Source organism: Cyrtonyx montezumae, unplaced genomic scaffold, assembly GCF_038088225.1.
Source record: "Cyrtonyx montezumae isolate F1298 unplaced genomic scaffold, pur_monq_1.0 scaffold_1, whole genome shotgun sequence".
NCBI classification, from domain to species: domain Eukaryota; kingdom Metazoa; phylum Chordata; class Aves; order Galliformes; family Odontophoridae; genus Cyrtonyx; species Cyrtonyx montezumae.
Genome location: NW_027071825.1, coordinates 25,512,681 through 25,622,917, shown reverse-complemented (window position 1 = coordinate 25,622,917; position 110,237 = coordinate 25,512,681). Strand labels below are relative to the sequence as shown.

At 45.5% G+C, this 110,237-nt stretch overlaps 4 protein-coding genes, 2 long non-coding RNA genes and 7 other non-coding genes across 21 annotated transcripts; 2 read left to right on the top strand and 11 right to left on the bottom strand.

The window, feature by feature from the left end:
• Window positions 1-1,255: 1,255 nt before the first annotated feature.
• On the bottom strand, window positions 1,256-10,408 carry NPL (N-acetylneuraminate pyruvate lyase). The gene is made up of 11 exons (XM_065746852.1): window positions 10,195-10,408; window positions 8,886-8,959; window positions 7,735-7,822; window positions 7,092-7,149; window positions 6,928-7,003; window positions 5,662-5,754; window positions 5,076-5,224; window positions 4,655-4,701; window positions 3,823-3,907; window positions 2,610-2,649; window positions 1,256-1,627 (listed from the first exon to the last, which is right to left on the bottom strand). Exons 1-11 carry the CDS (start codon window positions 10,257-10,259, stop codon window positions 1,452-1,454), a joined length of 951 nt encoding a protein of 316 aa, XP_065602924.1. The 5' UTR covers window positions 10,260-10,408; the 3' UTR covers window positions 1,256-1,451.
• Window positions 10,409-19,972: 9,564 nt separating this feature from the next.
• On the top strand, window positions 19,973-22,886 carry HEBP2 (heme binding protein 2). The gene is made up of 5 exons (XM_065746841.1): window positions 19,973-20,053; window positions 21,292-21,376; window positions 21,723-21,858; window positions 22,070-22,235; window positions 22,507-22,886. Exons 2-5 carry the CDS (start codon window positions 21,302-21,304, stop codon window positions 22,679-22,681), a joined length of 552 nt encoding a protein of 183 aa, XP_065602913.1. The 5' UTR covers window positions 19,973-20,053; window positions 21,292-21,301; the 3' UTR covers window positions 22,682-22,886.
• Window positions 22,887-23,631: 745 nt separating this feature from the next.
• Window positions 23,632-26,792, bottom strand: LOC136054045 (uncharacterized). The gene is made up of 3 exons (XR_010622708.1): window positions 25,968-26,792; window positions 25,263-25,315; window positions 23,632-24,037 (listed from the first exon to the last, which is right to left on the bottom strand). It is a non-coding gene; the product is annotated as an uncharacterized LOC136054045 (long non-coding RNA).
• On the bottom strand, window positions 23,892-23,966 carry LOC136055337 (small nucleolar RNA SNORD47). The gene has a single exon (XR_010622842.1). It is a non-coding gene; the product is annotated as a small nucleolar RNA SNORD47 (small nucleolar RNA).
• LOC136055296 (small nucleolar RNA SNORD79) lies at window positions 24,810-24,888 on the bottom strand. The gene has a single exon (XR_010622826.1). It is a non-coding gene; the product is annotated as a small nucleolar RNA SNORD79 (small nucleolar RNA).
• LOC136055377 (small nucleolar RNA SNORD78) lies at window positions 25,731-25,794 on the bottom strand. Its single transcript, XR_010622850.1, has one exon. It is a non-coding gene; the product is annotated as a small nucleolar RNA SNORD78 (small nucleolar RNA).
• Window positions 26,793-26,969: 177 nt separating the features above from the next.
• On the bottom strand, window positions 26,970-28,123 carry LOC136054039 (uncharacterized). The gene is made up of 3 exons (XR_010622707.1): window positions 27,800-28,123; window positions 27,383-27,415; window positions 26,970-27,158 (listed from the first exon to the last, which is right to left on the bottom strand). It is a non-coding gene; the product is annotated as an uncharacterized LOC136054039 (long non-coding RNA).
• On the bottom strand, window positions 27,241-27,324 carry LOC136055359 (small nucleolar RNA snR60/Z15/Z230/Z193/J17). Its single transcript, XR_010622846.1, has one exon. It is a non-coding gene; the product is annotated as a small nucleolar RNA snR60/Z15/Z230/Z193/J17 (small nucleolar RNA).
• On the bottom strand, window positions 27,485-27,567 carry LOC136055351 (small nucleolar RNA snR60/Z15/Z230/Z193/J17). The gene has a single exon (XR_010622844.1). It is a non-coding gene; the product is annotated as a small nucleolar RNA snR60/Z15/Z230/Z193/J17 (small nucleolar RNA).
• Window positions 28,124-28,213: 90 nt separating the features above from the next.
• Window positions 28,214-28,280, bottom strand: LOC136055382 (small nucleolar RNA SNORD75). The gene has a single exon (XR_010622851.1). It is a non-coding gene; the product is annotated as a small nucleolar RNA SNORD75 (small nucleolar RNA).
• A 690-nt stretch (window positions 28,281-28,970) lies between these two features.
• On the bottom strand, window positions 28,971-29,048 carry LOC136055344 (small nucleolar RNA SNORD74). The gene has a single exon (XR_010622843.1). It is a non-coding gene; the product is annotated as a small nucleolar RNA SNORD74 (small nucleolar RNA).
• Window positions 29,049-33,246: 4,198 nt separating this feature from the next.
• ZBTB37 (zinc finger and BTB domain containing 37) lies at window positions 33,247-38,930 on the top strand. Its single transcript, XM_065745065.1, has 3 exons — window positions 33,247-34,193; window positions 35,548-35,647; window positions 37,707-38,930. Exons 1-3 carry the CDS (start codon window positions 33,271-33,273, stop codon window positions 38,193-38,195), a joined length of 1,512 nt encoding a protein of 503 aa, XP_065601137.1. The 5' UTR covers window positions 33,247-33,270; the 3' UTR covers window positions 38,196-38,930.
• Window positions 38,931-47,093: 8,163 nt separating this feature from the next.
• RC3H1 (ring finger and CCCH-type domains 1) lies at window positions 47,094-107,479 on the bottom strand. Of its 9 annotated transcripts, XM_065745301.1 has the most exons (25): window positions 93,843-93,944; window positions 89,008-89,373; window positions 82,643-82,763; window positions 81,423-81,662; window positions 80,436-80,611; window positions 79,480-79,680; window positions 78,160-78,292; window positions 75,983-76,101; window positions 74,463-74,575; window positions 71,394-71,675; window positions 70,891-71,108; window positions 69,217-69,590; window positions 68,683-68,814; window positions 67,908-68,078; window positions 66,243-66,453; window positions 65,730-65,820; window positions 65,447-65,582; window positions 63,292-63,462; window positions 62,581-62,696; window positions 50,204-50,582; window positions 49,141-49,356; window positions 48,729-48,866; window positions 48,246-48,639; window positions 47,860-47,924; window positions 47,094-47,633 (listed from the first exon to the last, which is right to left on the bottom strand). In XM_065745301.1, the coding sequence occupies exons 2-25, from the start codon at window positions 89,236-89,238 to the stop codon at window positions 47,460-47,462; spliced, it is 4,602 nt and encodes a 1,533-aa protein (XP_065601373.1). In that variant the 5' UTR covers window positions 89,239-89,373; window positions 93,843-93,944; the 3' UTR covers window positions 47,094-47,459. The 9 variants fall into 9 exon arrangements, with proteins under 9 accessions (XP_065601373.1, XP_065601363.1, XP_065601312.1 ...); XM_065745240.1 differs by lacking the exons at window positions 47,094-47,633; window positions 47,860-47,924; window positions 48,246-48,639; ... (2 more) ...; window positions 50,204-50,582; window positions 93,843-93,944 and adding exons at window positions 60,970-61,726; window positions 107,336-107,479; XM_065745233.1 differs by lacking the exons at window positions 47,094-47,633; window positions 47,860-47,924; window positions 48,246-48,639; ... (1 more) ...; window positions 49,141-49,356; window positions 50,204-50,582 and adding an exon at window positions 60,970-61,726.
• Window positions 107,480-110,237: the final 2,758 nt, after the last annotated feature.

Sequence of the window (110,237 nt, the reverse complement as noted above, 5' to 3'; positions counted from 1 at the left end):
TCCCTCAGTCTCAAACCCTCAGACAAGGACAGGAGCGAGCTTGTGCGTCCTCTGCTGCTGCTCCACGTCATTACAGTCAGCAGCACCGAGCTCCATCAACAGCACTGCAGCTCCTAAGCAGCAGCTCTGCTGTTGAACCCAACGCAGCCTGGCTGCAGGACCCCCACTAGCACACCCAGGAGCCCTGGGCCAGGATCAGCCCAGCAGCATGCACACCAGATGCTAACCCAGCAGAACGTAATGCATCGCAGCACGAGTGCAGCAGATGACCGTAGCTCTTTACAACCCATTTTCACAGCATCAGCTTTTTTGACAGGCTGCTTTGCTCTTATAACTTCTCACTCACCCTCTGGGCACACAGCTGCCTGCAGTGGAGTATCCCAGGTCCCCAGACAAAGCCCCAACAGGAGCACTCTCCCACCCAACACAGTGAGGTTAGGCCTACAGAAGAGCATCGGCAGCCTACCCACAGCGTGCAGAATGGGGTTGGGCAGTGGTCAGCACACCTCAGGAGAGCACCCACCCCACAGCAGGGCTGTATTGGATGTGCCAGGCATTTGGGCTGCAAGGAAGTGGCTGCAGAGATTGCTGCTCATTGGAGAGTCAACAGATGTCAGAAAAAGAGTTGGGTTAGGTTTTTTTTGTTTTTAATTCTACTGGAAGTAAAGATGTGCAAAGACAACGAGAGGAGGTAAATGATGATTTCATACAACTGACATCCCAACAACTTGGGGAGGAACAGCAAAACACCAGCCTGAGCACACAGGGGGTATTACAGCAGTGAGATATTAGATGGTGGATGCTGAAGATGCTCAGGGAGAGGTCAAAACACAGAACCATAGAATGGCTTGGGTTGGAAGAGACCCCAAGAATCACCAGGTTCCAACCCTCTGCCAGAGGCCGGGCCACCAACCTCCAGACCTGCTACTAGCTCAGGCTGCCCAGGGCCACATCCAACCTGGCCCTGAACACCTCCAGGGATGGAGCATCCACAGTCTCTCTGGGCAGCCTGTTCCAGCACCTCACCACTCTCTCCATGAGAAATTTCCCCAACATCCAAACTAAAACTTCCCTCCCTGAGCTTAAAACCACTCCCCCTTGTCCTATTATCACTGCTTTCCCTTGTAAAAAGTTGATTCCCCTCCTACATGGAGCAGGGCAGGCAGACCTTCCTTTCTAGACAAAAGAAGGTCAGGATCCCTCAGCCAGAACAAACCAGGTTTTCGGGGTTATTTTTGCCTGTTTTTTGTTGTTGTTTTTTAAATGACAGCAACCAGTGCTGGGCAGTGCAGAGCTCTAGGGCAGAGTGAAGTTAAAGAGCAGGCAGCTGGCTACAGGTGTGCCAGCCCTTTCAGGCTGGTTAGTTTCATTTTCCTGAAGGAGAACACAGCCAAACCAGCCCATTGCATGAGGGGCATGCCAAGTGGCAGTGGACACCAGAAGAGGAGCCCTCACTTCCACACCAACGTGGGAGTAAAGTCACTATCAGGCCACAGAATGCTCTCCAGCTTGGCTTTGGTCTTGGTGATGAATTCTTCAGAGGCACTAACAAGTGGAAGCCGTGGAGGTCCCATGGGGATGCCAGAAACAAAAGTCATTACAGCTTTCGTCTGCGCAACACCAAAACCTGGGCACACAAAAGCAAAACTGTGTCATTTCACACATAGCAGTCTCTATGCAGACGTCAAAAAGCAGCAGCATACAGTTCCTGGGTAATATGGCATCTACCAGGCCTTGAGCACTTCTCAGAAATGAGAACAGTGTAACGAAGAGATGATTGTGCTTGCAGGCAGGAAAGACATTACAGCAAAGATTACACCTACTTATTACATTTCTCTATTTAACATCTTATACTACTAGTGCTTCCCTCCTGCTGACACCAGATCGAAGTATCAACTCCGACCAGCTTCAGCCACCATGGGAAACTTCAGGATGCCTACCTGCCTGTACCTCAAGTCTCCTTATGTACCTCCAGGTGTCTGCTTCTTAACCTGTAAGACTAAATGATGACGTTGCCTTGTACTTCTAATCTGAAAGCTTAGCTAGAACCATTGGAGTGCTTATGAAAGATGTATAGCAAAAGCACAGTGGGTTGTTCCATTTGAAGTATTTCATTGAGTCTCTCTACAGTACTCTGGCTCAGTTGGTTTTAAATGCTTTTTAAATTAAAACTTGGTTTTGTTTCTAAAAGTCACCTCATTTGAAAGTGCTTCAGTCTTGTACATCCTCAAGCAGTTCTCTTAAATGCCAGAGCAGCAGGAAAGACAAGTATGAGAGCTCCTAAATGGCACTGCTATTCCACAGAGAAACGACTCTTAAAAAGTGATGTTAGAAATGAGCTTTAGGAGACTGAAAAACAACACAAAGAGCCACCAGTCAGGATAAGAGCAAAAGTAAACCACAGCTTTCAAGCTGTGAAATTTCACAGAAGGAAGTGAGAGTGAGATCTCTCAGGGATGTTTGGTCAGCTATCAACTCAGGAAGCTGCATAAGTAGCAGTTTCTCATTGTGAAAATTTTCAGGAAGGAAATTCTTAGGGTACAGCCTTTCTGTAGTTCTGAGTCTGCACATTAAGCTGTAACAACAGACACAAGCAGTATACAACTTACCTAGTTTGATGACAAAGCTGAGAAACTCCCCCATGAGAAACTAGAAAAGACAAACAGCAGTTTATCCATTCATTTGAATGGAAAGCAGAAGCATCGAGAGCCAGAAATATATTTACATTTTATACATTTGTTACACAGCTTCAAGAAAAGTCCTTGGTCACTGCAATATGATGGAAAGCACAGCAATGACAGCAGAGCAGCAAGGCCCTAGGCTGCAGTGAGTGAGGTTTGCTCAAATGCAACAGCTCTGGGCACAGAAATAAGGGACGGAAGCTGCTTACCTTCAGAAGGCCTCAGGTATGCAGGGATCCCCTGCAAGAAACCCTCACTTCCACTGCCAACCTTTAAATGAGGAACCTTAATTGCACCTGAGGTCCCCTGATTGGCCCTGCCTTCCTGCCAGGTGCTCAGTCACTGTTTCAAGCTGTGACTTAGCATTTCCCCTGCAGCCACCGAGCTAGCCTATGTGAAATAATGACTATTGAAATAATGACTAATAAAGACTATAATAACTATTCCATTGGAATAGGTGAGGGAGAGTGAGATATTAGGAAACCCTTAGTCTCGTTCTATTACCAAAGCTCAAACTGTCCCTCACTGCAAGCAGTCTGAAAATACTGTATGTCTTGTATCAGGTTTACAAAGCTGAACAACCATTGCCTACTGAAGAGATTTCCCAGAGCAGATCACCCTTTAGATGTTTGGGTTTTTTTATGGTCATCCTGCAGCCACATATTTCTTAAATCAAAATTAAAAAAAAGAAAGAAAAAGAAAAAGGATGTGTCAAATGTCCCAGTGAGACATAAAGATGTAGAGTTTGCATACTGGTTGCTCAGAACTCCTCCAAAACCTTCATGCGGGCTAAGTCCACGAGGGGTCAGGGCAGAGCTCACTTGGGAGGCTTTTCTCTATTATATCATGTAAGTTATTATCAGAATATTCCTAGCCAAGGATCTTAGCCACCGTGGGGCCTGCTCAGTGCAAAAGGCCAGGCCATTGTTTGCTCTGCACAAACAAAACCAGCATGCTGAGGGAGAAGTGTACGCTCAGTATATGCTGAGATACGAACAGAAAGCGGAGGGCTGGAGCTGAAAGAAGTTTGCTTTAACTATGATATCTCAGGGCATGGGTGACAAAAGCACACGGAGAACACCCCAGTGCTGCTAAAGGAGAAAGAAGGTTGCTCCCTGTAGGGACAGCAAAAATACTGTACCTGATACTTCCGTGCTAGTGCAAGGTCTGGCTTTGCAAAAGCTTTCAACATCAGGTTGGTTTTCCTACCTAAGTAGTTGTAGGTACTGCAAAAAAAATAATAATTAAAAAATTACATTAAATAAAAAAACCCCCACAAAGTCAGAAAATGTGAAATAAGAGCTTAGAACCACTGAAACAAAGCAGCTGCTGGCTTTCTCTGTTGGCACTATCAGAACTTACTTCCCCGCAGCCTATGCACGGTTAACAGAAACATTAGAAGTATGCAAGGGCTATGAATCAGTTTAGAGATCGGACTTCTCTCCCAGGTTCTTTCCGAAGTGAACTGTTTTTCAAATGTACAAGTAAAAATAAATAACTATGCTGTGAATATTAACATTCTAGGTAGTTATTCATTTCATGGATCATCCACACAAAACCACTGAGATCACACAGGATTTCATTCAAGCAGTCTGGCAACCTAGCACAAGAGGAAGAAGTGAAAACAGAAACTGAACTCTGTAAACACTGTCAAAGAGCCCACAGACTTTTAATGTGAACTGAAGTAATGACTTCAGCCTTTCTGGGTTTTGGCTCCTTACCAACATAATGAAGATAGGGGTGAAGCCTTTGTGTTAGCTTATGGACTGCAGCAATAATCACTTAAACTAATATGCCCTGGGGTCCCATAGGTTATAGGACTATCCCATTGCTGCCTTGTCTGTCTGCTTTGTACTGTGCAGCTTTACTCTGCAGAATCCTCCATCTCTGTGACTGAGGACAGTTACAGAAACACCCTACTGACAGTGGAAGATGTAACAGTAAGATGGGAAAAGAGTTCAAGTGATACTGACCTTCCAACTGCTCCGTCTGCCCCTATTGCCAGTGCACTCAACAGTTGCTAGTTTAGGGTGGGAGGAGAAAGAGAATGTTAAATAAATTATCATAGATGCACTTCCAAGAAGAGAGAAACCCATTTGGACATCCAGGAAGGGAAGAGGACCTTGGTTCATGGGGACATGATTTACTCAGGGATGTGATTAGTGAGCAATATGGGTGGTAGGTGGATGGCTGGACTAGATGATCTTAGAGGCCTTCTCCAACCCTAATGAGTCCATGATTCTATGATTTTTACTTCAATTAACAAAATAAAAGGGGAAAAAAAAGAGAGGAAGACAGCAGAACTATCTGGCACTGTACGTCTAGGATTATTTTTTCCCTCAAGGCTGAAGGAAGAGAATACCTTAGAATAAATGATTAAAAGGAGACTCTTACCTCATCTACCCCATAAAGAAACACAAACTGTTCTCTCTCATTCTTGTTTATACACTGTGCAAGGTCCAAGAGGTCTGTGTCGCTGAACTTCACACCCTGGAAGGTGGGGATGTGCTCTCTTATTCCATCCAGCAGCTCTTCAACTCGAACTGTGCATAACAGCAACCACACATGAAGAAACACACTCCTGTTCTGGGAGATTTCCTTGTCTCTTCTGTAAGTGGTGGACTTTTATTTTACAGATCACATACTTTTGGCCCAAGCCTGGTAAACTACATAGCTTTTAAAACAACTAGCAATACAACTTAAGTGGTATAAAAGTTACATTAGAAAAAAACATATTTTCATCCACTTTGAAGAATTCCTTTCACCTGATCCAGAAGAAAAACCATAGATTGGTGAAAGTTTAGGAACGAACTGGCAACGAAGTATTAAAGAGTAAATACCAATTCATACATACAGAAACATCACATCACCTGATGCCTAGTACAACTAACTTAAAATCAGTTTTCTATTCATATTCCCTTGTTTTGAGAAGCAGATTTTGAATGTAGTTTACTTTAAAAGCTGACTAAGCAGCACTTACTCTTTACACCTGTCAGAGTTGGAATGTGATAGTAATAAAATGGAACTGCAGGGGCTTCGGATGCAACCTTCTGTAGGAAACCAAGGAGTTCATCTGGAGGAAAAGGAGCAAATGAAGGAAAGCTCAAATCCACAGCCAAGGACTGTGGAACAACCATCTATGGTTTGCATAACATACACAGCCAATAACATATACACCAGCACACCACAAAAATAAAATTTAACTGTACCTATTGGAAGACCATATTTATTCTAAACCAAACTGATTTCAGTTGACATTCTTCCTGAGAATCTTTTAATTGCACCTTCATCATTCTGAAGCAGTCTTCCCGTTGACATTAGAAGGAAGAGGAATGTCAAAAAGCTACGTGTTGAAACCTTGATGTCCTCCTACTACAATCACAGCCAAGGCCTTCTTCTGCTGTTTGTGCCCCTGTGTTTACCAGTTCAGTTGCCACTGGTTGCATCCTTGGCCATTGACTCCAGCCATTCTGGCAATCCACTCCTGTTCCTGGTGCTTCCACACATACAGTTCCATTCATAAATCATTCAGAACAAATGTTTCTGTTTCAAAGCTCCACATTGTATGTGTGTTTGGTTTTTTTATCTTACGTTTTTTATATTAAAAGCTTTGTTTGTTTGTTTTTGAGAACAAAAGGGCAGAGAACCTTGCTAGGAGTGCCAAGAAACAAACCCCATTACCTCAGTAACAAGAGATGTGGCTGTATCTACAGCTCAGTGAGTTGGTCAGTGTCCACTGAGGGTGACCAAGGATCTGAATTCCTTCTAGCGTCGCCCAGATCAAGTGTGACCTCAATACTGCCTATTCAGAAGACAGACTGGCTAACTACTCTCTCAAAAGACATCCCTCCCACTTCTTACTGTGACACTTATGGCACTTGCCACTTTTAAAAACACTATCCTGCATTTTGCTTTTGCGTGGCACCAAACACATCAAATATTACCACCAGAATATTTTACACAGAAAGAAGACAGCACACGAGAGAGCTATGATGAAGGATTAATGCACAGCTCAAATGCTGACCCTTTTAGAACATCTTTCAAGATGCAGGAGTAAGGAGAGACATCTTGCAAGCAGCTGAAAGCACCTCTATCTCTCAGAGGAAAGCCATGCTTTCTCTACAAGGAGCAGCATTATCATCACTGATTCTCACAGACTGGAGCTTGATTTTGCCATGAAACACTACTAATGGTTTGAGGACAGCATCAAAGGGCCTTAGGAGGTCTGGCAATCACATCCACTCACCTTTGTTTGTGGGTTTGAAGAAGGAAGGAGCTATTACTGCAATACCACTAGCGCCTATGGCTGCTGCATGTCTTGCCTACAAAAGAGGGAATCAAAAATACCTGAAGATATACTTTTATATTTTATTATACACGTAGTGGAAAGAAATCTTATCATATACACACCAGCTCTTGGGACTCCAGGAGACTTAATGCTCCCACATGAATTATCACGTGATCCAGCCTGCACAACAACAAATTCAGAAGGTTTGAGGTTTCAGTGATGACAAAACGTACCCATCTGCCAAAAAGAACCAGTTCAGACTGGGAACAGTCACAGGCACAGACTGAGAACTTGCTGGGCTAAATTAAAAGACAGCAGCATCTTTGTCTGTCTGCTCTGCCAAGGGAATCTCCTGGATTCCAGTCCATCAGCCCAAGTGTGTCTCAGCTTTAGATCCGCACAGGTGTAACCTTACACGGATTATAAGCCTTCACATAGTTTATTTCCACTCACCATCTATCCAACCCCAAAACACCTCCTTCCCTCCACATCTTCTGACATGGCATCAGAAGGCAAAGGTGAGTGAGGCAATGCTAAGGTGGGTACAAGAAAGAGAGAAGGGTCCTACAAGCAGATACATGGATGGAAATACAGGTTGGATTCCTTCTTCTGCCACTGACTTTGCACCTTTAGGGCAACACCTGAACACTTTACACCTCAGTTTCCTCCGTACCACGTCATTTAATGAATATATTGAAAGGTTTAGAAATGCCCACAGGGCTTTAAGTAGGCAAATCTCTCTTTACTTCCCCCTCAGTTACTCACTTGTCTTTTCCTTGGCACATCCACTCTTCTGCCAGCTGCTTCCTCTCCCGGATGCTAAGGGACAGGCCTTCTCCCGTGGTGCCATTCACTGTTTCAACATAGCACAACACAACATAGCTGCTGAGGTCTGGCCCACAGACGCTGGTGTTACTGATGACAAGTACTGACAGTTCTGATGATATTAAGCGGAATTATATTTCCCTCAATTCCTTTCAAGAGAACATCAGTCTGCACGAGCATCTGCAAGGGGTTTACAGTGCTACCACTGCTGAATGCTTGAGTCCTCATGCTTCAGTATCAACAGTTGTGAGAGGAAGGAGACAAAACCAGCTGCTAAAACTGTCCCATGTCCTCCCCAGCAGGCACTACCTCTTTTGCCCAGCAATGAGTCAAGTGCATGAAGAGACACTCAGCAAAGGACTGCACTACAAGGAAAAAAGTCTGAACTGAACTTTGGTCACCATGTATCTCTGAGGCTAAAGCACCTCTCAGAAACTAGGAAATGTCAGTACGTTCAGTCACAAAAAACCAACATATTAAACGGAGACTGCTGAAGTCACGGCCACGCTCCAGTTTCCATTCTGCACCTCTTTTGCCTAAAATTTTGAACAGAAATCTCAGCACTGACTTCAGCTTAGTTGACTGTGTAAGGCAATGAAGAGAAATGGTTCAGCAGATGCTCTGTCACCTATCCAGCCATCTGTCAGAGAGGGGCACAAGAGAGAGCAGTGGCTGCTGCTGCATCACGCAGGGCATCACAGGTCTCTTAGAGAAGAAGCTCACTTGTCTTTGATGAGACCTTTGAAACTTTGATGAGCAGATGTTCTTTAAGTCAGAAGATTATATCCTACTCAGGAAAAGGGAGTAATCGTTCAGTTGAGTCTTCTCTTTCAAATACACCATTGTCCATTCACCTCTGGGAAGTCACTGTATGAAGGCAATGCTTATTTTACCCTGCACAGAAATGGGCTATAGGCAAAACCAGACCTTTAAGTACTGCTTACACCCTCTCCTGTGGTGATTATAAACATGAGTTATGATCCCACATCCACAATCCCTCCCATTTCAGCTCCTGTCAGGCAAGACATCACAGACTGCTGTCCAGACAAAAGCTGCATTACACACTTTCTGTGGGGAATAATAAAACTTACCAAAGACATTCTTCACATTCTGCTCTCTTACCAGGTAATCCACATACTGCTGAATCACTGAAAGGTTGATTTGCCTGAAACAAAAGGAACCAAACAGCAGTGCTCTTGAAAGCACAAAGGTATTTGTGCAGGTGCTGGCAAATAGTTTAACTGCACTAGCAAGGAGAGGACACAGGCTGTGAAACAGTGCCTGCTGCATGTGACTTTGACCTCTCTCTCTCATTAGAGGACGGGGAAAACAACAGACTTCCCTGACAAACAGCGGAAACTGGTTTATAGGTTTGTCTTCTCTCCAGAAAAAAAGAAAAATTGTTTATCAGTGCATAGTATTCCTTTCTTATTTCCAGTTGTCAAGCACGCAGATGGACCCCAGAGTCTGACGTTCAACTCTGGGACCTTTACTGGGTACAAAGGTTGCCCCAAATCTCACAGGAGGTGTCTTACAAGGGCCAAGCATCCCAGGCAGAGGGCCCAGATCACATTCCAAATACCACAGTAAATTCAAGTAGTAATAAAAAACAAAATCAAAAATAAGTTTCCCTTAAAGCAAGAAAGCAAGCAGCAACTGCAATGGAAATAAATTCCCTTCCTGATGTAGTACCATGCTTTACAGTATGTCTCAAAAGTAAAGGCTCACTCAGACCATCTTCCTCAAAAACACGTAGAGATCGTGACACATCCCCCACTAGAGAAGCTCAGGGTCCTTTGCTGACTCCAAACAACTCTGTCTTGCAGCAACAAACCGCAGGAAGGAGGACATCTGTTCCTCATCATTTCTTTGAGGAAGGCGGAAATTCAATTTCTGATTTGACATTATTTTTGGAACTGTGCAGGCCTTGCAATATTTCCTTCTGGCTTACACTGGTTCTGCTGACACATGCACACATGCAAGAGCATGCATTAGTTAGTTAGGGGCAAGAAGTAAAAGGACATCAGATTTAGATAATGATTTCTTAGCTTTTAAGGCTTCTTTTCAACGAGGGCTGTCATATGTTTGAAAATACTGCAATACTAATAGGAATCACTGTGATTCAAGTCTGCATCTAGGAAAACAGCTAAAAAGAAACAGATTAAGGACTGATCTGACCTCCGGGCCCTGACCGACAGCACTCGCCGGGGAACAGGAGGAGCCGGGAGCCAGGGGATGCTGGCCAGCAGCCTCTCACCCAGCAGCTTCCCCACCCCGCAGAGATCTGATCCGAATCACAACCCAAAGCGACCCGCTCCAAGGGAGAAAGAAGGGAAACAGTGTCTGGAGGGAAGAGCTGAGCGTGCAAGGCACCGTGCAGCGGTGCCAGGCAATGCTTACCCGTCAGGAGTCATTGGGGTGACTGTGGCAGCGACGAGACCCTCCAGTTTCTTTCTGGGTGTCATCGGGCTGGCCTGAGAAAAAGAAAAAAAAAAAAGAAAAAAAAAAAAAAGATTAAAAATCCCCGGCTTTAAGCTTCGTCTCCATTCGCTCCAGCTAAGAACAGCACCAGACAAGTTTCAGAAGCAAATTTGGGTACTCTTTCGGGCTGAGAAAAACACCGACCCCAGGGGGACGAGTGGGTCAGAGGGCCGAGCATGACAAGCCCCCCCTCCGCCCCATAGCCCTCCTCACCTCCCCTCCCCTCCCTGCCCGGCGCCCGAAGCTCCCTGCTGGCTCCGGAGCGGCTATGGGGCGGCTCCGCATCGCTCCGCCCCACGGCGGGGACATGGGGCCGGGGGGGTTCTGGGCTGGAGAATGGGAGTTAGGAGGAGCAGCTGAGGGAGCCAGGGCTGCTCAATCTGGAGGAGAGGAGGCTGAGGGGAAACCTCATCTCTCCCTGCAGATAGCTCTTTTTTTCGGGTGAGAAGGGATAGGGCAGGTGGAAACAGTCTCGAATAGTGCCAGGCGGGGTGTAGACTAGATAGTGGGATGAATTTCTTCGTGGAAAGGCTGGGGTCCCCACCTCTGGAGGTAGAGACACGGACGTGGGACGTGATTTAGTGTCTGGTGGTCTTGGCAGCAGTGCTAGGTGACGCTTGGACTTGACGATCTTAAGGGTCTTTTCCAAACTAAACAATCCTTAGTTGTGGCACTGAAAAACAAGCAGAAGACAATGGCAAATGGGTGTTAAAACCTCTGCCCACACGCAGCCCATGTGGCTTTTGTTTGCATCCCCCGCATGTGGTTTCGGGAGTCTGGGTCCTATGGAGAAAGGCAGCTGTGCACATCACCACCCTCTCAATCCTTCCCAGCAAAATCATCTGGGTTTTCTACAGGGGATGTCTTAGAACTAGTTACCTGGCCGTGTTGCTCAGACTTGCAGTTCTGCTTAGAACTTCCAGTTGTACTGCTTATCTGTGCTACGATCAGATGAACATCCTGGAATATCTGCCATTTTGCCTAATTAAGGTCCTTGCTCAGAGCAATAGTTACTTCCAAATGTATTGCTTATCTGTGGTAATCATAGTCATAGAATGGCTTGGGTTGGACGGGACCCCTAGGATCATCAAGTTCCAACCCCCTGCCACAGGTAGGGCCACCAACCTCCGGATCTGGTGTTAGCCCGGGCTGCCCAGGGCCACATCCAACCTGGTCCTGAGCACCTGCAGGGATGGAGCATCCACAGCCTCTCAGAGCAGCCTGTTCCAGCACCACACCACTCTCTCTGTGGTGTCACGCACCACTCTTTCTCTGTCTTTCCTCTGACATCCAATCTAAACCTCCCCTCCCCGAGCTCAAAACCATTCCTCCTTGTCCTATCACTCTCCATCCTTGCAAAAAGTCGATTCCCCTCCTCTTTATAAACCCCTCTTAAATACTGGAAGGCCACAATGAGATCTCCTCACAGCCTTCTCTTCTCCAGGCTGAACCATCCCAGCTCCCTCAGCCTGACAGATAAAAGCATCCTTTCTGACCACAAGAGCAACATCCTTGAAACAGGAGCATGAGCCCAACGCAGTAACCAGTCGGTAGAATGCAGGTGGACTGTCCTCAGGAAACCTGTGCCCAAACATGGCCAGAGTGAGTAGGGGGACACCTCCCCTATAACCATTGAAGACCCTGAAGAACTCAGCCCAGGCACAGAAAACTCGATTATGTTTGTGTAACCTGCAGAACAATCCCCTGTTGTTGTGTGCTCCGCATTTTTCACGTAGTCACATAACGATCTCAGAGGTGGCTGGGCCTCTGGTATTCCTCCTCCACTCCAAAATATGCTCCCTGTGGGCTGTTCACATGCAGCGGTCACTTTTCCTGCTGTTTGGCTTCATTAGGGGTTGTCACAAAGCACATCTATTTTTCATTTCTCTGAGACTCTTTTTCCAGATATCCTCAGAGCAGATCAGAGCAGTTTATAGGGGCTTTAGAGGAGTTAGATACACTTAGAGAGGTGTGGAGCTGTTGGCATCGTTGAATTTTAAAGGCCCAAAATGCAACTGAGGCTTATTTCTAGAAAAGAAGTTCCAGAACTGCAGAAAAGAGTTTTAGAGCAGCTGCATGGAAACTGAGAGGGTTTTGAGAGCTATTTTGTCCCAGTTTAGCACTGCTTAAAGCAGTGTAAGGGAATTTAGATTAGATCAGTGCAGTTTAGAGGGTTTTCAGAGAGGCAGAGTGGTTTTAGAGGAGTTTATAGCTTCTCACCACTGTTTATAGCTGATTTTTGAGCTGTTTAAAGTCCAGACTGGTTTAGTAGCACTTCAGACTGCTTTAGAAACAGTTAAATCATTTTACAAGATTGCCTGGAGCCCTTGAAGGGGTGTAATACAGCTCTCGAGGTGTTCCATAGCTGTCCAAAGGGGTTTAGAGCACCTCAAAGCATCTCCAAGCAGTTACAGAGGTCCTTGGAAGAACTGCAGACACCCAGACGAATTTCAGAGGTTTTCAGATGGATATAGAGGGGGTCTAGGTAAGATCAGAGAAGTCTGAAAGCTGCTTAAAGGAGGTTTAGAAGGATGTTAGGGCAGTTTAGAAGACCCTAGCACTCTTTATGTGGATATTACAGCTTCTCAGAACTGCTTAGAGTGCTTTTGAGGAGCTTTGGAGGAACTTGAGTCATTTTTGAGATCTTTAGAAATGTTTACAGGAAGTTCAAGGCACTTTAAAGGCAATAAATCTTCTGAGATGTTTAGAGCTATTCTGGGGCAGTTTAAAGCTGATTAGAAGAGTGGTTGAGAGACCATTTAAAAATGTATAAATTACAACTGTTTTGAGGCAGTTGCCTTACTCTGGCATCACTAAGCTGTCCTTACAGCTCTTCAGAGCTGATTAAAAGATATTAAAGCAATTTAGAAGAGATATATGGCTTAGAAGTGTCTATAGGGGTTAGAATAGTCTTAGTGTGGTTAAGAGCTGTTTTGAGAAATGTCACAGTGGTCCCAGTCCATTACCTCCCCAGTTCAGAAATGGTTGGGGGTTGGGACTGTCTTCCTGCATCCTTCTAAGCCATGCTCACTATTTCTGACTCCTGTCACTGTCTGGCTCTCTCCCCGAGTCCTTAGTTTGATGTTTCACATCAATTGCTGCTTACCTCAGAAAGAACATAATTAAGGAAACGATGGTAAAGAAAGATAGTAAGGCTTTCAGATATCTGCACTGACAAAGCTCTGTGTAATTACTAGAAGCAAGGAAGAAGAGCTGCGCCTCAACTCAAACTGATGTGCAAGTTATTCAAAAGTGGACAAGTTATTCAAAAAGGACAGCATAGGTTCAGTTCCACAGTAGTACATAATACAGTGGATAATTACTAACCCTCCTCCTCCAGGCATCAGCAAATTATCACCTGCACAAAAGATAATTCACACGGAACAATGCAAGTGTCTAATTAAGCTGAAACTCACGCCTTACTTATGTCCATCCAGTAAAATCCTGCCACCCCAACACACCAGCTGAGCAATCAGCAGTGCCAGAGATGTGCATGTGAGTACAGCATCCTAAGCATGATGCTCCCCCTGAGGGAAAGAAGAAATGAGCTTACCGTGGCCATTTAAAATACTTCCTCTCCTTTATACTCACTCTAAGCGTGTGTTTATTGCCAAGAATACACATTTAGAAAGCATCAAATGGCACTGGAAATTTATATTCAGAATACAAACAAGGGAACTTGTATTCAGGACAGAATCCAGCATTTGCTTTGTAAATTTTGGGTAAGGAAGAAAGGTTTAGGCTGTCTGCAGCTGCAGCACTGCGTGGTGACCGGAAAAGCATCTCCCCGGTTACCACGGAAAGAAGTGGCAAAGTATCAGTGGTGCCAAAACTCAGAGGACAGTAAGGACACCAATGAAAACGACAAAAAACAAAACAAAACAAAAAACAGTTGCTATTTTTCCAAAACAATTAGAGGAATAAAAATATGGTTTTATAGATTTTTTTCTTCCAATGGGAAAATAAATGAACATCAATGTCAAAACTTATCTAAATCACCCCATACGTCAAACGAGTCATAAACATTTAAGAATCAGACTTCTTGTGCAGCTGGGTTACCATGTGCCTACATGGTGAACTCACACAGCTACTGAGAACTTGCTGCATTATTCAGATGGCTGATTTGCTAAGGTATGTCAGCCAAAGGTACTCCAGTTTGCCTCCTAAGGATGTTAGATTGCTGTGCTTTTTGTTGCTGTTGCCACATTAACATTTCCAACATTTTCTACATTGCCTACAATTGAACACCTCTGCCCTCTTCCCCCAGCACACCCCAAAGATCTGGATTTTCCCATTTCTCAGCTTATCACATAGGCAGTTCTGTTAGGGCATAATTAAAATACAGTTTTGCTTCTGTTTGTCTCTGAAGTAAATAAATGCATCCAGATATACTTTTCTTTCAAAGACAATACACTGACCCAAACCTATTTTCAGAACTAACTGCAAGTACCAAAGCCAAAATGATGGCAGAAACTCACTGGTGAAAGTGATGAAATTCTCTTAAATACCTTCTTGGCTACCTACCAAGTATGATAGCTGAGGAGCTGACGTGATGTTATCCTATATGGAACATCTACTTCATTTTCTCTGCTCTGAATCTAAAGGTGCTGAGCTCTCAGATTTAAAGCTTGTGTTTCAAACTGTTAAAGCTGGATATCAGTACCGGTTGGAAAACTGCCCTTCAACCCTTCTAGAACTGAGCATAACCTGGAGGATTTTCCTAATTTAGGATTTTTCCTGATTTTTCTGACACAGATATTCACTTGTGTGTGCCACATAAAAGATGTTTGACGTGCCAAGATGTTAAACCTCTAGATGTCAAGGCATTTAAATATTTAATGGCCCCAGAGACAGTTCACTAAGATATACCAAAGAATATTCAGATGCAAGGCTCTGGAATTACAGAGAACTGTCACTATACAATGGATCCATTAATGTACTGAAGGGATTCTTGGCAACCAAGAGGGTTTGAGGGAATTTTTAATTAAAGTAAACTTCACCTCTGAACACAAACAACAGTGCCATCTGCTGCAGAAAGCAGCACTGGATGGATCATCTTTGGAAAGGAGAGAGACTGGGTTCTTCAAGAAGCCCTATCTGGAAGTGTTACTGCATAACCTAAGCAGGAAAAATGCCCACCAATACCCCACGCTCACTACCAAAATCCCCACCCTTAGAATGTGGGAAAAGTTCTGATACAATCCGTACTCTTGCAAGGAACAAGCCCTCAGTCAGAGAATACTTTCCTACTGCCACATATCACTAACACCAGTGTGTTGCATTTTTCACACTTGGGATTGCCCCATTATCACACCACCTTGAGTAGAGTCAAGAGCACCTAGGCCCCGAGCAGAAGAGCTGCCAGGTGCTGTCACTCCATCCATGAAGCACACAGAATGGAGAAAGCTGAGAATGAGAGGGAAAGGAGGAAAAGAAAGAAGTAGGAGGTCAAAGCAGGCAAAGAAAAATGGCAGACGTGACCTTAAAGACTAGGAAGATGGAGCAAAAGAGAGAAATTGTGGAACCACTCTCATTCTGCCTTTAAGGACAGGGCAATAGACATTTGCTTGCAAGACTGCTGGAAGATGTCGGTAGAGAAATTCGGCTTTCTGAGGGTGATGCTGAATGCCTGCCTCCTCCTGGAGAGCCTAGCAGGTACGAGGCCTCGTGTTGCTGCTGTGGTTGTTAATAACTTCATTCACCTCTTTTCTGGAGAACATTATTCATGGTATGGATGACTGATAACTTCAAACACTGCACTTTCAGACATGGTTGACTTTCCTCTGGATAAGAAGCCATCAGTATGTAGCTGTTCTCCTTAGAGCTGCTTTTGCTCTAAGTGATGTTCTTAGACCACTGGTATCTGGCTATTTCATCTTCAGAGTTGTGTTTGCAAAGGAGAATATTCTCTGTTACATTAGGCTATAGCTGTTATCATGACAGTCTTACACAATCATTAAATACAATTCTATAAAAAGTCAAAAATACCACTACAACATCTCGAAGATAAATGATTCCCTTTGATTCATGTTCATTTTTCTCTGTGGAAACTATCAAAAGCAGAAAGAGGAAAAATTGGTAGGGCCGACTGAATTCACTCCATATTCTTCCAGCACTCAAGGGGGACTGAAGATTTTCTGTGCATTTCAGTAACTCCTAATGCTGGCTGAAGGAGGTTCCTGATGTAATTGCTTGTGGTTCAGATGATAGCTAGATCCCTGAACATTTAAAAATAGCTCCTCTTTTGGAAAGCAGCCAAGTGAATAAAGCAGTGTATTAAGCTGAGACAGCTTCCAATTTCTCTTTGGGCTCTATTGACAGATGAGAAGGAGCTTTAGGGAGATTCTTTATGGAAGCTGAGAGGATTAATTTAGGATTAATCCTTCAAACTATGAATGATTCAGAAATGTTGACCTTCAGCAAGAAAACTCTAAGTCAGGAATGCTCTGGAGTGGTGCTGGATGTAGGATGCTTTTTATTTGGACAAGATCAGTCAGTTCCATGCAAGCCCTGATGATGTGAACTTCTAGCAAGGAGTCACTCAGTTGGAAAGACTTTAGATAGTGCTCCCATTGGACAGCTGCTGTCTCATTCTCGAAGGCTATCTTGATGTAGTGAAGAAACAATACTGATCATCAAGTTAGAACGAGAATTGCTTTAGCAATTGAGTCATCTATTTGAGGTAGAAGGGAGATGTGATAGTTTCATGTATCCCTTGTAACAAGCAGACAGCACATGGACAAAATCCATGCAGGCATTTCCAGAAAGCCAGTGATGACTGGCTGAAGGCTAACCAAATTGGGACCAATTGGTGTACTGACATAAAATGTTACAGCACAAGGTCCAAACATCACCTCATTAGAGAGAGCTTCCATTTACAAGGGATAATGGGATAATACAGAGTCTTCTCAGAATGGTACTTCAGTACATTCAGCTGCTCCTTCAGAAGGTGCTTTTGTTACTCCCATCCCCTTACTGGAAACAAGAAGAAAACAGAACTCACTAGAAGGTTTTCTCTTTCTTTAGAGCAAGGAGACAAGAGGTTTCTTTAGGCAGATGAGTTATTTAGGCAAGGATCATCTAATCACATAGAAAGACTCAGACCATTATTTTTAGTAACTGTGAACAACACATGCCTAACTTCTCTTCTTTTGAAGTAGGAGCTTCTGCAGCAACTGAGAAATGTTTGTGGAAACAAATGCACTTCTACCTGAAGATTCCCAGTTCTTTTAAATCAGAATCATCATCCGGTGGGAGGGCAGCTCATGCTGGGAGAGGCTTAGTCAGGAAAGCAAGACTGCTTGGAGCATGTGAGCAGCATGTTTCCTCTCTGTTCCTTACACCCCTTTTTCATATCACTACACAGACTTCTCAGCTAGAAGAACATGACTCAAAGTTATCATTAACTATATGGTAACAAAGCATTTCTCATGAGCTTGTCTAATGCTGACACAATTACAGTGACAGAGGAAAAGATGCATCAATTTGTGCAAGCAATGCGTGCTCAACCCTAGGAATAAAACTGACTTAAAAACACCTGCATACATCTGGCAGCAGGGATTGTCATTATGACAAGAAAGAACCTAAGCATTTTTGCTTTATGGCATGCTGTTTAACAGCTTGTCTAGGCTTGTTAATGACAAGTGCAGCGAAGTCTACATAGAGGAAAAACGGACAGCAGTGGTACCACGGACCTGTCCTTGCATTTATCCAGTAGAAGCTGGTAGCTTGAAATATCATACTTACAAGTACATGACACTGTTACACACAGAAGTACCTCCTGAAAATACGAAGTTGCAGCAGAAACAGCAAACTTTCATGGTGCCAGCGAGCTTTTACTCACATTTCTACTTCCTGAGCTTACAGTACAGAAAAATATTGCTTTCTTTGCTATTTGGTAGCTTTGGTTAGAGAATGCCAGCCAAGTCCCATCCATGTATATGTATGAGATATTGAATACTGCCTGTTAAATTAATATATTTTAGACTTTTGTGCTAGCAACAAGTCTTTTACCTATGTTAGAAGTATACTGTACAAGGAGACATCGATGTCCATGTAAGCTTCTATTATGATATGGCTTGTTTTTCCCAGTGTAGTAGATAAGACAGACAGATCAATGGCACAGGGATGCAGCTGAACATCCCTGCCTGTATGTTCTGCAAACTACTGTGACCACAAGGTGCAAAACAGCTCTTCTATGCTATTTTTGTGTAACAGACGATGGCTACAGATCAGCATACTCCGATTTTACCATGGAGATAAAACTGTGCCAGCTCTCATCCTGCACTATCACTTAGTAGGAGTGCATGTACGGTTAGGTACTGAATGCATGTCCTCATGGCTGCCCTGCTGCCCTTCACAACTGCTGGCATGTCCTCACAATGCACGTATGAAAAACAAGAGGGGGTTGAAAAACAACCTCTTGGGGGAACACTGATGATTGTTCTCAAACCGCAGGCTACTCCACCGGGAACAGTTAGCTCCTTGTTGGGGACAGAAACATCAGCTGGGCACATACATACTGACTGAGGGTTTGTTTTCTGCTTCAGAAACAAAACGAGAATTCAGTGCCCTTGTGTTTATCTACGTTTTAGTTGCCCTCCTTTTCGAGGCAATACTCCTCCGTACATATGAGCAGGGTTAAATGTTGAGATGGATTGAAGTGGCGTGGTGGGGTGCAGTCCTTTCCATGGCCTTCTCTACTCTAGAGAAAGTTAACCACTAGCACACCCTTGACAGGGACTTTAGGGTCACAGGTTTAGGGTTATGTAATGCCTAACCTTACACAAGCAAGTGCAGCCCCAGTGCAAACCCCAGGAATTAACAGCTTCTGCTTCTCCAAAATACCTTGGTGGTGATTTTCCTATGTGATCCAAGCAGAAAACAGGTGAAAGGTTACTCCATAGGAAGTGTCAGACCTGCAGAGAACCGTTTTCAGGCCGTAGCATGTGCTAAGAGGCTCAACTAGTAAACTCTTCAATACACTACCCCATTTCCATGGCATTACATATAGGCTCGGAATCTGCACGAAGTGTGGGAAACATGGGAGGTGTTCTCAAAATCGAAATGGTGAAGTTGAATTTGCCCTATTCTGCTGCCACCTAAATACGTCTAGAGCTGCAGCTGGTTAAACAGAGTCCAGCTTCACTCTGTGTCCTATAAACACAATAGGATTTCACAATCGCTTTGTATAACCCCTTTGTGCACATATCCAAGAGCTAAGAGGGCTGACCAGCCTCCAATGCTGTTCAAAACAGCCAGCCATCAGAGAACACTGTGCCTTTCATAACACGTCAGCAGAAATCTCGTGAGGATGGTCTCAGCTGTTTACAGCCTGATGTGCACCCATCATTTCACTCCAGGGTTAAAAAGGAAAAGCTCTCATTCTCTGACATCACCTTGTGACCTGAGTTGGAGGGGTGTGACACTATTTTTTGTACAGTTCTTTCTCCTGGGAGTGTGAAACCTACTGCTGACCCAGCCCTAGGTAGGCACAGCACCACGGAAGCAGTCAACTTACACAAAGGGTGCGAAACTGCTTATGGGGCCAGATCACACATCGCACCCAACGCTGCCTGGTGGGCAGGAGGTGGAGCTTTCAGCGTTTGCGTGGGAGCTCTCCAATGAGACCCAGAGGTCTGGTTTTCCTCACGGCATCCCCCTGCAGCAGGGCTGAGGCATGGGTGGAGCCTGATCCAACTAAAATAAACAGCGACGACGTGTAGCATCTCGTGGGTGTGTGCAGCCTCCAAAGCTAGGACAGCCTGTTCACCTAAATGTAAGTACATCCACTTTCTCCACTTTTTCAGGGCAATTAACAGCGTCATGGAGTGGCATTTCTGGCTCTGTTGCATCAGTGTAACCTGTGGTGATGCCTGCTGTGCTTTCTGTCCCTTCGGCCCCTGTGTTAACAGCAATAGGAAAAGCCTTCGTGGGTTAGAAACATATTAGTAGAAAGTCCAGAGCTAAGCTTTACTGTACATCTAATGAGTTCAACTCCATATACTTGGAAGACTTGTTTCGCCCTGTTTTCCTCCCTCTTCCCCCGAAAGAACTGTTGTATGTATGTAATTGAAAATTCTTTCCTGCACGTGGTCATGATATTGGTCATGAAGTTACAAAAGTTCTGTGAGCAGCAGCTCTGAGAGTGGCAATGACATTATCAAACTAGCTGGCACAGAAATTGCAATGGAGGAACATTTACTGCTCTGCTGGGGTACCCAGGGAGCACACGGAAAGAACTGCTGCCTATCAAAGCGTGGCAAAGAGAAATAAAATGCTAACCAAGTTTATCAGCTTGGTTTTGGAGATGGTGATGGATAAAACAAATCCATGTATTAGGTTTCAGTATAGACAGCTCACATTTGCTTCTAATAAAGCAATTGCATTCCTGCTTCCTTGTTATTTTGATGATTTGTAAATACTACTGACAAAAAACGTACAGGACTGGAACAGTCCCTTCTGGTCCAACTGCTGACCTTGCAGTTATGCTGCATATTAAGGGGACAGTGCCTGTAACTTCTAGCATCACTATCGTGTTACATCATTCTGATACTCACTACTGCACTACAACAACTACAGCAGCAGCTGAAAGCACTTTTCAGCACGTGCATTCATGTATGCTTTAAAGATTGTAAATGATATCACCACCAGCAGCCTGGAATGTTTTTATAAGGGTGCTTTTCACCCTTATATTAAAAAAAAAAAACATTTCAACATCAACCTAAAGCTGGTTTCATGGCCCTGGTTCTCTGTTCCTGGATCCTTCACGGCTAAAAAGATTTCAGGCCTTCATATACTAAGTGTATGCATTGGAAGCAAGGCCTTTTGGAATTCAGGCTCAATTGCCTTTTTGAAGTGCATTTCCAGTCACTTCTCAACACAGCAGGTGTTACTGACAGGTTGGAGATGAGAAGGAAAACCTCTCAAAGCTCAGCAGAAAAGCCTTACTGTTTTCTCACACTCCATTTGTACTGCATTGACTGGAAAGGCCAATGAACTGTGTCTGCCTTTCAGATCCAGCGAGATGATCAAATCCTTCAAGCAAACGTTTCTGTCCCTGGATCTGCAGTCCCCTAGGTGGAGCTCAATAGAGACCATGGTAATTGCTAAAGGTCAAGGGAGGAGATACTCTACAGCCAGGGTACTGCAGAGCTAAGGTGGATTTGGGATTCTCTGATGAGCATTAAGGAAGCATTACTATGAATGCTGTTCATGCCTAACTGTAAAGTGCTTACTTGTAGATCCAAAACAACTTGTTCTGAGAGAACAGCATAGTTCTGCAGTGAAGTCAGCTTGATGCTAAGGGTTTGCCTGTGCCTGCAGCTATGAGGCTGCCTGAGGCTGCCAATCACAACACTCCAGTGCTGATTTGGGAAGAACAGCTATCCATTAATGTCATCTTTAGTATTCATCTCATGATTACTGTAGCTTTTGCTGCCTCTCAGGCAAAGGATTCTGAACTGCGCCAGTATGAGACAGCCAAGTGGGTCAGCACTGTCATTAAGGGAGAGACCCAGAAGGAAGCGATGCGCCAAGGCTTCTGGAAGCTCTTCCACTACATCCAAGGGAAGAATGAGAAAGGTAGGAAGCACTGGTTTGAACTGCAAGAAACACTAACTGGGGAGGAAGCAGAGTAGTTCAAGGTAGCGCATGACTTGAGACACAAACAGGTCTAACACCCACCCTCATATCTTCATCTCTAAGTCCCATAGGGCCCTGTGTAACAGGATGAACAGCTTGGGAAATTTAAGCTTTGCACGCAGCTTACTAAACATCTTTCATCTTCCTGTAGAAATCAAGATTGATATGACCGTGCCAGTGACGTGCCTGGTAAAGTCTGGCTGTGCAGACTTCAAGATCTCCTTCTTTGTGCCATTTGAACATCAGGACTCCCCACCACAGCCCACCGACTCAGATGTGTTTGTTGAGGAGAGGAAGGCAGCAGCCATCTTTGTCAGGTAAGCAACACGGGTGCAGCTGATGAATTAAGAGCCCATACTATTCTTAATTGCACCATCTCTTTAAGCTGTCCAATGAACATACCCTGCTACTTGGAGCCTGGAGTTCAGATGTAGCACACTGACAGCTAGCTGTCCAATAACAAGCTGCATGAGAATTGCTCAAATACTGATGCTTCCCAACGCCTGCACTTCTGTAAAAAAAAAAAGTCAGATTTTGGCCTGAACTACTAACAAAATGGAAAACAGCTTTTCTTTCTACTTCCACCAGGTCCTTCAGTGGATTTGCCTCACCAGATAAATATGCTGAAGAAGCCGAAGTCTTGGCTAAACTCCTAAGAAACAGAGGCCAACCATTTCATGAAGACTTCTTTTACACAGCAGGCTACGACAGTCCCTTCAAGCTCTTCAACAGGCACAATGAAGTGTGGTATTTCAGGAAGTAATCAGGAGGCAGAGAATACTAGGAAGCCTACTAATCAGTCTGAATGGAAACACCTTATTAATGGCTTTTGCTTTACTGCAAAAGATATTTGCATGTGAAGACAGGAACACATCTAATTCATTTTATCTAGGATGAATCTACACTGGCTAAAAACTCAAGTAGCTCACAGCAGCTAGAGCGGGAGGGAGATGAAACTCAATATTGTTCCTCCTTATGAAAAACTCTGGGGACACATCTGAAAATATTCCTGTAGGAGAGTAGATGCCTAGTTTTACTTGTTAAAAGTGCTGCACCAACAGCTCAAGTGTTATGGAGAGCAACTTCTTCATAGATCTTTTCCTTTGACTTCACAAAAAGATGGGGGAAAACCACCAGTTTCTCAGAAATAGCAATAAGGACTTCTGGTAACAGATTTGCCTTAAGAGGCCCTAGTGCCATGTAAGCATCTCTACTTTTAAAATAGGATTATCAAAGTCTCCCATCTCTTCTAGTACTCTCCTTCCTCGTGGAGGCTGGATGCTGTCACTCTCCATACTAATGCCATCAATGAGCTCAGACTGAATCCAATGGCAAAGAGTTAACAGAAACCAAGCCATAAGGTGATTCAGTGAGAAATCTACTGCTCTCCTAAACTTCACCCAAGCCTACCTAGGTACTGCTCAGGTCTGCCTTGACACTTGTATTAGTTACATCCCACAGCAGACAACACTTGCAGGGCTAGCATTTCATTAAACTAGTCTGCTCCCTGCCCGAGAATTTGCAGCTTTTATCAAATACTCCAGAGCTATTCCATAGAAAGCAATCAAATCAGAAAGCAGTTCACAACAGCAGGTGGAGTTTACAAGATTTTATTTGCTTCTTACAGCGACTGAAGCCAATGTTACCGAAGTTTTTTTAATGCTGTTTCTGCAAGTGCAACCCATTATCCTGGGGTCTTCCACCTATTAAGGAATAAGAACTTTTACAAGGCAAGAAACCAGTACAAGAAGCTTCCTGGAACAACTCAGACCTTAGGTTTTCATCTCCATTCAGTGAGAGAGTTCAAGCTAAGGTTTTAATCATCACTTGTTCCAGCAACTAAGTTTTATTAATAGTCACACTCACCTTTCTGGTTCCTCAAACAGTTCCAAAGTTGCACCTTCACCTAAAGCAGGAAAACACATTTAGCATGCACTGGCACAACCGCCAAGAGCTCCTCTCAGCAGTTATGTAACCTCAGAAAGAATGGAACGGAAGTGGTAATATCACAGACATTCATCTGGCAGAATCAAGTTTCATCAGTGGCTACCAATGCTCCCAGAAGAGAGAATTCATCTGTGCAATCTTACCCAGAGGGGTGGCAGACAGCAGTCCTCTCCTGAGAAAGAGAGAAATCATTTCAGAGTTAAGATATCACTATATGTGGGTTTATAAGTAGCAACTCCTATTTAAACTAATTTTAACCTGCAAGAAGGCTGCACTTCAGCTGTCAGCTGCCAACTACAATTTCTAACACAATGTTAAAGAAGCTTATAAATCCTAAATAAACTGGAAATACAGTCTGCCTAACATCAGAGGAATCAGAAAAAGCGTAGCTGGCTATACTTGTCCCCACAGAAGTCATTTTGTTGGAATGAGTTGGTATCTAAAATACCCCATGAAACTTACCACTGGAACAAAGTGCTACAGCAAACTACTTACACTTGACCCTAAATTTGTGTACCTCTAACATTAGCAAGATTACTACTCTTAATAGTTTTCACCAGCTGCAGGGTATCTTTCCTCCATTTCAAGTGTGCAGCAGTGGTAGTGTCAGTTCAGTGTTATGACAGGAGTTGTATGCTTGCTGTTGTGCATCCTGCTCTATTAAACTGTCAACATTGCATTGGCTTAAGTAGTTCCCACTGACCCAACTTTTACTATTACTGTGTGAAGACACTAAGCAATAAAAAAAATGTTTTGAGCCACTGTGGCCCAGCCTCTTCCTCATACAAACAGAAGACATGAAGTTTACCCAGAGACTACAGTTTAAGTTTAAACTTAACTCCAAGTTGGTGTTATTTCTCACACACTTTCCCTTCAACTCTGTAACAACGCATTTTTGTATGAACACTTCTCTTGGCAGTGTTTCAAGTTAGTCTGAATGCATGTACTGTTTCAGATCAAGAGTGCTCCTCAGTTTCTTTCAGAGAGATTCCCATTGCTTTGAACTAATCATCATGAACAGTACATGCTCAGAGAAGCTTAACGTTGTTACTGCTGTTTCTCCTTAGGGGAAGGGCTCAATATTTCAGACTCTGCCTCAACCATATCCTCATTCACATCATCTAAAAACACACCTTGCCATTGAGACAAGTAATTTAACTGGATTATTCAGTGATAATCCCTGCAAAAACCCACTGCATAATTTAACCAGCCAACAGTTAAACAGTAACTAATCATACTGTTTTCCATCAGGAGCAGTCATCAAGGCAGGCCCTGCACTGCTGGGTTTGGGCATTCTATCTAACCAATGAGATCTCTCTAGCAGTACACAGCAGTTATATATTTCATTTGGTTTACACATTTCAGTAAAAATCTTATGGCAATTGAGAAGAGCTTACCAAGCACATAAGTATCTGTCACAAACTCTCGGGCAGTTCTTCCATTCTCAAATCTAAAATAAACACAAGAAAGTAGGTTTTCAGTACAAAACTAGTGTTGTATTACAACCACAGGACTTCCAAAAACCCCATTTTCCTTCTGTTGAAATTGTCACTGTCTTTGGTGGTGCCACACACGGACTGAAGCTGCTGGTGCTTACAAACACAATCAGTAGGTTAACATCTGCCATTCATGTGATGGCAGACAGAAGCACTCATGTTCCACCAACTCCACCCCAGAGGCAAAGCTACCTCCAAAGCATTCTCCTCCAATTCAAAAGCAGATAGCACTTTCTCTACAGTCACTCGAGATCAACTTCCATAAAAGCCTCCAAGAACTGTTGTTCCCCTTTATATCCATTGCCACACAGAATTCAAGTTACTGAAAATCTATTACCACCACCCTTACAGCTGCTGTCAGATACAGGGTTTTTCAGTGAAGAGCAGTCTACATTAGCAGTTTCAGGTCAGACATTTGACAACATCATTACAACCCTGTAAGACATGCCAAGCCTGCCTGCAGAAGTATCAGTCTTCACGGAGTATTCAAGTAATTGGAGCCTTAAATGTGAGATTCAATTCCCAGTACCTTGGTAAGTGAAGCCTGCTGGCTGCCATCAACTGCACACAGTAATGACCAGTAATACAAAGTCATTAACTACTCACTTTTGCCTTTAACACAACCAACTGCACCACTTCCCAACTCCAAAACTGCACTAGAAAAAAAAAAGCAGTCAGAAATTCACAAAGAACAAACACAGAAGAATGAAATTTAATCAGATGCCTGCAGTCAGATAGAGCTAATTGCAGACCTCCATGATTGAAGTCAGGGTATTCACGTCTCATCACACAGGCAGCTTACACACCCAGTCACTGGACAGCTACCTGCTCTAGGCTATGCTCTGGGAACAGGATGGACTCAGATGTGCCACTAACGATTTCACAAGCACATGTGCAGTTCAGCAAAGCCAGTTCATGCAGGATGGGGTCTTATCCAGCAGTTCTCCTCTTACACATCCTCATGGTTTGGCTGAAATGCAAGTAGCAGCTAACACTGCCCTCTTCCCCCTCTGTCAGCTTAGTATTTCATTTCACAGGCACACTCTAGGCTTTTTATGGTACTACTCAAAGTTTAAAACAAGTACTTACATCTTGATGAGAAACGCCTCCAAAGCCTGCAAAGGAAAAGTTGCTATTAGATGTGATCCATCAAAAATCTTTCGCTCAAGAACAACCACCTCAGTCAAATACTGTATCAGTGTTTAGTCAAGTTTTATCCTCACTGGGATCAGAGACCTGATTCAACATCATCTACAGCAGACTGCAACACACTCATCTTCTACAAGGGAGCCCAAATCTATCTCCCAGATCTCCTCAGCATTTTTGGGATGCTGCTCCTCAACTGCTGGAATTGCAAAAAGCAGCAAAAACTTCTCAATGTAGCGACCTCAACAACACGCAAAGCCAGACTAAATCAGAAAAAAGCATCTCATGCTAAATTCGTACTGCTGCATTTCCTGGTCAAGGCATTTAGTCTCAGCAGGAACATCACAGAAATCCTCAACACTTCCCCAAGTTACTTACTAGGAAGCATACAGGACCATAAGGCATACTAAGTACTTGTATCTTTGCTTCAAATCCTCCAGAAACAAGATAGTTTTGCAAATACTTCCATCCCCAAATGCAAGCTCAAATGCAGCACTGTAATTAACCTAGTCCACAAGCACAGCACAGTCAAACATAGCAGCCTTCTAAAACATGTTCCGTTACCTCCAGTTACAAAGGCAGCATCTTCACCAGCATCAGTAAATTAACTTCACTGGACACAAGCATTCTTCCATCTCTACGCAGGGCAGACTGCAAAGGAACAGCACAGTGAATACAGTGTTCCACCCAAGCTTCCCACATGAGCTGTCTGCCAGTCACCCCAAGGCACAGGAGGCTGCATCAGATAGGAGCGAAAGACAAACAGAGTGATCATCACAAGTCATCTGCTGAACTATGTTGTCATCACACACAGCCTTTTCACAGGTCAGGGGCAGAAAACTAGTCTGTGCAGCTGCAGTTAAGGCAATATTTACCTTGCACACTCATCCAGTGGCTTTTTTCAGCACCTGCAACAAAAGAACAACATCAGATTCCCTCAGCTTTCATCAAGTCTAGATCCCCCCGAATCTAGGAGCTAGATACATCAGATAGGAGCGAAAGACAGAACATTGTTCATCATGAGGTAATCTGCTGAACTATGTTATCATCACTGTATCTGCTCTGCTGTAATAGTATCAAGCAGCCATCTAGCAACGACTTCAGAAAGCTCAAATTCTCAAAATAAAGCAAAATAAACATGAAAAAAATCTTTGTAGAGTCTTTGTAATACTAACAAGTACCCATTTCTGTGTAATTAATCCATCCCATTTTATGCATTCCACACTTTGCACTGCAGACATTCAGCAGCTACACAGAAGAAACCCAGACATAGATTTCACAAAGTTTCTTACCAGGGGATGATCCTTCTGTAAGCATATTATTCAAATCCTGGAAGAGAAAAAGCTTATAAAAGTAAATTCAAGGTCAAAATATTTTATCAAGGTGAATTCTAAGTTGCTGTGCCTCAGATAGAAATTATGGTGGTATGAGCTCTCATCATTTTCTTGGTCAAGAGTAGCAAACTATACAGTCATCATTGTGGCACCAGAGGATTAACTCAACTCAGAGAATGCAGTCTGCCTACTGAGATCATTAAAATAAAGAATGAGATCTGAACAGTAAGCCCCTAAATGTTTAATTTTTCAGTAAGTTTTACCTTGTGAAGCAGCATCAAGTCTTCAGCAGCATCTTCTCCTAAAAGAGATGGGACATCAGATGTCTGCAGAGCTAGGGAGCACTGAGCAGTGACAGCAGGCATGAAAAAAAGCCTCAGTACGAAGTTTTCAGAAATCACTTCTGTCCACTACTCCAATACTGAAGACATCACAGGCTCTCCAAATTAATCACAAATTCAGGACCTTCCTACAAATATGCATCAAGCACTTTTCTCTAATCTGCTGGTGTGAGTGGTGAAGTAATGATCAGTAATGAACTCATACATATCTAGTGTACTCTTGGTCTGGTTAGGAACTGAATTAGTTTTCCAGAACCAGGAGCCTCAAATCCACTTCTCAGCAAAGGAACACGTGGCTTTTCCCAGTAGCAGAATGAAAACTGCCTGAAAAGACAACAGAATCACTTTACACCGATCCTGCAGTTTCCTGAGACATTAAGCAACTGGTCAGGATGACTCTTAAGTGCACCTACAAAGTACATTTTATTTTTCAATTGAAACTCTGCATTCCAAAAACAGCACTCACCTCTTTCAAAGCCACAGAACAGAGAGGAGCACAACTGAGCCATCTTACACTGCAAACAAAAGAGCACGTGTTAGCTTTTCCACTTAGACTGAGAATATAGTCACGTTCCCGTTGAAAAAGAAACAGAAGACAAAGCAACGCCCTGAGCTTGCCCTTACTCAAAAGGGCACCAACTCGGAGACGAACCCACACAAATAGCTGCTAGCCCTAGGACTTTTTTAGCAGGAACGAGACAGAATCACTGAACTGCTCCAACTGCAGTCCGGCAGATATTAAACACACTGCGCTCCAGCCACGCGGAACGCCTCCCCATCCCAATCCATGTGCAGCTCAGATATGTTGGCACTCATCAGCCTCTCAGATGTCCCTACCAACATAATTTTCATCACGCGCGGGCACATGGAAAGCTAAGGAAGCTCTGATACTCCCCCAGCAACACAGGAGGTCCGAGGCGTCGCGGAGCCCTGCCGGCAAACCCATTACAAGCACCTCCTCACTCCCAGCTTCCCACAGCGAGGCTTTCTCCTCACCCAACTAACACCACTCGCGCACTGCAGGATGCCGCCACACCACCGCACTCTGCACAGCCCCCCACGCCAAGTTATCTGCTGGAAGCCCTGAAGGAGAGCAGCAACACGCACAGCGCTGGTGCTGCCGCCTCGCCCGGGCGCTTCGCTCCGCCCGGAGCTGCTATTCCCGCAGGGCCCGCTCCCACCCGGCCCCGCAGTCCCTCAGAGCGGGCGCGCCGGGTCCGGCCCCGCGGCCGCAATCCGCCTCCATCCTCCTCCTCCAGCGCCCATCGCGAACCAACAACGACCCGCGGTGCCTCCACACCGCCCTCCGACCGCTCCGGAGCGGGGCTGGGCGGAATGCCCCCGCTCGCCGCCCTTTGTGGCCACGCACAACCGCGAGACCGTACCTCGCTCAGCGCAGGAAGCGGAAAGGCAGGCCGCGAGCCCGCGCACCCTTTATATAACCCCAGTGGCTCACGTGACCGCCCCCTCCTTCTGCTCTGGGCGAGGCAGAGAGGGCGGGAATTTTCTTCCGGGGTGTGTGTGTGTGGGGGGGGTTCGCTTCCGGGCCGGCGCTCGGGGCCGCGCCCACCCCCGGGAGGTCGGTGGCGGCGGGGCGGGGCGGGGCGGGGCGGGGGGAGCGGGGCCGCCCGTGACAGCGCGGCCGCGCCGTGCCCCCGGCAGCCCCGGCGGGGCCTCCGCTGCACCGCCCGCTTCTCCCCCGCCGCGTCGGTAAGGAGCCGGGGGAGGCGGGAGGGGGGGACAGCGGCAGCGCCCGAGGGATGGGCACGGGGCCGCGTCAGGGGGAGGTGGGGAGAGGAGGGGTAGCGTGGAGGGCTACGAATGAACCGTCATTGCCTCATTCCTGGAGAAGAGGCCTTGAGTTGGCGATTTTGTGAGGAGGAGGAGGGGGGGAAGCGAGCTTTGTGCAGCTCGCCCGTGGCTGAGGGATGGGCGACGTGAGGCAGCGTCCCGGGAAGCAGGGGTCACTGTCCCTGCAGAGCTGTGGGGATGTGGCACTGAGGGACAGCGCTGGGGGTGGACTTGGTGATCCCAGAGCTCTTTCCTCAGCCCTCACGGCGGGTTTGTGAAGGATTTTATTGCTGTCCCGTCTGGATTTGAATCCGTCGGGTCTGCCGGTGACAGCACACCTCCTCGGGCCCGAGGCGCAGCTCTTCTCAGCTCTACTCCATTACCGCCCACGTTTCCTGACGCGGGAGATGTTGGTCTCCCGAGTTTGACCGTTTCCTGGCAGCGGGCCCATCCAGCGCCCAGGTCCGACTGCTTCTGCACAACAGATACCCCCCGTGTGACCCCCCTGATGCTGCTGGGGGGGTCCTGCTGCACCCCGCTGTGGCAGTCACCCCGTGGGGGTGCAAGAGGTGCTCTGAGATAAGCCCAAATCATAGCTGCTGACGCTTTGAATTGTATTAAAAATAGACAAGCGTCTTCAGCACGCTCCCTGCAAAGAGCAGCACTCAGCAGGAGATCCCACTTATCCTCCAGGTGAGGAGCGTGCTGTGCAGTGCCAGGAAACGCAGAGGCTGCTGGTGCTGCCGGCCCTGTAAGCTCGTTATCCCCCACCTCCGTGCTCAGCATCCGTCCTCTGACATGAGCCGAGCAGGGAGATTACGCCTCCCCACCATCTAAATTCAGGCTGTCCCCAAAACGTGTCACAAATCGCTGCTCCCTCGGTACGGAGCTGCCGTTGGAGGCAGAGATGTGTCCGTGCCCTCGGAGCAAGCGCACAAGTCTGCAGCTCCCCAGGGAGCAGCTGACTCCTGACCCCGGCCGCACACAGCCCCCGTCAGCGGTCAGCAGCTGACTTTTCCTTTTGTTTTTTCTTTCTGAGAACTCTCAGGGTCCCCTGTGTGTGCCAGGCCTGCCCGCAGCCCTGCAGGCCTGACCGGGCCCAGGTGTCCCAGCCCTGTGCTCCCTGTGCAATGTGTGCCGTCCACGCTCCTGCCAGAGTCTGTTTGCCTTGTTAAGAGAGTGCTTTGGGTTTCATTGCTTTAGAAACCGGTGGCTGGGAAGATTATGTGATTACAGGCCCCTGGTCCTGTAAACATTTGCACATACTTGACGTGATTTCAGCTGTGTGTTTCTAATGGTGTAAGTGAAACGGCTGACATGAGTAAGGCCCTGTGCATTTCAATGCCTGCAGGGCTGGGGCCGGAGATACCGGCCACGTATGAGAGGAAATGACTTGACTTGGATTATCTGCACTTCCATTTTCCTATTTTAATGACCGTCCATGCAGTGCGAGCACAGAACAGGCGGTGGGGAAAGATCAGTTTGATAAGACTCAGTATTTCCTTGGCTCTGCGGGTTGGGGTGGGACGTCGTGTATTAGCTAATACTGCAGCTGTATTCTCCAGCACAACGCGACAGCAAAACCTGACATTCTTGATTCCGGCAGGGAAAAGCCCTATTCCTCTATGCTACATTCTTTCTTCCTTTTTCCTTCTAAAGGCAAAGGGGGCAAAAAGTTTTCGGACGTTACAACCTCAGAAGAAAAAAGGAAAACAGAAAGACGCCAGCCCCGCTTCCTCCCTGGTGCACGTTACTGTTGATGTTACAGGTAAGAGCAGCTCTGCTATTTCACCACGCTTCGTGTGTTTGAAGTTCTGCTCTTAACGCCGTGTTGACCTGTGTGATATTTACTTCCTCATTTCGTGTGGGTTCTGGTGCTTTCCTCCGAAGCTAGCGAAGGGGAGAAGCAGCCTTCAGATGTGGCATTGTTAAGCTGCACCTTGGGAAGCTTTATGCAGCTCTGATCTCATCCGCCCTGTAGATATCCGTCCTGCCGTGTAGCAATCCCTTTGCACAACCCCAGAAGATTGACAGGCTGTTCTGCAGCTTCAGGTTTAGTAACATATTTTGCCAAGTTTGCACAAAGTCTGTTTTGGCATACGAACATGCACTATCCTGCATGAAAGAAAAAAAACCCCAACTGCTGAAGCTCCAGAGCCCCGTCCTTCAAAGGCACGTCTGCTTCAGCTGAAGCATGTGTTAGTGCCTTTGATTGGGAGATATCTCAGAGTAGGAACTATCAGCCTCGATATTCCTGGGCTGCCTGAAATTGTTTTGATATCTGCAGCACCCGGCCTGATTGACGCGCAGATGCCATCCAGCTTGGAAGCTGCTCATGCCAGAAGTGGTCTTTGATGAAGATTATTTTTTTCCTTTTTTTTCCTTCTTTATTTTATTATTTTTTTTTTATTGAGAGTTTACATCTAATTTTGGACCGTTCTGAATTTTTACCATATATGGTCAGGGCTCCTTTTCAGACTGTGCCAAAATGAAATGTGATGATTTATTTAAAATAAAAGCAAAACAAAACAACAACACAAAACCTAAGAGAGCGAGTTTGCTAATCCCCATTGTTCAGGAGTCATACTTTGCTGCATGCAGTCTCTCTAGCTGCACACACGTTAGCTTCCTTTTTTTTTCACAGTCATTTGTGCTCAGTGGACAGTCCGATCTGTTGCTGTTCAGAGTTGGATGCTGCTCTTTTTCTCCTATTGTATATTTTCTGCCCTCTGTTGGAAGTGCTGGTTTTACTGATATAACTAAGATGCCTTCGGTCCAAATACGTGCAGGTCAGCTTTCAGGGCATCTCAGTGGAGACAGATTCTCCTTCCTGATTCCTGTCCTGTAAAGGGCCATCGTTGTAACAATATTGCTCTCTCCTCTATCAACGTGCTTAGAAGGTAGAAGTGCTAAGTATTTTAATCCATTATGCAATCATTACCTATTTTTAGAACCTGAGCCGTTTTTTATGTTCTTTTTACAATGCAAATGTGCTTTTATTGAGGCTCAGGGAGCGAACTGTTTAGAGCACTTAAGCCGCAGGGAACGGGACTGAGGATCTGTCAGGGACTGTTCTAACATAACGTTTGTAAAAGGTGGTGTACAGAACGTAAAGATCAGAGAACTGCTGCGAGCCATTTGTAAATTCAATGCTGGAAAAGCTCTCTAAAACCTCCAATATTTCACGTGGAATGAAAGGAGATGAAAGACGTTCTAAATGCAAATGGTGGCCCAGCTCTGTTAACGGCGTTTGTCTCTCTTTGCCAGTAGGGCTGTACACCTGCAACCGACACAGCCATGGAGAAGAGTGGGAACATTCAGCTGGAGATTCCTGACTTCAGTAACTCTGTCCTGAGCCACCTGAATCAGCTGCGCATGCAGGGTCGCCTGTGCGACATCGTGGTCAACGTGCAGGGGCAAGCGTTCCGCGCTCACAAGGTGGTGCTGGCTGCCAGCTCGCCCTACTTCCGCGACCACATGTCCTTGAACGAAATGAGCACCGTTTCCATCTCCGTCATCAAGAACCCGTCTGTTTTTGAGCAGCTCCTTTCCTTTTGCTACACCGGTCGGATCTGTCTGCAGCTGGCCGACATCATAAGTTACCTAACGGCCGCCAGCTTCTTGCAGATGCAGCACATCATCGACAAGTGCACGCAGATTCTCGAGGGAATTCATTTCAAAATCAACGTGGCGGAGGTGGAAGCAGAATTGAGCCAGACCAGGACGAAACATCAGGAGAGACCCCCGGAGTCTCACCGGGTGACGCCGAATCTGAACCGTTCTCTGAGCCCCCGTCACAACACCCTGAAAGGGAGCCGCCTGGGCCAGGTTAGCACAGTGCTGGACATTCGGGAGCTCAGCCCACCGGCCGAGTCCACCAGCCCCCAGATAATCGAGCAGAGCTCGGACGTGGAGAGCAGGGAACCCATCCTGCGGATTAACAGAGCGGGACAGTGGTATGTCGAGACCGGAGTCGGAGACCGCGGGGGACGGAATGACGATGACGTCCGGGTGCTGGGAGGAGTGCGCATCAAAACGGAGAACCTGGAGGAGTGGCTGGGGGCAGAGAATCAGCCGTCAGGAGAAGATGGCAGCAGTGCTGAGGAGGTCACTGCTATGGTCATCGACACCACGGGCCATGGGTCACTGAGCCAAGAGACTTACGCGTTAGGGTCCTCCGGGGCCAAAGTGGTGAGGCCGACCAGCAGTGAGATTGACAGGTGAGTTTTCTCCAGCTTATTTACTGACCTCGGCTGTACTGAGCAAGATTTTCACTTGTCTGGATCGTTTCATTTTGAGTAATTTCCCCTAATATTTCACGTGGCCATCTGAAGCGCTGAGGGAATTCTTGTGTTGTGCTAGGGAGTGTTTGGTTTTGGTTATAGTGTTTTGGCTGGATCACGATCAGACCAGGTTCTATAGGTGCAGGCTAACTTGGGAACTGGAGTTTTAGCACTTAGAGATGTATAGATTGGAATCTCTATGTCTCAGTGTTCCAGCTGTGGTGAGATTTTTGTCTAAAAAAGATGTTGGAGTTCATCCTCAGCAGATCCCACACCCAGCACTGGAATCAACGAGGTTGTGTACAGTATGTTACCCAAAGTACCACGGCTGTAACGATGCCTTCCGGGCTGGGAATCGGTGGCTGGCTCTGCTTTAGGGACGAGCTGGCCACCAGCTGACAAGAGGAAATTTGCTTCCTGGTGGCCCAAGACAGCAGCAGATCATGGGTTTACCTATTCTGAAGCTGCCAGGGGGGGGGGGCTTTTGGCCTCCACTGTTGTTTTGATTGTATGAAAGAGCAGAAAGCCTTTATTGGTAATAGGTAACGAAACACCCTGCGTTTTGTTTCTCCGACCGTCCGCTTCCCCTGAACTCCTGCACTTGTTTTCTTGCCCTTAGCTCAGACCAAACAGTGGAGCTGATAAAGGGTGGATTGTTTGTGTCTGGGAGGTTATGGGTTTGTGGGCGATTTCCCTTCTCATGTGCCTCTGTGCTCTTCCATCTCAGTCCCTCTGCTCCCATGGAGGAACCCAGAAACAGTGGCTATTCTGTCACTTTAAGAAAGCAGTCTATGGGAACACTCTTGAGCTGGCCTGTGGGGGAGGAAGCCTTTCCTAGCTTCTTACCTCTTTTCCACAGCTCATCCAGCCCTGAGCATCTCTTTTTGCATTGCTCTCCGCTGTTTCCTACCTGGGACCCACCTCATCACTTCTGTGGAGTGTCTCAGAGGGGGAGGAGGATGAGGGTGGTACGTGAGGACAAATGGTTTCTTCTCCCTTAGAGTTCACCAGGCCCATATCAATTGATTTGTTTGCAATAGCGACCAAAAGCTCTGTTACTGAACTGGAAGCCAAATGACTCAGTTTTATTTTTCAGATGTTAAGACTGAAACTACAGACCAGTATGACTTGGTTTTTCCTTTATACTTGCGCTGTTCCGCCTCCTGTGTGTTAGCTGGTGAGGATGAAGAGATGTTACTCAGGTGCCTCTATTGCTCACCCGTTGTTCTACGCACCGTAGTGACCTGATGCCCATTAAAAACTCCGTTGACGCTCTTCCCCCACCCCACAGATTTAGCCCTTCTGGCAGCATGGTTGCTGTGACTGAGCGGTACAGATCAAAAAGCGAGTCTCCCGGGCGGATGGATGAGCCCAAGCAGCCCAGTTCCCAGGTAGGCAGCTCCAGAAGTTTGCAAGTAAACGTTGTCATTGAAGGTTAAGGGGACTGTGCTGTGACATGTCATATTTTGCATTTACAAGCAGTGCTGTTTGAGAAACAAGAGCCGTTTGCTGTCGCAAAGGGTTCAGTCGCCCACGCTCAGAATACATGCCATCAGTGTATGATCCGAAACCGATCCTGTGTGTTGTTTGGGATTTCGTCCAGATGCCTGCAAAACACGAGGAGTTTCTCTTGCTGTCTGAGGGGCATAAGTGCCAGCCCTTGTTCTGGGCAGGCCACCAGCTCCTGCGGAGAAACTGTTCACCTGCAGAGCGGTAGCTGCTAAAGCACTGACAGCAAATGCCTGAGCTGAAGGAGGAGGTGTGAGCTGGCTTCTGTGGAAGGCTGAGGGGTGATGACATCTGAGCTTTTTCCTACTGGTACCAACACCATCCCCCAGAGCCCTCCCAGTACTACCCCAGTCAAGCTTTTGGGTGGAGCGTCAGGCAGCTGTGGCTTTGTACTGTTTTGTCCTTTGCCTGGTTTCTTTCTTGCATACACTGTAGTGCAAGTGCATCACCCAGCTCTGTGCAGTACGACTCTCATGTTCCTGACACATGAGTAATGTGTCAGTTCATAATCAAATGACTTTGCTGGAAGCAGGTGAGGAGTTAGCAGGCTGCTCTGACCTTGAGTAAGACCGAGTGAAGCGAGGAATAAAAATCACACTTTTGTGTCTGCTAACTTCCTAATACCCTTCAGAAAAACAGGTGACACCTTTTTGTTCCTATTTTGCTGAAGGTTTGTTTTGTGTCCTCAGAATTCATCTAGAAAATTTCAGGTCAAACTAACCCTCCAGGGCAAATGTGACATAAAAAGCAATTTTAGCTCCAAGAATGGAAAAGCTGCCGTTATTTCTCTGCAGTGAGATGGCCTCAACCTTAGAACTGCAGGCTTCAACGTATCCCGGAAAGTATCATCACCTTTCACTCTTCTGGTGTTCCTGTACTGGTGCTATAAATAGTTTGCCTTTAATCCCTGCCTGGTGGCAGAGTGCGAGCAAAGTACCACAGCGTGGTGCATCTCCTTTAGTTCCCTGCAGCTTGCCACTGCTTCAGCAGTCTATTTCTGGGGCACCTGACGTGGTTACACTGCAGCTTGCACGTGCCCAGCCCTGCTTGCCAGGGGAGAGCTTCTCCTGTGCTTATGCTGCGTGCGTGTCTGTGTTTGGCATGGTCAGGAAATGCCACGGGCTTGGGATGCAAACGCTGCATCCTGCAACACGGAGGCATTCAGGGACCACCTGCCTGCATTTGTTTGGATGTGATAGCTCCGAAAAGTTCCAGAAAGCAGTGCCTGTTGCTGCCCGAGGGCGGTGCAGCCCTTGGCTGTTTGTGGCTTCAGAAAGCGGCCTGCTGCCCTGGCCGCGTGTCCTGGACCAGGCATCTTAGCTGTGTGCTGTGGCTTCCCCTGCCACGACACGGGAGTCGATGGATTGCATAAGTGTTTAGTCAAACACGATGATGAAATGAAGCCTGTGTGACACCTGAATAAGTAACCCCCGTGAAACGACACCTGAAGAGTTTCAGATGTGACCTGGAGTTTACTCCAGCTTTGTTTTACTGTAAGCTCATCAGTTGGCTTTTGGTTTTTTTTAACACTGAATAAGCAAAGTAGAACATAGTGAACATAGAATATAGTGAAACTGACCCAAATTTAAGGGGAAAGAAATCGTCATTGTCATTAAAGAGTATTGACCCATTTGGTCCACAACTCCATCAGTGGCTGAGTGCCCTTCTGACAAAGGCAGTATTTCCTTCCCCACATGTCAGTGAGTGGCTTGGCAGAAGGGGCTGTGTAGCAGAGGTTTCTAATTGATTGCTTGTTGGTTTCCAGCCCCAGGGCTCCTGTTAAGCACTTAAATGCGTGCTTGAGGTTGAAGACATCAGTGCTGTTGATTTCTAGGTTTGACAGTGCTTGAGTGGGGCTTAGAGGAAGAAGCAGCAGACCGTCTTCTCTTCTTTTTGTGTTAAGCTGCTGGTTATTCTAAATGTGTGTCGTTTCCCGGGCAGGGGGAGGAATCGGCCATGATCGGAGTGAGCGGTTACGTGGAGTACCTCCGGGAGCAGGAAGTGTCGGAGCGCTGGTTCCGGTACAACCCACGGCTCACCTGCATTTACTGTGCCAAATCCTTCAACCAGAAGGGCAGCCTGGACCGGCACATGCGCCTGCACATGGGCATCACTCCCTTCGTCTGCCGCATGTGTGGGAAGAAGTACACCCGCAAGGATCAGCTGGAGTATCACATCCGCAAGCACACGGGCAACAAGCCCTTCCATTGCCACGTCTGCGGCAAGAGCTTCCCTTTCCAGGCCATCCTCAACCAGCACTTTCGCAAGAACCACCCAGGCTGTGTGCCTCTGGAGGGGCCTCACAGCATTTCCCCCGAGACCACCGTCACGTCCCGGGGGCAGGCGGAGGAGGAGTCCCCCCCGCAGGAGGAGGCGGTCGCTGTGGGGGAGACGGCCCAGGGATCTGTGTCCACTACTGGGCCGGATTGAAGAGCGGCTGCGGAGTCTGGGGAGAAAGGACCGTCTTCCCACCGGGCTCTGCAGTCAGCACCAACCTCGCAGGCTGGTACTGTCATGAGTGCAATGCCACCACTGGACAGAAAGAAGCTCCCAAGATGTTGCCAAAACAGAAGAATCTCTCTTTCTCTCACACACCCACATACACGCACGCACACACGCACACGCTTAGGGTGTTACAAGTTTTTCCCCTTTTATTCCTCCTCGGGAAAAACAAGACAACTGTGTCAATCAACTTCTTATTCAGGGATCGACAGGATTTTAAATTTTTGTAATGTTCAGCAGTGATTTGGGACAACAGTCATTTGTATTTCTCAGCAGCATCGTGGCCCAGTGGGCGAGTCGGGCTGCTCCTCGCCGCATCTGCTGGCGGGGGGAGGGCAGGGCAAGGGGCAGTCACCTTTCTCCCTTCCCCAGGTAGTTGCCACGTTAAAGAGATCAGACTGTCCCGGTGGAGCCCGCCTTGCCCGACTGTATTTATCCCTGTCTTACTTTTGGTGTGTCTCTTTTTACATTTTTACTCCAACTATGACTTTAGGGCTTTCGGTTTGCCTGTCCCAGGCACGTGGCCCCTTGCTTAAGGGAGGGCACGGCTGTATTCCAGAGCTCAGCAAAATTGGAAGCGCTTAGGCTACTGAGAGCGAGATTTAGCAGCTGTGAGCTTTGCATTACTCTAACGTGTTGGAAGAAGGCTTGGAGGGCTCTTTTGGAGAGAGGCGTCCTTTGCTCGCGCTGATCGGGGCGGGTCAGGGCGCTCTGAGTCCCGTGCTTTAGGAAGAGGTTTGCAGACTGGCTGAACTGAGGAGTTAGAGGCTGGCTACCAAAGTCGTCCTTCACCCCAGCTCCCCCCTCAGCACGCACTTGATGTTTTATAACAGCAATACGGTTTACCGAAATACTATAATCCCAGCCAAGCAATCATGGGTGGTTGCTTTTAAACTTGTTTCTACAGACTAGTTTGATAAGTTTTTTATCGATGAAATGCAAAAAGAAAACCCTGCTTTATTTCCTCGTTAAGGGTTTGGGAAACTTCGTGGTTCCTGGAGCAGTCGCAGCTCAGTCCCTGCGCACGGACCTCACGTTCTGAGCAGCTCTGATGTTTAGAGCAAGTTTTGCAAACCCAGAGAGGCACGCCTGCGTCGTGCGTTGTAGGTGTGCTTACGTGTTTCCTACATGGAAAGGCGTGGGACGGGTAGAGAAGTGCAAATATCATGACATCTTTTGAAGAAGTCTTCTTTTGGAAAATATGCAATACTTTTTAGGAGTTTCCTTTGGTTCCGAATTGCTCGCGATGGAGGGGGAGAGGAGCGACAGGTTGAGCAGAGTGGGATCGGAAGAGGACGTTTGTTTGAAGGGATTCTCTTGAGGATGTCTAATGTGTGTAATGAGGAAGGAGGAGGTTCTGATCCTTCGGATGATGGGAGGAACAATGGGACATTGAAAAAAACAACATTCCATCCTGCTTTCACAAAGGAAGCCGGGCGAGTGGTTACAGCGCGGCCTGTGGTCCTGCTGCCTGACTGCACCTCGCGGGCTCCAGCCCTGCTCTCCCCAGCCTGCAGATTGGGGCTCCTGATCATTTTCCTACCTCCTTAAAGGCAAGAACGCGGGGAAGAGTGATGTGCTCTGCTTTGTGCCGGTGAGGGGTCGCACTGTTCCTCCCACGTCTCTCAGAAGGCAGACGTGGCTCTAATGAATGTTCGCTGTGTGCGGGGATGGGAAGGGCTTGGTGTTCATCAGCTGTACTGGGGATGTGCTCCTCAGAGGAACCTCGGCCAGTGTTCCGGGCAGGGAGCCTGCAAAGTACAAGTTCACTGAGCATTTCGGATGGGAAAACCGCTATCTCGCCTCCATTTCCCTTCCTTCTCCTTCTTCCTCTCTTGTCAAGCGCATCGTGGTGTGGGGAATGACTGAGCAGCCACCCCAGGGGCCAGCCCCGTTCAGGCTGTATCAAAGGGCAAGCTGCACAGTCCCGGGGAGGGGTGAGAGATAAGAGGGTGGCTGAGGCAGGTTTTGTTGCAATCGAGGTGTGGGAGGAGCGGAGATACGCAGAGTATGCTGCTTTAGTCATAGCTTTTGAAGTTACCAAAAATCATTAAGGAAGAAAGTTCAAAACTTTGAAGTCCTATCCTGTTCACACTAGAGAGCGTCGAAAGTTACTTTAGTTGCTTAAAAGATTTTTAAGTGTTTTAAAATAGAACTTTTAAATGAATACTACCAAACTATAAAAAGCATAAAATTATTTATATACATATATTATATATAAATATAGTGGGAAAGTTTCCCTGCTAAGCTTGCTGTGAAGAGAAGGGTGAAGGTGCAGTAACTGCTATACAAGCAACATTGGTCTGAAACAGATGGCAGCCGATGCGTCAGTGCGTAGCGAAGAAGGGCTGACATGAGCTGGTGAATGCCTTCCTTGTATGGCATAGCTGTGAGTTTCTCGAGCAGGTCTGTGGGTTTCTTTATTTTACTGTATTGATACTGTGAACGGAGGAGCATCCAACAGCCCCGGGTGAGACCGGTGCGTCCCGCTGGGCTCATCTGCTACTTCTGATTGGCCTGGTGGGAGTCAGTACCTTGTTCCTTCATGTTGTTCTAGGCTAGTCTGGAAACAAAGCTTGTGAAAGGTCTTCATTTTTTTTCCCTCTGGGTTTTTTTGTTGTTGTTGTTGTTTCTTTCTTTCTTTCTTTCTTTCTTTTGTGCAGAGGTTGCCACTGTATAAACGATCATTTCTGATTGCATGCAAAAAGAGCCAATATTCTTGCCCAGGCCTCACCGAGGTGAAGCTTATAGCTTGTATCTAGAGTATAAGGTATGGTAGTGGGAATCATTTTAATATTATTTCTGTACATTTAACAGATGTGTATGTGTATGTGTGGAAATCATGGTGTCTCTGACGTTTCCTCGAGCGGTGCTGAGAGCAGTTGAGGCCCATGTGCACCGGGAGAGGGGACGGGCTCAGGATCCGTCGCTCAGAGCTCTCCTCTCAGTGCAGGTGGTGGCAGTGCAGGGCTGGAGGTCAGGCTGAGCTCCCCGCCGTGGGATCCCAGGTGGGGATGGCACCCTCGGGTGCGTCCCCGCTGGCGCAGCGCTGAGCTCTCTGCGGTTGCACGGACACCATGGAGGAGCAGACGCCGGCTTTCCGAGTACGAATGCTTCTGTGATGGGTTGAGGCACAGCTCCGCGTTTCCACGTCTAGCTGCAGCTTTTTCCCCTTTGCCAAAACTGTGATTTCAACTGTGATTCAAGGAGGACGTGAAGCAAAGTGTCGTTTTAATACCTCTGAAACTGAACATTTCTGTCGGCTCCGGAGCTGGGGCTCACTAACCCGTTGGTTTGCTTGCCTCGGGCGGCAGGGGGACGCCCTCTCTTTCTGCAGGCTTCTGTGTCGGAGGGAGAATGCTTTTCTTAGCTCTTTGCTGTGGCAAAGAAACCTTCCTCGTGCCAAGTGTATCGCTGCTCTCCGGCAGCCTGCAGAAAGCCCTGGTGCCGAGTGACAGCGGCACGAAGCGCTTGGACGTCCCCCGCTGCCGCCAGCTTCCCTGTGAATAGCTGTGAGAGTAATGAGGGCTGCTGCTCTGACAGGAGCCGAGAGCCTTCCTCTGGGCAGGAGCAGCTGGGAGAGATGAGTCTTGCTGTTCTCTTGCAACAGGAGCTTGGGACGGCGAGCAGGGGATGAGCGAGGAGGGCTCATGAAATGGGAGTTCATCGCAGCGGGGTGACAGCTCGCTTAGGGGCACGGAATGGGAGCCAGGGACACCAGGCTACAAAGGGCCAATGGGAGGCCTGCCTTCTCTTGTTGCTGAAAAGCTCTCTTCTGTGAAATATAGGGGAAATCAGAGGATGTAGGCATGGCTGAACTGCGGTGATTGCGGTGCCAGTGGGAGGAAAGGTGCCTGGAGAGGCAGCATCTTATTTCTGAGCATAGCATCGATTATGTTGGCTTCATTGTGCGCGCTGTGAGCGTTGCTGTCATGGGGCTGGAGGCTGTGGTGGAAGCAGGGCTGGGCTGCATGCTGCTCCCACACAGCTACTGGAGCTGCTCCTGACCTGGAGGTACCGGAGCTCGGTGTGCCGGGGAACTGTCACACGGTTGCCGCCGTTTCTTCGCGTCAGATCCGACCTTGGCTTTCATTTTTAGGTTGAACTAAAAGACATCCAACGGTAACCTTCACTGACCTGTTTGACTTGTTATTCCTAGGGACTGTAGACAATTCAGGTTTCATAGAACATTATCCTCATCCCAACTGTGAACACGTTACTACTGCTTCTTATAATTTATTACCTTTCCGTTCCTGAACGTCTGTGCGATCCGGCTGTTTACCAGTGCCACCTTCCAGTGCTCCAGGAGTTTTCATGCACAGGGAATTGTTGCAATGGATAAGCTGACCGTGCTAGTTGGAAGGGCAGAAGCCTTTGCAGAGTGGCTCTGGCTTCCTCTAGCTGTCATTAGGGAATGCACACACACATACTGTATATACATATATATGTATACATTATATATAAAATGTTCCGATATAAGCTCATTTAGCATTATTCTTATTTAATTTATATTTTAATCCAGTTGTAAACCAAAGTATTACAGTTTATGGAATGATGTGTCTTGGAAATAGGAAGAAATGTTTTAGGTGGGAGTTCCAAAAGATCTGTGTTGGCAAAAAATACGGATACAAGTACGGTGTAAGAGTTTGCTCTGGTGAATCTTAGGGATGTGAACCCCCGGGCAGGTTTAAGATTTGCTGGGTGAGGTCTGATTGAGGGGAGGCAGTGTGAGTTACCGTTCTTGCACTCTGTTTTGTTCTCACCCGGTCTGACTTGGTGTTGGAGGGGCTGCTCCAGGAGCAGTGCAGCTGGCAGAGAGGAGGCACTTCAGCTGCCTTTGCTGGACAAAGCAGGAGGACACGCCTGCTAGAGCTCCTCCAGGACTTCCCTGCAGGGGAAATGAGGCGTGGGTTTGTTGTCCTCCCTTGCTGCTGCAGGACTGGGAGGACTTTCTGTTGGGACAGGCTGTCTGTGCCAGTGGTGGCTCTGCCTTCATCTCCACCGGCTTGCTGCTCCTGGCTGCAGCGGAAGGGTCGGGGCTGGGAGGTGTGCACTGATGGAGGAGAGCTGCAGCCAGGCACAGTGCTGCAGGGCTTTGGCTCACGGCAATTACAGCCATCCCCGATGGTCTTCAGGGCCTTCTGAAGGCCTCTGAACAGCCCTGAGGTACAGAGGAGTGGTTTTGTTAGGTGTAAAACTTGCCGTGTTCTTCGTGGCTCTTAGCTCTTTAGTGGAAAACAAGTGTGTTCTGGCAAGCCCAGAAACAAGAGGGAAGGCAGCAAATCCAAATGTAGTCTGGCACAACCAGGAGCTAAAGAAAGGCCACACAGAGCTGCCAGTGTGTTCAGCATCCCACGTGGTGCCGTAGCAGACAGGCACTTGCTGCTGACTGACGTCCAGAGGAGCACATTCTGCTGTCACCAATGCAAAAGGAAATAGGCTCAGAGAGAAAACCTTGCTAACCGTTCCGTGCAGGGAAGCAAATACCTTTCCCAGGAACGCACAACTCCTGCAGCCAGCCCCATCACAAAGCCTCCTGCAGGCTTGGCAGCGGCCGTGCCTCCTGTGACAGCCTCTTTTAGTAGCAGGCTGATGAGCTGCCCTGGTGAATAGGTTCCCTTCATACTCTCCCGCAGGATTAGTGCGCGCTCACGGCTCGGGGCGTACACACCGCACCATTTTTAGCTCCCGACTTCAGATCTGGCGCATATAAAAAGCCTGTAAGCTAATCCGTGTGTGATGGCAGGAGCTGGGAGTTGCGAGGGGCAGAGGCTCCGGCCTGCCCGTGCAGCACCACTGCATTCTCATTTGCCAGTGGTGGATCTGTAGCACCTTGCCTGCAGCGCTCTGCGGAGAGGCCGGCTGCTCACCGCGCCTGAGTGCAGCAGCCCGTGTTCCCTGGACTAAGCCGAGCTGTATTTCTGTTTGTCACACTTGTGTTTTATCTTGAAGAATTACCGTGTAACAAGGGGCAGCTGTCACGGGCTGCCCACTTCCTATCAGTTAAGCTTTTGAAACGCATTCAGGTATCGTTTGAATACTGCTGTGTAGCTCCTCGTTTAACCTGACATACTCTGAGCTCATCGTGTTTCTGCGGTTGTCTTCGTCAGTACTTTAAAACAAATCCATGTATTGTTTTGTTTTTGCCTACAACTTTACATAGGTTCTGTAGTGTACTTAACCCCCTTCAGTTTTACAGTTTCACATCCTCATTATTTTATTACTAATGGAGTGAAGCTTATTTATTTAAACCTTCCCGTTTGCAGTCAGACCCAGCACCATTGGCCACGGCCCACAAAACTGTGAAGCTAATTATGAAGTGAGAAGGAAGCTAGGTTGGTGAGTTACTCACGGCTATCAAGTGCAGCAAGTAGCAGTATAAAATAGGATTACAAGTGCTGGGGGAGGAATCGTGAAACCACAGCTGGGAAACCTCTGTGGGAACATAACCAGTGTTCCTGCACTGGTTCCCCACTCAGCCAAGTTCAGGAGCTGTCCTGAGGCAGAGAGCTTTGCCCGGTGTGTTCAAGGCATTGGTTTGGTAGGAGTGCTCTGTGACGCCATTTCCTCAGCGTGAGGAAACTCTGGATTACTGTGAAGCTTTCCTTTAACTCTCCGTTGCATGGGAGGTGGTATCTGAACTGCTGGCTTAGCAGAGGCGAGGGCTGAGGCAGCAGCTGTGTGACACTAACAGAAACGGGACGGTGCAATTCTCTGCAGGACGGCTCTGGTTTTGGCCCAGCCTGTGCAGGGGGCCCCCTTCCCCCAGCATCACCCCCTCCCCTTTCCTCTACACTGTGAATGACACCAGTCACTCTTTCCACGCTCCCATTCAGCTTGCTGGGTGGTGATGCTGGGGTGCTCCGTGCAGCGGCGTTGGCACGCAGTTAACGATGTAAGCAGCTTTGTGTAGCTGATTTCCTAACGAACCAAACTGACAATCAGTTTCTAAAGGGTAAGAGCCTCGTGGAGGGAATAGTGAATCTTCAGCAGGAAGATTTAACCGGGATGACCTTACTGAAGAGCACAGGAGCATTCCTTTTCTGAGCAGTCACTCCAGAAGTGAGTTGTGTTAAGCAGCAGAGTCCCAGGACAGTAACTACCTCTGTCTGTCTCGGGGTGCTGAGGTTGCCAGTGCTACACGCTATCAGCAAAGCATTCACTTCAGATTTGTTTCCCATACCTCCGTGTGGCAGCAGAGCGGGGCGGCTCTGGGAGCTGAAGGGAAACAGCAGTGGGGAGGGCTCCGTGGTGCCAGCAGCTCTCCGTGAGCCCACATGGGTCAGTGCCTCACGCTCAGTGCCACAGAGAGGCCCCAGGGCTACGTGCCCTGCACTGGGAGGGAGCGAGGGCGTGAGGGGGGACCCAGCTCCCTCCTGCCCCCGAGGGAGCAGGCAGCAGCAAAAAGCAATAAACTTCGATAACAATAACACTTTTATACGTCGGTCATTACTCAGCAGATGTGACTCCCTGCTTTTATGTCGTGTACGCAGCAACGCGCAGGGAGCACACCCGGCGTGTGTGAAAAGGTGCCATTTCACCTTTCCAAACAGCACTTTAAAATAGGTTCCTCTTAAACAAAAAAAAAAAAAAAAAAAAAGGAAAAAAAAAAAGAAAAAAGAAAAACGAAATCCCTTTCGTGAAGAAATGCACTTTAACTGGTAGGTGAGCCCGGCCCTGGGCTGCAGCGACTACAGGATGGGGACTGTTGCAACCTGGGTGTGAACCGGGCAGAGAAACAAAATGGGTTAAATTCTCCCCCTCTGCCCGTAGGGAGAGCTTAACCCGTTTGCAGTGGGGCAGACGGTAACACCAGCGCTGGGCTAAGGTGAGGCTGTTCCTGGGGGTGGGAGGTTCTTCATATTGTGGATACGGAGCCCTCAGCGGATGAGTATTTCAAACCAATAGTAGTCCAGTTCACGTGTCCCCCATTGGTTCCGTTCAGAGCCGGTCTGCAGAGTATTTGTAAGAGAAATTGTGCTGTCACCGTCAACTCCTGGCCTGTAACTCAGAAGGCGTAGGACATGCGTCCTCACCCTCAAGACTTATCCTCACAGTTAAGAAAACTTCCTGCTGTACTAATATTCCTGTTTATTTTTTCATTTTCTTCTCGGTTGCAATCCTTATTTGAAAGAGAAAAGCAGCCTGTACTCACACTTGGTCCCACGAGCCGTCCCTGCGCTGCTCCTCCGTGCCCCACGCCCCGCGGGGTGGGCAGAGGTGGAGCTGCAGTGGCAGAGGCACCGGGCTGAGGCCGAGGGGTGGCACAGTGGCATTTCAGCAGTTCAAAAAGCGCTCTCGTCGGACAGCTTTAAGAACAATGTGAAGTCTAGCAACTTGGGTAGGAATCTTGGAACATTCTAGCAATGTATACTTGAACTTCTGTTTGTATCAAAAACAAATTGCGTTTTTCTTCTTTCTTTTAACACGGTGTAAAAGAACATTATGCATGTGAGTGGTTTGAGAATTAAATGGTTTAATACTCAGCTCCGTGCCTGTCTCTTGTAGCCACACCGTTCTGGGCTTTCCCAGCTGCTTCCTTTCTTCAACCACAGTCCAGAGCACTGCCAGAAAGGTCACACAGGTGCTCTACCAAATGCGGAGCAAGCAGCACTGCAGGGACTGCCCCTCACTGCCTGCACTCAGCTCTTCTGGATCGTGTACCAACAGCACAGGGCTGCTGGAAGCACAGCTCCAGAGCTTGGCAGCTCCTCCACACACTGCAGAGCTGCAGAAGATGACCCCAGCCCAGCAGTGCTGTGCTGCTGAGGAGCGTGGGTAAGAAGGGCACATTATTAAGCCTAGGAAGTGACTTAGTGAAAAGCATCCGTTCAGAGATGAGTTTATTCCATACAGATCTATAGGATTTAACGTACTGGGGGATCAGTTACAGTTTGACACCTGAGAGGGAGGAGGGGTTGGATACAAGAATGCCAGCGATGCTGATCTCAGGTCTGGCTGCCATGAAAATACCAGTGGCCAGGGAAAAAAACAACAACAACAACAACAAATCAGCTTCCTTTGAATGAAGACTGGAGCAGGAGAAGGGTTAGGGTTAGCTAACCCGCCCCCCCCCCCGCAGCTTGCACCAAACAGTAATACAGCCACCCCAGCACAACGTGGGCTGCATGGCAGTGCCCTGCTGCCCCTTTCCCAGGGGCAGAGAGGGGAAAGGTGTGACTTGGACGGCCTTTAGGAGCAAGGATCAGATATTCTGCCCATGAATATAATGGTGTTGAGGGCAGCTTCCCGGATGAAGAGCAAGAAGGGCCTGTTGGCCTCAAAGATAACTCTGTTCAAGGGGAAGGAACGACCAGAGATAACGACAGCTGTTGCTGCTGACGCCTCGCTGCCTTCTTCATTCACCTACCAACCAGAAGAGATGAAGGAATTAAAACACAGGCATTACACAGCACTTAGAGGGCTCTCCCTCCCTCCCCACCGATTTGAAGCACAAGGGGGCATTGTGCTTCAGTGTCTCCTTGCGGAGACAACCTGAGTTAGAGACACAGACTTCTCCATTCTTCCTATCATGCTTCACGCCTTAAAAAAGCAAAGAGCAAAACACACCCTGGGGCAGAGTGAATCTTACCTCAAGGAAGGCTTTGTGGAAAGCATCAGATACGTACAGGTCTGTACGGCCCTCTGCAACTATACCTGAAACCCAGAATAACAAAACAAGGAAACCACAACTATGTTTTGAGAGAGCAGCTCGAGATGAAAAACAGTCCTTTCCTTCATGGACAGCATTCAAACCCAGAAGGCACATCTGCCCTAGGACAAGGATACCCTCCACCAACTGCAGCAGATTGCTCAACTCCCACGCCCTCAGAGCTGAGCAGGGCTGCGTGCCCACAGTGAGAGCTGAGTATGGAGTCTCTCAGTGGCACGGCATCTCTTGAACGGGCTCTGTGTTATTCTCTTCATGGGTAGGTTGCCCCCAGCTCCACCCCGCGTCGCCCCACCCCCACACCTCACCTGGCAGCTTGGCGTTTTCTGGACTGAAGAGATCTTCCAGCCCCATTTTTCTCAGCTTCTCCTTGACACTGAAGCTGTCCTCGATGCGGAAGCGGGGGAGGGAGACAGTGAGGGAGACCTCTGTCATGGAGTTGATCCAATCCTGCAGCTTGTCCGACGTCAGTTCTCTCTCCACTTCCACCAGTGGCATGCCAGCTTTGGGCAGGACCAGCACCATGGTGATGTCGTCCCCTTTGTAAGGCAGCTCCAGCACCTGGACTTTGTCCTCATGGATGAATGCGTGGCGGAACCTGGACTCCTGGTACATGATGGGGACGTTGCAGCTCTCACCGTTGGCTTTGTGAAATAAATCCAGTCTCGTGTTTGGAGCCGGGAACTGCGACTTCCAGTGCCCCTGACAGGGAGGTGATGAGGACAAAGGCAAACGTGAGCAACACTGCTGCCCCTGGCAAGCTGGCCGCCCTCCAGCTTTGTCAGCCGTACCTTAAAATAAATGGTGTTGACCAGGACCAAGACGGTGAGCTCATCGATGCTGTTCTCTGGGATCACTTCTGTAATGCGCCTCTCCGTCTTATTGGCTACCCACTCATTGATGATCTGCCTGGAAAGCTCCGGCTTCTCCTGAAGGATGAGACCGAAATAGCTTAAACCAAGGGTTACAAGCACCTCTTTGTTTAGTGCCCACCTCCGGAGGGTAGACACAGCACAGAGCTGCAGTGTTTAGAAAGGAGAAGCTGGGAAGTGACCGCGGTCACAGAGCTGTGGCAGGAGCCCCGTGCTCCCATCTGTCCTCATCGACATCCCCTGTGCTCTTCCTGCAGCAGGGGATGGGGATACAGCAGAAGCAGGACAGGGAAGAAAAAACAAACAGGAATCTCAAGCAGTTCCAACTCACTTTGAAGTTCAACGGCCAGAGTTTGGCTCCATAAACTATTTCACTAACGTTCTGGTAAGTCTCATTGAAGACCAAGGATTTCTCTCCGAAGAGCCGGTTGGCTGATACGAGCTCCGATGACTTGTTGGCTTTCTTGTAAAGACGACAGTTGAGCTTGGCAAAGAAGAAGTGGACCTGGTCAGAAGTCTTCTCTGAAATAGTGTCAAACTGGAAGACCTGGAGGGGGCAAGAAGGAATCCATCAGCAAGCTCCTGTGCACCCACAGCAGGCGGTGATGCAGGCCTTGCCTTCCGCTCATCCCCCTAAAGCACAGCCTTAGAATCACAGAACCACAGAATATCCCGAGTTGGAAGGGGCCCACGAGGACCCTTGAGACCAACTCCTGGCTCCACACAGGACCACCCCAACTTCAGACCCTATGTCTGAGAGCACTGACCAGAGGCTCCATTAACTCCGGCAGCTTGGGGCTGTGCCCACTGCCCCGGGGAGGCTGTTTAGTGCCAACCACTCATGGTGCAGAACCTATTCCTGATATCCAAACGGACCCTCCCCTGAATCAGCACCCTGCCTCTCCCCAGAGAGAGCCCTGCAGGGTGGCTGCGAGAGGCGGGCACGGCGCTGATGGAGCCAAATGCAGCTCTTGGGTCAGCACAGGCCACGGGAGGACTTGTAGGGTTTGCTCTAATCCTGTGAGAGTGCCTAAGGCTGCTGCTTCCCAGGAGCAACTCTCATGGTCTGTTGAGTAATTCCTGGTACTCATTATCTATTCCTGAGGACGTGGCAATCGCTCTGAGGGTAGTTTTCAGCTGCACACTGGGGTTTTTCTGATCTGTTCCTAGCTGTCAGCTGGAAGGACAGCTCCGATTTGTCAGCTCCTGTCCAACCTCAGGGCTTCAGGCACAGAAAATCCTATAGCACCGCTTCCTGTGAGGCAGTGCCTTGCTGGCACTTCTTTAGGGAAAAGGGGAGCGTTAAGAGCACAGCCCACAGAGTGACAGAAGGCCTCTGCAGCCTTTCAGACCCTGGTGGCAGCTACAGGGAGGGCTGAGGAAACGCCACTGACCTCCATGAGCTGCTGCAGCGTGTCACCGCACGCCCCAAGTTTGGTCATGGCAAAGGCTGTGGAAATGCTGAGGGGCGACATGAAGATGTTCTTGTCGTTGTCCTTGGAGTCGGCCAGGTGCTTGTAGAAGATGACAGCGAAGCGCGAGTTGGCCCTGGACAGCTCCCAGACGCGGGGGTTGGTGAACTCCGGGATCCTGCCCTTCCCTGGCTCCAGCCCCTCGCTCTCCTGGGGCTTCTTCTCAGGGTTGCGGTAGATGCAGATGGGGTTCACCGGGATGTCGCGGGGCTTTGCGCTGCAGATGTCTTCCACGGCGTAGCGTGCAGGGGCAGCCAGGCCCCAGAGGCCGAAGAGGCACGCCACGAAGAGATGCATTGTCCTGGAAGCAGAGGGAGAGCTGAGTGTGTGCCCCAAGCCCAGCCAGCAGCGGGACCCCCACAGTCCTCTCCCATCGCCCTCCATCCCAACCCTGCTCCCTCCTGGGGGAGGGCTCCGTGCCCCAAGCTCAGCAGAGCTGAGCACCCTCAGACGCAGGCACCTTGTGCTGCCCCATCAGTGGGGCAATTAAAGGCTTCTTTTAATCACTGCCAGAGCAGCCAGCACCCAGCAGGGCGGCACGGGGAACTCCGGGCTCTTTCACAACCCCCTGCCCAAGCTCTTGTGCAATGAGCGAATGATCTTTGGGGTCCCTTCCAACCCAAACCAGTCTATGACTTCCTGCGGGCTGCAGCTCCTCCGTGAAAGCAGAAATTGCCTCGAGCGGCACCGGGGCTGTACGGAGCCCTGGGGGCCCTCTCCAGCACACACGAGCGCTGCAAGAGGACACGCACAAGATGTTCTTGCTCCGGGTGGTAAGAGCAAACAGACAGAAGGTGAAGGACAGATGTATGGAACAGCTGCAGCACCGCAGAAGGCAAATCCTGAAAGGGGAGGGAAGTCAACTAGGCTGCCCCCGCAAGCACCACGGTGGGCAGGAGGGAGGGAAGGCAGCACAGCCTGTGTCCCCACAGCTTTGGGTTCATCTTGCAACAAACTGCACTCAGCCCTGCTGCCTGCCACAGCACGAGTGTCCCGCAGCACTCCTCTGAGCCCAGCAGCTCAACGTGATCAGAGACTGACAGAAAACTCTTCCCTCCCCCAGACTGGTGCAGAGCAGACCAGCAATGCTCCCGCACAGCCAGGCTGGTGCTCACCCAGGACAACCCAGCCTACAAAGTGCTCACCACGGTGTGAAGCAATGAAACCAAGCACAGCCCATCAGTGAGCTGTGCACAAAGCGGGAGCTGGGATGGACAGCCTGTTCCGAGCTCCCCGCGCCCTGAGCAGCAGCAGTGTGGTAGCAGCCTGATTTCCTCCAAGAGGCAACGCAGCTGTGGGTTCAGTTAAAAACAAAGCAACAGCAAAAGAGGTTTCTCTTACCCAGCCCGGTGCCTCCAGCCTCCTGCGCTCTACGTAAATGCAGATCCCCAGCAGGACGGGCAGCACGCAGAGCAGCTCCACACTGCGTTGTGCTCTCCAGCAGTGGGGCGGGAAGGGGGCAGGATGCTGGGGCCAAAGGCTGATGACCGCTGCAGAAGGTTAAACAAAGAGCAAGGGGGGGAAAAAAAGAGGGGGAAAAAAAAAAAAAGCAGCAATGTTTGGCTTGGAAGAGGTTTTAAAGTTCAATCTGACGAGGGAAAGTTTGACCACCTACCCCACACAAATGCCAGGTGCCTTCCTTTCTTGCTAATAAAAACATTAAATGCTCATGAAAAAGCTTTTGAGAGGTCAATAAATCACAACCCCCTAAGGTGTTTGTGAATCTCACTCTGGTGCTTCATCGCTCAGTTAAACACAGCCCTTAGGAGCTGCACTCATGGCCCCAGGATGCAGAGGAGGGCCTGCAAAGCAAGGCTGGGTTACAGCCCAGGGCCACAAGTGCCACTTGAATACTGGCTGTGCCCAACACTTCAGTCTTGCAGAACATGGGAAGACGCCAAGCTGGGGGCTTCCTCTAAGTATTCATTGCCAAACTCAGTGTAGGGCTGAAGGGATCCATCAGCTGCCCAAGCCATCCCCTACGGGGGGGCTGATAAATGCCTATTTTTCGAGTGCAGTAGGTAAGGGGCAATTTATTGTCGAGCTCAAACCAACAACCCGGCACTGATCCCCGGGCAGAGCCATCCCGGAGGGGGCATCCATAAACAAATGCCTCAGTACAAATCACTGGCTGCCTAGAGGAGGCACGGTGTTTTCCCAAAGCTGTTACAGACCCGAAGCAGCAGATGGGGCCCGCGCATGCTGAGCTGGTTCTGGCTGCTCCAGGCCCTCCTCCACCAAAGCACCGGGGCACGAGCTTGCAGCCACAGGCACAGCACAGGAAAAGCAGAGCTGGTGCCCACTCGCAGGGAGGGGACCCACAGAGCTGTGGCAGCACAGATTCTGCTCCCCATAGGAATGAGCCCGGAGGGGTTTAGAGCAGCAAGTGTTTCTTCTGAACGTGCCCGTGTTCCCTCTGAGTCACCTTCTCTTTGTCGAAGCTGGAAATAAGCAACCATTAAACAAATCCAGACAGACAGCAGGAACTCAAATTTGCTCTGATTTGGGTTTGTGCCTTAGGTGCTCTGTTTTGTGGCAGCGCACAGGGAAGAAAATATCCATGGATTGAGGAGGGACCAAGAGAGCCCATGTTCTGGGCTAAGCTTTGTAACTCCGCTATCCCATTATCCAAACCCAAAGGTGAGAAGCTTTTCCATCAGCTGCCATCTATTTGGACCCATAGAAAAAATCCAGGTTCCCCCAGAGCTCTCCATTCAGTTCCTCTGATCAGACTCTGCAGCAATTCACACCTTTTTTAGAAGCCAACTTCTTGACAGAAACTCAAGTTGGTTTTAAGCGTACCTGAGCATCCTGTAGCCCTCAGAGCAGTGGGGAAAATGGGAAAGGAAATCATGGCCAGCAGAAACACCCAGTTTCCATGTGATTGCTCACCAGACACAACTGTTTCAGGCGCTGAATGTCTCAAGTGAGAGCTGCCAGCTGAGCAACTGCCCCAGAGGCAGCGAGGACAGGACCCGGTGCTCACTGTGTGCTGAACCTCCAATCAGTTAGCATAACACGTTACTTCAGACACCCTTTCTTGTTGGAAGGGGCGACCTGGCTTGCAGGCAGGCAGAGGATGGGCAGCCCACAGGAGCAGCAGCTTCTCTGCCGTTCAGCACCTCTCGTTCCTCAGCTCCAAGGAGAAGCAACACCTTGGTCTGAACCCACACACCCAGAGCCCAGAGGCGCACACATTCATCCGAGACAGAAAACCAGAGATATTTCAGTGTTCTCCATTAATTTATCATTTAATATAAATGCTGACAGAAAAGCAGATAAGACCTTGTAGACACTTCCATCTATTTACAGACCGAGTAGTGAATCACCACCTTTCCACCAGTTCAAGTGTTCACTGGATCTGCAACTCAGAGGGCTCTCAGACACTGTGTGGAAGCAAGGTGAGGCCGAGCCAGCTTAAACAGGGAGAAAAGCAAAGTGAAGAGAGGAAAGGAAACAGCATTTCAACATATGGCTTTCTCTGTGTCACCACCACGCACACACAGTAGGTCTTCCTCGCTCTTCAATACAAGTGACACTGTTGGCTCTGTAGTTTAAAGAAGAAAAAGGGAGACAAACTCTGACTTTCAGAGCCCTGCACTCTCATTGCCTTTTGCTCCCTCCAGCCTGCCCTGTCCTACTGCAGCACAATATGTGGCAGGCTGTTCCTTCCACTTTAGGAAGCCTACTGCAGGAGTAAAGAGCCAGACATAGTGACAACTTCTACTCCTTCTGTCATTTCTGTTTTCCCAAAAGGCAGGAAAGCATCCAATTCAAGGAGGGGCATCGCAGTGCCTTCCTCAGTGTGTGTACAAGGCTTCCAGCTTCCCCTGAACTTGCGAAGAATTCACTCTATGGGATTCTTCTCATGTGCTCTACTTCATCTCTACTCCTATTGAAAGCGCTCCCATAGTTACACACAGTACATATCCACAACACCACTCCAACAGTCAGCCATCCACGTAAGGCTTAATTATTTTCTGATGGGGAAGCGAAGCAGGAAGAGGAAGAAAAACAGGGGGAGGAGAAAAGCAAGAAAAGAACCAGCTCAACAAATGGGAATGACATTGTTCAGCATTAACTTATGAGAACAGCAGACGAGGAATTTCACTTACCCAAAATCCTAAATAAACTCAAGAAGTAGTTCATAACCTGACTCAACAAATCTCACTGTCTCCTTTATTACCTAGACTATCCTTTTTATTTTTTGTTAAATATACCTCTGCAGGGCACAATCACATACAATCAATACGATTGGAAAATTACATGAGCTCTATCCCAAGCATATATGCACCAATGTTAAAAAGTTATTTAAAAAACCAAACAAACCAAAAAAAAAAATAAACTCCACCCAAAAAGGTGATAATGACTGCAGTATGTCTCGGGGAGACTGGTACAGAACTAATAAGATAAAAAACAAAACCACCTAGGCTTAGAAAAACAAGAGAAAAAGTCATCTACAGAGAAATCCCACAACTGGAAGCAGATATTCCAAGAGGGAGTGGGAGCTGTGGCACTGACAGTCCCATAACTCTTCCTCCCCCTTCTCACGCATGCTTTGCCTCACCTCTTCCTCCCCATAGCAACAAACACAATGGGGAAAGGGCTCTTGACACTATGCTACTGGGTATAGAAAACAGGGAAAATAATCAAGCTACAGCACAGTTGCTAAGCTGACTTCAAGGAAAGCTCCTCTTAGCACAGAGGCTGCTTACACAGCAAGCAAAGGCCAAAGGGGGAACGGGAACTCCTGAAAATGAGAAAAAAGCCCAGACTTTTGGTGTGCTAGGTTTGCCCAGTTACAGCAGCTTCCTGCAGGAGGGGCTGCAGATTAAAGGGGCCAATTGTAAACCATGGAGCAGCTGTGATGCCAACAGGGCTTCCACTCTGTGTTGCTTTGTATACAAAGTGCTGCTACCAAGTTTCCTTTATAAAAGCTGGAAGTGAAGAGGTCAGCGCGCACGTCCAGTTGTGGGATTCATCCAGTACACAATCTGGTTTGGATGCCAAAGACTTGTGAGTACTGTCTGCCACAGAACTGCCCATAAACCCATTTAACATGACAAAGATGCAAACAATTTCTTAAACATCAAATATACTCCACAAGATTTTTTTTCCTTACACATATATTTTCTCCCATTCACATTTCATACGTAATCCCATCATCTCTAATGTGCTTTTTTCAGAGTCACATCACCTGTTACTTCTGTTTTGCTCAAGATTGTGTTTTCTCAAACTGATGAAGCTGATGCTGTGTTCTCCTGGAGTAGGAAAACATCCAAACTGTGTGCTGGATGCAGCTAGACACCCAAACTGCCCCAAATGCTGAGCTCTGGGCAGCCTGCACTAAGATCACAGCCCGGCTCACTGAAATGCAGAGACTGGGAAGAAGGGTTCATTAAAATCCAAATTCCCATATGCTCTTTTTATGGAGAATTTTCAGAAAAAAAAAACCCTGCACCCTCTTAACTTATAACAGTGTTCAGAGTTTCCACTGCATGATATCACTCCCACCATCAAAAAGAAAATCAGTATTAAGTTTGTTCTCCTTTCCCTGCCACTCAAGGCCCTACCTGCATCACCAGAAGTGCCTCGCAGACTGTGACAACACTGAACTGTCTCTTTCTTCTTCCTACACAAGAATTAAGGCCATCTGTTAACTAGGGAAGGGGTCTGGGATAACATCCCTCCAAAGTGCTTACCTACATAACTTGAGCTGATTCACTCTTCAGCCTCTTCCTTCCACCTTTCAGTAGGAATTAATGCACGTGGTAACAGGTGAGTGTGGAGAAGAGCATCCCCAATGGAGCGTGTGACATTCTGAGCTGTATGTGATCTGAGATCAATCTGTGCTACACAGACTGTGCGCTCACACGGTGCAAAGCCACAGCCACCCAAGTTCTAGCACCAAGGTCAGACCTCTCCTTCCTCACACTCACTCTGTATTCATGCAAGCAAGGCCGACGGTCTTTCCAATTCACATCTAAACTCCTTTTTAGACAACTCAAGAACTTTGCTTCCTTTTTTCATCCAGGGGAACGGAGCTGTTGCCTCACTAATGGTTAAGATGCTGACGCAGTGTTGACACTTCTTCAGCTCAGAGTAGGAAGCAGTGACCACATCTGAATATGGCAGTGAAATCACTAAGACAGCCAGCCTTGCTCTGCACTCCTGCTAGCTACTCTAGGACTACAGACACTTGATATGCACATGGACACACACAGGACTTGCACACTGCTGGCCCAGGTTTTCTTTGTTTCCCATCTGAGAGCAGAGAGTCAGCACTCCTGCTGCTGAGCCCTAGCTCTGAATTTGCTGTGGTCCTTCAGGAAACTATCCTGCTTCCTTACAGTCCAGGTTATGCATGGAAATGGCAATGAGGAGTTATGTTCCTCACAGATTTCTCTCTGAACCCAAAAACCTGAGTTAACAGTCTGCAAGAATTTAAGCTAGATCAAGGAAGGGAAATGCAAGTCAACTTCTACTATTGTCAGTGAAAAGCCTCCTTCCTAGTCCTTTCTGAAAGGAGTTTGCCTCATTCTCACTGTCACGAGACAACGTTGTCATATGGTTGCTTCTTACACATCTAATTTAATGCTAGTTTGACATTGCTTTTCAGTTCCAAAGGGCTCAACAGTCACATCTGCAGCACAGATTCATCTTTCACTGCGAATAAAGAGAATTTAAATCAGTATTCGAGTCTATTTAAACTAAGACAAGGCTTCCTCAATTATATGAAGCTTCTGTTTCTTCTTCCTCTCTAAATGAGCCACTCGAGCAGCTGGGAGAGCACACGAGAGACAAAACATGTCAGAACACCCCAGATACATCTCAGCACATCGCAAATTGCATGACTACACGGGATGATTTTCCACAATACAGTGCACGGATAAGGCCTGACAACTGTTGAGATTTTAACACTTCTATTAGGATAATACAGTCAACTCACAAAACCCTACGAAGATTTGACAATCTAATGGCTACACCAGGAAAAAAAAAGTGTAAAGCACAAGTCTTTGGCTCTCCGTTAAAGAAAAACAGCAGTTTACCATGTGTATACAGATCCCTCGTTTGCCTACCAGTAGGGGCAATATCACATTTGTGCATCACTGAGTAATAACACCATTAGAAAAGGCAACTTCACAGAAGTTATTGGCTAAGCGAATTCATTTGAATGCTCTGTTTTGAGGCAGCAAGCTGTCACTGTTACACAATCAGGGAGGGTGAACGGGCAAGCCAAGAAGGAGAGAAAGGAAGGTATGGACAAGAGGCAGAGAATAAGGCTCCACGGAAACCAGACAGAGAAGAAATAGAGGGCAACAGTGCTCCAAGCTTTGAAAGGTGCTCTGATATAAAGGAAAAAAAGTGCTACTCTAAAATGGACAGGATACAGCAATGTACAAAAGGAAGTGCAGATTTCTCCTATACAGAGGACTAGGTCACAGGACAGGATGCAGTGATGCCTACGGGGGAAAAGAAGGTGATGCTACAGAATAAACTAACATCACTTCTGATCACTGCTTGACACACTGAAACTTAACCTACTTCCTGAAGCCTCCTGTTGTGGGGGGAAGGGGCAGGGGGTTGTCCCTGCTGGGGCTGAAACACAGATATGGGTAATGGGAAGTGTTTGAAGGTGTCCACTGCAGGAGGAAATCCAACCTCCCTATGAAACAGTATGACAGTGGTGTTAAGTGCACTGTTTCTTCTGCTTCGTAGGAGGACTAAACTGCTTTACAGGTGAGAGCAACTTCATGGAGGTGGGTGGTACTGCTGTACAAGCGGGGCCACAATGGGGGTAACAGAAATACAGAGCTGCTCCAGGATCTTTCACTCTCAGTTACATGCTGTAACTGTCCGTGCTCCCACTGTACGTACAGCTATCTGCTCTCCCAGTGCCACTAGCTCATTTTTGTCATCAGAAAGTGAAAACGTTAGGTGCAGCTTTCAGAAAGAATTAAAAGCATGCACTGTACATTGCTGTTTGACTGTTTCATTAACTAAGCTTTTCCAGAGAAACACGGAAAGGGCAAGAGAAGGGGGGGGGGGGGAATAACAGAAATCAATATCGCTGGTAGACATTAAACAAACTTTGAACAAGCCAAACCATAATGCTGGGCAAAGAGGCCATTCACCTGGACACACTGATCACAACAAGGACACTACGCACAAAGTACAGCACGGGAGAAGTGACAACAGTAAGGTCTCCCTTCTAATCCACACGCTTTGGAACCATTCGCTGTGTGCCGGCCAGCAGAGCTGATCTGAAAGCTTACTGCTAGCAGAATAGCTCCAAGGAACAGAAGCAAAAAGAGTAATTCCTAGTGTGGAAAGGCAACTAGCTGGCAGAAGTAATGTAAGGTAAAACAAAGTTCTCTGCTCCTCCAGATTTTCTTACTAGTGTTAAAAAGGAATCTGTAGTTTTAAAGGTATCATAACCGTTTCTGAAAGTTCAGTTCACATAAAAAAATTATTGCAGCAAACAAAAGCTACCTTCTGGGCTTGTCCCCCTAGGTGAGAATATTGCACTGATCATCTCAACAAAAACGAGCTCCCTGTGTTGACAAAGACATGGCAGGAAGAAGCAAACTCATTAAAAGCAAGGCAGAGCGGGCTGACCTGAGGGTGGAGCTCTGCACTCGGGAATGGGAGGACACGGAGCTGGGTCAGCTGGCTGGGGGCACAGAAAAGGCACTGCTCTTCACCGTGCCCAGAGCAGAGAAGGGAGGAACAGACCTAGCAGGCTCAAAGCTGCTTCAGCCTAGCTCTGCTCTATGCCAAGGGAATGGCTGTGCTGCCAGGCTGCAAGTAGATGTGGATGGATGGGGGCTGGCGAAGCCGTAGTGCCAAGATGGTTCTTTGCCAAAAGTTAAAGAGGGGTTAAAAAAAAAGATAAAATAAAAGCATGCTTTAAAACTACTCCTAGGAGTTTAGAGGCTAGAGCTCAACTAAGAGCAAAATAAAAATGCGTGAAGATATGGAGAACGTGGGTGTGTGCTGAAAAATGCCTTTATTTTCACTCAGTGCTTCTACCTCCCAGATACCTGATCACAACAGCTGCGCTCATGCGAAAAAATTCTTAAAACATACCCAATATATATACAGATATAACTATGTATATATGTATATATATATTTATATATAAATTTTTATTTAAATAAAAAAGAAAGCTCGAATCCCAAGCCAATATGTGTATCAAATCCTTGACCAGCCAGGTCTGTAGGGCATAATCAAATTCAATGTGAAATAGTATACAAACGCGGTGCCTTGACTGGGCAAATTAAATAATTGCTACTCAAAAGAGTCTTCTGTTTGGACTCTCCTACTGGTAGGCAATAGTGGGACTGTATCCCCTCCCACCCCCCATATTTTGTTTTATTTAACAGTATGATGAATGCAAAGCTTAGCCCAAGGTTGCTATGACCTCAGCAGGAGTTAAGCTTAAAGAAAAAACAAACAAACAAACAAGAAAATTATTAACTCTTGCTTTACCCAACCAAAGCAATGCAGTAATTTATTACATAACCAGTGCTTTCTGATTTAGTAGTCTAACCCAGAAAGGAAAAAAAGAGAACAGGCCAAGAAGGTGCAGAGGGAGCAGCACTTCAAAAATCAATCTCCACAGAGCTCTTCATATAGAGGGTCTCACCCCAGTGTGTGCAGATAAAATCTAAAGATGTGCAGCAAGAACAAACTCTTGTGTATTTAACTTTAAAGAAAACAGATCTAGAAAGGCTTATGGTTTCTCCAACTCACGTTTACAAAGCATCTACTGAAGAAACAGCATTCTAGGTCTACTGAACCAAATATACTTTACAGTCCGATAGGATCAATGCTGCACCTTCAGTGGCATTTCTGATGCAGTTTTTCTCCTCCCATGAAACAGGCATCTGGGAAGGATTCAGTGCAGCAGTGACAGACAAACTGCAAATTGATTCTGAGGTCTGTGACACACAGACCAGAAACAATGGGAACTTTTAAAGAGAAAAAACAATTCTCCTCTGTTTCTGAGAGGCTACCATTGCTGATGTGCATCAAAGATGGCTGTCTCTGTCAGTGGAAGGCACTCAAAACGGCCTCACAACAACTGAAGTGCCACTGAACTGAAAAGAATAATCAGGTCATAGAAGAAATTATTATACGTTTAATAATAAAATAACAACGGCAAGGATTGCTGAGGGAGGTGCACACAGAAGATCTGTTTCAGAAAGCAGAGCCTCTGTGCATTAACCTCATTGTATGCACTTGAGGCAAGCTTACTTTAAAAGCATAACGAGAGTGGGAAAAACCAGTCGACCAAAAAACCTAACACTGGGTGACCAAATACAATTCATCTGCAGTTAACAACCTTCCAGCAACTGCCCAGCCTTACATTCTCCCTGCTTGTTATTTCTAGAGACCGTGCCTCACTAACCCTGCACAGCCTTCACTGCTTAATTAGGTCTCTCTACCACGAGCCTCAGGTACACAGCTTCAGGAATACCCATGCTGTAATATAACTGGCTGCATTCTGCTGAACTCCACCAAAAGAAAAACCACAAAAGGACACCAGTATTCACATAAAGGTAATGAATGTTGGACATGTCTGTTCTTGTTTTAATCATGCCGTACAGGAGCTTACACTCTGGTCTGCACCTGAAAGGATTTTGTCACGTTTAAACTTAAAATCACTCAAACAAGAAAAGTCCTGCACAAGCTAGTGCTCAGCTCCCACTCACAAGGGGAGAAATTGTTGTATGAATTAAATTTGCTGCACATCTTCTGACACTGCAATTCAGAGCTACTCCACTCTACAGCCCTCATTCCTCATCCACCTTTAAATCGTACAAAGGAAGTGGCCAGGATGTTTTATTTGTCAAGAAATTGAAGCGATAAGGAATTATGCACTGGGTATGTAATAATACCAAAAAAAAAAAAAAAGAAAAAACCTACTTCATTAAGATCATACAATTAATCAAACAGAGTATATATATAATATCTTTTTTTTTAAGCCCTGGGACCCAAGGCGTCCGAAGTTATTAAAATAAAGTTCATTCACAGAACAAAAACAAATTTAATTTGAATTGCTTGCAGATACTGCTAATTTTCATTTTTTTTTTTAATTAAAAAATGCGTTAATGTGAACTATGTGCAGGATTTGTTTCTAGTATTTGTGTTTGTGCACATTGCCTCTGGACCTGCTGCTCTGCTACGGCTGTTGCTCCTGCGTTTCTCCAATCACTCCTGGAAAAAAATGTGATGGAAGCTACCAACGTCCCAGCGAAAGGACTCTGGGGTACGCTGCCCTCACTTCATGGAGCAGATGTGGGTGCAACCCCCATCCTCTGGGAGTCTTGGCTGTCTCCTCCTCCCTCTGGGTCCTCTGACAGGCTGAGAGATGCTGCCTTGTTAGACAGGAGGCTGATGTTATCTTGTGTCAAGGCTGACCCATTTGGAACATCGCTGCTGAAAAAGTTGTGAGGAGAAAGGGGAGGAGATGAAGAGGAGTCATTACTGAGCTTTTAAGTGAAAGGATTTCAATACTTGTAGCACTGCAATAACAGCTCTGGATACGTGCAAACACAAGCCCTGTACAACAAATGGGTTGTCTGCTATGCTTCAGATCTCATCGAGAAGACGTAAGACCACATGAAAACAAACAAAACCAAGTCCTTTTAGCATTCTAGATTAGTTCTGTATGATGCACACATTCATTCTAGAATACTTAACATGCAGGGATATATGGAATTTGTTTCAAATTCATTACTTTCAGGGTTTTATACTGAAAATGTGACTGAAATAGCTTCCCCTACAGAGGTCTCAGTGTAATGGTGCAAACTGAATATCTAACTAATAGCAGAACCTACATCAAAAAATGTACTCCCTTCTAATAAAAGGGAACTGGGTTTCAAGGCTACCTACCTTCCTAGACAACATTCACATTACAGATTTTACTGGGATGGGATAACTTTTCCCTCTCACATTTGGAACATTTCTTTGAAACTAAATCAGCAGATAAAGATTTCTTCTCCACTGTGTATCTCATGCTCCTCTCTATTAATCATCCAATATTTGCTAGATGGACTTCTGGTGTGAAAAAATACAGCACTTCTTCTGTTAACTAATGTATAGCTAGCTACCCATCAGCTGGAACATCCCTTAATCCACAGAAGCACTATAAAGTCTTGACTTGTACCATCTTTTCCTAGCAGTTGCTTCCACACCACGAGCAACACAAGGAAAGGGGTATTTATATAACAGTTTCACCCCAATTCAGTCATTCTCTTGTTGTGCAAAGAAAGCTTGTAGACTCAGGTTACCTGAATGCTAGTGCGAGCTCCTCAGCTGGAACCTTGCTTTGAGGTTCTAATTGTCCATTTTCTGTCTGCTTAGTGGTGCCCAGTTTGTTTTTCATATCCAGTGAAGACTGGCTTTCCTTTAAAAAAAAAGATAAGAGACAGAAGAAAAAACTCTTTAACGTTGTGTTAAAAGAACGTGAGACTTTGTTCTTTGGGACCGATGATGAAAGCCTGTAAACTGGAATTGTACAGTGTAGCCCACAAAAGCTGAGAGACAAGAAAAGAGACTCTGTAAGATACTCTCATCATCTCAGGATGCACTGTTTTCTGAAATGAAGGGATCACTCTTGTAGCAACAAGCAAAGACCATAGAACGTGACAGCACACAGACTTGTGAACACTAGCCTACACCTGCACGAGATGCTTTCTGCATTAAAGCAATCTGCACAGTGACCTTGCAGACAATTTGGATTTTCAACAAATTCAGTGCCACGCTTATTTTCAAACAGCAACAATATAAGCAGACTATTTTAAAGTGGCTCAAATCCCAATCCTTCACAAAGAATCATGAAACTTCTTTGGAGGTTTTGAAGAATTAAGAGGGGAAGAGGGAGATGGGCGACTCCAGCTGTTGGCAGCCAGCAGAGAGTCATTCTGCTGGGGAGAAAGGGCTGCAGCCAGCTACACAGCCCTCCACTCCACCTCTCTGCCTCCCACCCCTACAGCACTCACCATGCTCAGCTCCCGGGTTCTCTTCCCAATTTCCCTTTCCACCTGGTGTAGCTCCAAGCTCAGCTGTTCACTTGAGATCATCCCAGGCCACTTGGGAGGTGGGGGTGGGGGCTGTGGTTGGCCTGCCAGGGTAGTCGCCTCCCTCTGCAACAGCAGCCTGTTACTAACAGCCTAAATGCATAAAGCCAAGCACATACACAACTGAGCACATGGCACACCAAGCACAAAAAGGGCACTAGGCCATAACTCTGGAGTATTGCTTATTTGTAAAACCAAGGCCTTCTCGCTCCATGCTTAACAAGGTCCCATCTGAAACAACCTCAGTGCAACTTCAAACATCTCTTTTACAGACAGACAGATCTTTTCATTTTTTAAGCGTTAAATACCTTCTACTGTAACAAATTTGCATGGATTTTTCCTGCATACCACTCCCTCCCTAAAAGTAAGGTAAAGTACGAGAGCAAAAGCTCTCTTGGGAGCTACCTGTTGAATAAAAGGTAAGAGCAGATAAACATCCTGCTGCTTTGTTGTATAGTAGTGGAATTTATCGAAGCTCTATGTTAAGAGTTCAGCATATGTACACATATGACAATGTCATAGTATGTCATTCCCTGCTGACCCAGATAAGGAAGCACAGGAACAGAGAGGGTCAGAAGACCACAGTCACAGGTTACCAGCAGCCAAGTAAAAGCAGTAACTGTCAGCCACTCCCAAAATCTGGTAATGTCTGGGCATGAGTTTTGTGAGTTTGTTCTCTGCATTTAAACGCAGAATTGCACCATCTACTCACAGCCAAGCATATGGCTGGTCTACAAGCAGAAGTGCTCACTAATTTGACAAAAAAGCAGAACACTCTAGCTACTTATGCTCAGACTTGAATTTTAGTGACTGTGACTACCTGGTAACAGGGAAAATTATAAACCTTCCTGTATTTCAAATAGATAGAATTTGAAAGCTGCTGTTATTCACAATAACCCGTGAGTTCCAACAAATCCAAATTATGGTAAAATCAAAGTTCAAACTCAACTACGTAGGATTTAACACCGACACAATTACAGTAACAGTGAGGAGGAGAGGCAGGCCACTCAAGGTTTTTGACATTTTTCAATACTCTTCCATTATGGCAAAAGTAGACATGCACAATTTTAAACAATCTCTTCTCTTGTTCCCAAACAAGAGCACAAGAACACAAGTTACACTTCAAGTATCTAAAAAAAATACACACTACTTGCAACTGCTGCTCCCATTTCAAATTTGTCAGCTGTTAGGACAAATCAGCAATAATCCTTCTGACTTAACACAGGTTGTCACATAATCACAGCTTCAGCAGAAGCTGCTACCCACTCGCTACTTACAGCAATTCCTCCTGCAAATACAACTGATACAAGCAGTTGCTGAGGAACCTAGAAGAGTTTTCTGGTGTTTTCTGAAGACAGAGAATGTTTACTGTTTTTTTCCCCCACAACGTATTAAGAAAATAAAACAAAGAAAAAAAAAAAGATTTGCTAATATGCACTGCTTCATTATGCCTTGATATTTCTCCTACTTCAATCTCACAAAATACAAACAGAAATTTCAGTTCGTTAATTCCTTTACAAATGCAATAATTTCTCTGTATTTCTCTGTGTTGCAAGTGACAACATTCCTTCTAAAAGGAGACAAAATATTAAGCTTTAATTTGTCCAGCTAACTGTACTTCATAGTTACTTTTCTCTTTTGTGGCTTGTGCTATTTAGGAAGAAACAGATACAACACAAAGCCAAACACGAAACAGATGAAGGTCACACAGCTGTCTGTACACAAATTCAGTGCCAGTGAGGCCAGGAGGAACAAACACCCACTTCAAAAAAAAAGTTCACCTCTGAGTGAATAGATGAACAGAGAGGGGGAGCGAGAGAGATAATGAAAGCAAACATGAATGGGAACAGAGTGCAGATTCAAGTACGGTGTTCATTTGCTTAATGCGAAGTCCAGGGAAGCTTCTGCTGCTAAGCAGAGAAGTTAACACTTCTACCACAGTCCTGATGTCTGTCATCAGAGAATTAAACATTGACACTGCAGAGAGAAGGATCATCAACCTATGAAAAGCAGCTCTGCTAGCCTCATTTCTCTCTCCCTACCTCTTCTCATCACTCTTAGAAATGTTGGTACCAACCTCTAGTCCTCTCATTTGTGTCTGCTGGCTAATCTGATGGTCCACTTGCTGCAGCTCCATGCGCAGTTGCTGCTCCCTCTCAGCTGAGGGCAACTGTTTTCCATGACCAGCCACATCTGACATGGACAGTCTTTCCCTTTGGGATCAGAAAAACAATGAGAAGTAAGGAGATCTCAAAAAAAAGAAAAAAAAAGTAAAAGAAAAATTGAGCTGATATAGAAGGAAAGAGATAAAAAAAGGAAGATCTTAGAAAAAGGAAGAAAAAAAAGTAAAACATTCCTACCTGTCATTGAAACGTCCCTGAGAAGGTATATTCTGATGGGGAGAATATGGAGAGCCTCCCCAGCCACCATGAGTCCCATAAGGGCTGTAGTCTGCTGGCAAACAAGGAAAACAAATCACACTGCAATCCTACAAAATTATCACTTAAGTGGCTCAGCTAACTCGTACCTGAGAAGCAGCTAATTTCTAGATTCCACTGCAACAGATATGAAAGTAACCTCATCTCAGAGGACCAGCAGAACAAAGGCATTTTCCCAAATCAACATCAACAAGTTATCACTGCACAAGCAACGTGTGAACAAATCTGTCCTTGGAACAGGAAGGAGTGGCAGCTGTTTTATCTGGGTTTCTCAGTCTCAGGAAGCTCTAACAGTTACTTCAGTGTCATAACATATAACCTTTAACTATGTTTCTGAGGCAAGAAACAAGTTCACAGAGGCTGTCTTCAGCCTGCATACAGTGTAGCACTGAAGAAAACAGCAACAACTATCAAAGTCCCAGAGCATGTGCATACCTGAAATGATTGATTTGGTGGAAGCTCCCTGAACTGCCATGGCCTGAATGGGACCAGAATTCTGGTACATTGCTTTTGAAGTACGAGAGATAGCCCCAAATCTCGACACGGTCGGTCGGTCTCCAAACGGAATAAGGTCATCATCACCAGCCTCTGCTGCTCTTCTCTGCATGTCTAATCGTTGGTCACGCATGGCTTTACTATCCACGTTCTAGACAAGAGATTGGACAGGAGAACTTGATCAGAAGAACAAAATCACACCCAAAACGAACTGGTACCTGTATAGTAAGGCTCCCTCCTACTCTGTTTCCTTCATCCTTCAAGTAGTTTTCCTGTTCTGTAATTTATACCTCCACTGTTTAGGGCTCACATCTCCGTAATAGCCTAGCTTAGAAGAGAGCAGCACCCGAAGAGAGAACACTGAATGGGACAAGCAGTAAAGAACTCAAGAATAAAATCAAGGAGGAGATCAGTAGGCATCACTGAGGAATAAATACTCCTTCCACAGTCCAAACCAAATGCCTCTGAAGTCAAAACTGCAAGCTTTCAACAAGGAGAGGGTTGCTGGAAACTGACAAAGTAACAGAGCTAAAGAGGAATAAATGGATGAAAAAAGAAATCACGGCTGAGCCGAAAATTAAAGAAATTTAACATGCTGAAAGAAGCATTAGGCATCAGAATCCTTAAAAAAAAAACAAAAAACAAAACCTGACATTTTCATCTCGAGTCTGTTAGCACCAATTCTCAATTTACTTCACTGAGTGGTGAGGAGATAAAGCAGCAAAAGTCACAATGCCAGACGCATGAAATCCAGCATTATGTATTCTCAACATCTCTAAAATAGTCCCTCAGGCAAAACAGATGTTTCCCTTCAAGATGTGCATGCATTTCTACTTCCATGGGCTACTACCATACTTCCTGATACTGAGAGATGTTAGAACAGGACAGTGGTGTTATTTTTGGGGTTTCTTTCTATGTTCAAGTCTCCCAATAGTGACCCCACAGCAGCTCTGCCCCTTTCTTTTTGCAGAAGTGATCTAGAAAAACACAGCTGCATGAAGTGAGATCACATCCAGTCACAGCTTTGGTGAATGACTGAATACGAAGAGAAAAGGGTTAGAAATTGTTCTCAAGACCTATCAGTGTTATGACTACACTTCCTTTGAAAAGTTTCAAGCAAGCTTAAGAGCATTCTTGTGGTCACGACACCACGGAGAATGTTTCTAATAGAATCTAATAACACTGTTAACAGCAGTCACAATCACCATAAATTGAATTAATAGCACGAAGTTATGGTATCTCCCTATTACATAGAGGAAGCAACAGATGGATATGTCTAATTAACAAGCTGTCTGTAGTCATTTTTAGATTTCAAGTAAGCGTAAAGAACCACGGCAGAGTGGTTACCCTGCATCAACATCCAGAATTTAAAATGAAATGTGAAACTTAAAATGAAAATAAGAATTTAATGCAGGCATAGGACTATTTATAACCTCAAAAGCAGAGCACTCTGATCACCTGCAAACACATTCTTTCACTATGATGCACTTTTGAGCTTAGAAGTCCGTCACAAGTACTGTCATCAACCTGGAGAGCAAATCAAGAGCCCTTCCCAACCTAGAGAAGCACTAACTTTTCTTTAGTGTTCCCCTAATCCCCACATACCGCCATCTCCACGCTCCTTGCTGCCACAACATCTTTGGGTTTTGCATCTTTGGTTCCAATGTAGGAGCCGATGGTGTCACAGGACCAGGGAGAGTACTGGCTGTAGTCATTTCCTTTGTATTTCCCAGCTACCTTCAGGTCTTCGTCCAAGTACTGTACAAAAACAAAGATCTGGTTCTGTCAGTAAGGAGAAGATGCAGCCTCATGTCACAGCCGCTCAGCTCAGCAGCAGTGAACTTCAAAAAACACCATCAGAATTGATTTATTTGTTTTTGAAATCGGATCCATTTGGAGTTGGGCCACAACAAGCATAAGATATATCAAATTCTGATTGCCCACTAACAATTCCAGTGCTGACTGTTCACTTCTCAGTGTGAAAGTGGTATATTAACCTTGCTTTTAATAAAATCAACAAACAATACCAAAGAAGAAGTCCCACACCTTTGTAAAATTCTTAGGTAATTTGAAACTTGTCAGGAATAAACAAAGCCAAGTTCAGTGACTGTGAAGTCTGACTACTTTAATTAATAGCGGCTTGACCTAATTCTCTTGGTTGCACCTACAGCAGATCACTTCAGAACAGTGGTAGATCACAGAACACCCAGCTATAATGAAGATCATACTACAAGGGCTTCCCACCCGCAACACAACATTCTTTCTCCACAGTATTTTTCAACACAATACTGCTCTGATTTCCTTATTATTGTCACTTGTCATCACCCACAAAAAAAAAACCTCTACAATATTTTCTAAACGTAAGTAAAAATATGCTTACCTCCTCTGAATGAAAAGGATGAGGCAAGGTTGGAGAAGGTGCAAAAGGAGGAGGAGAAATAACCTTCCTCTCCTCTAGCTGGGCCATGATCTCTTTCCTTCGTCGGTGAAGTTCATCCAGGCTGGGATGAGGCTGAAATCAAAACAGAAATACATTACAGAACTTCTGAAGCATTAACATACTAAATCAGTAATTTAGAAAATGCTATTCTAACTAAGCAAGGGAAGGCAGCTCTGCGTTGCAAAGACATGGAAAATTATGGTACTTATGTTATTCAAGCCCTAAGCAGCAAGCTGCTTTTTACAAACTAACATCATTACAATCGCTGAGTTGGTCAATAGTAAACTGCCTCCTGGTTTTAAATCAGCTTCACCAAATTCTCATAAATACATATATCAAATTCCTTATAAAAACCACAACCTTACTGCAAAAAAAGAAAAAAAAAAAGAAAGAAAGAAAGAAAAAACAACTTCTCAACTAGTTCATATTTTCTCTCTGGGGAACAACTTCAAAAACACAATAGGAAAACCATACCCGGTGACAGGAAGGTCTGATCTGGCCGAGATGTGGAGCCACTGGGCAATAACCCTCTGTCTGTGGGTATCTGTCCCTGGACTCAGCTATGTAGGAGGGTACAGCTGCTTGTGGAATTTCAATGGGTACCGGGCTCCCTCGGACAATGTCCTCTCGCTGATACGGCTGGACAGGGGGGTACACACGGCGGCTGTCGTAGTGCGGCGGATATATAGGCTGCCCCATGGGAGGATACTGCTGTGGCTGCGTGTACTGGGGGCTCACCACACGATCCTGAAGGTAGGGTGAGTAATGGTCTAAATAAGGTGGACCAGGTTCTGGAGCTGATGGAGGAGGTCGCACAAAGCGAGACATGGTCTGAGGATAATAAACTCCTGGATTTAGGCAAGAACAAGAAGACACACAAGACACAAAGTAATTATGACAACTGTTCATAGAAATGAGCTGGTTCAAATACTGCAGTTGACGAGTGTCATGAACAGCAGTATGAATTATTTCACATTTACTGTTTGCCACCACTGTCTAACTGGTATTTCTACACAATTAACCACAGAAAACCCTGAAGAAGCAGGAGTTGATTCAAAGCACAAGATTACTGTAGCTGAAGCAAAGGTAGTGAGACTGAGCCCACCACTAGTTTGTACGCTGTGGAACCAGAATTAATTCACTAGGATGTCACTAGATTTACATGAATGCTTTTAGCTAGAGAAGTTACCTGAACTCATTTGGAAACTCATCAGGGATTTCTGGATAATTTTTAAATGTATATGGACGGGGCACATCACCGTGAGCACGTTAAGCTCTGTGGGTAACTTCCATCTTCATTGGCATGCAAAAATAAAATACAAGCTTCCTATTCCCCAAAACACGTTCCTTCATTACTTTATGGAGCTGCTTCTTTTCACTTCCTTTAGTCACATTCTTTCTTTTTTCTATCACATTATTTTCACTACATTTCAGTTCTCTCTTCAGTTTCTTCTTACATGACAAGATTAATTTCCCATCTTTGTATAGCTGTAAATTTGGGAGTTTGGGGTTGTTTTTTTGTTTTTTTTTGCAAATATCCTTCAATATTTTCTTTCTCCATTTGGTCTCTACACATATAACTTTTCCTCTTATTTCCTTTACTTTTCCCCTTATTTCCACCTTTTAAAATATTGTTTTCTTTTTTTTTGTGCCCAGCTGTTCCCTAATTTCACTCCTTTCTACCCATCATACGCATGAGCACAATTTCAGAAATACAAATACACCTTGCATTAAATTCCCTTTTTTTTACCCCTCAAGAATAAACCCATCTGCTGCTTAAACATTACTTTCCATTTTCCCTAGATCAAATTGAATTGAGGGTTACCACATTAACTTCCTGACTTGGCCCACTGTTTGGAAAAACTGAAGGAAGAAGGATTTACTACGGCAGATGGATGAAAACCTCTAAAGCAAATGAAGAGTTCTCAATCAAGACCTAAGAAGCCCAGGAGGAGGCAACTCACCAACTGCACTTATACACTGAAGCATACCTGTACAGCATCCTGACACATCAATTTCCATTGTATTACACCATTACCACATTAATGACTAATGAACTAACTTGAAACATAAATAAACACCAAGATGGGAAGAAAGAATTAAATTGGGATGTAAATCAAAAGATGGAGAGCTTGGCCTCAAACTCACCTTGCTGGTAGGGTGCTGGCTCAAATGGTGGGGCAGCTCCTCTGTGATCTTGATAAAAGATATCTGCTTGCTGAGTATTATACAACTGAGATCCACGAGGTACCATTTGCAACTGTTTTGTGACAGACACTGAAGGCAGATCTGTTGGTGCCCGAGCAGGCACAGGATGAGGGTTCACTGGCAAGGCAGAAATAGAGCTCTTGGGGACAGATTCCAGCCTAAGAAGTAGAAAGATGACACTGCCCATTAAGAGCTGAAACAGTTCACTGGTACTCTGCCTACTTTCCACTTTCTGAAGACTTGCATCATCTCCAGTTAAAATATAATCAATCAGGGATGTAAAGCAACTCAGAGTTTTAGCTATAGTTTTCTACTGCTCTCTACCACTACAAAACAAAGCAACAGGAAAACCCGTTCTGTTCCTTTCCTACAGAATGGGTTTACTTAGTTTCTACTGCGTATTTACACAGAACACTTTGAACAACAGTTAGGAAGACCCGTACAATTCAGGAGGGGATCCAGGGGCACTGCTACTCAGGTGGTCCATCTTCCCTGGCTTCAGAGCAGTTTCATAACTGGAGTCAGTCCCTCGAGAAATAAGTTGCGTCACTGTGCTGCCTGCTGACACAATTCCATTTGGCAGAGCGGAGGTTTTCCTACTGGGCAAGTCCACTCCCCCTTCATCCGAGAGGATAGCTGCTGAAGGCAGGCCCACCTCATTCAGCTGGCCCAGGGAGGCACTCAGAGGTCTTCTGGGAACCAGACGCTTGTTCATTTTACGAAATCTTCAAAAAGAGAAGTTACAAGTCAGAAACAGAAACACAATACTGGAAGGATTTAAGATTTTTTTTTTCCCCCCAACACAGGTGCTACTCAAAGCTTCACGTTCTAATTCACATTTCCTAACAGCTTGTGAGATTTATGATTAATGTCTGGAAGACTTGAATTTCACTGCAATTTGACACATTCATTTCAATTTCAATCAACCGAACTGGTATCGGTCACACTAAGCATGGATTTTTCGTGACAAGTACACCAAGTATTCAGAGCTCAGAAAATCTGAAATCTTACCTCCTGCACGTGTATCTATTACAACTATTACTAACAAATTAATGAAGAAAATCAACCAAAAAAACCCAACAACCATCACATAAAGTAATGGAAGTTTCAAAATAAGAATCACAGACTATTCAAGTCTATTGTATTTAGAGAATAAATTATCATTCCTTTAGTTGTCTGCTGTTAAAATCTATCAGATTCTCTTTTACATCATTTGGCCAACAATAAGGCAGCTAAGTCCTTAGTGTCAAACTGTCTTCTTTGAAAGCATGATATATCGAGATCTGCGTTACTGTAGCAACATAAGGCTTTACGACTGCATGGTTTGATAAATGAAATTTCAGAGAGAAAAATCCCTAAGCACAGCACAGGGCCAGAATCTGACTGCTTCTGGGTAAGTCTGAACAAACAAGAGCCTTTTAACATTGACAAAAAAAACCAAAACCACCAGCAGACTGATGGTACTGGACTAACAAAGAGAGCAAATTCCAGAGTTGAAGGTCCTCCACTAAACCCTCCTGCTCAGACATGAGAACACAAGTGGGAGGGTACATCTGTTAACCTAAGCCCTCACAGAGCAAGAGGCTTGCTAAACATATGCTCAGAAGTCATTCTGGCATTTCCTGCCAGCTGGAGACACAGAGGTGAGCTGAAGTGAACTCCCAGGACTGGGTGTATCGCTTACGTGGCCATCCCACTCAAGACCAAACTAGCTTTCCCTGCAAAGCAGCAGCAAACCACGTTCTGCCTGCCAGTAATTCACATCAGGTCCCTTAGAGATGCAGAGCTTCCTGGCTCCTGACCTTTTCAAGGTATGCACATCACTTGCAATAGAAGGACAGCTAGCAATCCCTGCTCACTCATCCAGAGCATGCTCAAGAGGCAGACACACAAACACATGCTCAGGTCAGAAGTGACAAGAAGCACCTGTATGGTATACTCCATAATAACATGCTTAGAAAGAAACACAGTTGTGCAGTGTTTCCCTCTGGATTCTTCTTTAAAAAATTACTGATGTTGTAGTCTTCATACGTGCAGGACAAAAGCTGTCTTAAAACAAACAACAACAGAACCAGTAACACCCCTGCCAAGAATCACCTGTGCAGATTTGGTTGTCCCACACCAAAAAGGGAATCAGTTGTTATTTAAGCACAACAAGGTTATAATTTGCCTATTAATTTGCCTTGCAAAATTAAAGCTATCCATGGGTATATGAGAATTACGTAGCAATAGTTTTCTTCCCCCAAAAAAGTTTATTTCAGGCATTCTGCCATGCGTATTGTTCATACTGAATACTTCTAAAAAGGACAACAATTAATGCAGTATCTGCTAAAAGGAATTAAGTGGAGATAAAAGGCAGAGGAGGAATCAGAACTCAAAGTTCTCCAACTGCCTACAAAAACTGCTGCAACTGACACACAGCATTCACCTCATTTGCCCCAGGACAATGTTACCACTAAAGCAAACAATCCAGTCTGGATAAAATAGGCCTCCCCCACCTACAAACCTGATGGACCGTTCTTGATACACACTACTAGCTGGGTGGGGAGCCAGTATTAGCACCTCCATTGTTAATCATCCAGAACAGTACTACCAACGTTCATTTTCTTGATGTTATGACAAAAGGAGGAAAAAAACCAACTGTTTCTGCAAAAAAAAAGTATCAAAGTCCCATTCCCTGTTAACTGGAAGAACCACCTTTGTCATTCTAACACTACATGCTCTCCTCTTTTTCCTTCTTTTTGCCTGCTGTATAGCTAATGAACTTCTGAGTTAATACTTGAAGCTTCAGATTTTTAAAGAAAAAGCAGACTGTATATATCATTTCCATATCTCTGGAGTTGTCTCCCAGTTGCAGAAAGCAGGTGTTTTGTTTTGAAAATCACCTTCAAAACAGAGCAGCTGGCTCTCAGATAACTTGTCTATATCTGTAACTCATTCAGCTCATTTACTGCAAACTTTCTATGCCCACCATTTTGTTACTCTTCAGCAATAGCCTCAACCACCTTCATCAGGCTACTGCACATGCATCCAGCCAAACAGTACCAGCCAGCCTGTACAGGATAACTGCTGAAGAAAGAAAACACACAGTACTGTAGGTTTTAGCTTTCTGAATAGCAGAAGCAGCACGGAAGAACAATAGAACCCTAGATCTGGGAATGTGCCAGTATCAACCTACCTCTCACTCTCACCTATAAAGCCAGGTTGAGAAACACACATGAAGAAATAGCCACAATGGACACGATCTAGTAGTGTATTTATCCACACTAAAGAGGTAAATAAAAAATATAATGTATTCTGGGCTTATGCCCAAAATCTCAAGGAGTGCTTCTTGTGCAAACATCAAAGTTTCAGAGCTGCAGTGTCACTGTACAAAGCAAAACATTCTGCACTTAAGAATGAACAGCTTCAAAACTTTACAGTGGTAAAATGTGTTATTTCTGGCCATTCCTAGATGTGATAAAGAATTAAGGATGACGTGAAGCAAATATTGGACTGATCTGCACACTTACTTCTCTAGCTCTTCCTGTGAATGTGCAAAGGTGCAGCTAGCCCCTCGGGGGCATCCTCCTCTCTGTTTCATGTCTCGGCACATGTATGTCTTGTATTTGCTGTGCTGAGGAGGCTGGCAAGGTTAAAGAGAAACAACGAATACAAGTGAGATATCCGAACATAAGTGTACTTCACTAAGAACAGAATGTATCTCTTACTAAATGACTGAGTCATAACTGCTGAGCATTCTTTCAAACGTAAGCATTCCAACAGTACCTATTCCTCACTGGAGCCTCACTGGACATATGTTTCTAGACAAAACTGAAAGTATAGCTGAGGATATAATCTTACTCCTACACGGGTCATCAGGATATGGGCTGTCTTCTGAATTCTTGCTGGTTTAGTTTCCAAATAAACAATGCCTGGCTGCAAAAGCACCACCTGTCTGTCTGCCCATTTTCCAATTTCTCTAAGTAAATTTTGACAGAAGGCCAGAGGTGGTCTCAAAGATACCAAGTTCCTACTGGTTTTATGGCAAAATTAGATCAGTTGATAGCAGGAAAGAAAATCTATACCAGACTTCCAAGCAAAAGGTCTGTAAAAATAAACTCTTGCTTTCCAAGAGACCCAGGCAGAAGGTGCAAATCTGTAAGAAGACATTCATAAACTTCTTGTTTTGTGTTTGCTTGTTTTCTGCCATCTACTGCAGGGAAAAAGGATTTAGACATGACAGGCTGACTCGGCCCAATTCTCAACAGCTGTTTCCTTCCTCACTCAGAATTTTGTGTTCCCTTACAAACCAGGTCCAGGTAACAAATCTCTAAAGAACAAAATCCCCCACTTTTTCCCCACCCCAATTTCCACTGCATATTTATGCTGCTTTTCTTTTTGCCAGTAACAGTACCAGTGAACACAAAAAGGCAAAAGAGCTGGAATAATTCACTCTGATTTTGTGGTTGTTTTCTTCCCCACACCAGTCCAGCTCCCTGAACCAGCTCTCCAGGTGGCAGAGTGCCAATGCAGAGAGAGTGGGCATGTATGCCAAGCAGCTCTGTCTCTCAGTAGCAGCTAGCATTTAGATTAACCTAGCTGAACAACAAAATGAGATCACAGAAACATGTGACAAGATGTATATTAGCTTATCTCATACTTGCATTTGGCAACATCAATTTCTGAAGCAAGAAACAATTTTTTTAATTTAAGAACCTAAGCACAGGTTCAAGAATCATTTTGTTAACAGTGACCTGGCTAACGCGTCGCATTAAGAACTAGAAACTTCCCACAGCTCAGTGCTAGGCACCCCAGCTTCTCTCCCCACCCTCTAACCAGGAATCATGATGCTTGCAGCTTGATCAGATTGTCTTCTTCCTAGTGAACTGTGCAAATTCATGCAGTTTCTTTTAAAGTATATAAATATGAAAGAGCAGCAACGTTCTCAACACAATCCTTGTGAAATCAAATCTCTCCAGGTGACATTAGTAAATCTCTACTGTTACACAGTAAAATAAAATTTAGGAGTAAGCTTTTCTTAAACAGTTACCTGTTGCTGATCTGTTCCTTTCTTGCTATGATTCTGGATATAATCAACTAAGCCATGAACCACAGTCCTTACAGCAACCAGCCCATTTTCCAGTTGTTCCCATGTTGGAGGTGGAGCATCTATAGTATTAACAGGAAACAGAATACAGTAAGGAAGAAGGATTTCCCAAACCAGCTATTAAGAAACCATCAGTATCACACACACACACACACACAAATTTGCTTCTGATAAAACCTAATGACCAAAAGTCATCGAATAAAAAAAGATTAAGCATTGTATTTCAGAGGTATGTACCATTTTAAGAATAAAGCTACCTACAGACTCGAGATCGAACCACACAATATAAATCAGGCAGCAACTCCACTACTGTCACATCAATGATTTCCTTTTACAAACCATGTTGGACCCTGCAGAACTCCAGAGAAAATGCCCTGCACAAACTCTGCGTGTAACGGAAAATCAACATCCCCCACTTCACACTCAGATTCCTTTAGGCAAAATCATTCTGTACAAACACCATTATCAATGGCCTAGATCACACAGGCAGTTACTGAACAGCAAACAAAGCTGCTGTGTCCCACATGCAAAAACATGGGACACAAAACAAACCTATCAGACTGCCTACCACACAGCAGTGTGAATGAACTGCAATCTCAGTCCTACAGGGGCACTTGCTCTTTCTAGCTGACTAACATACCTGCCCAAACCTTTAACCTGCTCCAAAAGAAGACACTCCAGAGAGTTCTGACATGCAATATATTGGACCTCAAAGTGCTTCACTAAGTGCATTTCAAGATCTTTAACACAATTATGTTCTGTCCTGCTCAGAAGCACTTGACTCCCAAGGAAGTTCAGTGTACCTACAGAACGTAGCAGGGAAGCAGCTCCACTGCACAGCAGAGAAATGATTTCAAGATCAGATTCACCCACTGAAATTTCCAGTCAGGCATACAGCAATTCCACTTGCCACACCAGTCAGGTTAACAAACTGCCAGTACACAGAACTTCATCTCTGACTAGTTGTAACACAACAGATTTGAGAAGAAAGCACTGTACTGCCTTTAACAGCTAAGTACAACCGGTCCTCATTTGAAAGGCTTGTTTTTTGCTTAAAAAAAGAGAAACTAACTACAATTTTTCATCTCTTGACTTCAGTTTAGGCATTCATATTCTCCATGCTAGTCTTGATGTTACAAATACTAACAGTGCTGAAATTGAAGCTTTATTTTATGCCTCTTTTCTGTTCCTGCTGCTGACCTTTCCAATGTCTTTCATCACTCTCCTCCATCAACATCTTCATTTTCCAGTTATGCTCTTTTCAGCTAATTTCCCCTGTCCAGTGTCATTCACACTTTTGCAGAACTATTAATTCCTTAAGATAACTAATCTGTCTCATTAAGACAGATTGCTGCTGAGCTTCTATCTATCAAAATTTTACTTTGATGTCTGAAATAGCTCACACAGAAGGCGTCCTGTGGTTTTAAGCAGCCTTCAAGAGTGTCTTGTGAGTGCAATGCCTGCAGTCTAGAGATCTTGGATCAAAAACTAAGGTGTAATTTTTAGAGTAATGAAAAAGATGTACGATTTTCAGATAGGAAATTAATGGGAGTCTTTAATCTGATAACTGCTCTCCTTAAAGACTCCAACCAGTTTGTAAGTAAATCATTGGTTCTAGTAAACAACTGTAGATACAAAAATAATGCAGTGACAATCAAGGTGCTGCATTAGTGGTTCTAGTAACCCTCCTGTCACTTTGCAAGTCTGGTTTCCAACAACAGCACATGCACTAGACAGGGAAAAAGAGAAAACTAAGAAAGTTCCCCCAGCTAACATTGCCTAATAGGACCATCCACTACATAACACAGGATTGAACACATTCAAAACCATCACGTGTGCTTACCCAGTGCAGCCAAACAAGGAAGCTACCCTCAGAGAAGTGGTTAGAATATTCCTGCCATTCTTGTAGTTAGCTTCAAAACAGTTGATTTTTTGCTGCTGTTCTCAGGCTGATTATGACTACCATTCAATTTATCTTAGAGTTACAGAATATGTTCCCTTCTACCTGAGGAATGGTGTTTTATCCCTTAACACTCTTAAGGCCTGTCTTGCTAAACTAGAGCATGTGATTTCTTTTGGGCCCCCCACTCTCCTGCCCTGCAAAGCATCCAGAGACTTACCTGGGCTGGGATCAATATTTGCCAGGAGCTCAAGGTGAGGTCGAAGACGATTCAGGTTAGCTGGATCTCCAGTCCTCTGAAGAGCAATAGTTAATTCCTGAACACTCTGTGCAAACGAGGCTGGGGTCTGCAACTTAAAAAAATTACAATAATTAACTTTCTACAGGCAAAGCAATCCTCAGGGCTTCTGATGGTTGTTCTGCAAGACCAGAGAGCTGCCCTACAAAACTGGACTACCTTTGTCTAACCACACAAACTGACTTCAGCACCTTGCATAAAATTCTTCCTACAGTGTTATGAACACACTGCTATTTTGATACTGTAGGTTAAAATACAGCCCTAAAGAAACAAAATAGGCTGGCATTACTTCTAGCAATGTATCCATGGCCTCTTCTGTGTTGTGCTGGCACCCAGAAAGAAATGCAGGCATTAACTCATGTATTATTTCTGAGGAGTCTATTATCTCCAACCTCTGAACCAACAGGATTGCATAGTGAGTACAGCAGTCAGGAAAGACCATGACAGAAGAAGGAAGAAGATTAATAATATCCCACACTTTAGCATTTATAAATCCTGTAACTCCACCTAGAGCCTTCAGGAGATATCTGGCAGGACATCTGAAAACAGGGGCAAATACCTGAAGAATACCTGGCAGTTTCTGAAGCCAGTCCTCCTTAATGGCACTCAAAGCAACTGCTGCACAGTTTTTACAACCATTCACCAACATACTATGGCTCAGTTCTTCCCATCTAATTTAGGTAATTTTATGAGTTGCCTGATCTAATACTTAGGGGAAATTCCCTGATTGAAACGTTTGGAGAGAACGTTTGTCCCATGTTCACTCTGAACAAAATAATCTGGGTATTTCCAGAGATGAAAAATCATTTTACTTAAGAAACACGTTTCACCCTCTTTCTTCATCCAAATACAGAATAAACAACTGATTTTCTTTCAATTTAATGACTAGCTCCCTGCCTGAAAGCACAAACCATTAGCTTCTTTTTCTGTGTGGAAAATTATCAGGTGCTTAGAAAGGACACATGCCAATCATGCAGCTAACATCTGTGGTTTTTCATCTGTTGAAAGAGGTAAAGAAGAAAGAGATGGCAAGACGACAGAAAGAAGCAAGATTCACTAGATTACAAACATATACTCCAATTATTCGAGTAGTAACAGGTTTTATAATAACAGGGCAAACGATTAACGAGCAAGAGGAGTACACTCAGGCACAGCATGTGAATCCAAGTATTCAAGTTACAAGCACATAAATCTATAATAGCTGCAAACGAGATAAAGTGGGCTGATTTTAGGTGGCTTTACCTTGTCAATGATAGACTGCATGTGGGATTTGTGAGACTGGTCTCCATATAACAGCGAGGACCACTGATCTGGTGCAATGCGTAAACCTGCTTCCATAGCAATCTGAACAATCTGGGAATCGTGCTCCCTTCTCAGAGCTTCGTAAGTACGAAATTCCTCCTTCAGCTGCATCAGGGAGGAATCCTCATCACGCTTTGTCACCTAGCACGGAAAAACAAGCCAAATGCAATTAAGCAACAGAAGATGATGTAAAGCACAAGGCAAGAGAAACATTTAGCCAGCAGTGAACACTGCTGTGGTGCCTACTAAAATAACACATGCTCTTCATCAACTGCAATCACTATGAAATGGATACCAAATGTAGCTCACTCTGAATGTGACCCAGATATTACTGGTTGCAGTGCCACATTTTGTAAACAATGTCACGACAAATACATTTCATTTCTCCTGTCAAGTGATTGCAGTTTTTGGATTGTTTGAAGCACCAAACACAACTTCAGTTCTCTTCACAGCAACTCCTATATTCCAGTGCCTCGTATTTCTTTGTTTCCAAGCACATCACCACTCAGTTAACAGAACTGGCTATCTTCCAGCTATAGGCCTCTTCCAGAGAGTTAAGTTACACTGAGTTACATACAGGTTTAGTCACGGTGCATCCATTAAACCTGCACAGAGTCCAAACTTAGATTTACAGCTTAAAATTGCAATTTCAGCCCACACTGCCATCACAGATGTAGGAGAAACTCTCTAAACACATTGGGGACTTGAGAGGAATATTTTCTGTAACTGCTTTTTAGATTTATTTAATGGTACAGGGTAATGAGAAATGAAAAGCAGAAATCTTTTCAGACATAGTGAATGTGTACTAAAATGAATTTTACACAGAGGGATCTTTTTGTTATATGAAGAAACGTTTTCCTGCATCATGAAATCTCTGAGCAAAATCTTCTTCGTACCTTGAAGCATGAGGCTCTGTAAAGAAGCTGGACAACGTGCCCAATGCTAGTTTTAGAAGCCTGAGGAAATCGTGGCTCCAGTCTCTGAACCACAAAGAGAACCAAGACCTTCCGTGACAAAGCAGATCCATCTTCCAGAGCCAGCAGAACAAGCTTTAAAGCCTCTTCTTGCATAGCTATGGGGAAACAATGAAAAAAAATACAAGAAAAATGAGAGAAGACCAAGAAGGGTCTCTGCACTGTCTCGTGTTTCCCTACACATAAGGGGAAGACTAGGTACAAGCCACACACACAGCTTCCAGATTCCCAGAGTTTGGGGTATCGATGATAAGAAGATTTCTTCATTCCTGTCTATCTCAGTGATTCTTTAGTCTAAGTTTTCTACGTGTACTATTCTCACACCTTTCCCAGCACAGAATTCTGACAGGCTAAAGAATGACAAAGCTGGTTCCCATGCAGGTAAAAAAGCAATTGGTGCCCACACAAACAAATTAGGAGCTACACCGCTACATATTTTACTAGCAGATTAACCTCTAGGCTCCTTGTAGTGGAGCCGAAGTTATCATCCCAAAGTCAGCCTTCTTCCATTTGTTTCAGAGGTAAAAAGCTTCTATTTTAAGAAACTGGCTTCTGTTTCAGAGTATTCTTTTCAGCTGGTACTCAGAAAGTGAACTCTGAGCATTCAAGTAACCAGCCTTCATACTGATTTATTTATTTTTAGCAAAATCAATTTAAGGTTCCACGTGAAAGAAATCAAAGCATTTCCAAGTATGCAACTTCTAAAGATGTGCACACACACACACCTACAGATACCAGATAACTCCCTACAGCTGTTTTGTATGCTTATTTCCCTAGATTAGGAAGACAACATGTCTAGTCACTACCTTCCTGTTTCTAGGAAGGTCCTGCTTCTCCAAAGGATAGCAGGTGAGACTACTTCCTATTTTGCCTCTAGAACAAAGCAGAATTAAAAGCAACGTTACCTACCTGGTCCAAGGAACTGACACCCTCTGGCTCTCACTGCAGCCCAGAGGTTGGAAGAGAGCTGCTGTGGGTTTTGATGCTGAAGAATGAGCTCTGTGACTGTTCTTTCACCAAGGGACCGTGCTGCACGCATGGCTCTGATCCGTCCTTCTTCCTCCACTAGCTGGCAGTGAACCAGTGTCACAAGTTTCCTTTGCATAGGACGACTCAGGACACTCTGAGTAGTACTGTTCAGACCCACACCTCCAAAATAAAATGAAGGAGAAAAAGAATAAGCTACCCTGTATCTCCTCTTCCTGTGCCAGTATTCAATTAGCATGCTGGAGAAACACAAAACTAGTTCTCTTGATGTCTACTTTTTTAAAGAGAATACTATAGAGAATACTATAGAGAAGGTGTGTAAATTTGTTTTTGTCAGTTTGTTTCCCTCAGCATTACAAGCTAACAGTGCACTGCAGTCAGTCTTCCCACAGATTTATGTCTTGTCACTGACTGATTTGGCTCTCTAAGATGGTGCAGCCTCTAATGAATTCTCTCCCCACAGAAGTCTATCCAGAGCCTTCCTCTATGGATTCCCACGTGTCTCCTCAAGGGTAAAATCATACTGCAGCCCTTCTCTTACTCGTGGGCTGCAGGGATCACTGCCTTCTTCAACCATCTGTTTTCAGACATCAGTTTCTCCCCTGTATGTGCTTCATTAGCTTCTACTACATCTAGGAAGCAGGTTTTCTAAGTTCACCATATGTAATGCAGATAAAACACGTAACTCTTGAACTCAGCTCTGTTCTGCTGTGTTAGGATTATTCACTGATCCTGCCCTTGTGTACGATCTTGGATAAACAAAGTTCATACTTCTTCTTTTATGCTCCATGTGCACTAACTTCCTTGTTTCAGTTTTTTTCCCCTGCCACAAACACGCTGTGTTACAGTTATCTCAAAGCAAAGCAGAAGTAAAAAAATATTAATTTTGATTTTACCTGATTTGCTTTGAGATCCTTTACCGGGGCCAACTACCTCAGCCTTTTCTCAGTATTATTTTTGACACAATGACTTTATTTATTTCCCCTAAGCAAAGACATAACCTTAATGCTTAGGAAAGTGGTTTCAATGTGGTTTTAACCTAGGTCTATGTCCACTTATCCCAAACAGACTAGTCATCTGAACAGTTTGTTCCACACGGTGTTTCCATCTTTCATATCCCAAGGAAGCCACGTAGGAATTACCTCTCGCGCTGCTGAGTGGTTTGAGGTACAATGCTAATTCTTCCACACATTTTTTGCTCTCCTCGTAATGCTTGGTATCTTCAGCTCCACCACATATAGTAATTGGCTGCTGCTCAGGAACCTGGGAAGGGATGACGTACATTTATGACAAACACACACAAAGAACTGGCAGCCATGCTTACAAATATCAAATCAAGTTCGTTAATTCCAAGCATTTCCTGTTTTGTTTCTCTTCTGCATTTTTCTACATTAGCAAGCAATTTCTTCAGCCTTAGTGAACCAGTGGCAAATCAGTTGAAAACAAGATCAGAAATATGCAGAAAAATTATGATTATTGTATCAGATTTCTTTTCTTTGATGGCTGTCAGGAAACAGAAGCATGACAGGAGACATTAACATTTGTTGCAATCATATTTTTCTTGCTGAAGTCACATGCATATCGAGATATCCCCAAAGCTGGATGATCAAATATAGAACAGATCAAGATGAACACTGATTTACAGGAAAGTACAGGTTGGTATCCAGAGCCTCACAGCTCTACAGTCATCCTGGGATAAGCGATCTGAGCTACTTGGATTAGTGGGAGAAAGACTTAGCAGCAAATACACTGGGCCACCCCTGCAGTGTATTTTACCCAGACTCAATTAATCAAGTAGTAAGAGGACGTTATCCTGCATAGTTTGTGTGAACACAAAGTCCAAGTCTTAATCTGACATCACAGGCCACGCTTGGTTTTATTTTCATTATGTTTTGGTTATCTCTTTATCTAGGTATTCACCAGAAACCAACATTTTTCACAGGTATGCATGTCATATTCCTACCCCCAAAGTTATTTTTTGTCGTTGGTTTCTCCAGTTAAGCTCTCTCACTGCACTGTACTTGTGCCCATAAACAACACTATTCAGCAATCAACAAATACACAACAGCACCAAGAGCTGGAAGTTCTCAGGAAGTGCAAATAGACCCCAGACTTAGACTTGCATTATTTCCAAGTCAATCCCCATCCCACTGGCAATAACATAATGCTAATCCTATATAGCTGCTTACATGAACCTCAATCTAAAAGCACAAGCCTCTAATGCTTGAGCTGAAGATAGATACAAACCTGCCAACCTTCATGTGTAACACAGTCACGTACTGTTAATGGTGGCAGCAGTGAATGTACGTAAAATACACATACAAACACATATCTGTGTTCATCACCATAAACAGGAACGGTTTTCCTGTTGATTTTTACAGAAAGCCATCTGTTCCAGTCAGAGGATGTCAATTCTGCAGTTCCAGATGACCAGCAGTGCCAGATGCTCATTCTGGCACACATCACAAAGTCACTACTTGCACCATTTTTGCATCAAAAATAAAAGGCTCCCAGTGTAACAATTAGGAGAGCTGATACCACCCCAAAAACAACACCAAGACAGGATGCATCTCACACTTTCACAGCCCTTACGGGGGGAAACAACACCAACGTTAACCACAGTGAGCCAAGAAGGCTGGCCTATGTGCTTTCCATGGGTCACAGTTAACTTGTGAAGGATTTTTTTCCTGTTTCTAAGCAAAAATAAATAAAAAAAAAGCTTTGAGCAGAGAGCTTTGCAGCCTCAAGGAGGTCAGCCATAACTGTTTCAACTGCAACAGCCTCAGCTGGACTGGATTACTGGGCTTTGGGAAACACGCATTAGCACCTTCAACATTAGCTTTCATGCTCCCAGAACACTCCACCTCCTTTTCCAAGCTGCTGCCATTTTAGCAGCCTGCTTCCATCTGGGAAGTTACACAAGCAGAACTGGCTCACTGTTCAAACAGCACACGCAACTCATGCATTTGTGCCGAGACAGACGCTGCCCTATAGGGCAGTCCCTGCCCTGTCTGCTGCTGGGATGGATTCTCTGCAAAATTCCCACGTACCCTCGCAAGCACTCCATCTGCCAGCAGCAGCAACTTGAAATGCAAGCAGAGCACCACAGCAGCAGCCACTGAAGTGAGCTGGGGCAGGCACGGGGCAAGCAGCAGAGCTCAGCCCTGGATTTCAGGCTGGAATCAGGCAGGGGTGGTTCAGCACACATTCACAGCTGTGGTTTGGAATGCTGTATGCAGCACAACACAGCCTGCCAGACACAAGGGCTGTCTCAGCTCATCCCCTGTCCCAGAGAAGGATGGCACAGGAAAACCTGCCAAGAGTTAACGAAGCTATTCAACCCCTCGTATCCGCACATCACTCCCATCATTTCTCCTCTCTACAAGGGAAGCTTTAGTGTAAAATCCACACACCCCACACAGCTGTACATTTTTGCAAAACAGCAGCTCAAAAGAGACTCATCTTAAGCTGAAGCAAGCGTCGTGTGGAACAATAAAACAAGAGGCTTATTTTGTGGTCACAGATGAAGATACCTTTCCTCTCACACACACCACCTCTGAAAATGAAGCACCTCACAGCGAAGCTTTCACATTATGTGCCCTTGCAGTGCCAGGATTTCTCCTCCTGCATTTCAGAGTTGCGACGACTGTAAGAATAGCACCGACCGAGAGAAAAACAGAATGGCCACGATTTATGAAAGTCACGTGAGAGCTGAATGCTAATTCTGGCTTTGTCAAACAGTTGCTGGAGGACAAGTGAGGAATCACTCAAGTTCAAAGCATTTTCACTTCCCCTTCTCAAAATATCTTTTCAAGAGCATGCCGGACACTACAGCCCCTTCTGTTTACAACGCCTCTTGAGAACCTGAAAATAGATGCCCTGCAGAATGAGTTCATGATTTTCATCCTCATTCAATATTTCATTTTCTCAGACACCACACCCTTTGCAGTTTTCACTGCAAGAACATTTACATAATATCATCACAGACGTCTCCCAACGGAGAACAAGACCGGAAAAGTAATCTCAGATGCTTTATTACTTTCAACTTGCGTTCCTTTTGCATGCATCTGCCTTGGAAATGAGCACGGCCTGCTGGCAGCAGAATGGCAGCATGGCTGTGGGAAGAGGCAGCTTGTGATGGCATGAGAAGGGGAACCAGGAAAGCATGCCACGGCATCACCTCATACCAGGCAGAGATTTGGAACTGGCCATTCAGCTGTGATTTCATGAAGGATGTCAGCTTGAATTGTCACTAATGACCATCAGACATTTAACTGCACAGAACTAAAACATGCTGAGCAGACCAAAGCCCTGTTTGTCTGGTCTGAAATTGCTCTACAATTGTGATCTTCCCCTTTTTCACAGGCTATGACTTCACAACATCCCCACGCTCTCTCGTCACTCACACATGATCCCATTGCCTAACGTCTGGAATCGCATTTCTCACCTTCACGGGACACACTGAAATTAAAGCACCACAGGAACTTTTGCCACTTGACACCACCCATCTGGAATGTCATCACTGCTGTTTGTATGCCACAGAGAAGAGGAGGGAAGAAGATGACAGACCCGTGACTGTGCACCTTCAGAACACTGGCCCAGTGAACACTTAAGCAGTCACATAATAGCGAGTCATCTGCGGATGCTTGAGGATTTAATACTCAAACTTCATGCCATCAGAAACTGGCTTAAGAGATTTCTTTAAAAAGTTTTAGATCCATCCTATGAATGCTCTAATAAAGCCTTTTTGATTTGTGCTAATGATCACTGTCCCTCCCTTTCTGCCCTGCTGCTGCCGCAGAGCACATTCTTCATCCACTGCTGATGTGCACTGTGCTGCAGCATGAAAGCAGAAGGGTTCATCTGCACATCAACTATAGCTTCAAACTGGGCAAAATGATGGGGAGAGCCACAACTGACAAACAAGTCAAAGAAGAAACCAACACACTTCAACACTAGAGTAGCCACCTTTTCAGGAAGTTAATGCTGTTGCCAGAGAAATAGGCACTGCTCCTCTTGGTGCCCATGTGACAAACGCAGCCCATTTTCCCTGCTCACTTCACCCATTGTGCCTCTGTGAAAGCCAGCCAACGTGACCTGTCCTGGAATCCTATCGCTGCTGCCAGTCCCAGCAGAACACATTTGTTTCTTCAACTGCTCACTCTCCTGTGCCTCCAGCAGACAAGCACACAACGCTTATGAGTGCGTGTGCTTCCCGAAGGGAAGAGAACAAACTGTGCTTTTTCGCCCAGATAAAAGCTGTAATTGTGTTCTACCATATTTCCTTCTAATAAGAAGCCTCTCTTTTAGAACCCATTATTTAAAGAGAAAGTATTACTGCTTTTCATGGCCTCAGGTTCAGGTGTGCAGGAGTTTGCTGGAGATGAGGGGAGGTTGAAGACACGTACAGCCTACTAAAACTAAACCAAGAAGTGGAACAAGAATTTTGTTTCACACCAGAATTGATGATGCTACTCATTTCATAAGCTGGCCTGCTGCTCACAGACCGTTTCTGCTGATATATACCAAAGAGAGCCCATCTTCTTAAAAGGACAGAGTTCAAAGTTCACATAGTTTCTATGTACTCTTTTTGTCCTTTAGCCAAGCTTTTTTTTCCCCCCTTTGTAAAACAAGTCCAAACTGGACAATAGAGACCAGAAGAAAAAAGCAACTGTTTCCCTGTCCCTCACAGAAAAGTAGTGCAATTATTTTATAGTACTCCAGAGTCTGGTAAACACTCCTAGAGGTGCCAGGAAGGGGAAGGAAAGTAAGAGAAGGAATGGATGGCAATCTAAAGGGAAAAGACTACAGCCTCTTTTAGTAAGATTTGCAGCTTTGACAGCAGGAAACAACGTTCTTCACTGTAGGAAATACAGAATAGAAGGAAGACCAAAAATATATGCCATGAAGTTAAAGTCTGAACCTAGAGTTCAGAGGGCTCTCGAGACAAGTACTCACCATACTCTCCTTCACACCTCATGCACAAAGAGATTAAGAAATTCTGGTTGGCTAGCTAGCAAAACCAGAAAAAAAATTTATTACCTGTAATGGGGGAAGGGTGACTTTCCATCTCATTCCAGAGAACTTATTTTTGTGGAAGTTCTAACTTAAGCTATCGCACAGATTCTTTACATGAAGTGCACACAAAACAACTGAACAAAAGCAGAACGTTTAACCTAAGCTGGAACACCTGGATACAAATGGAATTATTTCTGAAACTCTAGAGAGGAATATACAATGGAGGAAGGGAGAAAGAAGAGAATGAGAAATGTTCATGGCATCACCCACAAATGTCACAATGCTCGGACACTTCAAAGATGGAGCATCTACACATTACAGAAATGGAAGCACAGGGACTTATGACCTTCTGCAGAGTGGGGTGAATCACCAGTACAGCAAGAAACAGAATTCACTTCTAATCTTCCGATACAAGTTCTAGATCAATCCATAGCAAGAGAATAAGAAATAAGCTGAGCTCCTCAATTAATCAAATAAGTGGCAAAACCACATCAAAGTCACAGAACCTAACGAGAAGCATCATAGCAACATCTTAGCTTCCTCCTTCTATAGCTTTTCTGGAGTACAACTCATCTCTTCTCCTTGAGCTGTGCACCTCTTCAGCTCAGCTGAATCCAGGCAGCTGAGCAGCAAACAGAAAACAATGACCATTCTAAGATAACCACACTCCTTCTACATTCTTGTCTTTACTCATAAGTCAGACACGATCACCCCTGCTTGCCCCTATTTCACAGTGCCATCCAACCTTGGCAAGTATGGATCACAACAAGCTACTGGTGTACTATGGTATGCTTACTCTAGTTGAACCCTGTGCTGCAACTGATGAACAGGGTGATCCTGCTTCCCACTGGCCACATCCTTGCCCCTTTCCTGGTCTGCCATTAGTAGCAGTGCAACAGGACTACTCAGACAGCTCATCCCAATTCAGCTGAGCCCTGAGTAACCTTCAAGCAGAAAGGCAGCATCGGGCAGCCCCCCTCATTCACCTATGTGAGTTTATATTAACATGCCAGCTCACAAAGTTACACTTTCAGAGTTCAGTTTCAAATTAAACATAAGGTGGTACAAAGGTTACTGCCAGAGGGGTCTGTCCCACTTCCTTCCCTCTCCCTCCTGCTTTTGGGCCACCTGATTACAAGATCCACTGGGTCAATCAGGTACAGCAAGTAACCTACTCACAAAAGGAAAATGGCTTTCCACCAGATTAGCTCACTGATAATGATCCAGCTCATCGTTTCAGCAGTCTGGCTAAATACAACTTAAGGAAGAAGGAAGAGAACAGAACATCCACATACACTAAATCACAACCACGAAACCAGTCAGTGATTGGCAGAAGACCTGAACTGCTGTTCCAGTCATATCATCTACGGCACGTCATGGCTCAAAACCCATAATCATCAAAGAGATGTCTACGCAGTCACATTCTTTCACTGTTTTTCTTCTTTTTAGAGGACAACACAGGAAGAAGTAATGAAAAAAGCACTGCTACCTGAGCACCCACTAGCTGCAGCAAGGCTGAGTTCACAGGAAGAAGTTCGATGTCTGTGTTGATAGTGGTCTGGTCAAAAGGGCACGCCTTACGGTGGAGCTTGTTGAGGCACATCTTGCAGACAGTGTGGCCACAACCCAAGCTGATGGGCTTCCGGATCGTTTCGTCAAAGGTCTGTGTGCAAATTGGACAGGAGAGAAAATCCGTCCACTGTGGAGCTTGTACAGGCATTGTTTCAGGAGTTAATGGACAAGACAAAAATCTAAAGCAGATTCCACTGGAATCAAAATCTTCGAAAAAAAAGTCTGTTTGCTTTTAAATATCTTCTGTAAGTACAGAGAGTCAGCACATAGTGTGAAACATAACCTGAAAGAAAACAGAAACAGAAAATTAGCGTTCTCGACTGGGACAGGCATCTGAAATCCTCTGTGCTACATAAATACCACATAAATACCACTTGTAGAGGTGTAGCTGAACTAGGAGTGCAGTTCTGACATTAAATAGAAGACCGAGTCACAACTTGTTTCAACTCCAGCTATTTTCTGGCATTGGAAAAGACACTTAAATCTTTCTGCTCTTATCCATCTTTAAAAGAAACAAATCAAGATAGTTATCCTCGCAAAGATTATAAGGCTGGATTAATTAGATTACAATTTTTACATTTTTCCTTACAAATGATCCAATTAGCTAGATTTGAATCAAAACAAGACAGCTTTCAAAGCATTGTTGTATTGATAGTACCTAAAGATTTTTTTCAAGTGTTCCTTAAGTTTAAGTGATTTTACCCAAAAGCTGTATCACAAGCAAGTTTCCTCCCCAGTTCAGGGGCTCTGGACTGGCACATCATGACTCTTGTGGAAGTACCTGAGCTGCCACAGCCTCAGAAGATGGATGAATGGCTCAGTGTTATGGTCAGACATCACCAGAGCACAATGCAGTCATGCACAGTACCAGACAGTACCGTGTACAACTACTGCAACACCATCACCAAGCTGCAGCTGATCTATATGGCTCCCTGAGACATTCAGGACCAGGCTGGATGGGGCCACGATCAACTTGGTCTGGTGGGAGGCGGCCCTGCCAACAGCACCAGGTTGGAACTAGATGGGTCTTAGAGGTCCCTTCCAACCCAAGCCACTCTACATGGAGCTACATTACCCCTCATGGACCTATCTGGGCACATCTCTCATACCCTGGGGATCCCCATGTATTACTGAGCGCAGTTCTGCACCAACAGCTTGCCCTCAGTCTGTCCACCACAACAGTTTACAGAAGTCACTGTCAACCCTAAGAGCCATAACTGCTTCCCAAAGACCCTTTTCTAACCATGATCTATATCATTAATTGACTTCCCCTGCCTATGCAATTTCTTGTCAGGCAATTTTTTATTTTTTAACTCACTGACAGACTGCACCAAACCACCACAACAAAACAAAGCTACTCTTTCTCCCCCTGGTTCTCCTACTTGCCTCTTCTGAATCAACACAGAGGAGAACCAAATGTCATCAACTGAAACAAATGGAAGGTAAGACAGCTCTCCAGAAGAAAAATAATCAAATAAAAGCAGAACCACATCATGTGTGTGATGGGAAATATAAAAGAGTAACTGAGAGGAAATGATACGAAAAAGAATCATTACCAGAAGCAAAATTGGTGATGTAAAAACATTTTGATGCCTGACTTGCTCCTGAACTTAGCAGAAACCAGCTCAGGTCGTGCTGAACTTCTTCTAAACAGATTTTCTGAAGCCAATCACTTCCTCACAAGTCACTGGTTTAGCTTGCATACAAAGTTGTGAGCACTTGCTTGCTGATATCTGCTCAAATAGAAGCAAACACAGCAGCCTTTGAACAAATCTTAGCTTACAAGAAAACCAATGAAAAAACCAACACACAGCTCACACAACTCGAAGGCAAAAAGAAACTTCAAGTTAGAACTTGCACAGTTCAGAATCAAAGCACTTTGAAACAGCAACAAAAAACTGACACCAAAACAGAGACTGAAAAGCCTCGGGCTTTTGTTCCAGAATTTAGCACAACGTTATTCACAGTTAACATCACTTTGCCAAGGCAAACGATGAGCAGTTACAAGTTAAGCTTCTAGCCATGTTTCAACAGCGTACCTAAAGTAGTTCTGAAGCCAATGAAAAAAAATAGTTCTCTATCATCCAAAGACATACAGTGCCATAGGGCTCCTGGTAGGCAGCCCGCAGGCACTGCACAGATCTGAGCTCAGAGGACACTGAGGAACAGGCACCGTGGCTGACCGAGCCCAACTCCAGCATCCCACAGCTAGGAGAGCTGCTCAATTTCTTGCTTTTCCTCTCAATGACCTCTTCAGCAGCAAAGTGATAATTTGTTTTCAGTCCAATCAATCCCATTACTACAGCATCGTTATATTGCATAAGGAAACATTCACTCCTGTCAGCTCCTCAATGGAGCTAGGGAATTTATTTCCACGCCTCTCCCCTTTATTGATTTGATACACACAAGTACTTCACATCCCATCTAGGATCTGTAGCAGGCATTACCTTGAAACATCACAAAACCTTTCTGCAAAGAGCAGCACACAGCTTCATAAATCTTGAGCAGTACTGCTGTGCTGTGAAATACCACTTGAGGCTCCCGGCTTAACAGCTCAATCACATCGCTTCCTTCCCACCACAGCGGCATTAGAAGACACACCACCAACTTCCCAGGCTCCTCTCCAGTTCAGAAACGATTTGAAAAGCCTGTGTGCAACACTGATTATTAGCCACTGTGTTAATCCAAGCATTAAGAAAAAGAACAACTTTTTTCCTAACTGAGAAAATCTAAAACCAGATGCTAACGTGAAACTACACTGTCAATGCACTGAAGGAGATCTGGACACGAAGACTTTGCTCTCTCAGTTTCTCAGCTGGATAAAAGGAGAGCTGACATACTTTAACACAAGAGTTAATTAATTTAAAAAATAAACAGACCCATGCCTCTGGGCGCTCAAGAAAAGCAGCAGAACAAAATAGGTCATTTATTTACAGTCTTAACGTTAGGGAAAAGCTTGCTTTCCAGTTTGGGGATGGAGGGAGTAGTTAGGACCAGGTTTTGAAGGGCTGGATAACAAAGGAAGCAAAGCTCTCGAGCCAAGCACAGACACAGAGCAGTCCTCACATGCACTGGCCAGCCAGGCTAGAAGGGCCTTCACTCACACACAGAGCCTCAGCTGTGGAAAGGCAGGGACTCCAGGAGCACCAGGTGACACAGGCTTCCCTCCAACCCCTTGCTGCAAGGAGCCTTGTCCTGTGCCGCGCCTGCAGCCCCAGACTGGTGCCTAAATGCTCAAGGAAGGCCACTGGTAGCACTGACAATAGAAAGTACGGCTGGGAGAAACCTCAGGAAACCACCTACTCTCGCATGGCCTAACTTCTGCTCAGCACAGAGCTCAACTTCTGTGCCACGTGCAGGGGCTGACAGCTCTGAGCTGCGTGCACACATGCTGGCCCTGAACCAAGCCCACGTACGCAGCTTCACCCTCACTGCTGGGTCCTCATCCTCGAGATGTTTTCAAGCTCCAGAATGCCTCACACCACTATCTATCGGCATCAAGTTTCAGACGCAGTGACACACCGGAAAACTCCATTCTGCTTTCAGTTAAAATCCAGCTCCCTTTAAACCTCACTGCCCTAGTCCTTCCCCACAGGCACTGCCGGGCCCGACCTGCCCAGCACAGCCCCATCACGTGCGCTGCGTCACGCACAGCCCAGCCATGCCCAGCCATGGCAGCGTGGCGGCTGCAGGCAGATATGACTCAGCACCCTACGGGGCACTGCTGCTGCCCTTCCAGGATGTTCATCACCCCAAAGCACTACCTGCTCCTCCGTCCGTACACCTCTCTTCATGGCATTTCCCTAAGCTCTCTCCCACCCCGACAGCACTAACTTTGGGACCAAAGTTCTGGATAAGAGTAACTTCCGTTGCCCTGCTTTTCTTCCAGCCCATTATTTTTGCCAAGTCTTAGAAAAAAAACAAGCAGAGCTTCCTGAACCAGTGAGCGTACAAGTAAGCCTATTTAGTGCAAAGCTTAATGCAAAAGCAGCTCCTCGCTGCCAAAACAAACGTAGCTGTGCCAACTGATCTGCTCAAGCAGATACAGCTCTTGGCTGATCTATAGTTTAATCTAATAAAGCATACACCACTTTATTAATTCTTTCAAAGACTCTTACTCCTTGGCACCAATAAAAAACATTCTGAGAAAGAGCAAGCTAGCAAAGAGGTGGGACTGCTACTATACCTCTGACACTCGAGATGAAAAACAGATCAACCTAAAGGAAGGGAAAGGATGAGTGAACCATCTATGTGATAAGGGGAAGCAGATGCACACAGCAACTGCCACGCAAACACCCCCAGGACTCACCAGTGCTTCACAAGGCGTATTTAAGTAGGTATTTCTCCCTTCACATGCACTACATCACAGACAGCATTTCTGAGAGTGCAGAAACATATTTCTTCTCCTTCCTGATGGACAGCACAGCACCTAACACTTTAACAAGTCTTGAATCTCATTTTAGGGAAAAAACAGACAAGCTAGCCCCTGGGAAATGCTGAGCAGCCACAAGTAATCAGCTGTTTACACACACAAGGCTGTTCCCAGCAGTCACACCAAAGCCACACACACTAACAGCACACACAGCCACTCAGACAGCCTGCACAACAGGACAAACACTGGCCAGCTGTATCTAGTTCCACAGAAAGGCCTCTGGGGAAATAAAAATAAAAGAAAAAAAAGGAAAGAAGAGAGAAACAGAGAAAGGGAAAGCCCGTGCCTCACCAGGGAGGGCAGAAGAAAAGCCTTCTTACCTCTGCCTGGAGAGCTCCATGAACAACATTAACATAATACGCCCCAAAGAGTGTCTCCAACAGGTTGAGCTTCTCCTCCCTCTCCTCTCTGCTCTCTGAAACTCTGCAGTACACCACAAGTGCCTCTCACTTCCTCATTCCTGCCCTGCTGTGCAAGCATGCCCATCCCGCAGCTCCAGCGCTCACACCGCAGCACAAGGCAGGGATTCCCACCCCGCTCCGACCCTGGAAGCCCACGTGGAACATCTTCCCATTATCCTTCCCAACCCACGTGAAAGCCAACAGGCTCCAGTGACATCTCAGACAAAAAATAATAGCAACAAATCATGAGCACCAGCAAAATTCTGTACCAAAAGCACTGAAGCTCAGTTAATCCAGAGGCAAGGTTTGCTTTCTCTTATCCTCAGTGTTACACTTGAACAATGAAGGCTTTCATTCAAAATTATCTTATTTGGTCATCTGTAAAGCTCCTCAGGAAAAGGGGCCATTTAAGGTCAAGACATTATATCCATGTGCCATTTCCTGGCTTGTCACAGCACAAGGGAGAAGGGTGGAGGGGAATATCACAACCCTATTCAAGTACCTCCCCGACAGAGCATCTAAAACCAATTTGCAATGATTTACACTTCACAACATCCTGTGAGGCAAGAGCTGACCTCCTCTTACAGACTACAACACTTCAACAAAGTTACTTAGTGTTTTCCACAGGAGAAAAAAAAAACATCAAAAAAAATGAAACCTAACAAGCCTTCTTGACTTCTTTCACTAGTCTCACACCATCAGGACCAGGGATGCTGGAAGGCAGTGTGCGTGGAAAGGTCTGTGCTCACACCACTGGCACGTGGCCCCAGCAGGGCATTTTCAGGGAGGAAAATGTGCCTAACTCTGTGACTTCTGGCTGGTATCAAACATCTCTTACAGCTCATTCAGAAGAAAGGGGAAGCGACCAACCCTAAACAGCAAATGGTTTAATGGCCTATTACCTAGGAAACCCCACAGATGATGAAAGCTAGGGAATTAAGAGCAGACAAGCAGGACCACAACACGGTCACTTCAAATTAAGAATTCATTTTTCAATGAATCAACAGCAGCACAATGATTAAACCAGGATTAAAAAAATAAGACCAGGGAAGGATCATAGAATCTGGCAGTAAACTGGAGATGGTGAGTACTTCAATTGCACAGGAACACCTCAAAGAACAGGTACGTGAGCCTTAACTTGCTTCAGATAAACATTTTTTTCCCATAAATCTAGCAATTCAAAATACCAAAGGCAATGGCATTAGCAACAAGCATTTGCTAATAAGAAAGTGTACCAGAGATAAAAATTGTTAGGGTCTGTATCGCCTCTTTTTGTGCAGGAAAATCTGCAGTAACCTGAGCACTACTATAGGCATCCCATAAGAGAAAAGTAGTTAGAGGTAAAGGGAGGGGGGAACCAGAAACTCATCACCACTACAGCTCCTTTTCAATTTCTTAGACTGAGATAAGTAAATGTGAATCATTCACTTAAGACCCAGCATGATTCACTGAAGCAGCAGGCAAAAAAAAAACCCAAACCAACAATAATACAAAAAGAGATGAAGAGCACTGTTTGCCACCCACTCTCCAGTAAGATTTCTGTCCCACCACGATTCAGAAGTTGTGACTGTGCTTTGATGGCAGCACCACTACAGCTACAATGGTACTATGACTGCAACACGGGACAGTGAGATGGAGAAGGGCAGCAGTGATGTCTGGCCAGCAGCTCTCACAAAGAGCTGTCATTATACTGTTCACTGCACCAAAAGACATGCATCTGTTGCAATGAAAGGCTGAAAAGTGTGAAATGTAAAGGTAAAAATCCCACTACACCATACCTCCCAGGGCTAACACTGACATTAAGTACCCAGTGGAAAATTCGGAGCTCCTCTTGAGCTTTTCTACCCTAATTCCTTACCCAGCTTGGAGCTGGTTTATCTCTCCAGTCAGTAGGTGCTGCCCCCATTTTAAAAGCAGATAGAGAACAGCCTCACATTAATAACTGTTTACATAACAGGAGTCCCTAATAAAGCTTTGGTTACTCTATTTACTCCCAAATGCTGTTTCATTTGGAGGACTACATTTAAACATCAAAAAGATCTTTTAATAAAAGCATCGAGTAAAACAAAGTTATGAATTTTTAAACAACAGAAACCTATGAAAGCACTGCATACATGTTTTAATCAGTGAGTTCATTACCTAATCAAAAGAAGGGATCTCCCATTTTCTGTTGTATACAAAACAATCTCTAGACTACTGTGATGTTATTTCAGAAGGTGATGGAGCACCCAGTGTGCTGGCATGCTTTTCATCACAGCAGGGAATTTGTAATGAGAAAAACTTTTTTTACTCATGGAACCTCATAATTCTGTGTTCTGCCCTCCTCTCACTCAAATGTTTTGAGACAGAAATATTAAACTGTATAGCTTCAGGATTTCAACCGCTCTTCTTCAGTCAACAACTTGGTATCATTTCTGCATTAGCACAGATTTGTATGGCACCATCAGCTTTGGAGACACAGGTTTGAGAACAGTTGTCAAAACACTGCTTTGCTTCCCACAACACTGCAATCATAGCCACTGCTTCCAAGAAGCAGACGCTGGCAGACTGAGGCGATGCCAGAGTGTAATCTGAATTTCCCCCATTTTTCTCCCTGCTCACAGCTCAAGCCTCCCTGCATTTGCATACTGAAAGGAGTACTGTTAGAAGTTGTTGACTGAAAATACCCACACTGTAAACAAGGACCAAATCACAGCCTCAGCCAACCAATGGGATTCTCCAGTTGAGGTCCAGCACTGCAGCAACACAACCTTATCTCCACTAAGACATCAGATAATCACCTGCGCTGCTCACAAGCTAAAAAGGGCTAACCATCTTATCCCTGTGAGGAACGAATCACTCAGAGTTACGTTTTAACTCCACGATCAATGAAGACAGATCATTAAATATATTAATTAAACCTGTTTGGTGTTTTCAGTAGTTTCATGCACAGCTTATGCTGGAGCAAACCAGAACCACTTCCCAGCAAGGCAGCAGCACCGCTGCCCTGCACTCGCATCCCTCCCACGTGCCAGCTCTACACCTGACACATCTGTCTCATTTATACCAGGGACCTTATTCTGTCAAAGACAAATCCCACCTCATCCCGTGTCAGCTCTTACTCCAAAACTGCTCCAGCTTGGTTAAGTGGTCAGCAAGTCCTGGAAACATAAAACAAAGAGGGAAGGAGAAAGGGGCCAACTGCAAGCCACATCAGCACACTTCTGTGAAGTTTTTAGATGCAGTGTCATGAGCAGCTTATTGTGTAACAGACTTCTAAAGTATATCTTACTTAATGAAATCTATTTCTGAAGTATTAGCTGCACTTTAACTGTATATTTAAACCGTTCTAAATCCTAGCTCTGAGAATAGCAGTCTGGCACAATGAGAAAAGGGGAAATGAAATTCATAATTCAACTGAACACAATTAATGGAACTGTTCTTTTATACTGAACCCATCGACAAAGTAACCCATGCATCAACAGTTGTTGATCCCATCTAAGTTTCATCAGCGTTTCTTAAGAGTGAGAGTCATGCAAATACACTGCACAGCACCCTTTCAGCTCCTCATGCCAGCCTGCTCAGCACCGTGCTACCTGAAGATAACCCAACACCGCAGCAGTTCATGCCTCTTCACATTCTCTCACTGCTCCTAGAAGCAAAGGCAGAAGCAATCATGCGATCGTTCCAGGAGCTAGAAGAAAAAGAGGTCACTGAGACCAAACTAAGCCAGGTATCCCCTTCTGGCAACCCCTGCAGTAGCTTCACTGACAATAACAGAGGAAATGTTCAGATAAAGAATGTCAGCCTCACAGATGAGCACTGTGCTTGTTTCTGTGACACAGGCCGCAATTGCATCTCATTAACCACCTAGCCTACACTAGGGCCCTGGTGTCACCCGAGGTTCAGCAGCAGCTCCTTGCAGCAATGGCAGGGAGCCTGGGGAGTTTCAGTTCTGTTGCAACTGCTGCATTAAAACAACAACAACAAGAGCGAAACATACCGTTCCAAGATTTTCTCCATGCACGAGCACAGCTTTGTTAAACACTGCAACACAGACAACATGCTTCCAAGTAGTCTTAAATTACCATGCACACGCAGCTTAAAGGACTTCAAACACCACAGGAGAGTCACACAACCTTTGCTGAAAAGCAGGTTAATTCAGGTCCTTCTGACTCACAGCTTAATTGAGCCAGTTCTGCTTTAAATGCCACTGGCACCTGGTGATTCAATTTGTAGAATTGCTAAAAAGAGCAGTCCCACAGGCCAGAAATAGCCCAGGGCAAGCTACTCTGAGTGTGGTATTTCACCTAACTTGCAATTATTAAAAAACAAAACCTCACAAACTATTTTTTTTTTTGCTTTGGTGTTAGTCTCACCTTCCAGATTTATAAATAGTGCCTTTTCTTTGCAGCTGTGTAAGATTATTAAAAACAGTACTTGCATGGTTCTGGTGAGTGGAAACAAGAAGGTTTGTCTCAGCATTTCCATTAACTGCTTACTCTTATCCAACAACGCACGCTTCACAGCTAAATCACACAAAAAGAATGCTACTTGGTATTTTTCAAGTACTCCAAATCATGCAAAACAGTCTCATTATAAAGGAAAAAAACCCACCCTTCCAACACCCCAGGGGTCCTCCTATCAGTAATACATGAGAGGTGTAACCATCTTTGGCAGGAGCCTGAATTCAAATAGGAACAAAACAGTATGACATATCCCATTAATAAGGGTTTTGAATTATAAACCCAGTTTTAAAGGTTTGAAGTTATCCAACTTGAAAGTACTCCAAGCAAAAGGGTAAAACATAATCCTGGGAAGTTATCTATTAGAATTCCATTGCCAACTTGATGATTTTTGCTACGCCAGCCTTGTAAATGCAGCTCTGCTACAGACACATACTTCTTTTAGAAGGAAGTTCTCTTATTTACCAATTGCTTAGCGCAGAGCTGATGCAAATGGAGCAGCCCATGGAAAATCATTTCCTCCTTCTCAGTTTATACTGTTGTTAAGCATTAGAAGATTTGCTCATCTCCAAAAACCTACTACAACCACGTGTTAGCAGTATCAGCAACCAGAACGACAAAAATAAAAGACACAGGACACTTCATCTCACACATCCCACTGCCCTACATCCACAAACTCTAGTACAGAATTCTTCATCACATGCTCAACTAGTGTAACTCACGTTGTAATTCACATGGGTGTTTTGCTTCCTGCTGAGAATTCTGTTCCCCAAGTGGTTGCAGCCCAAGAGCTCCCAAAGCTGACTGCCATCAGCTGGAGCCTTCACACAGCTGCCTCTAACAGGACTACTGAAGCTATCACATTTGGCCTGGGAATTACTTTCTTTAACACACAAAGCCTAAAGGGAACAAAGCATTTAAATGTATTTATTAGCACACTTCAGTCACTGGATTTCCACAGGCTTACTGTCAATTCTCACACTACAATGATGATAGCTCTCAAACCAGCTCATCACAGCAACATGATCAATTATATTCCCATTCCTCAAGATCTACACTAATTCAGTAATGAAGTTTCAGAACTTATCAGTGAGGCCTGAGGGAAAGCATTGCTGTCACTCACTTCCCCTCCTGAAGACTCTCAACTACTGTCACACGAGCTGGCAGACGAAGGTCTGAAGTTTTTCCCCTTTCTGCTGGCGAAGGGTGAGGGTTAGGGTTAGCTTCCATTTTTATCTAGCAGGGGAATTCATACATTATTCACAGGAAGAAACAACGGAATGTGGTTTTAATTCAGATTTTACATAAGGGAAGCTTCACCTGTGATAGTTTCAATGCCCGGTGTTGCTCAATGACACCACACCCCATTCTTGTCATGCAGTGCTAACACGACAGCCACACCATTACCTCCAGAATGCCCAAGCGTTTAGTTCACCTACCATGTATTTCTGTGGCTCCAAAGTAGGCCCAGAAATCATACCCAGGCTTCAGCTTGACAGAGATCAAGTTACTCTATTACTTCTAAACTGGGCTGGAGAATCCAGAAAGCCACACAGAAGTGGCTGTGACCGTGTAATTCCTGCTCAGGAACACACCCAGAGCCATCCCCACCCAGTCCTCATGTGCAGTTTTGTTAGGAACATTTGACTGAAAAAGTTCCACTGAGAAAGGAATTGAGCAGAAAAGCAAACTGCAGAGTGCTGTCTGAGGATTTACAGGGGTTCAGGCAGGCTTGGAAATATTTTATTCCTATCAACTGTAATGCAGGCACTTTGATGCTTAATGCAGAATAATCCAACTCATTTACTTCTGATGGGCCTGGTACAAGAATAGGTGCTAGAAGAAAAATAGACCATAAGTAGCTTGCCAGTTTTTATGTCATTTTAATAGTCCTATTTTTCTTCATTCCTTTCTGCAGATGCTGTGGAAAGACAGGACACAGCAAGTTGAGGAGGTGTAAAACTTGTGCCACCTAGTCCTCCCCCACTGGAAGCTGCTCCGCAACAATCACAGCATGTGGGGAGAAGATCAGCCTCCACAACCCCAGTAATAATTGGGAGAAAGGGAGCACTCCTGCTCTCATCTGAAGTCAGCCCTTAGCAGCAGCAGCTCTCAAAGCACAAGGCCAAAATGGAAATGCTATTCTCAAAATTCAAGCAGGCAACTGAAGGTGACTTATTACAATACAAGTCCTTAAATTGAAGAGCACCACAGCATCACTTCTGTGCACTGAGCCAGTTACCAATGTGAAACCAGTTATACAGCTCCCTGCAGACCCTTAACACAAACATGCCCTTAAAGCTGCCACATGGAATAGATGATTCAGAAGAGAAAAACATAGGGAAATACAAAATAAGCCATCCTCAAGCTAGAAAACGGCTCTCTGCAAAGTACAACGCACAGAAGCTCAGCAGCAGGTTATCACAGAGGCAGCACCTTCAGGTAACAGTCACAACATGGCAGAATGTGCATACGTGAGACTGATAATATGCACCAGCACAAATAAGTCATAGTACCCAGGCTTCTACCTTTAAGGAGGTTAAACAAGGAGGAGTAAAGTTAAAATCCACCATTTTAACCCAACTGCAAGGCTTCTACAGCACTATGAAGGTTTCTCTTCTAATTAATTCTACAGGAGGCCTTCTCGTGCAATTAAATAGGAATGACTCACAAACAGGAAGGGCAGCCTGAATTGCAGCCTCTCATCTAACTTCGCAGCTCACTCCAACAAGCCAGTTCAACCTCACTTATTTTTATCTCTCAAATCCACAGGAACAGCCAAAGTAGTCACGAGGGAGCGTGCCACAACAATGCTTCCAAACTTCTCACCAGTTCCAGAGGAAGCAAGGACATTTCAGGAGACCACAGCAAAGTTCAAGAACAAAGCGTCCCGTGGTCACTCCATTATCCAAACAACCCATCCTGGATTGTCAAAGCAACAGAATTAATAAGCAATATGCCATCTCTGCTACCTTCATTAACTAGCTGAATTGAATACTGGCTCAGATCAGAGCAACAAAACGATCAGAGGAAAGTAGGCAATACCAGAGTGAGATCACGAAACACAACGAGGTAAAGACACCAATGGACTGGGGTGAAAACATCCTACCAAAGAAAAGAAAAAAAGAAAGCAAGAAACGGAAAACAAAGCAGTATTTAAGCCAGCAGCCAAACAGAGACCATTACAGAACAGCCATTTCAGGGCTGGAAAGACACATGGGAGTATATGCTCCCTTTGTGATTAGGCATCCTTGAGACTTGGCCTCGTCCTGGTCTATTTTTTAAAGAAAATCCACATTTGCTGTACGAAGCAAGTACAGCTTAGAACTACTGTTCTTACCATGCTGCTAAATAAAAGCTGGTAAGTAAAAGCTAGCCATACTCTAGCTTTAAAAAACAATGCTTACCCATATCAATGCAGACAACCAATGACAGTTCCAGGAGTATAATTTATCATTTTTAATTTGATTATTTCGTTCTGCCACCTACAACAGGGTACTCTGTCAATTAAATACATCACTTGGGAACACCTGAGCTCCTCAGACAAGTCTAAAAAAATTAACTGACTGCTATCTTTTCATTGCTCCAGGACTCAAAAAATACTGATCTAGGCTAGCTCTAAGCAAGCTGGAAACACACCATGAATGCTCAGATGAGCATTCACATGCATTCAGCATCCCCCCCTCTCACACTGAGGGGGGGAGGCTGAGAATTGCTTCACCACATGTATACGTTCTTTCTTCCTTCCACGTGAAGCAGGACAGCGTTTTGGTATTTTCTATCTCCTCACAATGCCTGGAAGACCTGATCGTGGCACAAGATTCTGGTTTGATTTTGTAAAATTTCTGTTTCGGTCCTTTCTAAACTGAGAACCACCACGAACAGAGCAGACTGCTTCACCAGGCTCATCGGGAGAGCCCCTTCCATCCAGAAATGGGATTTAATTAACATCAGGTCTGCCTAACTGCCAGAATTACAAATGGTCACGAAGGGATGTTTATGCAGCGTGCCACCAGTTCAGAGAGCCATGTAAACTGATCAAACTCACTTTCTGCTACTTCTTTTGAATTAGTGGCTGATAGTTTCAAGGACTTTAGATCTCGTGTCTTGGCACGCTATTAGAAAAAGGGCACAAACCACTTCAGTCTTCCTGTACTGCGAGTACCAGATTCAACAGATACAAACTCTGGATAAGGAACACTCAGCACTTTCCTTTGTTTGTACGGTCCCAAACACCACATAGTACCTGAAGGACTTCTATTCCAAACTGATAACAAAGGGGAAAGAAAAAAGCCAAGCCATGTGACTTACAGGACAAGTGAGAGTCAACAGTTGCAAGTTTCATTTAACTCTCGCTTCTGAAGGAAACGACAAGGGATTTGTATTATACAAACTCTGCATTAAAACATGGAAGAGTCACTGATTCATGTACAACTGCTGCATCAGCATGAATAACAGCTACACTAAAAACAAAGCACAGAGAATGAAAAATGCTGCTGAACAGTGGGAGTGCTGCAAAGAAGCTGGTTTACTAATAAGCAGGTAATTAAAACCATCCCCCCCAGCACGAATTTCAACTTGTTCTCTCTGTAATACCTCCCATCAACCTGACTCCTTTTGCCTCAAAAGACAGCTCTTCAATCTGAGTTGGAAACCAATGCTGCCTGCCACAATTTATCAAAAATAATTAGCTTGCAGGTCCCTAAAGACCTTCAGTGCATACTAAAGAGACAAGATTCCTGCTTCTCTACCAGAAACTTCCTTTCAAAACAGAAGGGAAAAGTTTTAATTGCAAAACCTTGCAGCTTGCTCACCTTTCTAACTAAAGTAATTGCTGTAAGGGATCTTAAGAGGAAAGACCTCTAAAGCAGGGCTCAAACACTACTGTTCCACCAGCTGATCAACCAGAAGTTTGTTACAAACAGCCCATCTAACACCAACCTTACCTCAACCTTCAAAGCTTATCCTAGCAGGTTTTCAGCACCCTAAAAAATCATGCCCTTTGGAATGCCTGGGCTGCATGTTCAACATAACAGCCTGCCTTCAAGCAGCAGTAGAAAGCACCATTTCCAAAAGCACGTTTCAAACTGGCACATTTGATAAACCAGGCTTTGTTAAAACAAAACTAATCCACACCAAAAGGAATGAGGAATTACCTACAAGATGCAGACCCCCCCACACCAGCAGGTATTTCATACTGCAGCTCTTCACACGCTTTGTTTCTTCTGTAGTCTTGGAGCTGAAGTGCAGCCATGCTACAGCAGTCTCAGGTCAACACAGCACTTACCCCCTCTAAGTATGTGTGCAATTAAGGAACAGTGTTTTACATGAAGGAGAAAAATATCTTGCAAAATCAGCTTCTGGATATTTTAGTGGCATCAAGGTTGGAAAGAACAACTGAAAATTAACCCTCTCACTTTTGAAATGCTAAACCCAGGGCTCCTCACCACAGTGAGGCCCATTTTTGGACTCAAATACTCCTTTCTGTCATGTCTCAAATTACAGAGCAATCTCCTAAGACCACAATCTGCCCCAAACAAACAGAAGAGTGGCTCCTTTCCTCCTGCTACACTTGCAACACTTCTCTGAGTAATTGAATACCTTCCATTTCTTACGATGCAAACCAGGAAAAATTCAATTTTTCAGTCTGTTAAAGAAAAAATAAAAATCCTATTTCATCAACTCCTCTCTCCTCCTTCCAACCAGCTCTCATAAGAAGATATTTGCCCATGGCCTTACTGATTCCCCCTTTTTTAAACAGGGCAGCTAACACTGTGTAAGAGAGCGTTAAGGAACAGTAGTGACAGATTTTCTGCACCACTCTCCACGTGGCCCTTATGCTTTCTGAACAGTGTGCTGAGCAACAGCTTTCAGGTGGAAGTCTGTAAAAGATGTCCAGTCCTTTTTTTCTGTGCAACCTGAAGTATTTAGACTTTCCAGTTGTCCATGGACGGCGCTGAAAAACGCAGCTCAACAAACGACGTGACATTCTTCATCTAAATAAGGCATCGCTTTCTTGCTCACCAGAGCCAGGAGCTACCACCTCCCCAAGGGTAACACAGGTAACTTGTGATGCTGACAGCCCTCCTGCCAACTCCCAGAAGCCCACCTGCACAAACACTAACACAGTTCTGAAGAAATGATCTCGAAACCTTGATACTTCGAACACAGAAGCGAGTTTCCTTTCTACCTGCCACCACGGAATAAGTTATTACCATACAGTAGCGATGAAGTTATTTCCATAAACAGCTCTGAGACAGCTGTTTATGTCAGCAAATCTACTTACAGCAACGTGATGGGGCTTCCTCACCTTCTTCCCACTTACGCATTTCCGTAAATAAAAAAAAATAGACAACAGTTAGCCCTTTGAAATCTAATACCATTTCAGCTTTTACTGTACTGGGAACTAAGACAACGAAACTGACGCTGAAGATAACATCATCAGAAGGGCTTCTTGAGAAAAACAAGTGGCCAAAGTAGGTGATGGGAACTGCACTCAATTGAGCACACACTGAGAACTGCTTCTGCACATTAAGGAAAGTAACAGAAGTAAATACCTGTGGCTTTCCTTCTCAGTTAGCATGAGTCTGGACTTCAGACTGCTTGACTGTGATACACCATGTACAGAAGTCACCTTGCAGCTGGATTAGGACATTTATATAAAAACCTTTCACAGAAGAAGTATAGTATAAGTTTATTTCTGTATAATAGCTGAATATTTGTTGCTAAATGCAATTCAAGGCATTAGCTTCAAATTCCCCGCTGAGTCAGACCTTTTGGCCTAACAGCTTGGGGTTCTCCAGCAAACAGCTAATCCTCCGAACTTGGGGTGGAGGGGGGGGTGGGGAAGGGGGGACAGCCCACAAAACCACAGTTTTATCTGCCAAAAGATGTCTGGAATCTACTGGAGATAAGAATTTTTAACAACAAACAGTCTTTCCCAACAAATTAACAAGTGTTACAAAAGATTCTCTGCTTATAAGCTACCCTACAGTGGCTGCTGCATAGCTATTTCGAGACACTGGGAATGCATGTTTGTGAGTGTAAATGCAGATGAGTACTCCCTTTTTAAAGTACTTTAAAAACCACCCCCGAAGAGAGACAGACCCTAGATAAAGCATGCTATCAGTCTCTGTATCATCATTATCAGAGGTGACCACGGTCATCATCACCCAAAACCTCTGAATCGTATATAGAGAAATTCAGTCACTATTTCAATACACTTGCATGCCGAATCTCAGCATCTGCAATGCTTAATTCAACAAGAGTGGTTCCTGCCCAGATTGCTGATGAATCACTGGCAACAGGGCAGAGGTTTCTGAAAACAGTCCTGCTAATCTCTGTTCACCTGATCGTGTACTGTTATACAGTAATATGTACGTCCCAAGCTGCCCTTCAATTAAGCCTTGACTTATTGGTGTATGCAACTGCAGGATTCACACACTAGCACATTCCAATAGACAGGGAAATAACTTTACGAGCATTCAATAACATTACAAACCTCTAAACCACTTTTCCTTTCAACTAGTTCGGATACAATGCTGACCAAAGAACAAAACAAAAAAAACCAAAATAAACAAAACGTGGAAATAACTTTGTTTCTCATCCCTGTTAATCTTAATGCTGCTCAGAAGCTACTGACAAGCATGCTCAAGACTCTGGTTGTCAAAAGAGGTGACAATGACAGCACCCACATTTCTAAATTCACCTCAAACCAACCCGTCACGCTGCCTGCTTTGGCAGAACAGGAAGGTAAAGCTATAAGTAACTGCAGAGAAAGGTGCCTACCTGATAAAGTCTGCTTCTATTTATGTTAGTAGAAATCATTATTTCATATCCACATCATGTATTAATAAACTAAAGAAAGTCATGCTCTCTGGTTCTAGCAGTGAAGCACTGATATGTCAGTAGCACACACGCTCCTCCTAGGTGTGCTCAGCTATTTGCACAGCTAGGAAGGCTTTCATTAGCTTCACTGACCTCAAACACAGAAATGCAGAAGTCTACAGTTTGCCAGCTAACACTGCTACCCCTGAAAGGCTGAAAGGGAAAAAGGAAGAGGAAAAAGAGGTGCGGCTGTGCACTGGAGCACTGCAGAGCTACTGAAAAGTAAATGCAGAGTTTGACAACCACACCTCTCTTCTTAGCACGGTCATCAGAACACAGCGCTGCTAAACCTGTTACAGGGATGCCAGCAGCTTTGGGCTTTTTTATAATTAGTACTTTTTCTACAGACTTCGGCCACATTCAGTACGATACAAAACACACAGGACTGAAATTAAACGAGAGAGCAACTCTTAGGCGAAAGACAAGTATGTAAGTGGCGAACATCAGCACTTCCCACGGAAACAAGCACAGGTTCCCCAAGATGGCACAGGCCTCACAACGGCCGCGGCAGACAAAACCTTACAGCGGGGCACCCGCAGCCACCGCAGCTCGCTACAACGCAGCTGTGCCGCCGCACTCCCACGGCCACAGACCTCACCCGTTGTCACCCGCCATCCTAAACCAACGCAGAGTGAAGAAAGGACTGAAAGCACTCGGGGTTCCGGGCGCTCCCCTCGGGGCCGCAGACAAAAGGCAGACATTGGCCGCGTTAGCAGCCGGGGGTTCCGGCCTCGCCGCGGGGCTGCTCTCCCCGAACCGCGCCGGAGCGACGCGGGCACTGCCGCCGCTCGTCCTCGGGGCCGCGAGGCCCTCGGGAAGGGCTACAGCGGACGCAGGCCGCGCACAAAACCGCCGTCCCCCTTCCCCTCCCCCCCTCGCCTGCCCGGCTCCCTGCCCACCTCCCTCCCGGAGCGCTCGCAAATGGAGGACGGCGAAGCCCTCGGCCTAGCGAGGTAGCGAGGCGGAGCGGCGCCGACGGGCCCCGAGCTCCGCGCCCGCCCCTCCGCCGCACCCCGCGGGCACGGCCCTACCCGCCCTCGGCGGCGCCCCGGGGCCGGCCCCGCTCCCCGCCGCACTCACCAAGCGGGACGGGCTCCCGGCCCCCTCAGCTGCGGCACACGGGGCCGGCCGCGGCGCCCTCCGCCTCCTGCACCCGCCGGTTCCGGGCTCCCCCCTCCTCCTCCGCCGCCGCCCGCCGCCCCTCCGCTGCCGCTGCAGCAGCGGCCATCTTGTGCTCCGCCTGCCTCCCCGCGCGCTGCCGCCCGCCCCTTCCTGCGCCCGGCCCCCGGCAGGCGGAGGGAGAGGAGGAACCGGGAGAAACAGCCGAGTCACGGGCCGGGCCTCGGCGGTATGCGCGGCTGGGTTGCTGCTGGGGTGGTCCGTCGTCCTCCACCGAAACACTACCGATGTGTTGGGACCCACCGAGGCCTTCTGTGTCACGCAGTAGTGGAGCTGGTTTGGCTGCTGGAGAAATTTTGAAGTATTTTTACGTGTATTCTTGACAGCTTCGTGCAAACGGAGGGACCTTTACATCCCAGAACACTTCAAAACATCGGGATACTTGTAGCATCAGTGGGATTCTCATTCTATGAAAATGCGATCTGAGATATCAAATACTGTGGAATTTGTTCAAATCTGTGTACAAATGTGAGAGCCAGCACTGGGATCACTGCTCGTAACCACATTCCCCAGGGATGTCCCCTGTGTGGGTGCCCAGCTGCAGCCCCAGCACCTGCTTGGGGTTTGTTTTGCACAGCTCCTCTGTCTCTTTGCTTTTGTTGAGTACTAGAACGCTAACAGCTCGTGTTGTGCTTTTACAGGGTCTTAAAGAGTTACATGCTGATACTTGTTCCTGTTTTTCCCCTTCTAGGAAAGGCTTTGGTGTTTAACCCACCCAGTGAGGCATGTGCAGGGTGCTGCACGGGGAATCCTTGCATTTCTAACCACAGCATTGTAAGGAACGTGCTCTGCTCTCAGTTCAGCATCCCGGCTGCAGAGGACTGCATGACCTTCAGATACCATTGGAGCAGAGCGACGTCAGGTTAGCAATAACCATGCACAAAGTCAGGGCATAGCAGAGATACCAAGCTGCAAAAGGAAGCAGGGTCACACCATGCAGACAGACCTGGAAATGAATATCCAGAGCTTCTTAGACAAGGGGGAAGGCTTACGTGGAGTTTAATATTCAGCTCATCTTTCTGGCTCTTTCATTGATTGCAGACGGCTCTGGCTTTCAGACTAATCTTACAAGTACTGTGGTGATGACAGCTAAGGATTAATTCTATCACATTTAATGATTTTAATAATATCGCTTTCAATCACACTTCTATGTGGAGTTTTCCACCAACATAATTAAACTCTGTGCTTTTCAAGAATCAGTGCTGGAATAAAATGGTATCAAGATCAGCAATTAAATTAATATCCTAAAACAAGGTTTTGTTGCTGTATTCACAGGCATTTGGCATCCTATGGACAGAGAAGATTAAGACCTTTGCAGAGGCCACATTTAACTTAGCCAGGCTCAGTTCTAAATGAATTTGCCACCTAGGGTGTAAAAGGTGTGCTGTGAATGACCCAGTATCTGTTCCTTGTTCCTTGGCCTATTTTTCACTATTGCCTAGAGAACTGGGAAAACATTCTGAATTGGTTCATTCCTTCAGCAATTATGGGTCTTACTGTGAACTACAGAAGTGCAACTTCCTCAGTTCAATATGGAAGTGTGAATCTCAAGCATTATGGCGGTTTTATTGTTATGACAAAGAACTTGAAAGATGTAAAAAGCCTAAGGACAACAGAAATCTAAAGCAGTGTTTGTAAGCAATCCTTCATACCATCTTTAGACAATTAAACATCCCGATGAATGATTTAATCAAGACTATCAACGTTTGCCAGAATCAGAAGTCAGGGATGAGGACAGATTAGCACATTATTACATTTTTATCATTATGTTCACATTGTAATACTCCCTACAAAGACACACTAAGACTTGCTTGTAATGAGTGTGTAAATTATGTAAGAGTCTGTCTTGAGGCACAGTCTTTCATATAACCAATTGGCAAATTGCAGCATGGTTTATTACAAAAAAATCTGAATCACCATACTGCTATCCAATTAACCCCTCTTCTTGCAAATGAACTATGAAACAGTATCTCTGCACGTTATCCTATAGACATGTAAATAGCTACTTCATCCTATTACTCTAATTTTAAGTTTTTCATGCTGCAGAAAACTTTGAACAGCGATTGCTGTGTTTTGCAGGCTCCTCTCCTAAATGAGCTGGAAGCATGAACCTTGCTGAAGTTGCTAGTAGCTTGTCTGGACACAGAAGCCAGCACCAGGAGCTAAAATGGTAGGTGTTCTCTGCAACCTCTGTTTAAAGAAGCTGAAGAAACTAGAAACAGTTGAGGCCTGAGGACGTGCTCCTCCTTCCTGGTGTGTATCACTGGTGGTACAGAGTACATCATCCTGCTATTATATTCAGTTGGGTTCTCAGTACTTCAATCTGGAGCTTTCTACCACTTCCCATAGTCAGTTCCTATATGTTATTCCTGCCTACTGAAAGGTTTTCATTTTCAGGTGGCTTATGTTTGCCCTCAGCATTTAATTCTGTTACCGTTTTGTAAATTCTCTCACCAGTATTTACTTGCTAGCAACAATTTTCCATATCATAACACAGTCTACTGCAGTACCACATTGTTTACAGAAGCAGGATCTGGAATGACCTACACTCATTAAGTAACATTGCAAAGATGACTGCTCTGAATTTCATAACCCATTTTAAACCTTCATCAGAGTGATACTTTTCTAGGTGATTATTCTTTGTCCTAGTTTATAAATATGCAGAAATATGAAGGTGAGTTTGTTCCTTCTTTTCTTTTTTTTCTCCAGGAATTGATCATAGAATCATAGGGGTTGGAAGGGACCTCAAGAGATCATCGAGTCCAACCCCCCTGCCAAAGCAGTTCCCTACACCAGGTAATTC

Coding starts and splice junctions, on each gene's coding strand:
- NPL (XM_065746852.1), bottom strand. CDS start 10,259: ATGACACCCAGAAAGAAACTGGAGGGTCTCGTCGCTGCCACAGTCACC. Junction 3,908..4,654: donor GCAGACGGAGCAGTTGGAAG/GTCAGTATCACT, acceptor TTTTTTTTGCAG/TACCTACAACTACTTAGGTA. Junction 2,650..3,822: donor CACTAGCACGGAAGTATCAG/GTACAGTATTTT, acceptor TGTCTTTTCTAG/TTTCTCATGGGGGAGTTTCT.
- HEBP2 (XM_065746841.1), top strand. CDS start 21,302: ATGATCAAATCCTTCAAGCAAACGTTTCTGTCCCTGGATCTGCAGTCC. Junction 21,859..22,069: donor CCAAGGGAAGAATGAGAAAG/GTAGGAAGCACT, acceptor ATCTTCCTGTAG/AAATCAAGATTGATATGACC. Junction 22,236..22,506: donor GCAGCAGCCATCTTTGTCAG/GTAAGCAACACG, acceptor TACTTCCACCAG/GTCCTTCAGTGGATTTGCCT.
- ZBTB37 (XM_065745065.1), top strand. CDS start 33,271: ATGGAGAAGAGTGGGAACATTCAGCTGGAGATTCCTGACTTCAGTAAC. Junction 34,194..35,547: donor ACCAGCAGTGAGATTGACAG/GTGAGTTTTCTC, acceptor CCCACCCCACAG/ATTTAGCCCTTCTGGCAGCA. Junction 35,648..37,706: donor CCAAGCAGCCCAGTTCCCAG/GTAGGCAGCTCC, acceptor TTTCCCGGGCAG/GGGGAGGAATCGGCCATGAT.
- RC3H1 (XM_065745301.1), bottom strand. CDS start 89,238: ATGCCTGTACAAGCTCCACAGTGGACGGATTTTCTCTCCTGTCCAATT. Junction 78,293..79,479: donor TGCAGTCTATCATTGACAAG/GTAAAGCCACCT, acceptor AATTTTTTTAAG/TTGCAGACCCCAGCCTCGTT. Junction 65,821..66,242: donor CACCAAATCAATCATTTCAG/GTATGCACATGC, acceptor GTTTGCCAGCAG/ACTACAGCCCTTATGGGACT.